The 144179-nt window shown below is 37.5% G+C and overlaps 1 protein-coding gene across 1 annotated transcript; it reads left to right on the top strand.

Annotated features, from left to right (window-relative positions):
* Window positions 1–60076: 60076 nt before the first annotated feature.
* Window positions 60077–143477, top strand: OPRM1 (opioid receptor mu 1). The gene is given in 7 exon segments (XM_054698163.1): window positions 60077–60257; window positions 61992–62083; window positions 111852–111946; window positions 112048–112188; window positions 112190–112510; window positions 141269–141621; window positions 142942–143477. Coding segments are annotated over 7 exon segments (1719 nt in total).
* Window positions 143478–144179: the final 702 nt, after the last annotated feature.

Below are 144179 nucleotides of genomic sequence, written 5' to 3'. Positions count from 1 at the left end.
AAAGAAAAATAATTTCCTGGAAATCAAATCAAGTTTGAAATTTAATTCAGTTGTAGAGTATATTTGAACATGAGAATAATCCTCCTGATTTCTAATGTTACCAGATTTTACCATTTTTTTGTAAAAGTTTCCAAAGTAAAACATCGCTGTTGTGTTGTTGCTTGAAGGAGTTTCAGGAACTCACTTTAAAATTATCACTGTGCTTCATCATAAATATTAATGATTCAATAAATGTTTGCCATTACAATCATGAGCCATTCATACTTGCTGAATAATTTGTAGTGACTATACTAGGTATGGACACTTGTGTCTCTCCAGACTGAGAAACAAGTTCATAAGTAATCATAACAAAATTGTTTCCAAGGGAAAACTCATTTTCCTTTGATTTTATAATCACATATTTATCTTTCAAAAGTCATTGTTTTACATTGTTTTAACATAGCATTGCATACTCATGTTGGAAAATTGAAAAACCTAAAACATATTTCAAACAAGATACAATTTGAATGTAATCTATGGAAAGTAGATCACATTGCACACATAAGCTCTGGGGTTTTGCTATTTCTTTTTTTCTTTTTTTTAAATTTTATTTTGCTTAGAAGACCAGAGGTGCGGGGGGTGAGAGGATTCACTGGAGACAGAGTGGGGAGCAGAACAGGTGGATGTACTGAAATACACTGCTGAGGGGAGCAGCGGGTGAGACAGGAGAGGTCTGCTGTGCCATGTGGGTCAGCTTCTGGCTGGGATCGAACTCAGGCCACAGCGGTGATAATATGAAAATGCTGAGACTTAACCCCTAGCTACCAGGGAGGCCTGGTCTGCTATTTCCACTTAAGATTATAGCTTGAGAATTTTCCCAAAATAATTAAATGTTATTCAAATAGCCATTTTCAATAGTTACATATTGTAACTTTTTTTATTTTCCAATTTTTTAATACTGTTGCACACATATGTTGCTCCCTTTCTATTAATGAATTATGTTGTACAGAATTTCCTTGTATGTATATTTTGGTCGTATTTACTACTTCCCTAAAATAAAGTTAATTTCAAAGAGTACAAAGACAAACAGGATTACTGACTCAAAATACTTCTAACATTTACCAAATATTGCTACAAATTACTTATCTAAATGTAGTTAATTTTTTCTAATTTAGAAAAAGATATATCCTTGACTCACATTGTACACCAAAACAAATTATAATTTAAGTAAATGTAAAAAATTAGGTAAATGTAATTTATCTAGTTGAAAATCCAACCAAATATGCATGCAACTGCAGATAAAAATATCATTGCAGAAAACACAGACAAATATGACAACTTAGAATTAAACATCCCCTTAATAAAAGTTTTATAAGTACAATAAAATATAAATGAGGGCCTCCCTGTTAACACAGGGGTTAGAGACAGCACTATCAAGCTATCTCCAGCCATTGCAACGTGAGTTCAATCCCTGGTCAGGCAACTACCCAGCAGACATCTCCTGTCTCCCCGCTGCTCCCCTCAGCAGTGTATGTCAGTAGATCCACCTGTTCTGCTCCCCACTCTGTCTCTGGTGAATCTTCTCACCTCCCCCCTGCCCCACACCTTTGGCCTGCACCTCAGATCTTGTATGCATAAATAAATAAATCTTTTTAAAAAAAAAAGACAAATGAAATTTTATTTCAAAATGTTTACAGAATAAATGGCAAAATAGCTAGATTTTTCTTTTTTAAAAAAGATTTATCTATGCATACAAGAGCTGGGGTACAGGCTATAGGTGTGGGGGGTGAGATTATTCCCCAGAGCCAGAGTGGGGAGCAGAACAGGTGGATCTACTGAAATACACTGCAGGGGAGCAGGGGGAGATGGGAGAGGTCTGCCATGCCATGTGGGTTTCTTCCCTAGCTGGCTGGGAATCAAATCCACTCTGCAGAGGCTGCAGAGAGCTTTATAGCACGGCGCTCAACCTGCTGCGCCAACAGGGAGGCCCCATAGCTAGATTTTCATAAGAGTTATCCAAATAAATGAAAACCAAATACACAATTAGCACTTTGATAGAAAAAGAGCCAAGGATGTGAACATGAAGAAGCAAACTTGAAACAAAAAAAGACAAATATGCACCAGCCATATGAAATATATGTATCCTCACCCTGATTAAAGTCAATTAAAATGAAACCAAAGGTACATTTTATTAGATTGGTGCTACCTGTAAATAATAATACCTAGGATGAGTGTAGATTTGAAATTGATTTTTAAAAAATTCTCTTGTAAGACAAGCATATGTATCAAGATTTAAAAAAAAAAAAAACCTTAGGAATCTACCTAGAAAAAAATTAAGGTTGTATACATATATTTACCTACAATAATGCTTTGGTTCATAATGACAATGATAGTAATATTAGTAACCTATAAAAAATCTAATGGTAGAGAAAAGTTGGTAAAGTTAAGAATGGAATGTGTGTATGATGTATTTTTTATACAATAATGAGACACCATTTATAATAACTGATAAGTGAAAGCAGAATCCTTTCATCACACGTGCATATGTATATTTGGGAAATGAAGACTGACATGTTACAAACCCAAATATTAGCAGTGCTTTTTACTTATTTTTAGTTTTTGCTTTAAACTTTCTTTAAAAGCATGTGTTACTCTTATAACATTAAAGGTTTCTGGTTTTTTATTTCAAATGGTACTTGGAAGAATCATGTCAAAGATGAAGGCTTCCACTCTAACAGCTCAGAAGCAGATCACACAGCAAAGACAGCACCAGCTTAGAATCTGCAGGGTGAGGAAGCCAATTGATTTCATTTCAGAGAGAGCTTTGTCTCTGGAATAGAACATATTCAGAATCCAAAACTGACAAGTTTTTGATGCTTCAGTTTAGGAAGAATAGCTGTCACATTTCCATAATAAAAGCACAGGTTGATTTGTATTTAGCACGTTGCAGGAATTTGTCAGTGCCCCTGTTGTAGCTAATCTGTAATCTGCCCCTACCTGTGTTCCTGCCTATGGTCCTTCCTCTAAAAAGGTGAATCTGGGCCTCCCTGGTGGTGTAAGCGGTTAAGTCTCCACACTAGGAAAGCCATCCACAGCCACTGCAGCATGAGTTCCATAGCACCAGGGAGCTGACCTACAGGGCGCAGCAGACCTCTCTTGTCTCCCCCCAGCTCCCCTCAGCAGTGGATTTCAGTGATCCACCTGTTGGGCTCCCCACTCTGTCCCTGGTGAATCCTCTCACCCCCCTCCCACTGCCCCCGCACCTCTGATCTACACCCCAGCTCTTGCATGCTTAAATAAATAAAGTAAATCTTTAAAATAATAAAAAGGTGAATCTGTATTCTATGAATCTGAAAACTGTCATGTGTACATGAACAGTAACAGTACATTTTCTGCATTACTCCTTTTTACCTTTTTATGACCTTTTAATGTGAGATTATATCTTCGGAAATGTGATTTTTACTATTTATTATTTTTTCTTCTTTTCAGTAGTGGTAGTTTTGGAATGTAAACAGAAAATACAGTAATCTGGTAAGGAGAAAGGAGTGCTTCTCCATTATCTCAGCGCGGTTAGAGCTGCCATTCTAGAATAGCATCTGTGTGGGAAACATGACTCAAGTCTTCCCATATCCCTAATTAAATACTTGGGAAGATTCAGAAAGAGATGAAGCTTCCCAAGATGGTAGCCAATGATCCTTGCATCCTAGTATCCAGGTCTCTGCGTAGTTCCCTCTCACAAGGAAAAGAACTGAATTGTAAAACCAATAGGGCATTGCAGAATGGACAGAGGACAAGTTCAGAGACTAGGTAATAAGACATGTGGCTTTTGTTTTGTTCATTCACTGTTAGGGAAGACTGCTGCCATATTGTGAGGATACGCAATTGGCTCAATGGAAAGATGAAACCTCCTGGCAACAACCAGCATCACTGCCGTCCATGCATGGGTGCCATCTTGGAATCTGATCCCCTAGCACCCCGTAGAGTGTGCCCTTGTCGGCAGCTCCAGCTGCCTTCTTGACTGCACCTTTATGAGAGACCTCGAGCCAGCAGCTCTAACAGAAGCCACTCACACATTCCTAACTCACAGAACCTATGTGAAATAATAAGTGTTTATTGTTTCAAGATGCTAAGTTTTAAAGCTATTTGATGCATAGCAACAGATAACAAATATAATATCAAATAACCAAACTGGTGAGTGTGGGTTTCTGGCCTGTCCAGATCGAAGTACCCACATTCCCACTGCAGAAAAGATTAAAACACAGTGTGGTTAGGTGCTACCACTGTGAGAAAGACCAGATATAAATGAAGCCACTGGTTGGCAGAGTGAAGAAGCTGAATAGGGACCTTGATGACATTGCAGAACCACGGAATTAGTCACACTTAACAGGGAATTCCAGATTTGTGAAACAATAGTACTTTGCCTTCATGTCATTGAAACAGGAACGATGCAGTGGTAAAAGGACATGTTTCTCTTCCTGTCCCACCAGACCTTCTAGATTTAATAACCTTGTTTGCTTACTTTCCAAGGGAAAAAGAATATCCCTAAGAAAAAGGCATCGAAATGGCTGAGCTACCACCGAAATGGTACTAGCAAAGCAAACTGGCGCCAACCTGAATCTCCCCAAAATCTCCAGATGCCGCATACAAGGACAGACATGCTGGCCCCTGCCTGCTCCCCCTCCTGCTCCCTGTAACTCTTGATAAACGCCCCTGCCCTCTGCCATACAGGACGGGTGTCTTTCAGACACGAGGTCTGCTGCCCCCCTCAATTTGTCGACAAATTCCACTTTCCTTCTCTTCAAACTTTGTTTCCCTTTATTGCCCAAGGGACACTGAAACCTGCATTCGGTGACATCATTAGGCTAGTCTGAGTTGTAGTTTTCATTCTTGGCAGTAAAAATTTCCTGAGCTGCTACAAATTGTATAGATGGTCTCACAAAATGTGCTCTCATCCCTCCACAAAACTGTCTGAAAGTCTGAATCCTCCTTGCAAAAGCTACATTCCCCTCCGCCCCCTGGGTTTCTGAAAGGTATGCACATGGATTCATTTCCCCCATTCCCACACAAATTTATCACCCCAGGGCAATTTTCTGTTTGTGTTTTTATTTGGAAACAGACCATCCATATCAGATTAACAATGCACAGTTCTTGCCTTTAAAAGAACTTAAAATCTAATGGTAGAAACAGGCACATAAATACAAAGATGTGAATAAAGTATGAAAAAGTGCTGACAGTATGTAAAGGCGTACTGGGGACAAGGGTAGATGAATCAGCGTTCTCTTATAACGGGTGTTGCGGAATGCGTCAAGCAAGCTAGGCATGCAAACTGATTCTTGAAGTATAAGTATTTTTCAGGAGAACCAACTTGGAAAGAGCTCATAAGAAGGATCCAGCAGGTCAGTGCCTCCCTGGTGGTTAAGTCTCAACACTATCACTGCTATGGCCTGAGTTTTATCCCTGGCCAGGGAGCTAACCCACATGGCTCAGCATGTTACAGCGCAGGGAGAGGGGCACCCCAGAGCCCCCAAACCTGCCTGCTCTAAATAGGTTCTGCCATCGTTGCATCAACACAAAACAAATGAGACTTTAGTGGGAAGGAACTTTAATACAATTAGGAAACAATACAGGAAAGACAAAGAATATAGTTTCTAAATCAGGCACCCACAGTTACACCTGCTCATGGGTGAAAGTCCACCCAAGCAGGATTGGCCCAGAGCAAGGCCCAAAAGCTGCCCCAAGTCTAAGCACCTTCCAGTGGGGAATCCATAGAAGAGGGTCAGTAAGAGTCTGACAAGTCTTGAAGGAAAAGAGCAAAATAAAGATAAAACCTGCCATTGTCACCTCCCCATAGGTCTCTCACCCATGACTGTTTCAACCAGTCCAAGGCCAAGAAGCAAGCCCGGTTTCTTCACGTGTCTCTCTGCTCCATGTGACTCCTCCAGGACTCCTTCTGGCTCCATCCTGCTTCCTTCCTTCCCTAGTCTCCTCTGCAGCTTCCTTTTTCTCCCTGCCCAGCTCCACCCTTTCTTTGGGTGGGGCAGGGAAACTTGAACTTCTCCTTTTCCCAGGGACCACCCTGTTACAAGCAGATCTCTCCTGTCTTGCCTGCTGCTCCCCTCAGCAGTGTATTCCAGTCAATCCACCTGTTCTGTTCTCCACTCTGTCTCTGGTGAATCCTCTCACCCCTCACACCTAGTCTGCACCCCAGTTCTTCTACATTAAAAAAAAAAAAAAACAAACAAAACATTTAAGGTCAAGTCTATTCTCTCCTTGCCTATCTCTTGGCCTCTGGTTCCTGGATTTTCAGTTCTCTACAGTATCAGTAAAATGGGCCCCCGATTTGATTTTTGGGACCCTTTACTACCTTATCCCCCTATTCTGGTCTGGTACCTGACAACTCCACCCCTCCCCTCTGCTAGGAAAGATCACTTCCAGAGAGAATCGTGGTGTGAATATCAAAAAGGGCAGTAGATACTGCACTGAATGTTTAATAATACTCTTTCATAAGGTCATCATCTACTTTCCTGAAATCACTGTCTACGGGAGCAGAGTTATGGCTCACACTGGGCGTCTTTCCCTTTTATGACATCACTTTGTCACAAGGGCAATCACTTGCAAAGTACTACTCCATGATTGATTGCCACAGTGGTAGAGGATTCTGAATGCTTTTTAAATGGCTCTTCAGAAATAGGGTTGCTACTTCATGATAATACAAAGCTGTAGCAAAGTGACTGCATCAAAGGCAGACTCATGAAAATGCCATGCTGGAAAGAAATTTGCGTCTGTTATGACCTGACATTTGGTGTTTTTCTCTACACACCAAATGGACAATGGTATTTGAGCCCACAGCAGTGGGTGAGCATGCAACACACACTAAGATCAATGGAAATCAAGGTAAGAATTCTAAAATGATCACCTGTGAATGTATCAATTATTGGAGCAAAATTAGCAGCAAAAATAATGGAGATACAACAGAATTTCTTGAAAAGACTTGGACTTAAATATTGGTTCCGTCATCTAATAGCTACATAACTTTGGATAAGTTGCCTAAGCCGTAGAAGAGTTTTTGCAACTGCTTCCTGCATAGAGTTTTTATCTAATGATTCCTCCTTCATAGGGCTTTTTTTGAAAAATTAACCAAATTAACAGAGATGTGGAATTGTTAGGGGAAAAGGATGTCCTAAAGCTAATTCCATACAGGCTTTGTGGTCTCCACCCCCACCCCAGGCCAAAGCCAAAGACACTGGGAACTCCAAATCCCATCACCACCCAAGGGAAGGTGTCTGGGACCTGAAGGTGGGGTTAAGCAGCCAGGTTTGGTAAAACCAGACACGTGGGCTTTGGAGAAGATCCCCCATTTTGACTCCCCGCCAGCTCGCAGCGTTCGGCCAGCTCGGAGAGTGCCTTTGGGTTTCCAGGTCGGCGGATCGGGTAGGACACATTAAAGACTTTATTTCCCTATTTTTTGTACATTTTCCTTATTTCCCCTTCCCTTGTAAATAAACCTTTTATTAACCTTTTGTGTGTGCCTGTAGTGGAGTGTTCATAAGTTCCTTTTCAAGCGCGCGGGTGAGGATCCACAGCCAGGCAATCCGTTTTATATCGGGGCTGCTCCATAGCAGTTTGGCACCCAATGTGGTTTCCAAGCTACACCCATGGTTGACCAGCGCAAAGTAACTTTCCTTGTGTTGATCACCATAAATAACAGCATCACAACTAATTGCATTATAAGCTTCCAGAGTTGACTTCCTTGTAATCACATCGCTTGCATGAACCAAGTTGGATACAGAGGTGTCCATATTATAAAAGGAGCTTCTACTTCAAAGAGACTGACTCAACTTAGCCCTAGGACTAGATGAGAACCAGCTGCCTCTCCCCTCTGCCCCCCCCACTCCTTTTGTTTTACAAATCCCATTTGATTTAGATAATGGGTGGGTTGGGCACCTATCTTTTTTTCCATTTTCCCTCTTTTGTCTCTATTCCCAAACTTCAGTTACTTTCTTGTGATTTAACCAGTAACAACAGAACCTCAAAACCCTAAAAACCTCACCATTTTCACCAATAAAAGTAGGGCCCCATGCCCCTTGTTCTCTCTCTCTACCTGTGACCTCACTGTGATTCAGATGTACCGTGTAACTGTACTGTCAGTAATAAGCCTCTATTTTTTTTTTTTCAGTTTTGTGGTGTTGTTACAGGGCAGCCCTGATATAAAACGAGTTCCCTGGCTGTGGGTCCCCACCCACGCGCTTAAAAGGGACTTACTAATACTCCACTGCAGGCACACACACAAGGTTAATAAAAGGTTTATTTTCAAGGGAAGGGGAAATGAGGAAATGTACAACTCAGGGAAAAAATAGGAAAATAAAGTTTTAAATGTGTCCTACCCGATCCGCTGACCTAGAAACCCAAAGGCACTCTGAGAGCTGGCCGAGCGCTGCGAGCTGGTGGAGAGCCAAAAAGGGTCCCCCCAAAGCCCACGTGTCTGGTTTTATACCACACCTGGCTGCTTAACCCCACCCTCAGGTTCCAGCCACCTTCCCTTTGGTGGTGACGGGATGTGTCTTTCCCAAGGTCCTGATGGCTTTGGTCTGGAGTGGGGGCGGAGTCCACAAAGCCTGCATGGAATTAGCTCAGGACATCCTTTCCCCTAACAGTGGTTAATGCTGAAGTGCATCTTGCAACTATAACAACCATCAGGCTGGGCCAGTTGTAATATCAATAGACTGAGACCTGATATACAATGCTAATATAGAAATTGGTACATGGATGGTGCCCAAATTTGTTATATTTGTATATTGTTTTCATTTAAATCCATGATGAGAATTGGAATTGAATTTGTTAGAATCAAAATATATCTGTTGCTGCTCTCCTGCCAAATGTGTGTTCCATATCTTGGGGACACAGAGAGAGTAGCCACACGGGCAGGGCAACATAGAAAACAATCCAGATGGTTTTTCAAATTTTGATGACACTGCCTCAAGTAATCTCTTTAACTATGCTGCTTGACAACATACTTTTTTTTTCTTTAATATTTTCCTTCCTCTTTAGTTTTGAGATGCAAAGCTCCCAAAGTTTCTTTTTTAAAAAAAAATTATTTCATTTATTAATGCATACAAGAGCTGGGGTATAGGCCAGTGGCACAGGGGGGTGAGAGAATTCACCAGAGACAGAGTGGGGAGCACAACAGGCAGATTGACTAAATCCGTTGCTGAAGGGAGCAGTGGGGAGACAGGAGAAGTCTGCTGGCTCATGTGGGTCAGCTCCCTGGCTGCAATGGCTGCCTATAGCTTCATAGTGCTGAGACTTAACAAGACTTACAGGAATAGGGGTATAGTCCAGATGAGCGGGAGGGTGAGAGGATTCACCAGAGACAGAGCAGGGAGCAGAACAGGTAGACCAACAAAACACACTGCTGAGGGGAGCAGCAGGCTCCTGCGCCATGTAGGACCCTTGCCAGCTGGCCGGGATCGAACCGGCACTGCAGAGGCTGTGGACAGCTTCACAGCGCTGTGCTCAACTGCCTGCGCCACCAGGGAGGCCCCATAAAGGAATTGTTTTGATCCAGCCTGAGATTAGGTGCTGCTTTAAGCAAGATACCAAGTGGGAGCTGACTAATTATTCACCTGAAAATTTTTATTGTACTTTACAGAGAAATGGAGAAAGTAAAGGTGAACAACAGTCCAAGAAGTGCTACTTGGGTGACCGTGGCTTTTCAGACACTGGAGGAATCAGCCATGTTTCAGGACCATGCTCCAGTCTGCTTTGTGGCTCAAGGGAAGTAGTGCCTGACCAGGAGAGCTGCCCAGTAACATCAGTGTGGTCAAAAGCAGCAGAGACAAAGGGCCAATTACCCCCATATTATTAATAGCAATGATCATTTCATCTCATCCACCCTTCATATTACCCTGTCCTACAGGATGTACCAGTGAAAATGACCTTCACTACAAGATCATGATGTAACGTGCTTTGATTTAATATTACTGAAGTGGAACAGTGACAGATAAGGCATTTCTGCAGCAGTGGTCAATATGCAGGAGTTAATATCTCATCCTAAGTACTGCTACAGAGCAACCCCAAAGGGAAATGAGATGGTCTGGGTGTAAGTCCTCATTTGTGCTTAAAAAAATTCAGAATAAGACTGAAGGGGGACACACAGGGAATGGTTACTAAATGACAAGGAGAATGGAAAGAGGGGACTCAGAGAGAGATTAATTGGTCAATACATGCTACCTATAATGTTGTCTGAGCTGGGACCCTGACAGGTACATGCTGAAGGCAGGCAAAACCAAGCCCCTTTCCAGACCCCCTATGATCTGTTTTATACCAAGTATGGCTGCGTAAATTCACCCTTAGTTCTCAGCAAGTCCTGCTTCAAGAAGTCGAGTCATGGCAGATTTAAGGCATGATGGGAGTTGTAGTCTTAGGTGCCTGGGATCTCTTTGGCATGGAGGTGGGGGTGGAGTCCACGAAACATCAGTGGGTGGAGTACATTCAAGACATACTGTTCTCCCAAAGTATCAACCAGGTTGACTAGGAACAACACAGATCTCTTTATCTATATGTCTTTATGTTAAATTTAACCTTTTTTTCTCTCCCAGCAAAATCCAGGGCAAAATAAGAATTACTAGTCATTCCATAGCGAGGTAATATCCCTATATCAGCAAGAGGACCTGTGTCCCAGTGGAGGGTCCAGCACATGAATTAAAAGGGGACCTGGACACATATACTGTCAAACGATATTATCAATATCCACTCTCTCGCTGCGGTAGACAACCCTTCAAAGAAACAGACATTTTTGTTTTCAATTTATAACATGTTTTCAGGGGGATTTTTGTTTTGAATCATGGAAAAAGTAAGTTTGAATGTTTACTTATTTTTTTTCTTTTTCCATAAGTGAGGTTATAAAGTTTTCAGAATAGCCTCAAAGCATCTACTCATTTTCAGGTCAAAATGCCTCAAGAGGTGACTACTTAGTAGAGAAGAAATTGATTTCAAGTACTGTTCATCTAGCAACCTAACGCCTCTCCTTATCCAGGATGAGAAAATAGCTTTAGGACAAAGAAACACATTTTATGTATAATGTTGAAACATCTCTGGCTGTGCAGTGGTTTTAAAATTTAGCAAAGTTCCATTTTAAATGCCATCAAGTATGCTATTCATTTAGAAACCACTCAATGAATATTTAATACTTGACTCATTCTTAGGGAATAGAGTAGGGTCAAACTAATTTTGTGAAAATAAGAAAAAAATCAGTATAAAATATGTTTTGAAAGCTGGGGACAGCTAGAGGCTGCTTCAACTTGAACTCTGAGATGACTTTAGAACTCCCATGGAGAAAATGCACCACAACAGTGGGGCATTTCCTAGCTGCATGGTATATCAGACATCAGAAAACAAGTGATATTAGGGAGACAAAAATGAGAGCTCTCAGTTCTGATGGCAAAAGTAGCTGCTATGATCCTATCAGTGTGCTATGTTTTCAGGTGAAATAAACAAGATCTAGTCTTTCCTTGGAAGGGTCCTACAGCCAAAGCATATTACACTCTCAATAGCTTTAAGTCACATCCTAACAGGTGGAAAGCTCATAGGTGATGAAAGGAGTGTCTCTTGTGTGACATTAGCAGGTAATGCTGAAATTCCAGGATTGCATTAAAATGTTACATGTTTGATCAGGGTATAATATAATTTTGTACCCTGAAATGTGAAAAGAAGACTCCTAAAAAAACAGGATAATAACTCTTTTAAATTCCCAAGCAAGTGGAAAACTATTAAAACCAATGTTCATTATTTGGAGTAGCTACAAGGAGAATCAAACTACCTTGTCTGTGAAGAGTAAATTTTATAGATGATGAAAAAGAAAGTTTTTGCACACAAAGGAACATTGTTTAATATCTGGATTCATTTACTGTCTTTCTCACTCAGTATAATTTGAATCCACTATGGAAAAGTACAAAGAAATATTTTTTTTAACTGGGAGATTTCATTTTTTTTCATCGACATTATAATGGCCCTCTCTAATTGAATTTTAAAATGAACTATCACATGATCTGCAATGGATGGAGGAATTTCAAATCATTTCCCATTGTAGGAGACCCAGACCACCAATTTTTGTTAGGACTCCTCTCTACTGAGAAACTCACCATGGCCATATAGCTTGTATGTGTACATCAAAACTCACATTTCCACATTTTATTTGAGTCTATGTTTGAAATATAAAAATAAAGAGGTGAGTTCTTATTTCTGCCTCAAAGTAGAGGCCCAAAGGACAAAATTGTTGAAATGGAATGGGCTCAATGGATGGAGTTACAGGTCCATGGGTGCATGCGTGAGTGTGTGTGTGTGTGTGTGTGTGTGTGTGTGTGGTGTTAGTGTCTTTTCTACAATCTCCCTTTATGCTTCTTTTTAGTTTAATTCTTCTCTTCAACCCTTTCCCTTATTTTATTTACCTCCCCCCCCTTCTACATTTAAGACCTGAATGATGTTTTCTCAAGGGGTGAGAAGTTGTAAGTGGTTGATTTCAAGACAGATTCAATGAAACAAAGTTATATATTTACCTGAATCTGGTATCTGTATATGCTTATTAAGGTAATACTTTTCCAGCTGTTCTGTGTTGTCAAAATTATTCTTTGAAAATCTTGTGGTAGCTTTGAAACTGTTGAAACAGAAACTTTGCTGAAAAAGGTGTTCATTTTTGTAGTAGTTTATAGGGCTTTCTTTCCTTTTCAAACAAAGAGTCATAAAACACAGTTTTAAAAGGCTGCTCCTATAAAATTATTGCCAGAACTCTCCAGTCCAGAACTACTTCCAAAATTCTGCAGCTGGCCATCCTCTTTTGAACTCTAGACTCATCTAGCCAACTGCCTTGGGCACATTTTCGTGTGCATTTAGGTTGATTTCCCTGCAAAAGAAACTGAGATGTGTGTTTAGGTCATTTGTGTTGCCCTCACCAAATGCCACAGACTGAGTGACTTAAACAATACAAATTTACTTTTTCATAGCTCTATCCAGTTCAGTCACCTGTGAAGTTTCTCCTGACTTACAAATGGTCAACTATGTGTCCTCATGTGGTCTTTCCTCGGTGCATGACTGTGGAGAAAGCACAAGATCTCTCCTGCCTCTTTTTATAAGGACACTTATCTTGTCTGATCAAGATCTCACCCTCAAGAGCTCATTGGTTACTTCCTTAGAGACCCCATTTGCAATGAAGCCATGTTGGGAGTTAGAGTTCCAATGTAGTAATTTTAAGGGGATACAACCATTTATAAATTAAAATTAAGGGGACCATTAATATCCATACATTAGTTCCACCTATCCACAAAGGTGTATTCAAAGACCCTTGGTGCCTGCAATCATGAGTAATACTAAATTCTATAGATACTGTTTTCTTCATATTTATACACTGCATATATACATATATATATATATATCTCTATACATACATATATAGCAGTTACCTATGATAAAGTTTGATTTATATATTATACACAGAAAGAAAATAGCAAAAATGACTAATAATAAAATAGGACAACTATAAAGTTATACTGTAATAAAAGTTATATTAATATGGTCTCTCTTCCTCAAAAAACTTATTATTATACATAATAGCTTGGAGCTGAGGTTGACTAAGGGTACTGAAACCTGAGAAAATGAAATCACAGATAAGGGGGGCCTACTATAATAGAAGAAAAATTACACAGGAGGCTTGGGGAGACACGTCCTTGGAGTTAGACCTATGAGGATTAGAAAGCTAAGCAAAGGAGGAGTTGGCTTGCATTGTCATCTCAATTGAGGCATCTTCCCATCTCAGAGGTTGGCATAGAAAAGGGCTGGTGGTTTGTGTTGTCATAGCAGCCAGTCACCATCAACAACTGGAAAGAGACATGCGTGATCATTGCCACTCACTGTGTCCAAGGACGATTCCCTGGGAGAGAGCCATGAGCAGCTGATATCCCCAGCAGCTGGGGAGATGGGGAGGCTGGACTCAGAAGAAGGTTTGTAAATAAAATCCACAAAAGATCACAGTGTCCATTGTACCATCAGATTCACTTGCCTTTTGTAGGAAATTTGTTACATGGGGAGGGACCTTCTCCAGGGTCCTGTTAGGTAGTTTAAAAATAGTAAGTGGATAGAAAACACCTGTGTTTATGTCATTAATGTTGATCTCAAGGGCACAACTGTTACTCATCAACCTCTCCTCCATCACTGTCTCTAGATTGCCTTCACTATAGTTAAGTCCTTTTTTGGTCAAGGTGGTCACATGACTGGTGAGGCAACCAAGGACCTAAAAGGTCTTGATCCCAGTAATAACCAAGTCCTTCTCAGATAATGGACACAATACTCATCTGTTTATTACTAAATTAGTCAGCACAACATAAAAAATGCTTTAGTAGATCTGTTGAATTCAAAATGCACTCTACCTGGTCCCCTAGGTGTAGTCATAGTCCAACTTCTTCCTGCTGATGTGAACCAACTGTCCCTATTGGTGGTCACTTCTTTCCTCAACTGCTAGTCTTTCATCATGAGAAGACTACACTAACCGTTGCTTGAAATGTGTGTGTCCCTAGAGAAAACATCACCTTTTCTAGAACCAGGATCTTTAAACACACAAATCCTAACATATTGGTGACAGAAATCATTAATGCTCTAGAGGAAACCTGGGATGATAGTAAGTGACACCACTTCTAATTCCATCGTCTGGTTCCCAGGTCCATGTATTTTAGCTTACAGAGGCTACAGAATAATAAAATTGACATTAATTTTCAGCTTGTTCCATACCTTGACAGTTGGCACTTGTGCCTCACAAGGTATGATTTCCAACCTGGCACCTCAGTTGCACATTTAAAATTACATCCTACTGCTTTATCAGTCTGGCAGTTTCTGACTTGTTAGAAAGGTATCTTAATCTATTCCAGCTACTATAATAAAATGTCATAGATTGGGGCACTTATGAAAAAATAGAAATTTATTTCTCACAGCTCTGGAGATTGAGAAGTACATGATCAATGTGCTAGTATATTTAATATCTGGTAAAAGCCCACTTCCTGGTTCACAGAAATCCTCTTGCTTTGTCCTCACATAGTGGAAGAAACAAGAGAGGATTTTGGAATCCTTTTTATGAGGGCACTAATCCCATTCATGAATGTTTAACCTTCATGACTTAATTGCCCTTTCAAATACTATCACACTAGGGATTAGATTTTAACACATGAATTTTGAAAGGACATAAATATTCAGTCTATAGCACATGGTATAAAGCAAGTGGCTGTCCTGGCCATATATACACTATGTTGATTGTACCTCCTTTGCTACAGTTGTGACTCACTTAGCCAAGAGGATGGTTATGCAGTGGCCCGTGTTGGCACGGTAAGTCTCTGAAAATCATTATATAGTGATGCTGGCCAAGGCCTTGCTCTAGGAAAAGAAAAAATATATCCACCTGCAGTAATGTAATTAACTATGAATCACTGCATTGGAGAGGTCCAATGCAGTCAACTTTCTAATGATTTGGCATTCTTTAAGAGAAAAGATCATATTAAGGGCAAAATGTTGATCTATAATACTTTCAGCTTGGAATTTTATAATATTCAACATAAAACAATCGTTGTTAACAGAAAACTTAATGTATTGGGTCTTAAAATACCAGTTCTTCCAACATTGGCTGTTCCAAGTCTATGTTAATTTTGCCAGCACTATGGCCAATTGACAGAGGCTGGCTGACATCAACTGGCCGAATGAACAAAAAGTAACCAATATGGTGTAGAATTTACGGTTGTCCATTGTAAGCTGTCATTATCCATGTCATTTGTAGAGGCCAGGTAAGTGAATTTCATAAAGCTATCACAGTGATGATTAGCCCTGTATTCTTCAAATCCCTGAAAATAATATATTTTTCTGCCAGTATCCCTGGGAGGTAATATTATTTTTGATTTTTAAAAAATTTTCTTGGTCAATGGTTTCTTTTCAAGTCATTAGATAATATTTTCACCCTATCCACCCCCAGTCCCAGGTCAAGAAAACAAGAAGAGGATTCTGCCAACAACAATGTCTATTCTGGTTGTAAACCCAGGGATCATGAAAATGAAAACCAAGAAAGTTTGCAAAGCCAGAGGGCTCATTGTGAGTTAGACCTGGCCCAGGGATCCCTTGATTACCTGGCTTCTACATGCCATCACTCAAATAGGGCACTAAGGCGGTATTTCTGTACTTAGATATCAAGTCAATAGAGATTCCATTTTCACGATTCTGGAAACATGTCATCTGTTTATGCATGAAAATCTAAGACAATGAATAGGAACACCTTTGGGAAAGGTAGGATGTTAACTACCAAATATTGTGTAAGTGTGTTGCAGTCTCCTTCCTGTTAGAGATCTGGCCTCTCCTTCAACAGAGTGATTCCAGGCAGGGGAACTCTTTCAGGTCCAGACTCTGGTGGTTGCATTCAGATTCCTGCTTATCTGTTGAGTATATCCAGTAACCAATATTCTTGTTAGTTACCCATCTGCCTTGCCTCTAAAATCACAGCTTTCTATAGATTGGGCTCCCTGGCTGCTACTTCAATCTTTCACTCATTGTAGTAAATATGCCACCCACTCCTTGCTTCTATCGGTTAAGCACCTCACCTATTTCAGACTCCTATTATCACCATTTTCAGGAAATTCAGTTCCATAATAGCATCTTCTGTTCTGGTTTTGTTGAAGAAAGAAGACTCATTACAGAGCTTCTCAGTGAGGTCACTGCCCTCTCACCAATAGCCTCTACCTCGTTGGTACATAGGATGTTGTCTGTGGAACCTGGTGGGCAAGTGAGTTTTCCAACCGTGTTGATTTATCTACTTGAGCATACTTGCTTTTCTGAGACTTTTTCCTTTTTCCTTTTTCTGGTTCCTTCTTCCCTTTATCTGTTTTGATAGTTCTGTCATTTCTACTTCATTTAATGTGAGTGAATCATCACAGTTTTAAGCTAGTAGGAGCCGTGTCTCAGAATCCTTGCCAGAGGGCTAACCTTTGTATCACAGAAGGCTGTACTGAACCAAAAGGCTGCCACTGATCCAAGTCATTGGGTTCCTCTTGCATGCATAACCTCCCAGCTTCAGCAATACATACAGCAGATCCTGTAGTGCCATTGGTGTACAGTTCCTCTCGTTTATAACAGACCTAGCACGTCTCATCCAGTTGGGCTTGGATTTGGCCTCCCAAGAAGGGAGGTAGGTATAGATTCTGATTGGAGGCAAGCATTGTCCTATAAGCCATTATAAAAATACCACTTGCTCCATTTTCTGTAATCATGTTTTTTATTTGTAATTAGAAACACTCCTGCAGGAAATGAACTGAAAAGCCAGGAGGAAGGTTAAGGCACTTTAAAAGCTTCTGGTTAAACTCAAAGCTTGACTTCCACACTAGGACTTCTGCAAACTCTGAGCCGAAAGTGCTTGTTTGAGATTTACTGAATACCTTTATGTCAGTCAGCTTACATTTTGGGAATTCTATACTAAAAACATACAAAGTTCATCTTTAAACCATTTAAATTCATGGTTGAAATACACATAACAAGCCATACCAAGTGTACAAGATCCAATGAGGGGCGAGGTTTCTGCTGAAATCAAGCTGCACCGTGAGTGAGGGACTGAGAGGCCAGTCAGCTGCAGGATGTGTAGAGTGAATTCTACACCACTCTGGCCAGAGTTTAAGATGTTAGTCCAGGGATCAAAACAAGGAAACTTTGTTGTAAATTCGACTTTATTCTGCAAGAATATTTTAGAGGAGGAATTTCTTAATTGAGAAAGATTTCCTCTCAATCTGTCTCATAAGACTCATACTTTCATCTAATAGTCTACCATAAGAGAGGCAGCTTAGCATCTGTTAGAGGAAGCAAGGGATTCCAGATAGTACTGCTTATACCAATGACTGTGCTTATCTCAGATGAAGTTAAATGATTTGTGAACAGTACATGGATCTGAGCAGTCGATACCATGCTTTGTTACCCCAAATTAAATGGTTATGTTTGAAGATTAGTGCAGAATACTAAGGTGAGGGCCTCCCCTGTGGCGCAGCGGTTGAGCGCTGGGCTGCGAAGATGCCTGCAGCTTCTGCAGCGCCAGTTTGATCCCCGGCCACTGGGCGAGGGTCCCACATGGCGTGCAGACCTCTCCTGCCGCCTGCTGCTCCCCTCAGCAGTGTACTTCGGTCCTTCTGCCTGTTCTTCTCCCTGCTCTGGCTCTGGTGAATTCTCTCACCCTCCTGCGCTTCTGACTGTACCCAGTGCTTGCATAAATAAATAAATCTTCAAAAAAAAAAAAAAAGAATACTAAGGTGACATGAAGCAAATTGCTAAAGGAAATCGCCCAACTAGACCTGCCAAGTGTGCTGTATGTTCCAAAGTCCCAAAGAGTAGGAAGTCATGATAAAATATCAAGTGGCCACATGTCATTATTTACTTGATAGTCTGATAAAAAATAGATTATGTTCTATATGTTACCCTGTCACTTATAATACTACTATGTATACTACATTATGAAGATGTAGTATTTTCTGGAAGTGGTAACACTAAAGACACCTCATTTTTAATTTAAAAACTCAAGCATTACACAAGCTAAATATTTTAGCAAAAAAATATTAATACATAAGTTTGGGACACTATAAATGAAAACACAGGTTCTAGGCCATAGAACATCCAAAGTCGAGGTGAAGTCACTGCCCATCTGTTTGTAAATCGGTTGCCATGGTTTCTCCCAGGAAACACTCAAGAGCAGGATGGCTGGAAACATCTCCAAATTGAATCCCTGAGAGTGGCTTATTCTGTGGTATTGTCTGACTCTCAGCAAACTCACTGCATGAAGGACACAGTAAGCTTTCTCAGGCTTCTCAACTACAAAGATGAAGATATCTTGTAGTTTCATACTGTCAATATGATAAAAACTGGGGTCCACAAAACCATGGGTGCTATTAGAATAGTATCTGAATACGTAGGACTTATAAGTGTACTAGGACTACTCAAATTGCTGGTAGTAGTGCTTGGATAACTTTGAATTACTGTTCCATGTTTCAGCAATTTAGAGGGAAATAAGACTATACCTCTAGCCCCTAATTTAAAAATCATCTTTGTAAATATTTGTCACTATTTTTGTTTTTCCTACCACCCAGCAGAATATGAAAATTTTGATTTTCCTCTAAATGGATTTTGTTACTGCTAAAGTTTATTCTTCAACAATAATTATATCCCAGCTATTACTGTACCACACTGGGTTTTAATTACAACATTGATCTCACAAGCAGTGGCATGATTGTACAGTTCTATCTTCTCAGTCTCTCTTGAGGTGTCAGTCAGCATATTTAAAAGTTGTGGATTGATCGATGCTATCACTAAAGTTTCTTACATACCAGCAATTGATGTATTACTGTGGCTGTGGCCATAGTTCATGATGTGAGTTAGTAAAAGCTCTGAAATTTTAATGCATTTCCCAAATTGCTTGTGACCTGGAAAGCCTTTTGGAAAATATTTTGTGCAGAGTATATAATATTCTTTTGTTCCATGACATCAATGGAGTGCTTGGTCTATAAACTGTTTTACTTATTTAATACAAAAACTAACTTCAGTTGAGCCCATCTGACTTTGATGAATTTCATAGCAAGAAGACCAGCAGACTTCACTGCAGCTTAAGTGAGTGTGTGCATTTATACCTCCCCAGTTATTTTCACTGTACAGTGCTCTGCTTGTTTATTCCAAAATAAGACAGATGGCACGCTGTCTTCTGCTCTGGGTTCGACTGGCAGTCCTTTCCAGAATGCATGAAAGTTGTTTGCAAGTACATCTTTCATTATAAAGAAAAAAATGTACTGAGGAGATTCAATGACTCTTAAATCGTAGTGAGAAGTTAACTCACTATGTACAGACTGATAGAACAAGCAGAGGGAGTGTGGAAGATTTTCAACGAATTACCCTGTCTGATTTCTGACATGAACATCGTCTTGTTTTCACACCAATTCCGCTCAGTGAGTTGTTTTACAAGAGTTGATGCCAGGCACTAAACAAGATTAAAATATTTATTCTTGAGTTGAAAGTAAATTGCACAACACTCTGAAAAATGAAGTTGACTGATTTCTCTAACACTGAATGAATTTTAGAAAGCACTGACTATACACAATAACAATGTCTCTAAACACATATATTTGAATCTGAGTAATGTTCATTTAATTAACAACAAGTCTTGTAGCTGATTTGACAAGGAATCCTCACATCTGTGTACCAGTTTCCCAAGTGAAATGTAATTGTAAATGACTTAAATTGTTTGCTTCAATAACCACGACCTCAAGTGTAAACCTGCTCTAGTCATGAATGAATATTTAAATTATTTTAAGGTTAGCAAGTTATTGTACATCCCATTGCCTTGTGTGCTAGACCAGTTCTCTGTTCTAATCCCTTTCAGTCACTGTCCTCATGCTGGTTTTACAAAAAAGTTATAGAATTTTTTCTTCTTTCATTTGGTACTGTAGCAATCAAATAGTCTTTTCTAAAATATTATTTTGCCACCTCACGGGTACTTAATAAAAGGCAATTATATGTTTTAGTTTTCTGATCTCTCCCTGATGTCACAAGTTAATAATTAAGAAAACTCAAATAATCTAATTTTATTCAGACATAATATTCTGCTGAATCTGAAAATGATTCACTAAGGACTGAATGTTGTTATTTCTCCTGAAGTTAGAGATAAAAGAATAAAGAAACCCAGTTGCAGCTAAATTCCACCACTCCCCCTTGCAGAGAAATGCTAGGAAGATGGGAGTCTCTGAGTGATAGCCAAGGACATATCTCTCACCGGGCTATTGAAGCACTCCTCTGGGGAAACCACAATTCTGGTCTCACCTGAGAATTGATTACAATCATCAAGACATCAAAAGTGTTTTCCAGGGCCTCCCTGGTGGTGCAAGGGTTTAAGACATAACCTATGAAGCTATCCGCAGCCTCTGTGGCACAAGATCTATCCCGGCCAGGGAGGTACACGCACGGCACAGTAGACCTCTCCTGTCTTGCCTGCTGCTCCCCTCAGCAGTGTATTTCGGTCCATCTGACTGTTCTGTTCTCAACTCTGTGAATCTGGTGAATCCTCTAACCCCCACACCTGTGGCCTGTACCCCAGTTCTTGTATACATAAATAAATCTTTTTTTGTTTAAAGTGGGTTCCATTAACAAGTCACTTTGGAAATGAATTTGGAAGCTCCTCAAAATATTTAGAATAGAGTTAACATATGACCCAGCAATTCTATTCCTAGGTACACAAGAGAAATAAAACATAGGTTCATTAAAAACACTATACATTAATGTTCATAGTGGTATTATTCATAACAGCCATAAAGTGGAGGCAACCCACGTGCCCATAAACTGATGAATAGATAAACAAAATGTGTATATCCAAACAATAGAAATTATTTGGGAATTAGAAGACACGAGGTACTGGTACATGGTACAGATGAAACTTGAAAACATTGTGCTATGAGAAAGTCAGACACAAAGCAACATATAATGTATGATTCCACGTGTATGAAATGTCCAGAACAGGTGGCTCTGTGGGGACAGGAAGTAGATGAGCAGGTGCTTAGAACTTGAGGGTGGAGGAAAGAGAGATCCCTAAGGCAGACAGTGAAGGTTGTATAAGCTCATAGAAGTAGAGCTTATCCAATAAAATGGGTATGGAAATTATGACAAATTGATTGCGATCATAGTTGCATAACTTTGCTGATATACTAAAAATACACAGAAATGATTGTATCAAGTAGGTGAATTTTATGGTATGTCATTTCTATATCATAAAGATATTAAAAAATGTGTACCATTTATGGAGCCCTTACTATGTATCAAACATTATATTAAGATGGTTCTATATATATATATGCTTATAATTCTCAGAATAACACTTTTATAGCCAAAGAAATCAAAGCTTGGAGATTAGAACTTGGTCAGTTCTTACAGATGCAAGAAATTTTGATTAAAATTACTTCACATCATATATTATTTAGATTTAATATCATAACAATTCTAAACTTGTAAAATATGTTTTATTATTTTCTTTTGCTTTATAACACTTATTATACTTGATATTAAACATTCTGACTATTATCATGTATTCACTTTCATTTCACTGAAATCTAAGCTATAAAGCATACACCGAGCAAGGCGTCAGATTTATCATCTCCGATCTAATCTTGAGGTACATATTAACATACTGTGAGCACACATGGTGAGCAAAGAAGCAGAGATAAAGTAATAGAAAAAGAGCAAATGGAAAAAATATGGAAGTCAAAATTTTAATCTATCTTTGATATAAATAGCAAGAAATGAAGAAACAAGCATTATAGAGTTTGGGTAACATTAGTATGTTAGCACTCATATTCTTTTTCATTTGTGGAAATCAAGTCATGTGACTGCTAAATTTTAAATTTTAAAACAGAACTAGACTTTGGGCTGCAATTACAAATATTGGGATTGGTGATATTTCATTGAATATCACTCAGCACTCCTGTAGTCATACACAAGTCATCAGTTTTAGGACTGAAATATCACACCAGAGTGTAAATGTACTTGTATCTTTTTTCATGCATGCACACACAAACACACACACACAGAGAGCTGTACATATTTGTACATGTTTGCCAGTATTAATTCATACCATGTGTTTTCTATGAACTATAAATAGAAAATGAACCAGTATCTTAACTGATAACTTACCAAAAAAATATTGAACTAATAAAATAACTGCTACAGAATGAAATAAATTATTTAAGATTAAGTATTATCTGTTAATTATAATAATGTTTCTGATTCTGCTTCAATGTGATTAGAAGCAACTCTCATACATGAAATACAATTTATGAACAAATAAATTTTTCTCTACCTAATCCCTCCAGAACATGGAAAATTTTATCAAATTACAGGGAATGGACTCCTGCACTCACATTTCTCACTGTAAGAAGGTCTCAGGACCTGAAATCTGGAAAAAGCCATCCAATTGGAGGTCTAACCCTCCACCTGTGAAACAGACATCACCTGATGTCGACGGTTTACCCAAGACTCAGGACAAAGTCTGTGTATTATCTTCAGAATATTTGTACTCAAATAATTCTACTTGTTGTATTCTTTATGATATTAGCCTTACTGCACCTAGTTGGAATATTGTAGTAAGCCTTTATACCTAATTAAGCCAAATTACTCCACTGGTTTATGCTTTATTAAGATTGAAAGAGTATGTTTTAGGGAAATTACCGTTAACATCAACTGTATCTCACATTTCACGAGCCCTCAGTTCTCTCCCAGATATTAAGAATACCTTTAAACATGGATACACATAGCTCGTCACCACCCCCTTGTAGTTTATTACTACTCAATTGCTACTTGAAAATCAGTGCATTGCTAGGTTATCTCAAAGTCTTGCCAATAAAGGAAATCTGATTACTGGGTATGTCCCCTAAAACCTCAATCTATTTATAATCTTTAATTTGTAAAATGCACACTCAATTTCAAGATAAGTCCAAACCCCCCACCATCACCATCTTACCTTCAGAATTGGTGGTGGTCTGGAAAAGTGTCCAGATTAAATCAGGTAATAAAAAGGGACTGGATACAGTGCAAATGGCTTCTGAAAAGGATATGACCAAGTGCTTGCAGAAACTTGGATTCTCAGAGCTAGCCTCCTGAATCACGAAGAAACAAATGAAACATCCCTTGGTGGAATTGTTTGTGCTCTCCAAGGATATACATATGCTTCGTCCACAGGTGGTGATCAATCTCAGTACAGATGGTCCCACTGCAACCTGGACAACTGGCAAGTAGAAGAGCATATCACTCGGATGTCCCCTCTCAGGGGACATTGCAATTTATTAGTGATTACGGGGAATTGAGGTTATTTCAATGCAACTTTTTGAGACATGCATGTTTCCCTGAAGTTTTATCTTGAAATGGCACAAGAAATTAAGTCAAAATATCGTAAAATGGTTCAGAGTGCAAAGGGTTAAGATATGGCATTACTTTTCTGCCCATACATGGACAATCAGTTCCTTTAGGTAGAAGAACTCCTTGTGCACACCTGAGAGAGCTAAAAGAAGTGAGCTGACAGGTTATCGAGATGACTTTGCACAGTCTAATTGGGTACACCTCCCCAGGTGGAGTTTGTGTAAGGAGGAATAGGATTAGAAGATTGTCATCTTCCCTCCATCAGATAGCTGAAGACATGGCTGGAAGTATTGCTGCCTGGAGAAATCACTGAGCTCTCCTGTCTGGTTTGTATTAGATAACAGACTTGTTCTAGGTTATCTGAGCAAGGAGGAACTCACACTTCTTGTACTTGGATAAATATCCCAGGGAAAATAGAAACACACGTAGAGAAAAATCAACCAAAATGCTTATTCACTGCAGAAAGTAAGAAAAACCAATGCTCTACATATCTGCTTAGTTGGTTGTTATAGAACATTGCTTCATAATTTGGAAAAATCCTTCAAGCTGCAAGTTGCCACTTGCCCTTGGTATAATTTTATTGGTTAAACTTGTGTTCTGTTGTGTTTCTAGACTCTGTATGAAAATTGTGCTCACTCAGTCCCTGTGAAGAACAGGGATCTTTTTTTTTAAAGATTTATTTTTTTATGCATAAGAGATCTGAGGTATAGGCCAGAGGTGCCATAGGTGAGAGGATTCACCAGAGACAGAGTGGGGAGCAGAACAGGCAGATCTTCAGAAGTACACTGCTGAGAGGAGCAGCCAGGGAGGCAGAAGAGGTCTGCTGCACCATGTGGGTCACCTCCCTGACCTGGCCAGGGATCGAACTCATGCTGCAGTGACTGTGCATAGCTTCATAGTGCTGTGTCTTAACCCCTTGCACCAAGGAGCCCTTGGAACTTAAGTATGTTAAAACTAAGACATCTTACTAAGCCCCACCCCCAAAGCCTGGATAGACTTGCAATAAGAGAATAGATCACCTCTTGGGAGAATCATGGTAAGAGGTGTCCACTGGATCAGTGTGGGTGTGTTGGAACCACAGTGGACAAATCCATCACCAACTTTGCCTTTTCATGATAAAAAGAAAATGTGGAACCTGCTTTGAGTTAAGCAGATTCCATTTTGTTTCTAAATGCCATTTTGAGACTTCTGGTTAATTATCCAGGCTGCCTGGCCCAGATTTTGCCCCTGTTTGATCCTTAAAGGCACCCCTCTTGAGGTACACCCCTTGGGACTGACCCTTGGTCATGGACCTGAATCACTTTCCTATATTCTAATGCAGTTTCCCAGATGATATTACCTCCTGATTATTTCTCAGTGACAATGATAATCCAACCTGATGTAGACTGAGAGTTATGGGTGAAATTAGAAAAACTTGCATTTTAAAAAAAATTTAAATTTAAAAAATTTGCATTTTAAAAGCAAATTAGAAGTGATATTTTATTTGACTTCTGTAAAGGAATAAAGTGGTTAAATGATTTGGGGGTTTTAACATCTGTATTAAGAACTGTGTTAACTAGAAAAACATATTTAATTAAAACTGACCTGAAAAGATTCTATTTGGCAAGAGTTTCTTACCAGTAGTCCTTCTAATTAAAATAGATATTTAGGATGAAAATAGTCTATAAGACAGATCTATCTAATTTAAACAGACTTTTCCAGTCTAATTTACTAAAAAATTGTTTTATGAGCTATTTTACTAGATCATTTATTTTGTGTCACTAGCATAAAGATATATGGGAAAACATAGTCAAGGTCTTAGATGAATATTATTTAATTGTCAAAGAAGGCAACGTTTGACGTGTTCTATAAAAGAGTATGATACTGGAAGGAATAGGGATAAGGTAGAGAGAATGCAGGGATCTACGAATTCAGGCAGCCTTGTCCAGTGTATGTTTCTTTTTTGCAATGTCAAGTACAGTTCCAGCTCTAAGGAGGCATGTTTAGTAATTAAGTAAACCATTATTCCAAGGAGTTTATCAGTGTGAGCATCTGTTGTTTTTGCCTGCCTGGCATCAATTATCTTTTCTTCTGATAACAAAATTGTGATTTTGATGGATGCTCTGCTTGGCTCCAAATTTGAATCACTCTTGGCAGACATGTCCAACCCTCCCCTGCAAATCAGGGTAGGTACACATACACCAAGATAAGTTAGTCAGAATTTATCTCACTAGAACTCACGTCTTCCATGGAATAACATCGATTCTGTAGAAAGCATATCTCTTCTTCCAGTTAAAATGTTGTAATATCTGTCAATTAGCTTCTACATTAATTTCGTGTACTTTTTCTGTCTTTTCTTTTAGAGATCCTTTTTTTCATCTTTTTCCTCTGACTCTTTTTAAGTAACCCCATATTCTTCCACCAATGTCCTTTGCATAGAATTTAGCTAGAAGATTGTTCTTTTGATGCCAACAAAAAATACTCAGGATGTAATATCTGCTGAAAGAATGGACTGATTAAAAAACAATGATAGGGCCTCCCTGGTGGCACAAGGGTTTAAGTCTCAGCACTATGAAGCTATAGGCAGCCACTGCGGAACAAGTTCTATTCCAGGCCAGATCAACTGCAGCACGAGTTTGATCTCCTGTCTTGCCTGCTGCACCCCTCAGAAGTATATTTCAGTCAATCTGTCTTCTTCTGTTCCCCACTCTGTCTCTGGTGAATCCTCCCACCCCCTGCACCTCTGGCCTGTACCCAGGTTCTGGTATGCATAAATAAATAAATCTTAAAAAAAAAAAGATAATGTAAGTTACAAAAAATCTAGTTCTGAACTTTGCCACTAATTTTCTATAGACTGGCTAATAACACCTACTTTGTAGGGTGACTAATGATTAAATCGAGATTGGTTTAAGATAACAAAAAGTGCACTTCCATTTGGGTCATATTACAAAGATTCTGCCAAAATTATCAGCAAACCCAGAAGCAACATTTTGAAAGGGCAACTGTGTTACAACTTAGTATACAAGAAAGGACACCACTAGCAAGCCTAAAATTTTAAGGAATCCTGGATAATAAAAAATAACTGAGATCCATTTGATTTAAAAAAAGAGTAGAGGAAATCACATATCACAGTTACTGTAAAATTATAAAAAAATGCAGAAATAGTCCAAATTCAGGGTGAAAAATCACTAAACCCTGAAGTCAGTCTTACAATGATCAAGGTTATTAATTGAAGTATTGATTTAAAACAGCTGGGACAGCTGACTTCTCAGCAGTCAGTGGAGACACTTTCCCTGAGATCAATATCTTAAAAATACTTAAAAATGTGTCACTAGGGAGAAGTTGATGCTATAGAAAAACTGTATATAAGTTTAACACTGATGAAAAAGTAAGTATATGTAGAAGTAGCTAGGTACTATGTTTTGACATAGAAAACTAAAATGGCCCTTCATGTATCAAAAGAAGAAGTAGAAATCAGAGAAAGAATAGAAACATATTCCTCCAACTAAAAAAACAAAATTCTGTACACTGAACCCTCTGAGTGCCTATGATTTTTTTAATAAAGATTTATTTTTATTTATACAAGAGTGGGGTGCAGGCAAGATGTGTGGGAGGGTGAGAGGATTCACCAGAGACAGAGCAGGGAACAGAACAGGCAGACTGAAGAAATACACTGCTGACATATTAAAAAAACTAGCAACAACAAATGTTGGCGAGGGTGTGGAGAAAAAGGAACTCTTCTGCACTGTTGGTGGGAGTGCAAACTGGTCCAACCACTATGGAGAGCTGTGTGGAGATTGCCCAGCTGACTAAACATAGAGCTTCCATATGATCCAGCAATTCCACTCCTAGGTATTTACCCAAAGGACACAGAAACATCCATTACAAAGAGCACCTGCACCCCTATGTTTATAGCAGCACTGTTTACAATAGCTAAGCTTTGGAAACAGCCCAAACGCCCAAAAATAGATGACTGGATCAAGAAGATGTGGTCCATATACACCATGGAATATTACTCAGCATTCAAAAAAGATAAACACATGCAATTTGCAGCAACATGGATGGCGCTGGAAGGGATCACGCTCAGCGAAATAAGCCAGAAAGAAAAAGAAAAATACCGGATGGTCTCACTCATAGCAGGAATCTAGAAAACCTAAATAAGGGACCAGGAAAATGAATAACTATAAGAAAGTGAAAATCAAAATCAACAAAAGACTATGAAACAGAGACACTTTTTGGGGGGTGGGGGGCGGGAGGGGAGGGATTGGGGTCAGAATGGGGGGGTTGCAATTGTATGGGGAATATAAAAATAAAATTTATTATTTAAAAAAAAAAAAAAAAAAAGAAATACACTGCTGAGGGGAGCAGCGGGCGAGACAGGAGAGGTCTGCCGCACCATATGGGACACTTGCTGGCCAGCCAGGATCGAACCGGTGCGGCAGAGGCTGCGGACAGCTTCATAGCATGGTGCTCAACCGCCTGCGCCACCAGGGGAGGCCCAAGAGTGCCTACAATATTTAACAAAAAATGAAAATCATCTAGCATGGAAAAATGTTAGATGCAGATATAGGTCAAAAAATTTAAGACTTCCAGAGGAAAAAATGAATTTCTGCAAAAGAATGAGAATTAAACAAAGGGCATCAGTAATTTTTAGTCACACTGGGAAGTAGAATACATTAAAAATACTATCTTCAAAATTCTGAGATAAAATAATTTAAAATTAGAATTCAGTGTTCAACCAAACTAGCACAGAATTAAAAAATAACTTGCATTGAAGAAATATTTAGTGAGTGTCTATTAAGTTGTAGGCATCTAGAAGGTCTTAGACACACAACAGTGGACAAAATGTATAAGATTTCCTAGAGTATGAAAATGGGTGACAAAAAAGAATATAAATAAAATCTATAGTACGTATTTTTCTTGGTTGTTACAATTATTCGACATACAAAAAACTACCCCAGTACTCAGTGTATTCTGCTTATGGGATCCAAGGGTCAGGGATTTGTGGTTTTTTTTGTTTTGGTTTTGCTTTTAAAGATTTAATTAATTAATTAATTAATTTTTATGCATACAAGAGCAGGGGTATAGGCTAGAAGTGTGTGTGTGGCAGGGGTGGTGGGGGGAGAGAATTCACCAGAGACAGAGTGGGGAACAGAACAGGCCGATCTGCTGAAATACACTGCTGAGGGGAGCAGCGGGAGAGACAGGAGAGGTCTGCTGCGCCATGTGGTTCAGCTCCATGGCTGGGGATCGAACTCGTGCTGCAGTGGCTGCTGATAGCTTCACAGTGCTGAGACTTAACCCCCTGCAGCACCAGGGAGGCCCAGGGTCAGGGATTTGGATAGGACTGTGGGGCCAGCCATGTGGGCTGGTCTTCAACAGGAAGAAAGCTAGAAGCTGAAGTCACGTGAAGTCTCATTTACCACCTGTCTGGCAGTGGTTGCTGGCTGGCTGGTCTGGATGTAACTGGGCATACCACCCAGAAAACTTCCATGTAGTCTTTCCATGTGGCCTGAGTTGCTTCACACAGGTGTTCCTCGTCCAGGCATCTAATAGCTCCCATCTGCACTTTTCTCCTCCTCTGAGAACTGACTGCCTCCAGCCTATGGAAGCCACTTATCCAAAAATGCCTGGGGGTCAGTGAACCCCTCTTCCTTGGAGTAATCCATGGCACTGGTTACCTGATGTGTGGGTATAAAAAAATACTCTTTGCCTCAACCTGAGAAACCTCCCTAGCACTCCCCACAGGATCAGGCTAAGGAACACTACACTTATATTAAAATCAAGACTTTAAATATTCTTCGTCTCTTTATCCTGTTTCTTCATCCCCTTGAAGATTTGTCTTGAGATCAACTTTCTCAGTACATTACTTGGCCCAGGGGCCTCCCTGGTCATGCAAGGGGTTAAGCACCACACTATGAAGCAATCTGCAGCCTCTGCAGCACGAGTTCGATACTTGGCTGGCCAGGGAGCATCCCACATGGCACAGTAGACCTCTCCTGTCTCGCCCGCTGCACCTCTCAGTGGTGTGTTTCAGTCAATCTGCCTGTTCTACTCCCCACTCTGTCTCTGGGAGACTTCTCACCCCCCACATATCTGGCCTGTCCCCCGGCTCTTGTATGCATAAATAAATAAATCTTAAAAAAAATAAATTACTTGGCCCAGAATCCACTCCTCTGGTTCTCTTTGTAAGAACTCCTGCACCCCCAACACAGCTGGTACAAAAAGCGACCCTGCGTAGCAGAGACTGAGAATGAGATGCTGGATTTGGCTTATTAACTAGAAGCGATGAGGCAATGAGGGAGGACACCACTGCTCTGGAAGGTAAAACATGTGATTCCCTCAGCAGCAGGGATGCTGAGGCTTTAGCCTGTGGTGAGCTAGGGTATGACAGAGATGAAGGGGGCATGGGAGTTGGTGTAGTGCTTCTGGCATTTCAAAGTGGTGTTAAGTGAGCAATACTATAAGGACTGTGGAGTGTACTGATTGAGCTTGAGTGTCATAGATGCATTGAAGAGAGAAAAATGATAAGCTAAGATTGATCCATCCTGAATTTCAGACAAAGGATAAGAGGCTCTCTTGTCAGTTTTTAAATAGAACCCAGTCTCCTGTAGTCAGACAGATAAAGGTGCCAAAGATCAGGGCCATGACTTACCTGTCTGGAAAGCACATTGGAGAGGGCTGAATTTTCTTTCCCAAAAAGTCTCCTATGCCAATGTCAGGAGATCTATTTGAAAAGAGATGGTTCCCCTAGAATTGCATTGAGGATATCAGGATAGATGCAACTGAGAACTTTAAACATCACATTCCACTGAACTCTTGAAACTACAGCAGGAACCGTCTTTGCTTCAATTCAGACAAGCTAAGTACCAAATAACCAGTGGTGGCCACTTAGAGTAACTGAAATTACTGCCTCTGTCTAGTCAAAAGACAACTAGTGTTGAATCTTAGCATGGCCCAAGCAGGAATCCCTAGCCTGATAGAGGGAGGAATCAGATATATGCAAGGATGGCTTTGAGCTTCTGTCACATCTCCCGCATATTCCCCCCTCTTCTTATCCCAGAGGTGTGCAACCATGCTACAACACTGCCCTACTGAATAGTGCATTGTCCCTGTGTGTGTGTGTGTGTGTGTGTATGTGTGTTGACACTAAAAGAATTTAAAAACTGACTTATTAGAATAATTTCTGGCTGTGTCTATTCCTGTCTGTACAGCACAAATTTCAGAAATATGAATTGAAAGCCAAAGAAACTGCACTGCATATTCTTATAATGACTAGATTATGACTCTTCGGTGCAGTCATTTAAAGTTTCCTTTACGATTCCCTGGTACATCCACAGTACAATTCCATTTGCTCAAATTCAATTTATAGATAAAGTTGCAGAGGCACATCTCTTCCACAAAAAGCCATGTACTGTACCTAACTTTACAGCTGATTAGGTTTCTCTTAAGGTGCATTTCAAAATTTCGTTTATGGCATTTAGTAGCTCTGGCACATCTTATGTGTATTTGTATAGCAGGGCAAGAACTGCCCATTTGGGGAGGGTATCCTAGGTTACATAGTTTCTAAATACTCAAAAATAAAAGTTTATTTTTGTTGAGAGAAAGGATTAAGCCAAAGATTATCTCTATTGAACACTAGAGACAGACAATGTTTAGCCATCCAATTCCATTGTAAGTACATCCTGGCTAAGTGATGCCAGTGCTACATACTAATGGTCATTTAAAAATTTATACATGAGAAACTTAAAACATTATGGAACCCAAGAACGAAGAAAGACTTAAAATCACTTTCGGATTGGAGTCATGAAGTCAGGGGTAAAATTTTAATTTTCTTTAAAATTAAAGAAAATTACAATCCATACACACATTTGGATTAAGTAGGATATCATCAGAAATATAATAGTTACTCAGTGAATACAATCTGAATTGAACTGAACTAAATTGCCAAAGGGAGGGTTCAACAAATATGAACAATTTGACTTATAACTAATTATTAGAGAGTTCTTGCATAACTGAAAACAATTATCTAGTTATTGTATGTCAATTTTTAAATAAAACTTACTTAAAAATAGAACTAGACTCTCTATGACAATACCCATAGAATATATATTTTACACTACCCAATTTAAAGACATTTTAAAGTATTGTATTTTCCCCTTTTAAGATAATTTCTTCCAAAGATTAATCATTAATAGGGAGTGTCCTATCTCTGTGTCCACTTGTGCACACAATGACCATTTACTGAAATACATTGTCCAGCAACACTAAAGAGCTGAGAAATATTGAGAAAGTGTTGAATTTCTGTTTTAATTTTATTTCATGCAGTAGTGCCCGCAGGATAGTTCCACAGAACATATCAAAAGACTGTCACTAAGCAAATAATATTAGAGTATTTAGCAGGGAAATTAAATGTTACATGTCTTAAATACCACAGGGGATAATTATGGTTAGCTTCCCAAACGTAAACATGTCATTTCAGTGTCGATTATTCTATGTCATGTACTTTCTATGTCACAACCCCCCTAATCTAGCAATACAACTAATCTAACTATCCACAGAGAACACATCAAAGACCTACATAAAGTCCAAACTATTTGTTCCCTACCCAACCATTCAATTTTTTCTCCTGTATTTAAAACCTCTGAAAAATGAATTTGATTTCCCCACCTTCCCATCTTCAGCTAAGATATTAGCATATAGATATCCTCTGTGTTTATGTGGTGTCCTTTGCAGATGACCAAGTTGTTGAAAGAATGATTTTGAATCCAGTAAAGTCCACAGAGAGCATAATCTTAATTATTTAGTAATATATATATACATCTATATATATATACAATTTATATTTACTTCATAAAAACTGGATATAGAGGATAAATAGTTCAGAAATATTGAAAATAAATAGTTCAGAAATATTCACCCAGTTGTAGAGTTGTATTTATCAAGATTGCATAGTTTTAAGCTACAATGTGAGTTTTGTTAAGGCAAAACAAAATTTGGAAGAATAGGAAGAGCTACGTGAATCAAATAGACTTAAGGATAGGCAGATCTGAAGGTAGCTTCATTAGCAAGAATCAAGAGCCACAAATGCTTCATTAAGACTCTGTGGCTGAGACAGAAGGTTTCAGCCCCCATTTGTTTTGACTTTTGTTTTTTTCCCAGCAGAACTAAAACATCCTGGCCAGAATAGAATTAACCTTTATTAGAGATAGGCAGCAGTAAAGAAGGAAAAATAGAGACTGGTTTCTGTTGATCTGCAACTGAAGTATTCTTAAGAAATTTAAAAAATCTGAGATCTTGTCTCTTTTTCCAAACTTGCCACATACCGAGGCTCTTCTTTCTGCTACTGGCTTCACCATGTGGACTGTAGCATTCCTTTTGTAATGAATCCTACTGAAGAATCCAAATACAGCTTGTCTGATTCCCCCAACCAGCATAGCACAACCTGGGTAGGTTTAGAAGAATAATTTTTCCCCAAGATTAAATAAAATTGCAACATTTGAGAAAGGAAATGGATGCATTCTCTTTGATCCATCATTACAGAATTTGTATCCCACTGATCTTCTTGTCCTTGAGCAAAGGACCTGCAGGCAGTTATTCTTCATCACAACTTTTTAACAGCAGCTACACCCAAATAAGCACCGTACAATGTCAATCAATAAATCATGGCAAGACACATACTTAGATATGCTGTGCTAAAAAGGAGAAAGAAGCTCTTTATTTACTGATATGGAATAAAATTCTATTATTTTACATACTGTGCATATTGCCTTTGCCACAAAAAGGAAAAAAAAACATGTATTTATTTGTGTATGTATAAATAAATCTTTAAAGAATACATACAGAATTAATAAACAGTTACATTAGCTAAGGTATATTTTGGAGGGGTTTTGGGTAGTTTGCTCTCTTTGCTCTCATTTCAGAACATCTGGAAACTAAATTGATGGGAGAGAGGTGTTTTCACTTTATACTGTCTTTTAATTTTGAACTTTTGAGTATCTTCCATAGAAAAATAAACTATTTTTTTTATTTAAAAAAAAAAATGGCATGTACTGTGGCCAGGAATTTGAGAGGAAGCAGAATTGAAACATGGATGGTTGGAAACTGCATGGTTCTTTCCAACATCTGTGAAATTTGGCCAGCAGGAAACCGAGTGCCATTTGTCTGCGAGCTGTCTGGGTACTTTTTAATTTTGTCTTGATAAACTAACTTTGAGAAACATCTGTAAATATTCCTGACTATGTAGCTGACCACCTTTCAAAATAAGAAGCTAAAAGACTCCTAGAAAACATTTATATGGAAATGTTATAATAGAAACTTATAGTTTATAATGAAAATTATGAAACAACTACTGAAGAACACAAAGAACAATGAAAAAATGGAAAACAATTTTTTTAAGACTTATTTATTTATGCATACAAGAGCTGGGGTACAGGCCAGAGATGCAGAGAGGTGAGAGGACTCACCAGAGACAGAGCGGGGAGCAGAACAGGCAGATTGATTGAAATACACTGCTGAGGGGAGCAGCGGGCGAGACAGGAGAGGTGGCTTGAACAGCTCTACAATGCTGTTTCTTAGCCCCTTTAAGGCTCCAGAAAACAATTCTTTTGAATGATATCTGAAAGGTGCTCTTAAGTGGATCAAATCAGGAAGATGAAATGCCTGGGTTTAGCAAGGATGGGCTTTACCACCTCCCATTGGCACAAAAGATCAAAGGGAGGAAGCTGTTATCACCTGGATTAAATGGTGGGGGATAGTGCAAAAATGAGGGCTAAAGGGTGTAACCATTGAGATACGAGGGCTCAACTGTAAAGGAAGACAGACGACTCACCTCACTCTTTCCTTGACCTCTGATGTCCCGCCAGCAGCTTCTGTCGCCTAAGCCCAACTTGAAATGGGTTTTTCCAATTGATGTGATCAGCAAAAGTGAGCCTCGAAGGTCTCTTAAATGATAAAGGGGAGAAATTGGTTTTGGGGAAGAAAACAGATACTATAATTTTTATAAATTTAATTTAATTTTATAAATTTAAGGCTAAATTTTATAAATGAACTACAAATTGATCTGTAAATGTAACATAAAGCCAATTAAATCCTGTGGTATTTTTGAATACGAGAATTGTTTCAAGGTTTACTTAGAATAATAGAAGTATGCTATGAGCAGCTTGAATAATTATGAAATAAATGACTAATGGAGTACAGGGGCTATTTATTCCACAAGATATAAATGTCATTATGTTGCTATATAATGAAATTAATTTGATACTGGCATGACAGGATGACAAATTTATTTTATAAAGTGGACTGTGCAATGATAAATCCAAGACTGTATTAATATAATGGCATTTAAATTGATAGAAAATATAATCAAAAAATAAATATTACTAAGACAACCTGAAAGAAACACAAGGAAAATTGACTCTGATTTTTATCTTATGCTTCATGCTTATTTACATCTAACAAGACTGAAAGATCAAAATGTATTAGGAAGCTATACATTTATAAAAATATGACATGTAAAGTGGTAGTGAAAATTCAAATTAATTGCATGCAAATCTTGTTATGAGAAAGAAATTGCTCTGTATCTCATCTAACCTAACCCAGCAATACTGAACTCAGCACACTTTTGGTTCTTTACTGTCCTCGGTAAACAGCTAGTTAATAAAAAAAGTCCAAGTCAGAGTTACAGGGTAGGATGGGGGTATCCCATAACTCCCAAACCTGCCCACCCAAAATAGGTTCTGCCTTCTGCCGCATCAAGACAATACATACTGTAGCGCATAAGACCTTTAATGGGAAGGAGCTTTGATACAACTAGTGTGCATTAAAGAGTAAAGAAGGGAAGTAATAGATTAGTTTCCAAATCAATCACCCAAAGTTACCCCTCCCCTCATAGATAGATGCTCAGCCAAACAGGGTTGGCCCAAAGCAGTACTGCAGTAGATGCTCAGCCAAACAAGGTTGGCCCAAAGCAGTACTGCAGAGGCCCAGAAATTTGCCTCCTGCCTCTCTGCATTGTGTGCCTCCTCCAGGGCCCCTTGTTCTCAATCCCTCTTCCTTCCTCTTCCAGTCTCTTCTACACCCTCTCCTCCTCCCTGATCAGCTGCACCTTTCTTTGGGGGGGGGGCAGGGAACCGGAAGCCTCCCCTTTTCCTGGGGACTGTCCTCTACAAGAGCACACAGGGCAAAGATTAATAGAAATTTCCAGAAAAAAATTAATTCTGTAGCATCAAAGTCAACATAAATGTGGCAAGAGGAAATCAATCTATAGGAAGTTATAATTTATTTTGTGCTCAAGAAACACTGTTTTCAAAGGAAGATAAATAGACCAATAGAAAATTGATAAAAGACATAAAGAAATCATTGAGGGAAAATATAAATGGTGAAAAAATATATTAAAAACTAAATGCTGTTAGTAATCAAAGGCATACAATGTAATGTTTTTGATGGGGGGCGGGCGTTCCTATATTTAACGAGCCATGGGTGCCTTGGCAGTGGGTGTGGTGTAGTAAGAGGCACCTGAAGAGCTGTGAACCTATTTTCCTAAATCATATACAGTGTAATAAAGCAAGATTACCTCCATAAAAATAAAAAAAAATAGAAGATAGATATCAAAAATGTGAAAGTAAGGGAAAAGTCTCCACATACAGTTGCTTAGGCTTTAAACATGTTTAAATTTTGTTCTAATATTTAGTTTAATGTTAAAACTCTGCATCAATGTTGAAAAGTTTCCACTAGGTAATCTGGCAACCTATCCTAAGTAAATAATCAAGTGTGCATGTATGCATATTATGGCTATAAGGAAAATTTAGAAATCCCATAAATGTGATTAGATAGTGAGACCTTTGTTAAGTAAATAGACTACATGTGTACCATATGCCTCTGTACACTACTGCAGATAAAATAGGAGAAGCAGATTTGTTTTGCAAAAAATGTTTATGAAATTTGTCAGTTGAAAAGACAAGTGAACAAAACAATATCTCTTTACACCATAAAGCAGATTAATATTTCAATTTTTTTATTGCAAGCTACTTTTTGACAGGATAAACATACAATAATATTTTGAATGCACTGCTGAAGTCACATATATGTGAAGGACCTAAAAGAAGAAATGCACAGAGGGTTAATATGAGTGGCAAGACTGCTTGTCAGTGGTGCCTTCTGAAGCTGTCTAGAACAGCTTCTAGAGTTGTTCACTGTTCTTCTAGAGCTGTTCACTGTGGCACTGGTGGGCACTATAGAGAATAGAGACTCCTAGAGGAACACTTAATCCAAAGACCTTGATCTTGACAGCTCCTGACCACTCGCAGAAGTGAGCATCCTGTTTTAAGTTTGGGCAATGTAAGCAGTTCAGTCTGAGAATACACAAAATCAGATTCTGGATAAACTCCATTAGTCACCGAAAGAACAGGCTAAGGCAGGTGAGGAAAAGCCACTGTTCCACAAAGGGAATCAAACAAAACAAGAAGAATGGATAAGTGAAAGTGTGGAATAGTCAGACAATATTATGTGAGGACACGGAAAAGAAATGCACTTTAGCTAGAACTTCAAAGGTTTCATATGCTATAAATAAGTGAGTTTTATTTTAGGGACACAAGGATATTTGAAACATAAAAAAAAAATCAATCAGCATAATTCACATAAACAAAAGAAAAGGTAAAAACCATAAGATCATATGATCAATAGATGCTAAAAAAGCATTTAAGAGTCAACATTCATTTACAATAAAAATCCTCAAAAACCTGGGGATAGAAAGAACATACCTCAACATCATAATAGCCATATGTGACAACCACAACTAACATCATTCTCAATGGCGAAAAACTGAAAACTTTTCCACTAAGGTATGATGTAAGACAAGGATGTCCACTGTCATCATTACTATCAGCATTGACTACTATTTAGACACTGATACAGAGTCCAGTGGAATAGAACTTAGAGCACAGGAATAAACCCACACCTATATGGAGAGTTAATCTACAACAAAGGAACCAAGAATCTACATTGGAAAGAGAAAAGTTTCTTCAATAAATGGTGTGGGGAAAAGAACAAAACTCATACCATACACAAAAAATATAACTCAGAATGGATAAAAGATTTGGATGTAAGGCCTGAAGCCATAGAATACATAGAAGAAAACATAGGCAAAACATTTCACAATGTATGTTTCATTATTGTCTTGTAAATTTATCTCCAATGGCAAGAAAAACAAAAGAGAGTGTAAACAATTGGGACTCCATCAAACTAAAAGGTTTCTGAACAGTGAAAGAATCTATCACTGAAACAAAGACACCTCTGTGACTGGGAGAAAATATTTGTATATTGTACATCTGACAAGGGGCTGATATTCAAGATCTACAAAGAATTCATAAACTCAACAAAAAGAAAACAAATGTCCCCCAAAATAGGTAAAAAGCTAATTAGGCCCTTCTCAAAAGAAGACTTAGAGATGGCCAACGGGCATGGGCATGAGAAAGAAAGCTCGTCATCACTTATCACTGGGGAAATGCAAATCAAAACCACAATGGGACGCTCCCTCCATCTGCACCTCCAGAAGTTGCTCAGCCCTGCCAATACCTTGATTTTAGAACTTCTCATATCCAGAACTGTCAAATACCATCATTGTGTTGTTTTGTTACTAAATTTGTGGAAATATGTGACAGCAGCAATAGGAAGTTAAAACAATAGTTTCCAGACCAGGGCCACTGTAGAAAGGGGGCCAAATTATGCATATTTTGAAGCACTGTAGTGTCAAGTGTGATCATGTACACACAAAATCTTTGTAACTCACACACTGCTAAACAAATCTTAGCTCTTATTACAAAGCTCAGGAAAGTTGACTTGCTGTAGTGGGGTGGGGGTACAGGAGCCAGTTTGACTTTAAAATGTCAGCATCAACAACTTGGAAAAATAAAAAAGTTATTGACAATAAGGCACTTTCCCAACATGCAGCAGCTGTTGGAGGGGCATGCTGGAGGTCGCCCTGTACCTACGGGTCCTTCCTGGACTGCTGGAGTAATGAACACAGCATGAAAAGGGTTAGCAAAGGAAATATCAATTTAATAACATGTGCACAGGGGAGGCTCCCCCATAGTTTGGGGAGAGAGGGATTTATATCCTAAACTAAAGAATGGAGTAGAGGACTGTGGGTGTTGAGGAAAGCAGGGTGGGGAACACATATTGAAGGGTGGCAGGACTTCCTCCTTGCTGACGGAAGAACTAGGCTCCAGGAGTGGTGATCCCGTCTCCCTGGATTAGGAGGACATGAGGACATGAGGACATGAGGACCCCTTCTTAATCTTCTAGGACCTCTTTGTCCTCAGCTCAAGCTAATGGATAGATCAGAGCAGGGCATCCTGAGGAGACCATCTCTAAGAATGTTGGGGATCTGATTTAAGCACGTTCGCCACCAGAACACACTCTTGCTTTCTGCATATATTGATGACAAGCATGGAAGAAAGAATGCAAGTAAGTGCCAGAGGTCCATGATTATTCCAGACGTGGAAGCAGGGGTCAGACCTGGTCAGGTAGAAGCACTCCCTCTGCTGAAAGTACCCAATAAGGAAGTGTTTATGCCAAACTGTTCTCACCCTAAACTTTCTTAGTTGTTTGGGAACAATTGTATTCCAGAGGCAGACAACTCAGCAATTATCAGTCAAAGCATAACTCTTATTGCCAGCAAATTCCTGCACCTTAAATAAACACCATTCTGGGGTGCCTGCTATAAAATGGAATTTCCAGAATTGAAAATCCTTTTGAATTTCATGTACTGCTGAATTGTTTCTGTAGTTAATTAAATGACTTTCAGGCTAATGGCTTGCACTTGAATACATGATGCATTCAAACACCAAATTTGTTGATTTTTTAAAAATCTCAGCCTCCAGTCTGTTTCTTGGTATATGTGCTCTTGCAATTTTAATTAAAAAATACACACCAACCACTGACGAACTTATATATGGTTATTTTATTAAAATTGATTCTGCTAAACATTACCTGGTTACAGAAAATAGAATCAGGGAGCTTTAGATTTAGAGTTAGTTTTTAATCGTGACTCCATTTTCAGAATCATAGACTTGACTTCACAGAAACAGTCTAATGAACTCTGCTTCTAAGATCATTTTTTGAAAAGATACGCTCCTTTTCAGTGTTTCTCCCCCTCCTAACCTAGAATATCAGACAAAAATGAAGATAACACTACAAGGTTGACTTGGATGTGGGGAACTAGAAGGACCTTTCCAGTCCCATTCACTCTGTGTTGAGCACTGATGTAGACATGTGTCAACTTAAAATCTTTCATCTTGGCACCACTCAGAATAAGCAGAAATTCAGATACTGTTTTGAGGTTTTGTAACATTAAAATGTTTATAGCATGTGGACATTGAGAATGTACATCAAAAATAAAAATAAAAGGTCAGTTCTACATAACAGAAATAGTTTATGACAACACAAATCACTATCTTTCATTTTTTTCTGCTCAAATGTTACTGATTATGTTGAATTTTCAGAAAATGCTTGTAACTGACTTCATTTATCATTTCCTCCTGACAGCTGTAGAAAGAATCAAATAAATCTAATGCTGTCTCCAAACTATGCGTAACACTATTTAAAATTGCTTCAGATTCAATTCAGACCTAGGGTTCCTAAGTTGATGTCAATTTTTGTTTTGTAAGGTTTTTAGTTACCCACAAATTCATCCAAAATAGTATCATAGGATAAGAGATGTGGAAAATAAAGTTAAAGAATCGATTTCCAATATTTCTCATGCTTCTTTTTTTCTCTTCTCCAAAATTCTAGGTCTATGTCTCATGACACACTCCAGATAATAGTTAAATATGATAAAGTGAAAGGTTGATAAAAAAAGTCAGAAGCATAATGATGATGGAACAGCTGATATCTGCGCTTTCCCATCACCACCTCATTTTTCAAAGAAAGTCAATGGCCAAAGAAACAATAAGTTAAGCTCTGAAATCCTACTGTCCACACAATACTAAAACAAACCAGCATCGAGCACAGACATCCAGATACTCCTGACCTTTCAAGCAATTTAGACTTCCAGTTCCAGGTCACATGAGAGCAGCCAAAGGAATGTCTCTCTTCCTCTAAGAAAATGATCTTTTTATTTCAAAGTTCTCTAATTCTTCCAAATAAAAATGTTTTACATGGTTCTTCCTGGCTGATCTCGATAGCAAGGTAGTGCCCATCAATACAGCATCAAATAGTGTATTCACTGCCCAGCATCCTTTGTGTGCCTACCTACTCATCACCCAGCCCCTCCCCGCCCCTAGAAATCACTGATTTTTTTGCCTATCTCCAAAATTTTCCATTTTCCAGAAAGTTACATGGTTGGACTCATGTGGTACCTATGCTTTTCAGACTGGTTTCTTCTATTTAATAATTTGCATTTTAGATTCCTGATATTTTTTCATGACTTGGCAGCCTATTTCTTTTTACTGCTGAAGAATCTCCCAAGGTCTGGATGTACCATAGTTTATTCAGCCATTCATCTACTAATGGACAGCTTAATTGCTTTCATGTTTTTACAGTTATAAATAAAGCTGCTTAGAATACCCATGTAAAGTTTTGTGTACAGACATAAATTTTCAGTTACTTTGGGTCAACGCCAAGGGACATGATTGCTGGACAGTAGGGTGAGAATGTATTTAATTTTACAAGAAACTTCCAAACTGTCTTTGAAAGTGGTTTGTGGTTTTTCACTCCCAGCAACAATGAACGAGAGAACATTCCTATTGTTCTACATCTACCAATATTTGATGTCAGTATTGAGATTTTGACATAATTTTCTCTTGGGAACATTATATTAATAATACCAGAGAATATACTATAACATACTATGTAAGATAATTTATTTCATCAACAGTATACGCAAATGTATTCATATGCATTCAACCAGCCCTTCACCACTCAAGGGCAGACAACAGAATAGAGGCAATGACATCTTCTCAGAAATGCACAAGCTCAGATCCCACCCGATAGTCTGGATCAAAATATGCATTTTTAACAAGAACCTCAGATAATTAATATGCTTATTAAACTTTAAAAGTAGTTATTTAGTCTATTTAAAGTATAAATAGTATATTAGAAGTATATACCATAACTTATTTATCAGTTCTATTGCTGGGCATTTGGGTAGTTACTACTATTTTTGCTATAAAAAATCAATATTTTTTATCTTCCTCCATTCCTTCATTCATGTGAGCATATACTTTTATTCTGTCTAGTAATCCAGTTTCCTATCTCTTCAGTAATAACAACAAATATTTTAAATTGTTATAATTATGATAAAATTTTACATCTCAAGGACCAAATAATTTCACTCAGTGCTTATTTGTCAAACTTGTATTAACCATTTGACCCTTTGCTTTTTAATGTACACTATACTTTTAACTTGTAAAGTTAGCAATCTTTACTGAAGTCTTGAAATTATTTGTCTTTTTCTGGCATGGCGCTCTGTCACTTTCAATCTGGGGATGTGTCTCATCTTCATTTTGGTAAATTCTTTTGAAACTTGTTTCTATATAACTCTTCATAAATCTTTCTCTCTGTAAATTCCATTCATATATGTAGTTTTTTTTTTCCCACATTCAACTTACTTTGTCTTGTTGTTTTTATTTTGTTATTTTCCTTGGTACATTCTACATGAATTCCTCATTACTTTTTGACTGTCTTCATTTTAAAGATATTCTGCTTATTCCAGACTTGATTTTTAAATTCAGTTGGTTTCTTTTCTGAGTCATCGTTTCTCGATTCATTACTTTATCTTTGGTTTGAATTTAAAATTAATTTCCAAATGATTTGCTTTCTTCTTTTATCTTCTCAAGGTTCTCAAGTTTATCTTCCTGATTGCAGAATTTGTAGACTCATACTGAATACTTTTTTTCACATCTGCATACCTGCCTCCAGTCACAAACTCCTGATTTACAAAGAATGGGTATTAAATTATGGTGTAGAGGTACTCATTTTTGCAGTGACTAAAGGAAAATTGAGATCTTGTCGCTGGATCAACAGCAAAGTAAGCTCAGATTGTGCCTGGAATTCTCACTCAACATCTAATCATGGCTAAGGGTCAGTTTGATACAAAGTCTAGTCCCAAGCAATGGTTACATTTTGGTTTTATTTCCAAAATAGCAGGTTTGAGGACATTCAAGTCTCTAATGGCCATCTGTCTTGTTCTACACATACCCTGAAAAATAGTGAGATGTTTATAATATTGGAAACTAGCTTTATCTTTTAACAAGGAAGTCTCAAAGTATGTAGCCAGAATATTTTATTTGACAAGCAGCACAGCTCAGTGTCTTCTCTTTTGCTTGTATCAATGACTCTATACATCTGATGATTTGATTGCTCCCCATCGCCCCTCAACCCAACAGTGAACACACAGCCTCTTCCCAGCAGTGACTCGAAATCGCTTCAGAGAATCTTGTGTAGATGCAACACTGGGGAATGCTCTTCTTAATAATGCTGTAGTAAACTCCCTTAAAGTCTCAGGACTCTCTCGGGCACTCTATTCCCATATTGGGTAAGAAGACTTCCACCTATAAATTCCTCAGTCAGCCTTGAAGACACCCCAATCGAATTATCTGTGTTACTTTCTCCTGGAAAATTCAAATCCTTGCTACATGAATCTGCATCGTATAGTAGATGAGTGGTAAGATAAATGATGATTTTAGTCTTGACTCTTGTGTGGTAGCTGAAAAGTTAATCTCCTTTTTTTAGGTCCACAATTTGTTAAGATGAGAATATAAGATATGTGCAGCAGTCTTACATGAAGATCAGAAATAGTGTATGTACCAGGTAAATGACTATGCAAAATATATTACTATTGATTTTTTACTATTATTGTAGGTTTTTTTATCTGTACCCTCAAAACTCCCCTCTTTGTGGCATGGTATCATTTCTCAACAGAATAGAAACCTGCTGACTTGGCGCATCTTAAAAAATTCTTGTTTAGGTGGGCAATCACTATTATTTTTAAGTAAGTGGCATTACAGGATAAGCTAAAAAAAAAATAGAGAATGACAAAACATCTAAACAGATATAAATTGATGTTTCTCCCAAGATTTTATGGTTTCTCCACAGAGAATGCCATGAAATTAAACATCCTATTTCAATTTCTATAAACATCTTATCTTCAGCAGATAAGAATAAAAAGGAATGCATACATGGGGTTTGTCAAGATTAACTAGCAGAGAAGTGAATGGAATCCTTAGAATTATGGAACTGAACTCAATTTTATCACCCTATTTGTTATTACTATCTTTCTCAAAATACGGTCATCAAAAAGAAATGGTTTCAACTATAAATAATGAGTTGTTAGGTGTCTGTCTTGAGGAAATATCAGTGGCAGTGGCTTAGGATACCAAAACTTAGACATAAATGTACACCTTTATATATGGAGATACACATGATGCTGTTACAATAAAATGCTAACATCTGGATTTATCAGGTCTCAATATATTGGTGTAACTGGAATGGCTGAGTGTTGAACCTGAATTTCAGGAGGAAGCATATGAATGACACAGTCCAAATAAGCAATGGAGGGAGGAGTTAACAGACAGAAGAGAACACTGTAATTGTAAAAAAGAAAGTCTTCCATAACTTCAATCATCTTGAAAAATAGTTAAGAATAATTTATCATGAACATGCTTTTACATTTGTAGTTCATTTCCTAACTCACATTTGTAGGTGAGTCTTGCATATTTTTTAACTTTTAAGGTTGGTGCTAGAACTCAACAAAATTACAAAATGTTAACTTCCTCCAGGGGACATAGGGCACAAATTTGATAACTTAAATGAAATATGCCATTTACTTAAGAGAGGAAAACTGTCAAAACTCACAAAAAGAAGAAATAAAAACCTAAGCATATATTATATAAATGAGATCAATAAGTTAAAACTTTCCACCAAAAAGGAAAAAAAGGAAGAAAAAAAACAGGCCCAGAAGATTTCTCTGTCAAATTCTGCCACATATTCAAGGAAGAAATACCAGTTTCCCTACAGTATCTTGTAAAATATGAAAACATAGAATGACTTATCTAACTACTTATGAGGTCATCATTACCCTAGTATCAAATTAAACAAAAACACTATAGAAAAAATATAGAACTATTGATCAATATAAGATATCTATATGGAAGACAATGAACACAGACACAAAACTTCTATCTTACAAAAAATTAACTTAATAACCTATAAAGCCCATAGATCTACATGGAAAAAATTTATAAAACTACTAAAATAAAACAGAAGAAAACCTAGATTACCTTGTACTTGCAAATGCATTCTTAGACACAAATGCAAGAGAAAGGTAATTTGAACTTTATTAAAATTTTAAAATTCTGTTCTGTGAAAGATGAATCATAATGCATACTGATAAATGAAAGAAATCACTCAGGAAAGAGTATATCCAGTATCATTTCACCTACAAGACATTATGGAAAAGGAGAGACTGTGGAAACAATTAAAATAACAGTTGTTGCAAGGTGGTTTGGAAGGGGGAGGGTTGAAGAACTGACACCTTTATGCATGAATACTGGCATAGACCAATTAAGTAATTGGATGGTACATTGTGGAATCCAGGTCTCCCACCATGAATTGGGAGGTTATAGAGAAGCAAGTTAAGAAGGCAAGAAAGACCTATCTGGAGTGAATTAAATTTGGACATACCTGTACAGATTCATGTTTAGTTGAATATGGCTACAGAGTGATATAAAGATAGAGCTAGATAAAAACACATGGCCTAGTAAACACACATTTCCTGCTTTTCCAAATGAAATGGCCTAAAAGTAATAATATCCTGATATCCCAAGTAGCAACGCACACAGCTAGTGCTCATATCTTAGTATCTATTACGATCTGCAATAAAAGGAATCAGAATCCCTGCTAGAAATGGGTTAGTTCAAGATGGTGCTAGGTAGATGCAAGATTAACCTGATGCATCTTATAGTGTCAGAAAGTAAGGAAGAGGCAAAGAAAGCAATCCTGGGACTATGTTGGGTTCCAGTGGTTAAAACTGAACCAATGTGAGCAATAGCAAATGAAGTGATATTGAATTATAACCATGGTATAAAACAAATACCCATGAGTTCTTACTGATAGAAAAGAAGGAAGGAAGGGACAGAAGGAAGGAAGGGACAGAAGGAAGGAGGGAAGAAGAAAGGAAAGACTCCCCATGCTGGAAATTTCTAGGTAAGTTAGATAGATACCCCTTTTTCAAGGAGAGGTGCATCCCCTCCTTAAATGTGAGTTTTGCCTTTGAACTTCCAAACAGCACAGTATGGAAACGGGCTGGGATAAAAGGATGACTTCATGTGATGAAGTCATGTGATGACTTCCCAGCAGATAAACCAGGGAAACACCCTCCGCCAGGTGGTCAAGGTCAACATCAACACAAATAGTCATGTTGGTGGCACATCCTCCTGAGAGGAGGCCATGAGGATGACACTTCCTCCCCTAAACCAATAAGCAGCAGACACATCCCGGCTGTTAGGCATGCCACGGAATAGCTGACCCTCAGTCCTGAAAACACTCAATGTCATAAAAATGGAAAGTGTGGGAAAACTGTCACAGTTAGAGATCGCCCAGGAGACATGGCAGCTAAATGGAACATGGCATTCTCCGGAGAACCCAGCAACTGAAAAAAAGATAGGAGGTTAAAAAAACTGAGAAAACTGTTAAAAAAGACCAGCTAACAAATGTTGGTAGTGTTTTACTCGTTGTCACAAAGCCACCATACTGATATGGTATTAATAATTAGGGAAATTTAGTATAGGTATGTGGTAAATTTCTGTACTTTTTTTTAAATTTAAAAAAATACTTTGTGGCCTTTCTATAAATTTAAAAGCAGTTCCAAAATTAACAGATTACTTAAAATAACAATGAAAAAGGGATCTCAGCCTGTTCTGGAGAGAAGATAGATGGAAATGATATCCAAAGCGTAAAGTGAGTAAGTATTTTCAATGACATGAATAAATTGTAAGCAAGTTTAGTTTTTGATTAAATTTCCAGAGTGCCATATAATTTTTTACTTCTGGCAATGTGTTTTCTTAAGATTGGCAGTAAGTGTGGTTCAGCCTTGCATATCTCAGCACTGCAGATTGGACTCAGAGGCAAAATATCAAAAAGAAAATTATTGATAGTCTTTAATTAAAAAGACAAAACATTTCCAGAAAGCAGACATGTCACTTATAATTCCCAGACTACTGAGCCAGAATGAATTTTGAAAGCATCCACATTTGAAAAACATGAAAGAATTGTTCTGTTAAAATATAAGTATACAATATGGAAAAAGTTGAATGCTTTCTTGGTAGTCGTTGACCTTGGTAGCTGTAGCCAGCCAGAGAATTTGGAAACACGTATGTTACTATGCTGCTTTCTGTGATCTCTGGATAATAAATTAATGAAACAGCATGTGTTGCTATTACCATGAATGTGATTCCATCTTTCTGTGTCTGCACAAATAGAAGAGAGGTGAAATATTTAGAAATTCATTTTTATTCTAATTCTTTTATTAAATTCACTTTTATTTCTAAGAAATCAAAAATGATGACAGAGAAAGTTATTTTGTCAGGTTTGATAATCTTATGAATTAGTCAACAAAAGGTGTATAAGTAACGCAATGTAGGATAAATTAAAAAGATTTTTAAGACTTATTTTCGTTTATGTATGCATACAAGAACTGGGGTATAAGCCAGAGGTACATGGGTGAGAGGATTCGCCAGAGACAGAGTGAGCAAAACAGGCTGATTGACTGAAGTACACTGCTGAGGGGAGCAGCGGGCCAGTCAGGAGAGGCCTGCTGTGCCCTGTGGGTAGCTTCCTGGCCAGGGATCCAGCTCATGCTGCAGTGGCTGGCAATAGCTTCATAGCACTGAGACTTTAACCCCTGTACCGCCAAGGAGGCCCATAAATTAAGAATATTTAAACAGCAATTATAATAGATCTTATATGATCCCTGCTTTGCAAATACAATAGGAATTGAAGACCATGGAGGGAGAAAGTGGAGGGAAGAGAAAATGTGATAGAAGAGGAAGGAAGAGGATGAGAGGGGTGGCCCCATGCAGGTTGCAACCCCAAAGCGCTATTAGGAGATGATCAATGATTGCATGAAAGCAAAGATTCTTCATCCAATCCACTTGCACTGCTAAGAAGTTTTTTTTTAAGATTTATTTTATTTATGCATACAAGAACTGCGGTGTGGGCCAGAGGTACAGGGGGTGAGAGGATTCACCAGGGATAGAATGGGAAGCGAACAGGCAGACTGACTGGAACACACTGCTGAGGGGAGCAGCGGCTGAGACAGGAGAGGTCTGCTGTGACCTGTGGGTCAGCATCTTAGCCGGGAGCTGAGCTCACGCCCAGTGGCTGGCTTAAACCCTCTGCCACCAGGGAGGCCCTTTCACTGTTAAGAGTTTTAAAATATTTTTAGGAAACTGGACAAGCTGCCAGGTAAGGTGGCCCATGGTTTGTTGCTATTACCTCATATTTGGTTCACAGGAAGAGACAATACAACGGGCAGAGACTGGACTAGGGGTTTAAGATGCAGGATGGTTCTGTGACCAGGCAGATATCTATGCTCAGAAGAACTGATAGGAAATGGTTGCTGGAAGCCTGATACCACTTATTTTCAAGGTTCTGTGGGAAAGGCTCTGTGCACACGTCCAGTCTATGAGGCAGATCAGAAAATCGAGGTTCAGAGAAATGTAAACTTCATTGGAGGGATAATGGCAGTCTCTTTCCACCAAATACCCAACTCTGTTCCCTCCCAAGAGGGGGATGTTCTGCTATATTTCTGGATAGACCTGGTCAGAAACCCATATGGAGATACGTTGCCTCCGATTAACTTAAACTTCTAGTTTTAGTCATAAAACCAGCACTTCCTGAAAAAAATCATGTTGCTTTCCTTTTTTTAAACCTCTCCAGGAATGTCAATGTCCATGCATTTAGATGCCTTGTGTCATCGGTAGAAAAGATCCAACTTATAATTCTGAACATTCAAAACCAAAATTATTCAGAACAAATTCTTCTAAGATGGCTCCAGGGACTCTATCCCTCCAACACTAATTTGTACCTTGAAGTCATGAGCTTCCCAGAATTTTTTATTAAGAATTCCACAAGAATCCACTCACATCATTGATTTTCAGGCACACCAAGGGTTTGCCATTTCTTACGAAGATGTATGTTCACCCCAGGGCTGTCGGCACCTTTATTACCATTCGGTCTGTCAGGGAAATAATCTCCATTCCAATCACCTACAGGCATGAGAAAGTAGCTGAGAGCTAAAGAGAAAAAGAATGAATACTTAAAATTTTTAATCAATCCACTGGCTTGCTTTTTTCGAGAATCTATCAGAGGAAATGGCATGTGCTTGCCTGAGACACCTATGGCATTTCTAGTTCTTTGGCAATGGGAAAAGTAAGGAGGCCAAGATAGGAACATGGAATGTTTCAGTTGAAAGAGATTTAGTCAGCCCTTAGTTTGAGCCATTGTTCTGTAAATGACAAAAGAAATGTATGAATTTTAAGTGACTTTCTCTAGTTCATACTGAAAATAATGATAGGACCGTAACTATGTTCAAGAAGCTCTTTTGATGAACATATGTTGACATATAATCATGAGAAGAAAGAGTAAATGACAACAATGAAAAGAAATAAAAAAGGAAAAGATTTTCCCCACTGAAATCTGCAGGAAATGACAGACTTCTTTTGACACCATCCTCTGATTTCAATGCTTTTCAAATTCAAGAGCAGGTTAGTTCTTAAATCTCTACTTTTGTATTATAATAAAAATGACTGTAAATTCTAAGCCCTTATTCTGTGGGAGGTACACTTTCTGAGCACCTGATCTCAAACCTGAGGGCTACCCGGAAAGGAAGAATCCTTATCACTAATTTCTGGTTGAGAAGAGGGAGACTTAGGGAGCTCAGAGCCTTTGCCCAATAGGCTGTTGATGGAAAATTGGTTTCTCCACAACCAACACTGTGGCCGCTGACCCTTGTCTACCCCACTGCAGGGCAACGGACTTCCTCAGAATTTCATTTGCACTGTACTTTTAGAGCAGGTGTTAGTGGGTCCCCGTTAAGGCACTATTCAATTTGGAGCTTAAAGATTTCAAGTTTGAAAAATTCTTGTTTACTTTTTAACTCTGCCAGTCCTAGTCATGGCCTTGCAGGCTGAGCCCCTGTCTTTGCTGCTAACCCTGAGGATTGACGCTCAGCCCTATGGTTTTATGGCTTTAGGAACAGCTTGGCCGCTGTGCGCATCTCCTTATCTAGGGCGTTACATAAACCTTGATGAAGCCAAAACCACCTTATTAACAATGATGAAGATGCGAGGGCATAAAATACACACACTTGGCACTCTGCATAGATTGTAAAACAACTGGGGACTTACCTATCACAGAAGAACAAATTTGAACACACTTGTCTAGCCATGTGATATCACCCTTTTCCTAACTGAAGGTGTTTTACAGATCTCCTCCAAAGTCTGTATGTTTTCCTGAGTCTAATCTTCTATGATGGCTGAACCAAGTACAATTCTATTGATCTGATGCTTTAAGTGAATGTTTGTAATCTTAAAAGTTTATAAAAAGCTTCTCCAACCCTTTTTAACTCTATCTTTTTCATTGCCTATGTTTTTCATTGCCAGAATTTCAGATACCTTCCCCAGCCACAGATCCCCCAAAGTATTTCCTGCAGACTTATCTCTAGATGTTGTATTTCTCATTTTCTTATCTTGAATTAGCTCATGATGCATTTTTTGGCGTGACAATATAGCTGTAGGTATTCTTGGCAGTTAACATACATGTGGAAAGTATTCCTATTTTTCAGAGGTATTATCTTTTAGAGCAATTTATTGCAACCCAGTCAAATGTACATAGTTAAATGTGTATTTTAGCTTACTGCTTACATTCCTGCAGGAATTCTTGGCTTCCAGTCAGTTTCTTTCCATAACCTACAGTCATTCAAACTAGTATTTAGTTGCATGTAGTTATAGGGTAAGAGTCAATGGAGCTGCAATGTTTGTAGTACCTATGATTGATTCCATTTTTACTCTATACAGGAAGCATGGCCAAAAAAAAAATGAAATTTTTATTCAATTCACAAATACCCATGAGAATCATAAAAATGTACTAAGCAAGTTACAACCTTCAATCTGCTCACCTGCCTGAGAAAGACTATGTTTTGTTGAGGTCTCCGTAAGAAAAGATATCTTGAACATATTTTGTGTCTCATCATTCATACTTCCAAATGCACAGTGAGCATCTTCAGTTGTCTTTTCCATGAGCAATCACACATCTGCTATTGACTGTTGGCTACTTAGTTGGAGCGACATTGGCCATGTGATCAGTTCTAAGATAAAGCTCAGATTCACCTAAAATTACCCCACTGTTAATGGATTAGCATAAGACACACACAATAGAGATTTAACCCAACCAGTGAATGATGATCCCACTGAGCCACAGTTATTGGTAAGGAAAATGGACTTTCTAGCTAGATAATTAAGCAAGAGGAAGTCAAAAAAAGGAATCCAAATTGGGAAAGACATAAAGCTATTATCAGATGATATGAAAATATATAGAGAGAACTCTAAAAAATTCCATGGAAAAATTAATTGAAATAATAAACCAGTTCAGTAAAATATCAGTCATGCTTGTTTGTTAGCTTGGTTTTTTGGTCAATTAATGTTGAGGATTTGGGATTTTTGTTCAGAAGTATTCTATTCTTCTAGAATTGCATGGTGTTCAGATGTAAGTATGAAATCACTGCAGGTATTTTACTAACATGAGGAAAGCTAGGATGAGGGTGATCCTAACACAGAGATGAAAAAATGACTCAGAGAAATGCAGAAAAATGGGAAAAGATGCTTTTTCAAACTGGACTTCAAGCTTGCTCTATAGCTGTATATTTATACCTACATTGTCCAACGAAGTCCTATTGAAGGTAGGAACATTTGTGGTACTAGCTTTCTATTACTACAAATAGAAATACTCTACTGGTTGTAATCTAAGAGCCAGGCACTAAAGCTGCTGGGAGTACAGTAGCAAAGGGATAGAGGTATTTCAAGCCTATTTTCAAAAAAGTTCAGAGACTACCAGGGAAAACATCATAAGCAATTCATTGTAATGGATCCTCTCTTTAGCTAAGAACTCTTTCTGATTGCACCTAAGACTCTTGCTGACATCCTCTTGATCTGTAAAAGCTTGTAAGTAAAGTCTTTCATTCACAGAATGGGTAAGTGAGCAGAAAGAAACAGAAAGAATACTAGTACCATCATGACTTTTATTGAATAAAAGGGAAGAGGGATTTCAGCTAAGTAGCTTGTTATTCATTCTATATGATGCAAAAAACAGACACATAAAGCTTATAAATAATTATAAATTTGTTACAAAAGATAGTTGCATTGTGCAGATAAAAGAACATTTAAACTTGTCATAAAGCTATGGAATATTTCCCAAAAAAGTGTCAACTGAACTGCATTTTAAAGAATGTACAGGAATTAAATAAAGATAGATGCATATTTCTATAGACCTATATTTTAACCCAAATTGAAAACCATTAGCTAAAATAATACTCTCAGGCAATATTATTATTTCTTTGGGTATGAATAAAACATTTTCTATTGTATTATCAAACTTAAAAAATAGTATCTATATTGAAATTTATGATAAACATATATTTTATATGTGATTTGTAAGTGGCAGTTTCAGCTACTTTATGCTATTCATACCAGTTCCTATGTTAATATTAATCTCTGCTTATCTTATGTATTCAGACAGTTTGTGCTGATTAGAAATTAGGTAAGTGAATCATAAAATATGGTTTTGAAAGTGTCATCCTTTCAAAAAAGCCAGACCTGGACTATCACACTGCAAATACCACTTTTGGAAGCTGTGCAGACTTCACTGCTGTCCTCAACCTTTGCCTGGAAATGAACAAGAAATAACAAAGAATGAAAAAGAGAAGCAAATTCCCTACTTGCTTGTTTAAATCTTTAAGACATTTTTAAAAACCATTTTGCCAGGAAAGGACACATACTTTTCAAAAAACTATATCATAAATCCATTTATTAAGACTTTCCATGAATAAAGAAAAATAACAAAATTCAAATAAACTCAAGCCTCTAATTCTTGCTGAAATTTCTTAGTAAAGTTATGTCTAAAACTTTTTATTAAATTTTGTGGTTTTTATTCACTGCTATAGCCAGTGGGACAATGCTTGGCACTCAGTAGGCACCCAATAACTATTTATTGAGTAAAAATAAAAATCTATTTGGAGTCTCTTCCAGCATCTTCGATTTATGTGATTCTGAAAAAATGTTAGTATTTAAGGAAATATTTCTGATAATTTTCTTCTGTCTTATATATTTATTTCAAACATTGTACTGGTGGGGCTAGAAATGAATGATACACTTGAAATCCATCAGTAATCAAAGTACAGATTTCCATAGAAACCAAAGCCAAAATGCTTCATTTTTTTCCTCATACAGAGACACAAAAACACATCCCAATTTACTTAAAAGCATAAATACTCAGCTATAAAAAAAATGAACTCTTGCCATTTGAATAACATGGATGGAACTGGAGAGGATTATGCTAAACACAAGTCAGAAGGAGAAAGACAAATAACAGATGGTGTCATTTAAAGGTGGAATAGAGAGAGGAAAAATAAAGGGTGAGACAAAACAAAACTACTAACAAACTCTAGAAATTTTACTTCTGGATTGAGGGTGCCAGAGGAGTAGAGAGAATATGGAGAGGCCTGGGGAACTGTGGTGAAAGACTGGGCGTTAACTTGCTGTGGTAACACACTCAGAAGCAGTGTGATCCTATACTATGAAGCATACACGGTGATGCCAGCCACTGTTCCCTCAATTAAAAAAAAGAAGAAATGCTGTTCAAACAATTGCATGTTCATTTTATGTACTAGATACATAACAAATCTAAATCACTGACTTTTAGTGACGAACTTATTTTGAAGTTTGAAATTTCTGTTTTTTCATTTTAAGTTAATTTATTTTTAAATGAAGTACTTTTTTCTTACATCATTGTCAAACTCTGGACAGTGTACCATTTCTCCCCTCAGGTGTGGTCACCATAATTCTTCCAACACCACAGCAGCCAAAGTCCATCACCATAGTCCCTTGTGCCCTTCCCCACCCTGTTTTCAGCCCTCCCCCTTCCAAGCACCCCAAAAACAGCAATTTTGTTTTTTTTAAGTCCTTCAAACTTTTGTTTGAACAATGAGTATCTGTTTTCTATCACTATCAAAGACATATGTCCTGACTTATTTTTAAGAAAATAATAAATTTCCTTTTTTACCTTTGCCTATTTTTAACTCATTTATTAATACTACACTGCCTTTCAAACAGGCTGTAACACTTCATGTTTCCACCAAGAAACACTTCTCTGTTCTACTAGCAAGGGGAAATATGACTCAGTCTAACTTTTGCCAATCTGAGAGGTGTAGGCAATAGTTCGTTGTTATGACAGCACTTTACGTTGATGTCATGTAATTAACCCGTAAAAGTAGAAGCATCCAGAGGGGGCTTGTGAGAAGGGAAGAGCAAAGAGGAAGGGCATAATGGAGGTGGAGGGTTGTGGGTGATCATGGTGGGTGACGATGCCTGATGGGGGTATCCAAACATCACCTCAGCTAAAATAAATAAATACTTTTTTAAAAAAAGAATAAACTAGTATGCATAAAAAACTTTTAGTTTTATCTGCCTTTGTGTATTTGGTATAATAAAGAATAAAAAGATTTTTTTTAATCTTAACCAAAAAAATAGATCAAAAAACTTCCAATTTTCAACTCTGAGAAACTAAATGATTCTCAAAGTCGCAGTAATTCTCGAGGCCATAATAGTCAGTTGCTGTTCATGATGTCCCCAAATCTTACTGGGGCACTATCAACCTTCTCCCGCCTTGCCAGGACAGGTGCTCCCATGAACACTGAGTTCTGGTCTTCTCAGAACTGCAGTTTCAAGCAACGTGTGCTGGCCCCAGAACCCACTTGGGAATTGCTCACAGATACCTAAAAAGCAGCCATGTGCTAGTAGAAAAAGAATTATTCCGTTTCCTCTCTTATAAAATGAGAATAATGTTCTCTGCCAACACCAATGTTAAACTGTTGATATACACAGTAAGGGGAAGAGAAAAATCGTGAAAATGGAAGACAAGGTAGCGTCTGATGGAGGGAGAGCTAAAGATATTCAAACTGCAGAAACACACTGTACACAGAGCAGGGTGGCTGCAGATTCTAAAAACAAAAAAATCAGCAAGCATTTTAAATGACATGAGAATTTTGCTCGGCATAAAAAAAAAGTCTCTCATTTATACAGGCTATACAAGCAACTTTAAAATTCGAAACCAGAAAAAACAGTGATATTTTCAAAGGCATCAAAATGGACTAGGATATTTTCCACCACATATTCATAAATAAGTCATAAAAGATGTGTGGATGAGACATTTCTCAGCCTAAGCAATGAGGAGGAGGGAACATATAAATATGTAAATATGGACTGTTCACAAGATCATATGTCTTCTTTTCACAGTAAGTTTCCAGTGAATTTCTCTGGAAACTCCTAACTTGTATTTATCAGTTTCTGAGATTTAGATTCTGTGGTAGACTCCAGAGTTAGCACCTAAGTAAACTCAAAATTAAAGCAACATGCAGCTGAATAACTAAAGTGCTATCTCTGATAGCTATGTTAAAATATTTATGAGGCAAGAGTATCAAAACAAAGCTGAGTAATGATGCGTATTTGTGGAAAATATTTCATTTTAACTTGTTATTTTTTTCTGAAAAGAATCGAAGCAATAAGCCATATCTGATGCACGTTATGAATAATTCAGCCTTGAAAGTGTGAATGTAAAAGTTTGAGTGTAAAATATTAATTGAAAAAATAAAGTTATAACTTTTATTTGATAGTGAAGGTGTATTGCAGGTGTTATAAGTATAAATTAGTTCATATGCATTATTTAATCCAATGTCAAGGTATCATGAAAACTAGAGCTTATTTCGTGAAGAGTTGAGGGTGGTCTGGGGAGTCCAGGTACAGAAGTTCATATTTTCACACCCCTGTCCACCACTCTAGTGGCTGCTTCAATGACCTCTGTGTAACTGCTTGTTTCTGACCTGCTACCAAATGTCTTCTAGTGGCATTATTTTTTTCATTTTGACACAGGTGATGTGCCCTTGTTGCATTTCCAATTCCACACCAGCACTGTTTCACAATTCACACCCCCAACGAGATAATCAGCGAAGCTCAGCCAAACCTTTGGTGGCCAGAGTGATTTTAGTAAGGGTTTGATCACATACTACCTGTATGGTTGGCATTTAGTTTCCAAACTCTCCCAGAAAGCAGACTGCCACTTAATCTCAAGTTTCTTCTGGAAGCAAAATCAAAAGCAGATCATCTAAAGCTCCATTAAAATCACATTCAAGGGCCTCCCCTGGTGGCGCAGCGGTTGAGCGCTGGGCTGAGAAACTGCCTGCAGCCTCTGCAGTGCCAGTTCGATCCCCGGCCACAGGCGAGGGTCCCACATGGCGCACAGACCTCTCCTGCCACCCGCTGCTCCCCTCAGCAGTGTGCTTTGGTCCTTCTGCCTGTTCTGTTCCCCGCTCTGGCTCTGGTGAATTCCCTCACCATCCCACACTTCTGACTGTACCCAGTGCTTGTATAAATAAATAATAAATTTAAAAAAAAAAATACCACATTCAATCATCAGTAGTAATGTCTCCAGGGAAACAAAGATCCTCCCACCAGGCAGGAAATTGTTAAGGTCTTAAAGGTCCTTCCCCTCCTAATAGTTGAGGGAAAAACCAGACCTTTCCTGGGGAAGCCTAATTACTCACTACACCATAAGTTAGTGTGATAGGGGGATTCAACTCAATTGGAATGTAAGGCGTTGAGCCTTAGGAAGTTTAGGGGCCAAAGTGAGTCTAAGGACCAGGCACACAAAGTTATCTGAGGCATACAGAGGCTCAAACATGAACCAAGGTAACCTAAGGAAGGTACACAAACCACGTCCTTCTGTTTGCAGTCCGTCTTCCCTTTTATTTGTTTAAAAAGTTTGATGGAGGTATAATTTACATTCCATGAAATTTACCCATTTTAATTGTATAATTCAACAATCTTAATTAAATTTACAGAACTGTGAGCCCATCACCACAATCCAGTTTTGGAGCATTTCCATCACCCCAGAAAGATCCCCTGTGCCAAATTACAAACAATCCCTGTTCTCACCACAGTACTAAATAACTGCTAATCTATTTCTGTCTCTACATATTTGACTTTCCTGACATTTCATATTAACAAATCATATAATATATAGTCTTTTGCACTGCACGTGTTAGCATAATGGTTTTTTGAGATTCATTTGTGAGATAATACAATTCAGTGGTTTATTCCTTTTTATTACTGAATTGTATCCCATTTTTATGGGCATAGTGCATGTTTTATCCATGTGCCAGCTCAGGGACAAACTTTGAATTGTTTTCACTTTTTGCTATTTTAATAATATTGCTGCTATTATGAACAAGCCTTTATGTAAATGTTTTTCTTTTTTTTAAGATTTATTTATGCATGTAAGAACTGGGGTACAGGCCAGAAGTGCGGGGGTGAGAGGATTCACCAGAGACAGAATGGAGAGCAGAACAGACAGGTCTACTGAAATACACTGCTGAGGGGAGCAGCGGGGACACAGGAGAGGTCTGCTGGGCTATGTGGGTCACCTCCCTGGCTGGAGATCTAACTTGCCCTGCAGTAGTTCTTGATAGCTTCATAGTGCTGACACTCAACTCCTTGCACCACCAGATAGGCCCCTGTAAATGTTTTTCTTTCTAAGGTAGATATTTAGGGTAGATATCTAGGAGTACAACCATCAGCTTTTATGATAATATTTATGTTAAACTTCTTAAGAAAATGCCCCATTCTTAATAACATAGTTGTAACATTTCACATTTCTACCAACAAGTGTTCCAGTTTCTACACATTCTTGTTAGCATGTGTTATTGTCTCCCTGTTTTAGTACATCCATTTCCTTGTATAGGAAGTGACTTCTCAGGCCTCCCCTGGTGGCGCAGCAGTTGATTGCTGGGCTCCGAAGCTGCCCGCAGCCTCTGCAGCGCTGGTTCAATCACTGGCCGCCAGCGAGGGTCCCACATGGCGCAACAGACATCTCCTGCCACGCCTGCTGCTCCCCTCAGCAGTGTACTTCTTCAGTCTGCCTGCTCTGCTCCCCGCTCTGGCTCTGGTGAATTCTCTCACCCTCCCACACTTCTGACTGTACCCAATGTTTTTATAAATAAATAAATAAATCTTTAAAAAAATAATAATTCTACTTAAGTACATTACTTCATTAAAAAAAAAAAAGAAGTGACTTCTCATTTTTCTCATTTATTTTTTAAACCAGCCATAACTGAACTGGAAAGTAGCTACAGTAAGAGGTATACTGTATCTGACTTTACGTAAAGGAGAAAATTTGTTACACATGTTCTTCTCATTTGAAGCTTTCAAATCATAGACTTGTTCCTACCAATTGTATTATTGCCCTTCAGATGACTATCCCATCAATTTATCTTTCTGGTGGCAAGTAAGAGTTGTATAACCCTGGAACGTTAAATTATGACTTCAATCGAATCTGACAGTGGATGGAGAAGTGTGTTTGTGTATGTGTGGCTATCTCTGCCAACCTGTTGCACACTAAGATCATTCAATCTAAAAAATGAAAATCCGTAGGTAGTCTGAGAGGTATTTTAGATAAATGTTTCCAAATCCTTATAGCTTTTCAGGCAAAATTGTGCTAATAAGAGTAAAACAAACTGCTTTGAGTTCTTTTTATCTCTTTTGTCTTCTATCTAACTTCTTTCAAACTTAAAAAAAAAAAAAACTACCATAATGACATGTCTTGAAAGACAGGTTTTTGGAAGGAAAAGGAAAAAATAAAAGATGCTAAAAACATAAATTGGAAGATAAGAGCCCTACAAAAGTCCCTACTTGGTATTTGGAATGATCCGATTGCACTAGATTTCATAACAATTTCAAAACCATTTTGAACATCCCAGAGTTATTTCATTTTTTTGCTTATCCCATTTGGCAAGTCAGAGAAAAGGACCTTTTTCCATTATGCAAATTAGCTCTGATGGCTTTTAAGCTCATGGTCCATCACGCTCTGTGAGGTAATGAGCATGTTAGACACATTCTGTCACAGTAGCTTTATTTGTAATAATTTCCTGTTTCTTCACTGGAAACTTCTGGGAAATGGTGTAGAACAAGATCTGCCTCTTCCTTGGGGTACCAGGAAAAGGAAGCTGGGCATTTAGCCACAGGTTTTTGTGGCCACTGGCCAAGAGTGTCGTCAGAGTGTCCTCTCCAGCCCTCCTGCAGCAGAGCAAGCCCTTTGCAGCAACGGTCCCTGCAGGTGCTAGAAAGTGAGTTCTCAGGAAGTGGGGACAGGACACGGAGAGCATCCACCAAGTAACTAACCCTAGTGAGTCAGTGCAGAGAGAAAAGGCAGAGAGAGCATTTTCCAAGTTGTTTATAGAAAATCAGGCATCCTTTCTTTCCCTAAAAGGGAAATACTACCTTTTAGGAATGTGAAGCTAACCACTATGCACAAACACCAAAAATGCGACTCTCTCTCGTCAAGAGATATGAATGTAGGAGATAAGCGGTAGTGAGGACTGTATTTTTTTTTTTTATCTTGCTTATGGAGAAAACAAGAAGGATGATTAACCAAGCTATAGAAATGTATGTTTGTTACTTATATTTGTAACTCTCCCTTTAAAGAAAGCTCAGTGATTTACGTTTCTTCTCTCATTGCTTCCAAGCCAGTTTCACGCAATCCTGCTTTCTCATCCATTTACTATGTCTTGGGAAGTTTCTGTAATTGTGTGATCACTTTTAGTTCTTCAAGTCTAGTCTAATTTAAAGCACCAACATTAAATTCAATACATCTCAGCTCACCCACCCTTTCCTATACCATAGCCATTTTCAAGAATTGGTTTGGGAGTTGCTTGCAGTGATAGAGGAAAATAGAATTTGATCTGACTTCTTTCTTACCCTTTTCTCTGTTTAGATCTACTGAGAGGTGGACGTGAAAAGGAGAGAGAGTAGAGCAAAGTTCATCTATGCAGAAGTTGGTCACTAGCCCCTGGTCTGCCATGGTCTTGCTGCTGCTGGTCTCCACTGGGCAGCAACAAGGTGGCAGGAAGGCTTTTCTGAGTGCACTGCTCACCCACAGCTCCATGTCACTGATGGCCTGCTCAGAAATAGCAGTGCCTCCTTTAGCTGCGATAGTGGCTCACGCCTACAATTACTTCTCTGGGAGGGATCATATTGCTGGTAATATTGCTTGCTAGACTTACCGGGTGCCTGGATTCTTCCTCCCTCCTCCTGTCTTTATGTTCCAACTCTTGGAGCCACAGGGACTGCACCATCCTGTGTTATGCTCCTCCCAAGATCACAGAGAACCGAGAAGGTTTGGGGAACTGGTTGCTTCTCATCTCCTCACAGCATCCTATAGTTCCTTCTCACACTGTTATCCCAGGCTGCTCCAAGAAGCTTCCCCCATTTGGAAATCTCCAGACCATAACTGGGCACAGCTGTATGTTTACGGATGTCCCTAAACTCTGGGGAGCCCTCACAAGCTGGTCAATGAACTTGCTCCTTTATACCCCAAGGGAAGTATGTGGTGGCAGGAGCAATTGTGCAAATCAATAAATATTCAGCCTTGAGTTGAGATGCAAGTGGTCCTTTAGTGCTGGCACAACTGAGAGCTATTAGAGGTTCCCAGGGCGCTTCTCTCAATCCCTTGGGGGGAGGAAGTATCCCACAGTGAACACTACATCTCTTTTTATTTTAATCTATTTTCTTACATTGTTGTTCATTTTTGGACAGTGTTTGATTTCTCCCTTCAGGTGTAGTCCCCATACATGGGAGCACAGGACCCGTCACCATAGTCCCTGTGCTCCTCCTGTTTTGACCCCGGCCCTCCCCCCTCTCCTGTTGGAGGCCTCAGATCTATAGTCAGATATTGCAAGTTTTGTCTATTTCCTCACCCTTTGTCTAGTTCCTCCATAATTCCACATGTAGGTGAAATCATCTGATATTTCTTTTTTCTTTTACCTTATTTTGCTTAGCACAATCCCTCCAGCTCCAACCATGTAGCCACAATGCAAATCAAAACCACAGTGAGGGTCCTCCCTGGTGGCACAAGGGTTAAGTTTCAGTGTCATCAAGCTATCACCCCCGTGGCCTGAGTTGATCCAGGGCCAGGGAGTTGACCCACATATGGCGGCACAGCAGACCTCTCCTGTCTCACCTGCTGCTCCCATCAACAGTGTATTTCAGCCAGTGCCTGTTCTCCTCCCACTCTGTCTCTGGTGAGTCTTCCTACCCCTCCATATTTCTGGCCTACACCCAGTTCTTCTATGCATAAATAAATAAATACATTTATGCATACAAGAGCTGGGGTACAGGCCAGAGGTGTGGGAGGTGAAAGGATTCACCAGAGACAGAGCAAGGAACAGAACAGGCTGATTGACTGAAATACACTGCTGAAGGGAGCAGCGGGCAAGTCAGGAGAGGTCTGCTGTGCCATGTGGGTAGCTCCCTGGCCGGGGATCGAACTCGTGCTGCAGTGGCTGCGGACAGCTTCATAGGTTGTGTCTTAACCCCTTGCACCACCAGGGAGGTCCAATAAATAAATCTTTAAAAAAAAAAAAAAACATAATGAGATACCACCTCACAGCTGTGACAATGACCCACAATTTAAAAAAAAAGCAAAAGCAAAAAAAAAAAAAAAAAAAACAGAAACAACAAATGCTGGTGAAAATGTGGCAAGAAGGAGCCCTTTCATGTCTCTGAGACCTCCCTGCTTAGTCCTCTCTCTTAACTGAAAGAGAAGGGCTTGCCCTCCAAGTTCTGTCTTTGGAATCCAAAACAGATTTCCATGAACCTACGTATCACTTGAGGATGTTTCTAAAATACAGATCTGGATCCATATATCCAGACTGTTATTTGAAGTTCTGTGTTTCTAACAACCTCACAGATGATGTTGATGCTGCCAATTCATAGACCGCACCCCAGGTGGAGACTCAGAGCTCTGTGGCCACAACTCTGCCGGCGCTGGTGAGGAGCCCCAGCAGGCAAGGGAGAGCGGAGCCAATGTAAGGCTGAGAAGGACACTTGCATCCCCATTCCAGATCCTTTTGTGTGGTTTGGATATTTCCTGTTTTATTATTTGTCATTAAAAAAAAACAAGTTAAGCAAAACAAAAGCATAAAAATAATTTCAAAGCCTTGCCATACTTATCAGAGAGACTTGGATGGTTTTTATAATTTTACGTGTGTGTGGGTTTCCAATATTGATTTTTCCTTAGTACACATGAAAGGGGAGACACATCTGCTCACCCTGCTTCCACTAATTAGCAGTCCAAGCCTTTCTCATGTGAGATGGACATGTTTATTGAGCAAATCTCTGTTAACCAAAAAGAAATTCAAAATGCATTCTTAGACTTTGGGGGTCATACTCCGTGACTACATCAAATTACTTTGGTTTCCTATTTGTTAAAGACAGAACAGGCCTTAGACCGTAACCTAAAAGCACAGACCCTCCATGTTTCCCTCTGCCAAAGACTTACTAAACATCAGGAAAATTCCCCTGGTGGTTATTTGACCTAAGAAAATGCAGCCTTTTTATCTGTGTTCCTGGCCCCCAGACCCTTGCTGAGTCTTCCATATTAATCTGTCAGATTTTCATTCCTCTCTCCTTTCTAATATGCAGGTCCCCTAATGCAAGTCATTTTTGTTTGTTCCTTAGGCTTCTTTTCCTTCCTCTAAATTCACTATCATAGATGTGCTGCTGAGGTTAAGCGAGGATTTATGCTCACAGGCTTCAGTCCTAATTCTTTCCAATTTTGAGTCAGGCTGTGCCCTAGGTTCCCTGTACACTCAGCGCCATCTCTGGTCATGAGCTGGAATTGCAAGTCCTTTAGGTGTAGATATTTCCCCCTCCTCAAAAATGAAGGGGGAGAATAATTAAAAAATAATTTAAAATTATTTAGTGATATTTTTCACCATCAAAAATATATTAATCTACAGGTGAATTTTAAAATAATTTTAAGTTTATTTTTTTATTTTTTGGGGGGTAACATCAGTGCAGGTTTTAGTAATGCAGGGTCATGCAATTCTTCAGATGTGTATTATCTTTCTTTAGTGTCTTTCTTAAGCTCATCAGTGCTCACTTCAAGGGGCTATATATATTTTTTAATTATCAAATCAGGAATGACTTGCTGCCAACTCTAAGCTTAGAGTGGCTAGGGCTGAGCTAATGAATTTACAACCTTCGTACCTCCTCCACACTGCAAAAAGGGGCAAGTTTCAACTGAGAAGCAGTTAATGTGTTTGGGGCTATGCTGCATACAATGCAATGAATGTGAATCTTGAGGGGTCTCCCTGGAGGCACAAGGGGTTAAGTCTTAGCATTGTGAAGCTATCACCAGCCACTGCAGCCTGAGCTCAAACCCTGGCCAGGGAGGTGACCCACATGGTGCAACAGACCTCTCCTGTCTCGCCTGCTGCTCCCCTCAGCAGTGAATTTCAGTAGATCCCCCTGTTCTGTTCCTTACTCTGTCTCTGGTGAATCCTCTCATCTCCTCCCATCTCTGCCTACAACCCCAGCTCTTATATGCATTAATAAATAAAATAAATCTTTAAAAAAAAAAGAAAGAAAATGAATCTTGTAATATATTTGTTTTTGAAATATTCTCAGTTACTGGCATGTTTTGGGTATAAATATGTACAGTGGATACATATTTATATGATGGAATCAAGCTTTTTAACTTTGTGTTTCAGACACAATGTCTGCACTTATGCCTTTCAATTTTGTCTAACATCATGATCAATATTTTTCTGTTTTTCCCCAATCTTATATTTCTTCTCCCTTTCTGCTGTCTTTTTCTTGTTCCTCTCTTCTTGGGCCAAATCTGTGTGTGTAAACCTTGCCTAGACATTAAGACATATGCACTTCATTTGCTATACATTAAAGGTAAATAAAATTGTACTCAATTTGTATACTAAATAATAAAATAATGTTACTAATGGCTAATGTAAGTAATATTTAATATGTGAACAAAATGTTAACCTTTGATTTTCATCAGTATTTTTGCTACACTAGGACAATTTTGTGGAATTTCACTTGTTCTTTTTGCTGCAGTTATTTTTCTCATGATTCTGAATACAAAGAAAGAATGAGTTACCATCATAGGGAAACAAAGTGTTAATCTCTGATCTTCTTGCTCGAAAAGAAAGTTACTGCAAAGTGCCTGCCAAAATAAAGAAACGTCATTTTCTGAAAATTAACACTGAAAATAACTCTGGGTTTAAATAAAGATCAAGAGAGCAGGAGAAAACAAAGCACAAGAGAGCAGGTGGAAATTTGAAAATGTAAAAATGATTATACCAAATGATTAAATGATAGCTGCTGTGTAGTTACATGAAAAGAATGGCCTTAAATTTGGTGCATCACTGTGGAACTACACAGAAGTCAAATAATTCTTTTAAAAATTTGTCGACTGAATCTGATTTACCTTTTATGACTCTGATCTGGCTCCTCCACTAAAGTGGAAGCCACTGAAGAATAAAGATCCTCTTCACATCTTGTTCCAGCACAGAGCCACTGCATTGCTGTTCAAGATTCACTCCTGGTGACCTGCTGTAATGTGACCGACCAACCCATCCCGGGTAGGTTTGTGAACGGTTCTAGCAGCCACGTGCTCTTCGCCATTGTTTGTAGTCACCTACTCCTCCGTGCACTCCACTGCCCTCCTCTACCCCACACCACCACCACACCGCACTCTGCTGCGCCACCCTTATATACCAGTCTCTTAGCCCAGGTGTACCCACTTACACATGCCCACACCCTATTCCAGGTGCCCGCCATCAGGCATGCACTCAGGGCCGCAGGGTTCCCTCATATATCCTTATGGCAGGAGGGCAGAAAAGCCTGCTACCTTTTACCTACCCTACACCTGCCAAATAGCTATAGGTCTCTCTTCATTTAGTACCATTTACTCTGAAGCCTGGTAATAGAAGTTTTTTTTCCTTCAGAGCTAAAATTTCCATGCAAAAGCCAATTTACCCTTTAAGAATACAATGGTAAGAGAATAGCAATGTTTCCCATATTGAATTAATTCTAAAGGGAGAAATCCTGCTTCATAGGAATTCTTTAAATTTTGAAATAGGATCTGTTTGCAGCACTCCCCAAGCCCAGGTGATTTTTGTTAAGAACAGTCTTAAGCACCAACAGCAGACAGAGCTTAGTCTTTATTTTCTGACTTATTTGTTGACAAGATTTTTTTTTTATTTTGTTTTGCTCCAGGTATGGGGTTACCTACTGGACCAGTGGCAGGCTATAACATGTGAGAGCCTCACACAGAAGGCCTCACAGAGAATATATCAACTTCACATGTTGATATATGTAATATAGAGACATGAAATAAAATGTATGTTTAAATAGGTATCTATGTTGTTATATAACAAAACAGCATATGAAAATTATGATGCACATTTTATAATCCTGTTCTTCCAAAGGGAACCCACATTTTGCTACACCATCCTCAGATGCCTTATGGCTACCTCTTGTAAGGACCTGATTCCCAAGGTTCTAATAATCTCCTGTTGCCTCTTATCTATAAGTACAATGAGATTTATGTCAGAGTAAGTTCCTAAGATATAAGATTTGTAGCTCTTAGTTCCTATTGTCTGATTAAATCTTGCTGTAGAGGCAGGACAGGACATAGTGCAGGTTTTCTGATCCAGCAGACCGGGTAAAGGAGGAGAGAGTCCTGGAGCCCTCAGGGGCTTTTTGCAGGCTGTTATTGGGATTTACCCCGTACACAGCAGGCAGGGGTGCTGGGGGGCCGGGAGGTTGGCAGGCCTCCCAGCAAGTCTTCACTCTATCTGGGCTCTCCGGCCTTCTCTGCTTCTCTCTCGGCTTCTGCTGCTTCTTTCTCAGCTTCTCTTTTGGCTTCTGCTGGAGTCCCCGTGATGCCGCCCTTAAAAGCACAGTCTCAGCCCAGGTGAATCCCATCTACCTATGCCCACACCCTCCTCCAGGTACCCGCCATCAGGCATGCATTCAGGACCGCAAGGATCCATCATCTATCCTAATGACGGGAGGGCAGAAAAGCCTGACATTTTTTTCCTTACCCTACACTTGCTTACCTTGAGATGTATAGTTTCAGTATCCTCTTGCACAGGATAGCTAGATGTCCAAGTTATGGTGTTATTATTTGCTATAATAAATCTTTATATTTTGTCATTTTTAAAGTGAATTTTAACTAAGACTTTAGGGTTTCATATTTAAAAGCATGTCTTTCAAAGTCTATACTCTCCTCTAAGATAGTAAAGGGAGATATTTGAGGACTAGGGGGAATAATGGAAAACTCTCAACCCATATTATCTTCTTACAGTATTAACTACAAAAATAAGCAATCGACTATAACAATGGGGTTTGACTTTTCTGTAGCTACAAAATGCAAAGTCAGATCCATGCTCACATAAGAGTGGGTATATTATAGATATTCCAAAGAATTATTCAAGAATTAAGTAACTTCTAAATTAAAAGAATGAAATGATAAAGCTATCTATATCACTACTTTTCTAATTTTCAGTGTTTTTCCAGGGAGATTTTTATTACGTAGAGAAATAGTGATTATCCAGATCACTCACTGGAATGTGGGCTATTTTGACTGTTAGAGCTCTTGGTGGTTATTTTCATGATATGAATGTAGATTTATCAGGTCAAGGTTCTAATACCCTGATGTGTATTAATAATCTGATCCCCAAAAATCTTATTCTTAAGTAATGGCATAAATTCCAAGTTGAAATATGCTAGAAGACTATAAAAGTGCATTAACAAAATGAAATGATTGCTGTTTATGCTATTCATAGCATAAAAAATAATTATGTCTCTATACTAGGTTAAATTATCAGAAAATAAGATCTTTGCAAGAGGCTTTCCTCTACTTCAATAGTAAAAGAATAAAATCAGAAATTATCAGCTGTCTTGATTAGCACATTTACCTTTTGCTATATTACTTAAAAGGAAACAGCCAGAACTTTAAGATTGATTCGCATCTCCATACCACTATTCTTAGAATTTTCCTGGAGATAAAGACAGATATCTTTTAAGACCCACACCCATGAGCTCTAAAACCCAAGAGAACTCTGAAGATGGAGCAGCAAGTAATGGGGAAGGCTAGCCCCAACCAGATATTAAAATAATGTAATCCATATAGTCTCTTCTAAGAGAGAATATATGTTGGCTTTGTGCTTTATTCAGACAGAATCATGGGGTTGGGAGGGGCATAAACACTCTGAAATGCACATGTGAATAATATATGATAAAAGAACCATTTTCAATTTGCATTGTTTATATTTTTAAATGAGCAGTGTTGAGATAACTGGATAGCCATTTGGATGAACAATAAAATTGGCTCACGCAAACAACAATATAATGGCTGATTCAAATGAATCAGAGTTTGAAACAAAAAGTGAAATCATACAAATCCTGGAAGCAAATGGGTAAATTATAACCTCAAATAAATTCAAATGACTTTTATTCAAATAGCTATTCAACTTGTTCATGATAAGAGCAACCTTACTCAAAATAAGAGAATATGCAAATAAAAATTACACCAAAGAAGCGCTTTCCATTTATTCCTTCAGTACAAAACCAGAAAATGTCATCTGTTGACAAAACCGTAGGAAAAAAAGACATTTCATATGTTTTTGGAGGGAATGCAAGCTGGAGCAATCACTATGGAAAATAATTTGGAAATAGCCAGCAAAATTACATAGCATTTCTCTTTTTTACCCTGAAATCTCACTAGCTTGGATCTATGACACAGATAAACAGACAAAAAAAGAGGGAAAAAAGCGACTTCTGCATTATGCATTGCAGGAGTATTTGTTAGAGCAATTTAAATGTATCAATAGGGAGCAGGTTGAATTACATGATACTACCTCACAAAGGATTACTATGTAGTCATAAATATAAATGAAAACTCTCTGTATACAACTAGGGATTAACGTCAGAGAAGTGTTTTTCAGTAACAAAAGCAAAGTTAAAAAGAGTTGGTATAGTAAACTACAATTTATCTTTTTAAAAAAAACTTTAGGTCTTCCCTGGTGGAGCAGGCGGTTGAGTGCAGCGCTATGAAGCTGTCCACGGCCTCTGCAGTGCCAGTTCGATCCCCGCCAGCCTCGGAGCAAGCCACATGGTGAGCAGACCTCGCCTGTCTCCCCGCTGCTCCCCTCAGCAGTGTATTTCGTCAGTCTGCCTGTTCTGCTCCCCGCTCTGTCTCTGGTGAATCCTCTCACCCTCCCATGAATCTGGCCTGTACTCCGGCTCTTGTATAAAAAAAAAAATAAACTTCCTACTAAACATAGATCTTCCATAGGATCCAGCAATTCCACTCCTAGGTATTTACCCAAAGGACACAGAAACATCAATTCCAAAGAGCATCTGCACACCTATGTTTATAGCAGCACTGTTTATAATAGCTAAGCTTTGGAAACAACCCAAATGCCCAAAAATAGATGACTGGATAAAGAAGATGTGGTACATATACACCATGGAATATTACTCAGCAGTCAAAAAAGATAAACACATGCAATTTGCAGCAACATGGATGGCGCTGGAAGGGATCATGCTCAGCGAAATAAGCCAGAAAGAAAAAGAAAAATACCGGATGGTCTCACTCATAGCAGGAATCTAGAAAACTTAAATAAGGGACAAGGAAAAAGAATAACTATAAGAAAGTAAAAATCAAAATCAACAAAAAAATATGAACCAGAGACACTCTATGGGGGTTGGGGGGCAGGGAGGGGAGGGATTGGGGTCAAAATAAGGGGGTTGCAATTGTATGGGGAATATAAAAAAAAACTTTAGTGCATATATGTGTATGCTTAATATTTTTTTAAAAGGAAAGGAAATGAACATTTTAAAGGTAGTTGACTATGTAATTGTGGGAGGAATTAGGAGCAAGGAAATAGAGGCAGATGCTATATTTCTTTAAATATGTCTTGGGTTGGTTTTTCAGTTGGAAAATATTTTACATAGTTAAAAAATAAATATTTACATAGTTAAAAATATATACATCTTTAATTTTCAAAATGTTTTACGGTATCTTGAGAAAACAAATGGACCTAAGTATATGTGTAATTGACATGATACAGTCATAAAAAAATTGTACTAAATGATTTTAAAATATAATAGAGATTTACCACCAATACATGTACCGTAAGGACAGAGACCTGGAAAAATAAATTGAGCTTATTTTGAAAATCACATCATTGATGGTAGTGTTTAGAGTGTACTACTGGCATCATTATATATTTTTTTATATTATGCAATAAATTTTTAAAAATCTGTGAAATCCTATCATAGTCAATATCCTTTAACACCAGAATTCTCAGTGTAGGCATAAGAAGACAGAGAAATAAGGTAGAAGAAATTAAGTAAAATGCCTGTGGTCATGAATTTGATTTGGAAGCATAAATATGACATATCATGTTACTTATCTTTTATTCAAAGATATAAAATAGCACATTGGAGATATGGCTGGTGTCAGGACAAGACAGAAAATAAGCAAAGTTGATCCTGAAATATTTTGTTATACCAGATATTAAAGAATATAAAAGACTTGTAGAAACATCGAAAGAACTCAGGAGCCAATTTAAGGGGTTTCACCTCAAAGGGCTTCCCTGAAATGAGATAATCATAACATCAATTAAAAAAAAAATAGCTAAAATGAATGCAAAGCAAGAAATGCATGTCTGTAATTAGTTCATAAAGATCCGAATACATTTTTAAGTGTTGGTTAATTACTGTTTCAAAAATTAGTAGACAAGCCCTATCGCTGATAATGTTACTGTGATTTGCTTAAAAAGAGTTCTCTTGGGAGATAAATTAAATTTTTAAAATGAGTTATCTTAAGAGACGTACGTACACAGAAGCATTTATGGAATAAGTAATAGAATGAATGGAATTTTCTCAAAATAATACAAGAGCAATGAGGTAGCTCTGGAAACTATTGGCCATGGGTTACTTAATTGTTGAAGATAAATAAAGTTACATGGAATTTCATTGTACTTCTCAGTGTACTTTTATGTATGTTTGCAATTCTCTATTAAAAAAAAAAAAAAAAAGTTAGAAGGGGGGTCCTGCTCTTGTCTAAAGAACTGACAATGTAAACCAATATCAACTCAATAAAAAATATTTTTTAAAATACTGTAAAATTTAAAAAAAAATTTTAAAGCTAAAAAAGCACATCACTGTATCATCAAATTTAATAAATAAATAAAAATTAGACCCATCTGCCTGGTGATCTTGAAGGACAAATGGAATTTAAATCAGAAGGGAAAGTTCCCTCCAGAGGAGTCAAGGAGTAGATGCTCAAGGAAGCTCAGCTCAGTAAACCGGCTTTGCTTTGTTGGTATGAATATTACTTAAGAGTTTGAAGAACAGAGGGAATATAAGTCTGGCGTGGCAAGCAGAACTCACATCTTGAAGGGTTTTATGTGCTATGAAAAAAGCTGTACTTTATTGTGAGTGAAATGGGGAGCCATTAAAAATTTCTAAGCAAGCCAGTAACATCACTGGCATTGGATTTAGAAAGTGCAATTAGCGACTTGAGGAGAATTGATTGAAGTGAGGGCAAGCCAGCACTGAGCAGGCCGTTACAGTAATTCAAGGGGAAAATATAATAGAGATACAATTGTCAAGATTTAGTGATTGAATGTGAGTGATCAAGAATAAGAAATAGTCTAGAATGACTCCCAGATTTTTTATTTTGCTAACTTGTTTGGATGGGGTGCAATTAAATTATAATAGAATTAATTTTGCAGGGTTTGGGAGCCTGTCAATACATCCTAAGCTAAGGAAATGTCGACAAAACTAGGAAGCACAATTAAAAGGAAATTCTGTCAAGTGTTCACTTATGAAAATCAACAGTTAGAGAACATGGTTCCTTGAATCAGAGAAATGATTTTCTGAGTGATGGTAAATAGAGACTTAAATATTCTGAGTCACAGTTTTGCATTCTTTGCAAAACATACAAGAATATTTGCTTTCCAATCCTTTAGCAAAGACAAGCAAAAATGTATTAAGATCTTGTGAACTAAAAAAGTGAGATTTCTAATGCATGGACACACAGTGGTATTCAGTATTTAAATACAAAGTGAATTTCATCCGTTTACTATAATTTTCTGAGCTGCTCTGTATAAAAGATCGTGTCTTTAATAACTGTCTTCTGGGCTGTTCCTATTGGTTTATTATGAACATGTTTTAACATTAAAATTATGATTATGGTAGTTAAAAGTTTAAGCAGCATGACATGAGTACTTGAAAGGGTCTTTAGCAATGATGTTGGTTCCCCCCATGGGGTCACTAACTTTGATGGCTCTAGAAACAGAAGAGGAAGTGCAGAGGTGATATCTTCAAGCTACATTCATCATATAAAGTGTAGTGTTTTCTGTCAGCACAGACATTTATATGCCGTGTTCTTACCTGCTGATGGAAACTGAGAAAAGCTAAAACCAAGCCAATATGTCCTAATGGCATTGCTTTTCAGGGAAGTTTTTCAAGTTCAGAAAGCCCACTTCCCTCAATTCACTGACATTGATTCTGGGAGAGCAGGGAGCTGGCACTTTCATTAAGTGGCTTCCAGTCTGTTTCCATAGTTCAGGCAAATCGGCACATGTGGCAATTTTGAGATGTGAATGAAGTCTGCCTCAGCAATGAGTAAGCAGTGTCCTCTTCCTGAGGATCAGTGCACTGAGAGGTCTGCATGGTTCTGGATCTTTATAGATAGGTTAATGAACTAGTCGATACCCATTTTTGCTTAGAGGCATACGCAATATAAATCGACAATAAACTCTACTTTGTCTCTATTGGGGTTTAGTCCATAAGGAAAAATTTTAGCATAGAGCAAAAAATGTTTGACAACTTCTGTTACCTGTTACACATAATACAAAGAGCAGAAAATGTGTTTTGATTAAGCAATACAAGATAAATCAGAGACATCAACCTCCAGGACGCATGACCAATTACCTAAAATGCATCATGCTCCTAGTTATTTCACCCTTAATTAAGATGTTTTAAAAACTGCAAACCTATCTTAATGGCAAATCCTCACTGCTTCTTTTTTCTTACAATTTATTATGTATAGAGTGTCTTCCTCCCACTCTTTTTGATGTGTTGCCTTTAACAGTGATTAATCCTAGTAGGAGTCATTGCTTTATAATTACATTTGATGAGATTTTGGCATAGGAGATGTAATTCAGAGTGCCATGTCTAGGAAGGAAGAAAATATATGTCTTCTGGGTAAGAAAAAAATATAACAACAAAACATCAGAAAGTGTTAGATATGCACTATATTTTAAATAAGAGTTATTTTAAATAAGGGTTTGGTCCACTCCAGATGTAAATTTGACAATATATCTTTCAAAGACCCTCAACTGATGTTAATTTCATTACCTTTTTATATTGTCAGAGAAAGTTACAGAGAAATAGTCTCTGATCCCTGATAATTATTTGCTATGGACACACACACACACACACACACACACACACACATACACCACTCATACTAAGTAATGTGAAATTATGACAAATATTTGGTTATTTTCATCTTAAGTAAATGCATATTTATTTAAGCATGGAACATGAACAGTTGGAAATTTAAACATGAACTTAGAAAATTTAAAACATGAGAAAATGATTCTATTAATATAATAAAAAGATAAAACTACAAAATGTTTCAAGCTTTAATAAAAATACAAAGTAATTGTCTGAATTTTCTTTTTTTACAAAGGGGCATTTCGGAATATTTAATACTGATAAGAATCTCTGACTGCTGGAAAGCAAAAAAAAAAAAAAAAAGGTATGTTGAAGTAAATGTGGATCCTATCTTTCAGACTCAGAAAAGATGTTCAGCCAGGGTCCGCCGTCTGATAAGTGGCATTTTATCTTGCAATCAGTATAATAGCAGCTATTATAATATAGCAAGTAATATTCAGGATTCTATTATGGCGAGAATACAAAGTTCAATTTCTATAATTTTTTTGACATATGTACGTATGAATTTCCACTATCCATTTCAAACCTTTAGAAATATAAATGCTGTATATACAGAAGATTTTTTTCAAGGCTCATTTTCCTCTTGTTTAAGGACTTAAGCTCTGCATGTCAACTACGTACCAAGCAGCTGTTGCTAGGATGTATCCGTTTCCATAGCAGTAGATGAACTCTTCAGATGCATCTAGAATTCCTCCTCTTCCTTGCTACCCCAGTACCCTTTGTCCATATGCAAATCAGTGCCCCCTCCTCTAACTGGAATAGCTTATTTGAAGTAATAATATCCTGTCATTAACATTTATATACGTCCAGTACAATATAGTATTGACTTTTTTCCCCTTTAAGCTCTATCTACATTCTTTTCCCAAGCTGGTTGAACTGCACAAATCCCTTGACCTGGGAATTGTCACACTTTGCCAAGTTAATAAAGATCAGAATCATTTTCTGCCAATGCACTTTTGAAAAACAGCAATTAATAAGCTAAATCAACTAAGTACAAATTGACTTTCTTTCTTTCTTTCTTTCTTTCTTTCTTTCTTTCTTTCTTTCTTTCTTTCTTTCTTTCTTTCTTTCTTTCTTTCTTTTTTTCTGTTCTTTTCTTTTTTAAGGCATTCACCATGGAACCAAGAATTGTGTTACAAAAGCAGTAGGCACTGTCCTGAATGTGGATTTGCACCAACCCATTTGGGACTGCAGCCTGAATTTCATGCAACAATTGAAACTGGCCCTCCAGAAGGACTTTTCAAAGTTCTCTAGCTCTTGGCGAAGAGTCACCTAGATCCTTTGGCTGTAAGAGGATTATGATGCGATTGTCCCCACCGGATCTAAAGTCATTACTGCAGACTTGACTCTCACTGCAATTATCCAAGAGCTTCAAGAATCAGCACGTTCAATAATTTCCCTTCACCAACTGATAGAATTCCTGGAGCAGTGGAAAAGGAGCAGAGCTACCACTTGACACCTTCCATAATATTCAATAACTCCTGTCAAGTGCTCAACAGAAGGAGAACTTTGTAATATTTAGGAGGAATAGGAAAACTTAAGATTGGTAGACACAGAACTCTCTACTATAGTTACTTGGGTGGACTTTGCAGAGCAAGCTCTTGTTTGGGGGACAGGACAATGGTGTCTTCACACAACTTCAGACATTCTGGAGAGAACAACATGGGGTTCATTTTGATGCAGATGCTATTCCAGCACACTCTCTTCTGTGTAAGCAGCAGTCCTGCCTCCTTCCCCACCCACCTGTCCTAGAAGCAGGAGAACAGAAACACAGAAATAAGTGCTAAATACATGAAATGATGCCATAATGAATATAAACTTTTGATGACTTTTACTATAAAATATAATGTTAGAATCAACTAACCAATGTGTGCTATGCTTCATCTGTGACAAAGGAATATATAGAGAGAGTATGTAAGTGTTAAATACCTTAACAATTTTTTAATATTTTCTGGTGAAGATACACTTATTTTTTGTATTACTACAACATACAAAAAACATAGTATAGCATTATTATATTATTACCTGAGGAGAAGAGAAATAATAACATTTGAAAGTTATCTTCCTAATATAACTTATATTTTAAAAATCTATTGATACAAAATGATTTTTAACCCATTTATATAAATACATTAGGATAGAAGTTGAGAATATGAAGCAATATAAGAGGAAAGATTTTGTAAACTTTTTTTATAATCTGTAATGGCCTCAGTGTTAATTTTGTCAAGGGAAGTAAAAACAAATTATATATGTGTGTGTGTATTTAAAATAATTTGTAATTGTACAAATTATAAATCTGTACAAACTGCCTAATTTGTAATTGTTGTTCAATAATTTACCAAAATTTATATTAGATATTAGAAATAGCATCCTCTTCCAATTATGGATTTGACTTTTTAGGATTGTTATTGGAGAAGAGATGAGGAAGTGACTCTGTCTCTTTGGGAGGATGATGAGCTTCAACTGTTTAAAAACAGCTGGTGATTGTTTTTGCCAGCATTTGGCATCCTGGTGAATATTGTTGCTTTGTCCTCATTATGAAAAAGCAGCAGAAGATAATTTTTCAATACTGATTATATTCCTCACTATGAATTCAATTAGGAAAAATGAAACCACCTCAAAAAACCTCTATTCCAATACATGTCCCTGCTAATTTTCTTCTGCACTAATTTTTATATTAAATGTAGAGTCAACAATGATTTCCATGATTTGGAAAATCTGGATTTAAATTATTTACCCAAGTTTAAGTTTTCATTCATTCATTCTTGTTTACAGTAGATAAAAAATGTAGACCTAGAGTTTGGTAAAATGCTAGGTCATGGAACTGGGAGCCAGATGGCCTTTGCTTTAGGTAGTTTTGTTTACTCTTTGTGCAGTAGTATTTATTAGTATAATGCATACATGAAATAAATGATGGCCATAATAAATACAAAATTTTGACAACTTTCATTGTAAAATATAATGTTAGCAAAAAAACATAATTATTACTGTGCAGTTGATTTACATTGATTTTATGAAAACTTAAAACATGCCTTCTTATTTCTTGGAAGTTGCTCTAATGAAATCACAGGAATTTTATGCAAAAATGTATGACTAGCACTGGGGATGGGTGAAAAATAATAATGAAATAGCTGTACAATAGGCCATTCAACTTTAATGTGATAATGCGGACGTCTACCAACTTATATTTGTTCTTACAAAACATGTGAAGTGAATAAAAGATAATTATATCACTATCTACATTTTAAAATACATCAAAACGTTACCAACAGGTATCTTTGGTGATGATATTTAAGGTGATTTTTTTCATTTAGCTTACTTTCTAACTTTTTATAATGGACAGACAAAATGTTCAGGTTATATGAAATATGTTTCCACATTTTATTATGTTTATTGAAATAACATTGGTCTACAATACTATCTATATTTTAAGGGCACAGGTTCATACCTTTACAAATGTATGTCTCATACCACACCCATCATAGTCCATTTGAGCATCTTCCCATCTATGTATATACCCCAAGCCTCTCCTTTTGGTAGCCTCAGTTCTACAGTCAGATTTCAAGGGTTTGATTTGGTTTGCTTTTGTCTATTTCTTTGCTTTGCTTCTTTATATTTCTCATATGAGGGAAATAATTCAGAATAAAAATCATTTTTAATAGAGTTGAAATATTGGAATTAAGGAGAAAGTCTAGTATAAGTAAAAGCATTAGAAAGGCTAATGATGGAAAGCTACCAAAGATAAAACTGATAGAAAAAAAGAGATAAAGAAAAGGGGACAGGAGATAGAAAAAATAATGCAAAGGAAAGGAAAAGAGAGAAAATATCGTTTTTTAAAAAAAAAATTATTTATTTTGCATAGAAGAATTGGCATGTAGAACAGAGATATTGGGGTTGAGAGGATTCACCAGGGACAGAGTGGGGAGCAGAACAGGCAGACTGACTGAAATACACTGCTGAGGGGAGCAGCGGGCCAGACAGGAGAGGTCTGCCATACATTTTGTGGGTCAGCAACCTGGCCAGGGATTGAACTTGAGCCATACTGGTGACAGTGCTGAGACTTAACCCCTAGGCTACCAGGGAGACCCCCAGAAAAGATCTCTTGATTTGTCAAGTGGCCTTGACTTGAGATTGGTACCTTTTCCCCAAACTAGATATTCTGAAAATAAGGACACTTTGTCTTACCATTATAGTGTTTCTACTGGTAAATTACCAAAAATTTGCATCTCAACCTGGTGTGTAAGATATCAAAAGATTCCCATGTTTTCAAAGCCACAAGACTTGTTGGAATCCTAAATAAAAATAATAGAAACACTTGTGTCAGTATACTATCCAGAAAACCCCCCATCTCTTTTCCCATGAGATTCATGAGAATTAGCCAATTTGGAAGTTAATGGTCAACATATATTGGAGAATAAACCATGCACAGAAATCAAGGTGGGGTTGTGTTTTGTGTGTCTGTGTGTGTGAGTTTGTGTTTACAAGGACTGATCCATATCTCAGTTAATAGGAAAGAAACTTTATGAATGGTAATAGTCAATTAACAGATTTAATTTCTGTTGGTGAATTATCTTTGAAAGTACCCCATGAGAGATTTTGTTACAAAACAGCCTCATTATTTCATCTGAGAACGACATGGATCTCCACTCCCAAAATAAATGGTGGGGCTTCTTGCCTCTGCCTTTTCTTCTCGCTACTTGTTTAACCAGAAGATTACTCCTCCAAATTTTGTCTAGAGATAATTTCTCTGTTCTTTAAGACATGAACCTGTTTTGTTTAATTCTGCTATACCCCAGTGCTAAAACAGGCCTTGGTTTCAATGTATGTGGGAATAAATGGTCTTATAAAGGAGTATTTAGATTTTATCCCTGTAAGTTTATGTGTTTCCACTATTAAAAAAGGCTCAAGTTTGCAATCTTTCACTATTATTTGAAAATCTACAAAATGTAGGTGAGCCAAAATTGTTGGCACATAGCGTGGGTTAAAAAATATTAGATGTGTGTCTTGGGGAAGGAAATTCTATGGGGAATCAATCTGAGGGGGTGGGGTAAAGCAAATATTGTCTAAAAAAAGATAAAAAAATGATAAATGTTAAAATTTAAAAATTAAATTAGATTAATTAATGATTAATTGAAATGTCACTTCTGTATGGCTTTCTCTTCAAGCAACAGTTGTTGTTGCCTACCCCCAATATCAGTAACATTATGTTGGCGTCTTTCATAGACTACTTAAAAAAAAACAATGCCCAAAACTGCTACTTCATTCTTAAATAGATTCCTCTCCCCTTTATGATGTTTGCAGTATTACTGAAACATCTCCATAACAGCAACAACAAAAACTGATCCCTGAATCACGGGGAACAATGAGACCATCAAAGTTGTTTACTAAAAGCTAAGGACAAGTGTAAATTGACTTAATGCTCATCAAATAAATAAGCAAGGAAAAGTGAAAACCTGAAAGAAATAAATTTTCTAAGTAGTCTCCTGGTAGCTACTGTTAAGGACATATCAATCCCGATCTACCTTAACTTGGGACTCCTGATAAATACTGATTCCCACCCATTTCCCAAGAACCTATCGAACAACTCAGTGGCACCCACTTGCCTTAACTAATCCCTTTATATTGTGATTATGTGATTGGAATTTGTTGATGGGTGGAAATAAGCAATGATAAACACTGAAGAACTGAAACATCAAATAATAATCCTTAATCATCATCTCTTGAACACTGTATTCCTGAAATTAAAATCTCTTGTTGTCTCTTCTTTAATCATGCTATTCTGTAAATGGCACAAACATTAGAATCAGTAAGCTGGGTCTGATTCCCAGAAGTTCTGTTAACTAGATATTTAACATTGCCCAAGTTCTGTAATTTTTATGAGATTTGGTTTCAATGTACATGGGAATAAATGGTCTTTAAAGGAGTATTTAGATTTTATCCCTGTAAGTGTATGTGCTTGCACTATTAAAAAAAAAGGCTCGTTTGCAATCTTTCACTATTACTTTAAAATCTACAAAATGTAGGTGAGCCAAAAATTGTCAGCAATATATCCTTAAATTGCCTTGTTAGAGCACTCTTTCAACCATTCTCCTTAGTGTTCTTGAGAAAATCACACAGTTCAAAGCACCTGGATGCATTGGAATGCCTCTTGGCCAGTTTCCAGAGTTTTCTCAGATTCATCTGTTTGCAGAAAACTTTGCTTCTATTGATTCTTGAATAAGCCCCCTCTTCACAAATACCGAAACAATATAGTATACATCTGAGCTTGAAATTCATCCTTGAAAGACAATGTTATTCTTAATAGTGGTTGGGGTATTATTATTTGGTAAACCACTTTTAGTTCATATAACATATGCTTTACACTGGAGAGTTCTTTCATAGTAAGTCAACATATTGCAATTAGTCTTTAACTTTTTGTCATTTGTTACTAACATTTGTTAATACATATTACATATTTACTATGTATCTGGAGCCAGATTTAGCAAACTGTGTGCCCTGAAAAGATCAGTTTTATCCTAGTATTATGTATAGAGTTGTCAGATGTAGCAAGTAAAAATATAAGATATCTAGCCCAGCTTGAATTTCAGAAGAATAAGTAGTTTTATTTTCATAAACATACATCCCACACACTATTTGGCATTCTATATTTTGTGCTGTATTGCCTTAGATAGCATTAGTACTGAAGACCTTCCCTGGTTAGGCTTAGAGGACATTCAGAGCAATATAATATTGTTTCCCTTTTCATCAAGTAGAGGACATGCCGGCAGCCTGTATTCTGATATTTGAATTTGTTCAAATCTATTTTATATATACAGTAAAGCCTAACACCTTCTTAACTTTAAAAACCTTTTATTGTGCCCTTTGCATTCTATCATGAAAATAGTGAGCAATAGTCAGATATAAGCATATTGTGGGTGGAAGAAAAATATACAAACCAACTTAAATAGGTCAACTTTTTGAAAGTACTTAAGTTTATCTCAGCAAGATCCATGTAGATTCAAATATGTGTATTTTTTAATTCATTTTTTCACTCAGTCCACTGTTTTTAGTAAATCTGTTAACTATCTCTAAGGGATCATTACCTAACAGAAGCAAATTAATCAGTTACATTTCTGACACTTTACGTTTGCATAAGGAACTAGATGAAATTATGCTCCTTTTTATAATTGTGGAATTCAGGTTTGATAAACCCCGAATTTCACTTATATTCAAAGAGTTTTACTGGAATTTATGTTCATAAATGTAGAGATGTTTTATATTTTATGAGACAATTTCACAAGTATCTTATCTGAAGGTTTGCTGATGTAAAGGATTTATCGATTCTTCTCTTCCTAAATAAGTGATGAATTACTCCTCAAATAAAGATTGGCAAATTGGGCAAATAATTATAAGTCATAGATTCACATAAAAGTACTCATTTGCCTGTTTTTAAAATGTGTCATATTACATGAGTTCAGAAGAACTCAAGAATTCTCAATCAGCCAAAAAAACAGCAGAGAATGTGTGCTGTGCTTTACCATTAACTACAAAAGTGAGAGAGAGGATGAGCAGATTTCCATTCATTTTGAAGCTGGTAACACTTAATAGAAACTGTGAATTAGAATTTTGTATACTCTTGGTAACTGTGGTTCCTTTACCCACAAGTCTTGATTTTTTAAAAATTGTTTGTCAACTTAGTCTCACTGTAAATCATGAAATGATGTGTTTTCCTAAAATAAAGGAAAATAGATAAGTGTTCATAAAATAAATCAGACATCTCTCTGAAATTCAATTCTCTGTGTGTCAACTCTTGTCATAACTCTATTGGAGCCTCTGATGTCACGCAGAGTTGTAAAACAATCACATAGAGTTATCTCTAGCATTTGGAAATCTTGCTCTTGCTCTCCAAATGTTGAGATTACATAATTTTGGACAAATGCTCGTGGAATTAAAAATCTTACTCATTATCTGAAATACTGGATTCAAATGAATATGAATGTCAACATATCCCCTCTGTATACACTTGAGAGTACCACAAATGAATTAAGAAATAAAGAGATTTGGGCCTCCCTGGTGGTGCAGGTGGTTGAGCACAGCACTGTGAAGCTGTCCATAGCCTCTGCGGTGCGGGTTCAAACCTGGGCCTGTTCCGTTTCCTGCTCTGTCTCTGGTGAATCCTCTCACCCTCACATCTGGCCTGTACCCCAGTTCTTGTATAAATAAATAAAATCTTTAAAAAAAAGAAAGAGATTTGACTAAATGTGTGTGCATATATATTTGTTATGTGTATATATATATACATAATTTCTGTTATGTATACCCATATATATTCATAATAAATAAATATAAATATTTTTATGTTGAAAAGACAGCATGAGACACCCTAGTGATGCATTTAGGAAAGATTGCATATCCTGTTGAGAAATTGTCAAAACTCCGTCATGATAGAGGTCTAGCTCAACACAGGCAGAATGACACAATTTCAAGTCATAATTACATGTTTTAAGAGCACATAAAAATACATTAAAGTAGTCATTTTAATAACTCAATAATCACTGCAACCAATTCCAGTGTTTGTAAAAAGTCAAGTATGCCTTTCATTTTTATTTTACTTTTAAATATTTTTAAAACCAAATTGCACTCTAGATAATATATAATCATGTGGGTCTCCTATCACAAACAACCACAAGGCTGGCTTTCCCTCCTAAGTTCAACTGAAAGGACAGTTGCTTTTTATATCCCATTGGTGATATAGAGGAATTTGGAAACTGGTAAAAGCAAATAAATTTCATTAAAATATTTTATGGAACTGAAGTTGGTATATATTAACAAAAATGTTTTAACAAAGTATTTTTATTTTAAAGGATAATCTTAAAGTAATAACCCAAAGAGGTAACATTTCAGATGTAAAGTAACTATTGCAAAAAGAAATAAATGATTTAGAATCAATTGTATTAGGTTTTAGATGATTGCGATTTCATAAGCTAAACCGATGCTATTGATTTCTGAATTTATTGCATTGTAACAGAAAAACCTCACTTAACAATGTGAATTCTTTAGAGTACACTAAGCCTTTCTTTGAGACCTAGTGCATGATTGATTTTCTTGAGAGTGTTCTGTGTGCAATAAAGATGAAGTTATATTATCTTTCTTGGTTACAGAGTCTCTTCATATCTATTAGATCAGTTTTGACACTCACTATTAAATGGCCCTAATCTTCCTGAGATGTGTCTGTTACTTCCTGTGATTGGAGCTTATGCTCCATAGGGTCAAAGGTGTTGTCTTTCTTGTTATATACATCCAATGCCTAAAATATTGTTAAATGAATGAAGAATTAATTATATAATCAATCTCAGCAACATTCAGGGGAAATGGATGAAATGATTCTAAACATTTTTACATGCCACAAAATAGTGTTCTTCTTTTGATAGTTTAACTATTTTAAAGTTTGAAAACCACTCTTAGCTTGGGGGCTGAATCCCCCAAACAGTATTTTGACCATCGTTTCTAGGCCTGTTCTGGGGAGTGCAAGTGGGAAATACATCTATCGGACTTGGGTGGTGTTGCCCAAGCAAATCTCCCTGGGACCAGCTGAGCCAAATGCCGAATCCACACAAGATGGGAGGTGTGGTTCCTGCATCCTAAGAGATGTGATTTCTGAAATCTTCCCCTGTTCTTTCCTGATAAGATGTACCTGATTACTTTAGCAACTCTAATTCTATACTTAGAAGTTGCCATTTACAAAAAAAAAAAAAAAGGCAAAAATTTTAAGGGGAAAAATGCATTTGGCTATGTTACCTCTCACTGTGAGAAATTGTGAAATGAGTTTTTTTCTAACAACCCTACCTAGAAAATGGAAGTTGTAATGAGCTAGAAGGGAAGAGGAAAGCCCCCTTCGGATTTAAGTAGGTCAGTAGGAAGAAAGACTAAGATGCTGGCAGGCAAGACAAGAAGATGGTGAGGGACAGGCCCAGGGGGTTGGAGCAGGAGGCAGGCACGCAGAACAATGCACTTAATAATTTTCCGCAGACTGGTTCCTGGTTTCACCACTAAAGTAAAACTGAATAAAATAGACTGAAAGAAGGAAAGGAAAAAAGCAAGAATCACATCCATTTTTATTCAGATTTCTGACAAGGAATCAGAAGCTTAGTCAGTCAAGACACATCTTTTGTGGATGAAACATGGGCCTGGGGGTTTGCCTTAGATGTGAACCAGCAGCTCATGGAGCAGGAGGGTAAGAGCTGCAGTAGTGGAGAAATGCTTGGTTCCAGATAAACTTAAGAAAGTTTTAAGCTTGATAAAGGAGCCTCATTTTCTGCAGAACTATTTAAAGTCGTAAGTATTCTCATGTGACTTGTTAACCTCCAAGGGAACTAGAGTTTATATCACTTCCCCAAGGATTAATCCACACAAAACAGATTTTGGAAACACAACTTTAGTTATAACCTTCAATGACAAAACTTTGTCTTACATCAAAAAAATCACCACACAGAAACTAATTAATGTAGAAAGAAAAACAAAATTTTAAATAATCATTTTATGTACTTATGTGTATTCAACAGAATGGCCTTCCTGTGGCACAAATTTTGGGAAATATGGACATACACATTTTCTTAAGAGCAAAGTCTTCAAATTACCAAAGGGAGTTCACATTCTGAAAGATGACTGGTGTTACTCTTAGTAATTCAGCATGTCCTTTCTCATAGAAAGTAATAGAAATGGCAGCTCAGTTCCCGATGAAGCCTGAGCAATTAAAAAAAAAAAAATTGCTAAACTCACAGTAATTAAATCAAACAAATGCAGACAATACAGCTATGGAATGGTATATTAATGTTTTCATTGTTATTTAAGTCAATTCTTTTACATTCTTGCCAGTGTTTTGACAATATAGGATTTCCCCCCTCAGGAATATTTCCCACCATAGTCCATAATCCTCTCCCCACCCACCCACCCCCCAGACCCACAGATCTGTGGTCAGCTTTCAAGGGTGGGTTTGGAAGTTTGTCTATGTCTGAGCCTTTGTTTGTTTTCCACCTCTAAGTGGCACCATCCAATATTCACCTTTCTCCTTCTGGCTTATTTCTCTTAGTGTAATCCCCTCTTCCAGTTCCATGCTTGTTTCTGCAATGTCCATAATTTTGCTAGATCATCTATCCTATTTCTTTTAATAATTCTTCATAGTGTCTATATAAATACCATTCTAGTTTTCAAACTATTTGTTTTTAATTTAGTCTTTTGGTGAGCATGTCAGGATAAATTAGGTTTATACTGAGGAGTCAAATAACCTCCAGTGATGACCTAACTCACATGTAAAGCTCAGGATTTCTGCTCATTGGGGGGTCTGGGGACAGCTACTCTGACCGGCACAGTCCAGAATAACCAAAGTTCTGCTTTGAAAATATTGCCAGTTACCATGGCAGAGAAAAAGAATGAAAATAGTCTCACAACAGAAAGGAAAACAGCCATTTCTGCTCACATGACATTCTCCAGAACTGCTCTTGGTCATTTCAAGCCATAAAGAGATGGAAGAGGCAGTCTCCCAAGTACTCAGGGAGAAGGCAATATTGGTGAGAGCTAAAAATATCCTCCACACCTGACATTTTGCCTTATGAACAATATAAATCTACTACTTCTTCCTAATATCGAATGTAAGTTCCAATTTGGAGTCATGCAGCACTTTAATTACTTCCCCAAACTATTCAGAGCATGGCACAAAAACTAGCATTTCTATGGCAAGATGGGATTAATACCAGGTAATCTGGCGATGCTAGTGGCGTTGATATGGTGTTTAGTGAAAAAAATTCTTTAGATTTTTCTCATTTAATATTTATTTTAAAAACAATGTTCAGTCATAGGACATACTGAATTTCAGTAAGACATTCAACTAATTTTTCAAAAATTTAGATGAGAAATTGAAACTTTCTGTGGACGTTATTTTAATAACAGATCTTGTGCTTGATCTGGTAAGATACAGTTTTTGATTAAGGTTAATATTTTAAATTCATGATGTAACTATAAATAAAATTTTATTCACATTAAGTTTATGGAAAATAATTCCACAATCAAAATTTATTTCAAGATTGCAACAGTTCTTTTTCTTTCATTAACAAATTGGTGTTGAAATTGTTTATGAAAACAGGGATGTATTTTGAAAACTGATTTAACATTGTCAACTCAATTATTTCAAATTACTATGAAAGTCTAATTTGCCAAATATGCATGCATTGTTAAGCCAGTTGCCTATGCCTAGCATAAACATCATAAAAGGCATAATTAGCAGAATGGGATATAAGTATCTGATATATGTGAAAAGAGGAAATTCAGAGACTGGGACAGGTGTACCCACGGAGAGCCCCCACCTACACCCATACATTACACTAGGACTCAGAGCTTAATTAATCCTGGAGCACCTGAAACATACACTCCTAACTACACACAAACACCTTGATCCTGATGGGTATAGCATACACAGCAGCTGGCTGCTGAAGTTATGGAGGTAGGCTACTGAGCAATGTGTGATGATGAAGTTATTCGTTTATCAGTGAAGTTACTAGACAACTTGTTCACCACCTGCAGAGAACTTGGGTTATCATAGTCCTGCTCCAGGGAGTGCAAGAAGAGTTTCAAGCTAAAGAAAAGGAAACTGGCAGTAAGATGTGTTTGCCCTAACTCTAGATATTGGTGGGTCTCTAACTCTGTTCACAATATTCTGGTCACCAATTAACTAAACCCAAATAGGAGGTGATAAGAACATTCACTCACTTGAACACATGAAGAAACTAGGGCATATATTACTAGTAGAGAGTATTTGAAAACATGGAATTATCTTCATAGTTAATGTTTCTACCCTCCATATTCTAGAGACATTCATTGTTTTTTTTTTTTTCAAAAGAATATGGCAGAAAATGATTGTCTATATTGTGTTGATATAAATTATCCTTAGGGTGTGACCGATTAATCATAAACATTAAAAATTTGCACTAAAATAAAATAATAGTCTTGTGCAATTTACCATTACTCTAGCTCTTCTTTACTTAACAAAATTATCTGACAACTAGTTTGCCTACAAATTTAATAAGTTAAAATGAGATGACGTTGTGATGATTATAGTTGATTTTGCACAAGACTTTTAAAATTTTCAGTGTTTTAACATGATGCTAATTATATCAATAAAATTAGGTTCAGTAGTTTTTTCAGAGTGAAACAAGTAAAATTTTAATTGTCAAAATTGATTATTCATTAAATTAGAGCTTGAGTGGGTACATTATTTTAGTAACACAATTTCCCTATTCTCTCCTAATAATAAAAAAGTGTCACATCTGCACTTAGGAAATCACAAATCATTTAAAGTAACGCTGTTCTGAGGATTATTATTCAAGTTTTCAGTTAAATTCAGAATAAATTCTCAATTGATTTTCTTATGCAAGATTTGACTAGCTAATGTGATCACATAAAACTCTATAGAGAGTATTACTGTAGAGTCCATAAATTGTATAGTTATATTATAGAAGTTACACTGGCAAACTTGAACTAGTAAAATTTTTGCTTCAACTTTTCTGACACCTAAATCTTTACCATAAATTATGTAAAAACAATTTACACAATGACTTGGGGGACAGCATATCTCTTTATGTTACTTCATGATTTTCATTCAAAATACTCTTGTGAGTCATCCACCCTGTGCCCTCCAGACACAACAGATTTATTTCTCCATGCAACATTGAATTTCACCATTGGAAAGACCACATTTGAGCTATCCAGTCCTTATTTATAGAGATATAGGTTGTTTCCCACACTTTGACTCCGCTAGCAATGCTGGACAATTTCTTTGGGTATGTGTAGAATGTCTTTTCTCAAGAGAAAATCTCAAGGAACAGATGGGTGAAGCATTGTATATACACATGCAAAAATTCACTAAATTAACTCTGCAGAACAATTCAACTCCTTCATATTTCAGCAGCGGGGAAAGATTCAGTTTTTCACACTACTACCTGATCTTAATTTTGACTGTAGAAGTTGTTATTTTATTGTTTCCTTTAAAATAAGATTTCATTGATTTACCTTTAGTTGACAACACTGTATATTTTGCAAGTATAGCTTCACACTTCAAAGTACTATACTTGCAAAATTCATATAGTACTGTCAACCAGTGGTAACTCAATTAAATTTTATTTTACATGTATATACATATATAGATACATATGCATTTAGGTATACACATGCTTCATCGATGTATTGCACCCACCACTAAAATTTTAGTACCATTAACAACATCAAATCAACAACCTCTATATATTTCTCCCACCCCCTCTTCCCCTTCTTCTGATAGCCACTTTATTTTTCAGAGTCTAAGAGTTACTCTTGTTATGTTTTGTTAGTTCATTTGCTTTGGTTATTTATATTCTACATATGAGTGAAATCATCCATTAATTGTCTTTTACTTTCTGTCTTATTTTACTTAATATAATCACCTCAAGTTCCAACCACGATGTTGCAAAAGGCAAGAGTTCCTCCTTTTTAATAGCTAAGTGTACTTACCACAACTTTTTTATAGTCAATTAGACATTTTGGTTGTTTCCATGTTGTGGTTATTGGGAATACATTGCATTGCTTTTTCTGTTTGAATTTTTTTCTTACCAATGAGACTTTATAATCTGTATAACCTTTAGGTATTCATGTTTCTTCCTATAAATTAATTGGGCCTCCCTGATACCTCAGGGGTAAATGTCTCAGCACTATCAAGTATTGCCAGGCACAGTGGCATGAGTTCAATCTCCAGCCAGGGAGCTACCCACATGGCGCAGCAGACCTTTCCTGTCTCCCCGCTGCTCCCCTTAACTGTTTATTTCAGTAGACCTGCCTGTTCTGTTCTCCATTCTGTCTCCGGTGAACCCTCTCACCCCTCGACACATACACCTCTGGCCTGCACCCCAGTCCTTGTATGCATAAATAAATTAAAAAATAAATCTTAAAAAAATAAATCATTTAAATGCATCTTTTCTTAGCTAATTAGAGGTTTTCCTATCTTATACTTTCTACATAGAAAAAATTTCTTATATATTTAAGATTTTATTGTTTTAGTTACAGGTTGTGTCAGAATCATCTCCACGCGTATAACCTATCAGTTTTGTTCATGATGCTCTTCAGAAATATTTACTTATATTAATTCAAAATCCTCAATTTTTGCCTTTATTTTTGTAACATATTTTCACATTTCATTTTTTAAAATTTAAGTTTTTAAGTTTTAATTTTAAAGGACACAAATGTTAAGGGTACAGTGTGATGAATGTTTATGAATATATATCTTTGTAGAAAACCTTGAAATGACCACCCTAATCAAGAAAGCATCCTTGTATCTTTCCCAGCAGAACCCACATTGCTCTCCTACTCAGGCAGCAACCATTCTGCAACCAGACACTTGTTTGTTCTTCAGCTTCTTCTAAATTAAATCATACAATGTGTGTTCTTTTTGTCGAGTTTTAAATTTGGTCATCATTATTCAGTGAGATTCATCCATGTTGCTGTAGCTATCAGTGACTGTGTGGTTCTCCACTGAAGATATGTGTGTGTGTGTGTGTGTTTATGCATGTGTATGCATATGAGAGAGGGATACATTGTGGTATATCTATTGATTGTGTATACAATGATGTATATGATGCATACATTATGGTGTATCCATTCTAGCACTGGTACACTTTGAGTTGTTTTCAGTGTGGGGTTATAATGAATAAATATTTTTTGTACATATGACTTTGGGGATAAATTGTATCAATTTATTTTTGATATATTTATTATATGTAGGTGTGTAAATATATAGAAAATGTAAGAGTCAAGGGTTGTGTACATATTATTTTATAAAACCAGTTTCCAAAGTAGTTGTCTCACTTTACGTTCCAAAGAGCTATATATGAGACTTCTAATTACACCACATCTTTAGCAAGATTTTGTGTTGTTGATTTGTTTAATTACAGCTATTCTTATGAGTATGTAGCAGAATCTCATTATGTTTACTCTTTCTCTCTCTCCATATTTGATGTCATTTCTCTGGCTGTTTTATCAGTTGTGATGAGAACATTGCCTGGAGTCCCATAGTAATAAAGTTGCTGCATATGAACAATCAGTGTGGACAAATCAATTTCCTGTTCCAAAGCATTATTTAAGAATAAAGGATTCTAATTATAGATAGTAACGTTTATCAACTTTATTATCAGCAGTTGTGTACATGTAAAATCACTGTATTAGTTGATGAATTTTATCACTAGAGTTCCTAGTGCTGAAGCATCATTATATAACTAGAATAAAATGCAGGATGTGTTGCTCAATTCTTTTACTTGGAATGATCATGTAGAATCCACATGGAGCTTGGTTGATTGATTTTTCTTCTGCTTTATTTGAGAGACATTAATATCAAGGTTATGTTTGCTTTATAAACTAAATTAGGAGTTTGTCTGTTTCTCTTTTCTGGAACTTGCCAAAAAACATTGATTAGCTCTTGTTCATTGCTTGGGAGAATTCTCTTTGCCTCTGGTTAGCCTGCTGCTTCTTCGGGAAGGAACACTTTGACAGCAAACTACTTCTTCTGTGGCATTTAGCTTACTTACGTTTTCTAGAAGCAATGTAGTCAACTGACAGTCAGTGTGTACTCTCGGGCCAGAAGCCTACTGTGAAAGTCTTGTTTTTGTCAGCTACAGATTGAGTCTCCTTAGTCAAATTACTTTCCCTTCTCAGTCTCCATTTTTTTCATGAAGAATGGAAAAGAAAAAAAATGGCAATGCCTAATTCATAAGGTCATTGTGAAGAAAGAAAGATTTAAGGTAGGTGAAGCTCTCAGAATAGGGCCTGGCACAGAGCAAGCCACATTTAGTACCATTATTCCATCTCTTCCTGGGACAATTTGGGCAATTTACATTCTTGTAGAGAATGAATTTCATCAAATTAAATTGCACAAAATAAGCAGAATTATCTTTTGCATCTTGAAATTCCCTTTATATGTTTTAATTCCCAATTATCATGTTTTTCTGTTTTTGACAGTCTCCTCTTTTCTTTGATTGATTTTGCTGTTTCAACAATTTTGTGGGTTCCCCTCCAAATTAGCACAATATTACTCATTGTTTCTATTTTTAGTTTTGAATTAATTCTTGTCTGCCTTTATATTTATTTGCTTATTCATTTGTTTTCTTTGAATTTATTTTAGCTTTTCTAATTTTTTGTTGGGTACTTGAATTTTTCTTTTTATTTTTCTTTATTATGTACTTATATTTATTTTGTTCTATCTGTGTGCTAAAGGTTCTGATATGTAATTTTTCTTTGCCTCTTTTCTCCAAATTTCATATAGATTTCTTTTTTACCAAATAATTCTTTATAAAAGGTTGCAACCTGTTTATTTCATTTTTCAGTTGTCCACTTTCATCTAATAAGGATTGTTTTACTAACAAACTGATTTTTATTGAATTTAGATAAAAAATTTTCAAATATATCCCCTACTCTACCAGGCTTTTCAATATTTCTAGTACTGGCTTTTAATGAATAAAGTTCTAATTTGAATTTAGAGAAATGTTTCTAATCTTTATTTGTAATTATCAATTTGAGTCTTTAAAAAATAATTATTCAATGGTTTTACTGAGACTATTTCATTTTGTTTCTATTTCATTAATTTCTATTGTAAACTTACTATATCTTTCTCCCACTTTTTGGATTTTGTTTCATTGTTTTTATAACTGCATAGTTTTAGCACTTAGCTCCTTCATTTCAATCTATCTTTTCTTTTAATACAAGATTTAAGGCTACCAATTTCTCTTTAAATAGTGCTTATCTTACAGTTCACTCTTCTGTTTCTTTTTAGAATCCTGCTTTATATTGTTTGTTGATCTTTAATTCTTAAGTTTGTATATATGCATATATAATATTTGCATTTATATATAATATAAAATTATACTTGTATGTACATATGCATAGATAGATGAACGCATTTGTGTATAATTACATTTTATATCATATATTTACATATATAAATGTACATATGTATATTTTCTTGTCATTGTTCTAATGTTATTGTTCAATGGGTTCTAGTACAATTGTGATATAGTCAAAGAATATTGTATGTTCCCAAGTCATTCACTGAGACAGAACTATATAAGCACTTGTACTGTATGCATTTCTGTAAATTTCCATGTATATTTGAGAATACTGTGCGTTCTCTGATAGTTGGGTATGGTGCTATAATTGTGCTTTTCAAAGCTTCAAGCACTGGAATGCCTTGGTCCTCCTTTCGCGCGCTCTAGCGCACTGGGTGATGGGAGACTCAGCCCACAAAACTCCTGGATGGAGTTCATTGCTTTCACTTCCCAGAGTTCATCCCAGAAGCCTAGATGTATTATCAAAATTTCTGCACCTTTTTCTTTCTGCCACGACCTCAAGACAGACTTTTGTGTTCCTAAATGCCTAAAGAAACCATTGCTGTGCTATTTTTTTCTTGATTTTCAGCAACTTGCCCCTCACTTAGCCATTTCTTAGTGAAAAAGAAATATTTTGAAAGTTAAAATTATTTGACTATCTAAAAAGGGCATTTTTCAATAAGGAAGTTTATTTTTACTTTGATGTTGTTTTGATTTCTCAGAAATATATCTCCCTTGACACTCAGGATTAGAATTATTTGGTGTCTCTGTCCCCTAGGTATTGCTGCTCCAGGCATTCCAAGTAAGGGTTATTGCAATTCCCATGACCAGTATTAAGTAGTGTGAACCTCAAGGTTTTAAGTTATTTTGGTTTACCAAAACTCAGGAGATTTTTGTATTTTTCCTATGGCAGACAGACTAGAATCAGCAACAGTTTCCCCATGTGTTCTGAATAAAACACATACATGAGAAAAAGGAAAATGACTTTTCCCCTGTTACAAACATTGTCTTGACTCAATAGTTGCAGTAAGGTCTCGACATCCTGAAATAACCCATCCTGCACAAGGGGGCTTTACCACTGTTTTTTTTATACAGTACCTGAGCTCCTCATCCTTGTCCATCAGTAGATCAGATAAATACTCCCAACTGTGTCAGTCTTATGTACAAGACAGGGAAAAGGACAAACATTCAAGTTTGTCTGTAAATTAAAATGCAAGTTAATATCATGTGGCTTTGTTTCATAGACAACAAAATGCAAAGCAGGGGTCTTTAGCATTGCTTAATTCAGCTGCAGTTATCATGCTGATTCCCAGCATTTATATTGAGAGCCCAGAATAATCCTCTCCTGTTCTAATTGAAGACACTCCTTACAAAATCATTTGTCCTCAGGAACCCTCTAAGATTGTCCTTCTAATGAATGGAAGAATACGTTCTCAGCTATCTTAGCCTGAATCGTCACAATAATTGCTGTTGGCCTCATCCTGTTTTGCCAACATATTACAGCCCCAAATAACTTCTCACCATGCTTTATTCTTCATTTAACCTCACCTATGAACATTCACCAATATTATTTCCAACAGTTCAGTTACTAGGACTAAGTAGATTCTCTCAAGACAGAAGGTTAGGGAGAATTCTGGGAGCTATCACAGTTACTTCAAACGTTAATTCTCATTCCACCGGATGAAATATTTACTCCCTAGGGGAGCTAAGGAAGCTAAAGAGCATGTTTAAATTGTCTACCCATTATCACTTTTGAATGCTTCCACTGCTTATTCCATTAGACAATTCAGTGACTCAAAGCCAGATGTTTTTATCCCCAAGTGAAAAGTCCTACATTTGGTCTAAAATTACAAATCTACTGCAGTGCAGAAAATGACATTCTGAAATTGGCCAAAGGATTTTACTTAACATCAGAGCCTTTGCAGCTTTTCTGAAATAACACCAAATGTTTATCTTTTATAAATATAGTCTCTGTATCATTACGTGTTTCACAATATGTCAATATTATTGGTCTTACCAGTAAAACTTTATTTTCATACAGTTCTGGTTTTACCTAGGTTATGGCTCAAACCAGATTGTCATGATTTTTCTTTTTGGAACTGGGGAAGCCAAACACATTGCCTTCTTACTTCTCCAGCGGTTTCCTCTATGATGCTGGATACGTGTATTTATTTATTAAATAAGAGATACAATAAGTGGCATATGATTGAAAGCAAAGCTTACTCTAGCTTTTTTTAACTGAATAATTATTTTTTAAATCATATAAATGTCACTGATTTTTTAAAATAGTTATTCAACTATTCTTCAATGCCATGGCTTATTGTTCTCTATAAAAGCAGAGAGCAGTATTGCAATATTAATTCATTGATAGTAACAGTAATATTAAGATATCCCTATGCCTTTGTGTTTCTTCACTGATAAATAAGGAATAAACCAGAAAAAAAGTTCCCTTGTTGTTGGATGAAATGTGTTGGCAAGAATGTTGGAGCAGCAAGACATAATGACAGCATGTAGTTGTCCAAAGAATATGTCGCAGAATACCAAACTATCCTGAGGCCAGCTGATCAGTTTCAACAATTCAATGCAGAGCAAGCACACATTCTCTCTCCGAAATGGGGAATCACATTCTTTTAAATAACTCGGCCATATGTGTTGCTAGGATTTTCCTGATGAGAGACAAAGGCACTTGAGCAGTCTGCCTATAAAGACTCTAGGAGCGGGGGGCCTCCCTGGTAGTGCAAGTGGTTAAGACGCAGCACTATGAAGCTACCCACAGCCACCGCAGCATGAGTTCAATCCCTGGCCAGGGAGCTAACCCATATGGCGCAGCAGACCTCTGCTGACTCACCCGCTGCTCCCCTCAGCAGGGTATTTCAGTCAATCCATCTGTTCTGTTCCCTACTCTGTCTCTGGTGGATCCTCTCACCCCCCACACATCTGGCTTGTACCCTATTTCTTGTATGCATAAATAAATAAATCTTTTAAAAATATATAAAAAAGACTCTAGAAGGGTGTGCCCCCCCTATATCTCATACAGTGGCACACCCATCCTGAATATCCCCCCAGAAGATATGGAACTTGGGGCAATATACTGAGTCTATTGAAATTATTCAGAATAATTTCAACCATATTTTTTATGCAAAACAGCAGAATACATAGCAACAGGACAGAGGGTCAGAATCACATCACACTTATATGGAGAAATAGAAACTCAGTACTTCTAATATACTTCCAGATGTCCAATCATTCATTTACTCAGATAACTGCTTCACCATATTTTATTTCTCTTCAAAACTCCATCTCCTTTGGGGAAAAAATATTCTAGCAGAAAAAGCAGGAATATTCAGAAAATAGCTTCCTCATCCTATTCTTCAAAATCCATCAAGATCAAATATCTGCTATTATGTACACTGCTCCCTTCCAGAATGATGGGTGAACAGCCTTTCTTTTAAGTAATGTGAATTCTCCATGTGCTCTAATCCTGCAATAACCTACCCATCTCCCTGTCAGCAAATTTTCTCTCTTCACTGGGTTATTCACATGACATAGTAAACATGAGACATCTTCCTTCTTTTAGAAATCCTCTTCAAACCCCACACACCTCCTACTCTCAACATAATTCCCTCCTCCCTTGAGTTGCAAGAAGAAATGAAACCATTGGTATCCTCATCGCCTCTACTTGTTCAACACCTGCTCTCTTGAGCTCAGTGTTGCAGGCTCCCAACTTCACCCTTCCACTGAAATTAATCTTCTTGCTGGTCACTATGACATTAGGATTATCACATCCAATTGACAAGGTAAGTCTTCTAACAAGATCTCTCAGGAGCATTTGGATCAATTGTTCACACTTTCTTTTTTTAAACACCAAGCAAAATCCACACTTGGATTTAGTGATATCATGTGCTCCTAATTTTTCTGCTCTCCCACTGGTTATTTCTTCTTGGTCTCCTTTTATTGGACTCTACACATAATGCTGAGTTTTAAATATTGACATTCATCAGGCCTGCGTCTTGGATCATTTTTGTTCTCTAACTTCATCTGCCTATGATCTTATCTAACATCTTAGGTTATTGTCATCCACACAACAGTAATTACACTTCAGTTCCAACCTGTCCCTGGTGTGTTTCCAGCTATTTTATGACATCTCTACTTGATGTCTATATCATATCAATGGCAGCATGTAATAGCTAACCTACTATGTGCCCTTCTTAATTAGGCTCTTCTTCAAGTTGTTCTCAACTCTATGTAGTATCACTCTTATCCAGTTACTCCAGCTAATAAACATGAAGTCCCTTGATTCTTCTCTTTATCTCAAACCCCACAACAGCCCACCAATAAATCCTGTCATGTCTGACAATAATCTCTTCTTACTCTCTGAAATGTTAGTTCAAATCCACATCAACTCTCACCTCCGCAGTGAGTAGCCTTTAAACTTTCTTGCTAATTCCTCTTTTGCCTTTTCATATCCATGTTCTGATTATCTCTTGTTTTGTGAATAACTGTCAAAGCATAGTGATTTGAAAACAAGTGATTGTTTTTTATGGTTTTCTCTATGTTGACTGGGCTCAACTAACAATTATTCAACTGGTCTCAGTTGGTGTCTTTAATACAGTTGCAGCTGGCAGGCGATTGGAAAATTCTCTTCCCTGCGGCCTCAGGATTTGTCCTCTGCATTGTCATCTGTGAGGCACATACCAGGCTTCTTATGCAGCAGTTCTCTTCCCTCTCAATGCTCCAAAGAATTTCTATCACACTCAAAATGGATTTCAAAGTTCTTCATATGCCTGCCAGATGCTATGTGATCTTGCTTCTGTATACATCTCCTATGTTATTTACTGCCACTCTTTGGAAATACTAAGCACAAGTGTACTGGTATTCTAAAATATCTGGATAATTCCTTTTATGTTTTAATTTGTCTGACTTTTATAGTCTCAAGACAGACTGCAAGAAATGCACATCTAAGTAAAATCACAGTAGCAAGAATCATGTAAAGGAATTAACTTGTTCCTGCAAAACTAAGAGACACACCAATATAGATTCTATTAAGGGACCAAAACATTCATAACATCTCCTGACCACTGCATTAATAGGCAAAGTGGAATTTCTATTTCATGGTTTTAATTTAAGGACCCAAATCTCATTTCTATAATGATTTCGTTAATGTTGAGGATATAGCATATAGTAGAGCCAGAACTTAAAATTAACTTCTTTAATTACTTGTTCATTTTCTCATCATAAAAGATCAGGTAGGGCAAACTCTATGATATCTCGCTATTGTAAAAGAATAAACGAACTATCCATCTTTTCTTGTAGTGTGCTGTCTTATTCCGCAACTCAGTTATTGAGTTGAATTTTATTTTATTTTATTGGAGAAAAATTACAAGGTAAGTTGCAGATAATAGCCAGAGACATGTGAGAATAGGTTGTAGTTTCACCGAGATACACTTTCTAATATGACTGGAGTGAGCTGGGGTCCTACCTATCCAGCGCTTCATCCATTTCTTCATGTATTGATACTTTTCTTTCTTCTTTTGTCCGTGAACAATCTTTACGTGCTACATACCTTTTGTTTATGCAATGCTTTTGCAACTGGTTCTACAACTTCGAAATAAACACAAGATGGGCTCTCTACCCAAAAGGAGTTCAAAATCTAGCTGAAGAAATGAGAAAGGTTTAGAGAGTAATATAAGAACATAGGGAGAAATAGCCACAATGTAAAATATCAAAAGTAAACTTGGGTGTGTAGAAGACTTTTAAAAAGTTCACTAGCACTTATTGGACAGTCTGACATTATTATAGGTCCCAAGCATACACTGCTTCTCAATGACACCGAGGAATAGAGGCTTTTCAGCTGTTATGGAAGCAGTGATCACCTAAAAATGTTTGGGGGACTTAGATAACAGTTATTCCTTTGGATATTTTCTGACCCACTTATTTGATCTAAATATCTGCAGTACATGATTATATATTTCACAAGGATAAGAATCTTTGTTGTGATAACATGGAGCTAAAAGTCCAGGTAAAGCAAGGCACCTACAATTCACCACACTGTATCCTGGCGAGGAAAGAACTGCATAAAGAACGAACCCTGAAGTCTAATAAGATCCATCTTATTATTCAATAGAGATATAGTGCTAAACAGTGAAATGTGTGAGGAACAAACTGGAGCCTGGGAAAAGAACTACCCAAAAGGATCAGAGAGAACAGTGCCCAGCACTCACTTACAGCAATAAACACTGCCAGTTCCTACCAGTCAGGTGGAAAAACATATTTTGTGAGCACTGGGTAAGGTGTTAGAAAGATCCTCTTAAAGTGGAAGTTGAGATCACTAATTCGAAAACTTTTTTAAATATAGGACTTTAATGCTATTAATTTTCACCTAAGCACTGCTTTAGCTGCAGTGTACAAATTTTAATGTTATGTTTTCATTTTAATGCACTTAAAACACTTTTTAATTTCTTTTTTGTGTGTGTTCTTCCTTACCCCATGGGTTATTTTTAAGGTGTATGGGATTCCAGATATTTCTTTTTATAACTGCTTTCTAATTTAATTTAATTGTGCTTAAAGAATATGTTTTGTATGACTTGAATGTTTTAAAATTTATTGAGACTCATTTTATGTTCCAGAATATCATCTATCTTGTTATATGTTCCACTTGGATTTGCACAATTCAGTCTTATATAGGTAGATGTTCTGTTAATGTCAATTTGTTCAAGTTGGGTGAGAGTATTTTTCTAACCCTCCACATCCTTCCTGGCTTTCGGTCTGCTTCTATTAAATTGAAACTGAGAGTAGATATTGAAATATTCAATTGCAATTATGCATTTGTTAATTTCTCCTTGAAATTCGTTCAGGTTGGTTTGTTTGTTTGCTTCACTTTTATTGTTGAACCTCCAGTAATAAATACATAATTAATCAGGATTTTTAAATCACCTTAGTGAACTGTCCATGAGATGACTCTACTTGCTAGTGATGTTCTTTGTTCTGAGGTCTTCTTTGCCTGACCTTGCCATAACTCTCCCCAATATCATTTGATAATATCATCCTGGTATGTTGTCCCTTCATTTTGCTTTTAATCTACTTCTGTCATTTTTCTTTATTTTTTTCATTTTTTCCTTACTCTCTTTTTCTTTGTGGGCTCCATTATACATATATTAAGCTACTTAAAGTTTTTCCCAGCTCCCTGAGTTTTTTTGTTTGCTTGTTTAGTTGGTTTGGTTTGGTTTGGTTGCTTATGATAAATGCGTGGTGTTACAAAATCATGCAAAGAGGGACCTCCCTGATGGCACAAGTGGTTAAGCACAGCACTGTGAAGCTGTCCACAGCCTCTGCAGTATGAGTTCAATCCCCAGGCAGGGAGCCGACCACATGGTGCAGCAGACCTCCCTTGTCTCCTGCTCCTTTCCTCAGTAGTGTATTTCAGTAGATCCCCCTGTTCTGCTCCCCACTCTGTCATTGGTGAATCCTTTCACCCCCCCCCACACCTCTGGCTTATACCCCAGTTCTTGTATGCAAAAATGAATAAATCTTTTTAAAAAATCATGCAAAGTGCTAGATAAACCAACTGTGATGTTCGAGATTGTGCAAAGTTTATCGATAAGGTTCCAGATTTCACATAGCCTCTAACTTAAGAAATTACATCTACTTGAGTTTTGGTGTACTGTAAGTGAATGGCCACAGTATTCCAAAAAAAAAAAAACTATGAAATTCAATGAAGCAATAAAAAGATTTGATCAAGCTGTATTAAGAAAAGAATATAATTTTGATATCATAAACTCTGATTCTGCCATGTATGTAATTATTGGTTCAAGAAGATGAATAATTGCTATGAATTTTAAGGATTGATATTTCCTTAATATTTTTCACTTCAGCACAATGGAGGGAAGAAAAATGAATTCTCCCATTAAAAGCATCTGAGTTTGACCCCACTTTTATTTTCTCATTTGGTAGACTCTACTAAGCTATCTGTTAACTACATCAAGGGAAGAATGTCTCACCAAACGGAGTGACCAGATTGCTTTTATTTGTCATGGTCATTGTTTTCTGCATTGAGAACAACACAGAGAATCACTCTGGGAATCATCCTGGGAAGCAGAGGCTGTGAATAGTGCTCAGTTGTGCTGCATTTTTACTGCTGTTTTATGGATGTCATACTATATGGGGGATGAAGTTCACAGCTCCTTTAATAATGGAAAGCCTGGAAGCACATAAACCATATCCCAAACTCTACAATTATAATGGTTCTGCATTTTGTTTTACTGTAGGAATGATGACACATTCCCAGATCTCAAAACAATTTGCACTCCATTTAGCTTATATGCTTATTTAAGAAATATTTGAGTGCCTTCTATCTCAAGTGCTATGTAAAACACTAAAATATATAATATGTGACAAAAAAATTCTCTGTACTAATGAATTATGTGAACTAGTGAAGAAATGAATAATAGAAGTAAACAAATAAGTACTTAAATACAAATGTTTTAGGTATTATGAAACAAAATACAACTTGTAGTTAGATCTGAACACAATTCCTTTATTTTTTGTGAGTGCTTAGTTGTTTTTTTTTTTTTTAAGATTTATTTTATTTATACAAGAGCTGGGGTACAGGCCAGAAGCACGGGAGGGTGTGAGGATTCACCAGAGATGTAGCAGGGAGCAGAATAGGCAGATGCACTTAAAACACTGCTGAGGGGAGCAGCGGCTGCAGACAGCTTCACAGCGCTGCGCTCAACCCACTGCACCACCTGGGAGGCTCGTCAGTGCTTAGTTTTATATGGTCATGGAGAAGATGCTTTCACAGAAATACACAGCACAAGAATGAAAGCCTTTCTTCTTATTAAGTAGAAATGGTAAATTGGTTGATAATTATTTTGTAAAATAGGTTGGTTTGCACAAATCTTTCAGGATCATGAACTCGTGAAGCCTTCTTCCCTTGATGATGGGAGACACTTTTGGCTTCTTTTCCTAACCCATGCATATGATTCAAATGTGTCTAACTGCAAGTTGTATTTTTGTTACAAGTTTGCACTTCAAAGATCAAATGTACAAAATATTTTCAGCAAATATGAAAATTCTGAAGTCCAGCTCTCATGTATGGATGAGCTATGACTAGGTAATGAGTCAGTCAATAATTAGAGATGAATAAATGAACAGAGCATCAAGCTGCAAGGAAGCAGTCAATAAGTCCTATTATTCAGTATGAAAAAAACATAAAGTATGAAGAAGAGGGCAGTTTTTGTTTAGCCCTTTCCATCCAAATCTGCCTCACAGGGACCATTCATTCCTAGTGAACACTGAAAGGTCAATGCAGGGGCCAGGAATGAGGAAGCCCACATAGAAAAAAACAAGAGAGCCCTGACACCAGGACCACTGATACCATCAAACCGAAAGTGAAGCCATAAACAGGAGAAAAACAACACAGCTCCACGAAAAACTTTATTCTGCCTAAACCTTTTTGTCACCCTGCCAACCCGGTTTTCCTGCCTTACCTCTCCTCACCCTGTAAGAACGACCCTCCCCCTGACAACGGGTGCGACTTCACTGACCCACCACTCTGGGTCTGTGAACCTCTCCCGGGGGGTGCAGTAAATTTCCTGCCTGTGAGAAACTTAGCCGGGCTCGCCAATCCTTTCACACACAAGGAGGTTTGACATTATTTTAACTTTACAGATGAGGAAACTAAGGTTTATGGAAGTTAGACATTTTTCACAAATGCAAGTGATAAGGATCACACCAAGGTCTAAATTCAGCTTATGCAAGTGCAAAACCAGTGTTCCCAAGGTACAGCCTAATGGACAGCAGTGGAGAAATGTGGCTAGTGCTTTAGGCTGGCACCTAACTCCATTCCAGATTAACTCTGAAAGTGGGCAAGTTCTTCCTTTTACTCTAGCTCAGTTTTTTTCAGCTACAAAATGGGAATGACAATAATGTTACTCCATAGGACATTTATGAAAATTAAATTGGTTTAAACAGACCCTGAATCACACACCTCCATAGCTAGTCATAACCACTAATATATTGTCTTCTCTTAAGAACAGTGCTTCTCTCTTTGAGAAAGTCACCCATTTAATAAGATGTTCCTGGAGACTTGAATGAGCAAAGATGCTTCACCATCAAATCACCTTAAACTTTTGATCTTGTATCAGAACACTGACAGGTAGAATTTAATTTCAAAATCCTGACAAGCTTGTCTTTAGTCTATCATTGCACACATATTTTTCTTGTTCAAGCTTTCCTACCTCTACCCTCTAGATAGTCTGTTTGTCTTCCCACAAAAAGAAGGTGGTGACAAATCCATAAGCAGCAAGCCTGGGATGGCTTCCAGAATCATTTAGAGATTACTCCACAGAGCTCAGGGAAAGTGTGATCTGTCACAATATTATAAGTTTGCACTGAGTGCATTCTAAAACCTCACTGGGGACAGGAAAAGCAACAAGGAGGAGCAGCTGGGTCAGGCAGACTTCTCCATTCAATATGCAATAATGACTTTGCCTCTCTAATTGCTCCTTTCTCCTATGAGCGAGAGAATTCAGTCAAGTAAATGGGCAGAAAGGGGCTGCTGTACGAAGACAGAAAAGCACTTGTCTTTTATATAATTGCAGCCCCTTGTTCTTGTGGCTGTTACTTGCAATAAATGTCATTCTGTGAGAAGGACCAGCCCTTGCATCCCATCAACAGAGAGCTCTGCTATCCTCTCGTATTGTGGTAGAAAAACAGCATTACCGGGAACACTACCAAAACAGCAAGGTCCACGGGAAAGAGGGCTGATTTGTTTTGTTGTGCAATTTTTTTTCTGCTGAATTTTCTGGAAGATCAGGAGTAAGGGCTACTTGACACTCATGTGCTGAGTATTATGGATTCCGCCTTGTCCAGACAAAGGAGGGACAGCAAACATGAAAAGAGAAATTAAGAATTTTGAGAGCTAAGTGATGGGATATGTGTGTGTGCATGTGTGTGTGCGTTTATCCTGAAACATTATGGGATAAAGGTTATTTATGTCAAACTACAGTTTAGTAGAAATCATTTTAGAGTTCCCATGGTTACTTTTTTTTTTAAGATTTATTCATTTATTTATACAAGCACTGGGTACAGTCAGAAGCGCAGGAGGGTGAGAGAATTCACCAGAGCCAGAGCGGGGAGCAGAGCAGGCAGAAGGACCGAAGTACACTGCCGAGGGGAGCAGCGGGCGGCAGGAGAGGTCTGCGCGCCATGTGGGATCCTCCTCCTGTGGCCAGGGATTGAACCGGTGCTGCAGAGGCTGCGGGCAGTTTCGCAACCCAGCGCTCAACCGCTGTGCCACCGGGGAGTCCCCCCATGGTTACTTTTAATCTCATTATACTTTTGGAGGTTTGGAAAACCTAGGTAAACCTATGAATCCTGGCTATGGGAAGAAAATATTTGGAAAAATCAGTTCTAAGCAGAAGAGAGAAGAGAAAAGCTTCAGGAGATGGTAAGTTTCACAAAGGTATTGTTTTTCAGGGTAACATAAAGTACCCCATGAATGTATGTGTACTTAGCTGTGCACATTTGCCTATGTACATCATGCTCACACACACAAATAGACACTCAGAATTAAAGTTCAAATAATATAAATTAAAATAATACATATGTCTCAACTATCTGAATGCTACAAGAAAAAAATAAAACCACATTCTGGGCAAAATAAATTTTTTAAGCTTTTTAGTTTTTAAATAAGTCAAGTTTTTAAATAAGATAGTAGTTTCTAAATAAGATATAATGTACCTAGTGGAGGTTATAATCACTAATACAGTATTAGCCACATGCAAAAGAAACTATCACTAGTTCAATCCAAACTATCACTATCTTACACCAAACACAAAAAAATTATTCAAAATGGATTAAAGGTGCAGATGTAATAGCCAAAATCACAAAATCCATATAGGAAACATAGGCAAAACATCCTTGAGAAAGGCATCAGCGTTGTCTTTGAGACTCAACTACAACAGCAATGAAACGAAGGCAAAGGGGAACAAATGGGGCCACATCAAACTAAAAAGCTTCTGAATAGTGAACAAAAAGCCATCACTAAAACAAAGATACCATACTGAATGGGAGAAAATAATTGCACATCATACATCTCACAAGGGGGTGATAGTTAAGATCTACAAAGAATTCATTTCATTCAACTCAACAAAAAGAAAGCCAATAAGCCAATCCAAAAATGGGCAGAAAAGCTAAATAGACACACATCCAAAGAAGACATACAATTGGTCAACAGGCACATCAGAAAATGGTCACTGTCACCTATTATCCGGGAAATGCAAATTAATACCACAGTGATCTACCAACTCATATGCAAGAAAAAGGCCCACAGCAAAACAATGCAGAAACTAAAAGTATGGGGACAGTTGGGAGAAAAAGGAACTCTTTTGCTGAGACTATGGATTGGTTCAGCCCTATGGAAAACAGTAGGAATATTTCTCAAAATATTAAAAATAGATCTACCTGAAGAAGGCAGAAGCACTAGTTCAAAAGCGATATATGCACGCCTTCAGTTACTGAGCACTGTTAATACAACCAAATTACAGAAACAACCTAAGTGCCTAAGACAGAGGAGTAGATGAAGAAGATGCTGTATATATACACATGGAATATTACTCAGCCATAACAATATGAAATCTTGCCATTTGCAGCAACATGGATGGAACTGGAGGGGATTACACTAGGTAAAATAAGTCAGAAGGAGAAAGACAAATGCCAAATGTTTTCATTCATGTGGAATATAAACAAAGCAAGAGAACAAACAAAACCAAACCAAAAATAAAGAGGCTGTGGGGGCGGAGGGGGGAGGCAGCAGGAGGGGTAGGTGTGCAATTGACTACAGAGTAGGTTTATTGGTGCTTTGGTGGTGGACATGGTAGGGTAACATGCATTTGAAAAGGTGTAAACCTATTCTTTTAAAATATACGTAGTGTTGTGTTTGCTTTGGCAGCACATATAGTAAAACTTACATAGTGCTGTAAGTCACCACTACATGACCTCAATTGAAACAAATGATAAATTAATATAAAATAAAAAGGCAAGCCATGTCTTAAAATAAAATTGCTTAAAGAATATTTGCTGTTCATATCAAAAACAGGTAGCATGCCTGAGAGAAGTTTCCCTACCTTGCTTGCGCTAAGATTGGATGATTGTATTATGATCGCAGGCAGAGCCCTATAAACATGCAGAGAGCTATAAGTTCTGTGTTAAGTGACCAGCCTAACAGGACATGACTATGTGAGGTGCTTTTATGCCATGGTACTCGCTACCTCTGTGAGTAAAAGATGCATTATTTAAGTGGTTTCTGGAATATAGTTCTTTGCTCTGAAGGCAAATATAATGAAAAGTTGACCATCAAAAAGCGGGAGGGGTGCCAGTGATTTTTGGTGGAGGACTGTGGGCGCTTTGGCCATGGGGGTGAAAGGGTCACATACATCTGAAGAGTTTGAACCTGTACCCCTAAATCACACACTGTGTTGTCAGGCAGTATTATGTCAATGAAAGATAATACGATAAAACATATGGTATGGCACTTCTGAAAGTTCCTAAAAAAGATTGTAACAGATTAATTGCAATGATCAACATCTTTCAATGTATATAAGTGTTGAATTGTTCTGTTGTGTACCTGAAACCAAAATAAGGTTGTCTGTCAATTAAACTTCAATGAAAATAATAATTGTTTTAGTTTTCCATTTCAATTGTGTGTAGATTATTTTAGAATTTTTTTTCTTTTCAAAAAAATCTTTGGCAGCTGTTGGACTAGAGAACAAATTGGGCCCATTTATTTATTTCACAGATGGAGTACTAATACAGATGGTGCTATTAAATTATGTTCCAACAATGCTTCCAGAGAAGTGGGATTTCAATTCAAATATGAAGAAATGTTTATTTAGATGTAAAAAGAGTGATACTTTGAGAGTCAAGTTGAAAAAAAATTATCAACAAAATAATTGACTGAACATTTCTTTTCCTTATACAATGATGTCTCTGTTTCAAGAACACAGGTGAGGGACAGAAGTAATTGCATATTCAGCACTTTTGTGATAGGACCAACTCACTAATACCAATGGAACTGAGTCTTTACAATCATTGCTTCAACAGAAGGCATACTACAGACTGTACAATAATAATAGAACAAGCTAAAATATTTATAAAGAGGGTTGGAATATTTGACAAACTTCTAAAATAATCCAAATAACTTAAAATAACAGTCGGCAGAAATAAACATTTGTCTTCTAATTGCTGTCATCATGGATATTTTTCCATAAAATAAATTATTAAGAATTGTTACTGCTCACACAGGAGCAGTCAATAGATTCTCAATCTTTGTTTTCTATCATCCATGGACACATTTCTTTCCTTCCCCTAGGAGCTTTTGGGCAAATTTAGACTGAAAATGCAGACTTTTTTGCAGAGCACATTTTACCAGCAGAACAAGAGCCTTTGTCATTATTGGCAGGATAAGGACCAGAGTCTTTCTTAGATATGGTCCATTCAAAGAATTAGATTTCTGACTTGGGGGACCCTGAGGCCAATGATGTGAATAAGAGAAGTACGTTTGGGTAGGAAGGTGAGAATGCTTTAGGTAATTGCATTTCCAGTACCTGCAAGTTGTTTAAATGGAAATATCTATCAAACTCATCTGTTCTAGAAGCAGAAGCATCAGATAAAGGTCAGGGCTAGAGATGTAGATTGGGTCCATCAACACCAATGTTAAAATCAAAAGTGATTTGAGATGACTTAGGAATAGCATGTTAAGGAGGTGAGCAGGGAAAATGATGAAAACCTCAGCATTTAAGGAGCAAGCAAGGAAGAAAGAATCATTAAGTAAACAAAAGGGATTGTCAGAATGGTGGACTAATCAGAAATAAAGCTTGGAGAGAAAGAGAATAAGAGTGTCAGGACGAGAGAGCAAATGCACATCATTAGACTGACATTATGAAAGCTCCTAATGTCCTCAGAAATGAAGGCTGGATTTTAAAGCGTGAAGGAATAAATGAGGCTATAATAAAAGCAAGATTGAGGGTAGGGCTGAATTTAGAGACAAAAACATGAATAACACGCCATTTTTAATGAAAATGGAAGCGCCTGATGGTGTAAATGCCAAAGTAAGTGGGTCTATTGTACATCAGCAGATGTGTAATGGTTTGAAAGCAGAATTTAAGTACTAGAAAAATCCTGGCACCATTGATTTTGCTGTGAACTGTGGAGCAAGAAAACAGGGAGAGGAAAAAATGGGGAAATAAATCAAGAAAAGCAAACAGTAGTATGTAAGTAGCACAGGTTAATAGGTTAATAGGAGTTGGTTTATTTAATTAATTAATTAATTAATTTATGTTGCATCATTAAGAGTTATGCCACATAGGAGCAATGTATTCCAAGAGTGATTTCAGGATAATATATGTAATACTGGTAACACATACTCAGTGGATTGACTGGAAGCAAAAACAGGAAATAGAAGACTCAAAACCAGGGGTTCTGAAAATGCTGTCTATGGTTCCTTTGGGGTCTCCATGACTCTCAAGGGAACCTTGAAGCTAAAAATATTTTTATCACAATTCTAGAAAGTTACATGACTTTCTCAGCGTTGTGAAATTTGTGTCAATGGTGCAATATAAGTGGTGGGTAAAGCTATTAGCACCTTGGCCAGAACAGTGAGAAACACAGATGACGCCTCAAGGCAGTGACCCCAAATTGTGCTAGTGGTCATGGGGTTCTGCACAGACACGCACTCCAGAGGAAAAACCACAAAAGTTTTCTTTTTAAAATGGTATTGACCATGCAGATGAAAACTGGTGCTTTGGTGGTGGGTGTGGTAACATATCAGAAGTGGAGGGAACCCATACCTGTCAATCATAGACAGTGTCATAAACCAATGTGACCCCCCCCCCAAAGATCCAATTAAAAATGTCACTGATGGATCAGTAGAAATTAGTAATTTTGTTAAATCTTGACCCTTGCTTATGTCTTTTGACATTCTATATGATGAAATAGACTCTGTCACAGGCAAAGTGGGAAGGATTTTTCAAGAAAAAGCACTTTTGTGATTGTTTTAGCTGTGAACTGAACTAACTGGTTTTTATTTGGAATATTGTTTTCACTTTAATTTTTAAATTGACTGAAAGATGAACTACTGAAAGATTTACTCAGAGTGGTGACATTGGCAGACATTTTTCTGAAAAGGAAGGAAGTTCTTTTACTTGAAAGAGTCTCTCACTTCAAGAAAAACTGAAAGTAGGCATTACCAGTGATAAAATTCAAGCTTTCCAGCAAAATCAGAACTTGGAAAACTTTCGTCCTCATTGTGAATTGACTGCATCCCAATATTTAAAGAAAATTAATGTAATATCTGTGGTGACATTAGCTACACACACACACACACACACACACACACACACACATATATATATATATATATATATATATAGAGAGAGAGAGAGAGAGAGAGAGAGAGAGAGAGAGAATGAAATGTTTCAGCATTTGGGTAATTTACATCATCCAGCAAACCAACACTTTCCAAATGATCAATGCATAACATTATAAAATCATCCATAGGTAGTGCATTTATTCACAAATAGAGTTAGACCCATGGATTTTAATAAAAACACAAAATATTCTGTTTTAATTTTACATATTCCAAGAATTAAGAAAACTAACAACTATTAAATTTAAATTTAACATTTAAATTTAAATTTAACAAAGAAAATATTCCCAATTATCTATAAAGGCCACTGAAATACTCTTTTCCAACCACATATTTGTGTAAGGCCATATTTTTTCATATTCTTCAAGTGAACAACATATTGCAATTGATTTAATACAGAAACAGCTATGAGAATCCAAATTTTTTTCTAAACTAGACATTAAAAATATTTGCATAATGTAAATGCCACTCTTCTATTTCCTTGCTTTGAAAAATAAAGTGTTTTATAAAATAAAAGGTTATGTACATAACAAGTTCATTTTTATTTTAAATGAATTGCTAAAGAAATGTTTTTAAGTTTTGTGTTTTAATTTCTAATGTGATTGATATGAGAAGAAAGCCTACATAAACAAAAGTTCTTTGAATCCCCAATAATTTTTCAATGTATAAGGAATCTTAAGATGTAAAAGTCTGATAACTGTGAATCTAAATATAAAATGATAAGAGACTATACTAGAATAATGGTAGCATCTATAACTGAAGGTGGAAGAGCAAAATTCAAATACAATTGAGGTTGCAGATTTCAAAAAATGATTATTTATCTGGACCACAACTAGCTGTTTGGATGAATTATTTAAATGAGTCGATTAAGTTGAACCATGGACACCACCTTCAGGCTCATAAAAGAATATAATCCTTTTGGGTTGAGTCTGTGCTATTAAATATAATATAATATCCCCAATAATTATTCTTGCTAATCTTCAGGTCATATACAACAATATACAAAAGGCAAAAGATAATGTCCTTCATGTATAAGGAATCTTGTAAAACTCCTTTGAAGTTGACTCATATTTTTATTTTACAGAAGAGGAAACTAAGTATCAGCAAGCCTGAGTGATTTAGCTAAGGAACAAGCAGTAAGGAACAGAGCCTGGATTTGGGCTGCTTTCTATTAAATGCCCACAGATGCTACTCTTTATCCCAGATGTCACCCTCTTAGATTTATCAGGGTGAGGTGGTTGTGAGGTTTTTCTTTCTTTGTTATTTTATTTTTACCATACAAATAAAGAATACATATTCCATTTCACTGAATATTCAACAATACGATAAGCAAGGATAATATTGTATCATAATGTTTTATATTCTCAGTAGTTATCCGTATTTAGATGTTAGATAACAGAAAATATCTGTAAACAAATAGATGAAATGAAAGCTCTTGCCATGAAACCTCGGATGCCCTCTTTTGTGCTGAGCTTCAAACCACAGTAATGGTTTTATGCATAGTATTGAGATCTATATTCCTCATTAATAGCTGTTAATCACATACTCCATTAACAGTGACTGTCAAAAAAATCAGGGCTAAGCTATTAAAATAAATTTTGAATGATGGCAATTATGTGAATTACTAAAGCCAATGTATTTTAAAATTCAAGTAAGAGGAGTGACTTTTGGCATTGACTAGCTTCCTCCCTAGCTGTGACAAAAGCACTCCTTTGACTAAATATTTTTATGAAAAATGTTGGATGGTAGGGGTTTGATATCAAACTTAAATCTTGACTGACATGGTTTATTCAAATAGAAAATCTTGGCAAAGCAAGAAATATCAACAGGCCGATATTCCTACTATACAGATAGCATTGAGTGGCTCAAGGAAATTAAAGGTTATATGGCTAGAACCATGTTATATAAAATAAATAAGTTTAATAAAATAGCTCATTTATTTAAAGTGCACATCCTTCCACAAGAGACTCAGCTGTCACAGCAGACTTGAGATTACCCTGGTAGGGAATGAAGAAAAGGGCAAACACTTCAAAAAGCAACTAAGTGATACAGAAGCTGGAATTTGAGCTCCTTGTCTTTTTTCAAAAAATTATATATTGGGTGCTATTAATTTGTTATTTCCTTGATCAGCCTTCTCTGTGTACTTCAAGCCTTTCTTAAGATATTTGAAAGAATGGGGGCCTCCCCAAATGTTGCAGCAGGTTGAGCACAGCACTGTGAAGCTGTCCGCAGCCTCTGCAGCACTGGTTCGATTCCCTGCCAGCCAGGGAGCTACCCACATGGTGCGGCAGATCTCTCCTTACTAGCCTACTGCTCCCCTCAACAGTTCTTCTGTCTGTTTTGCTCCCTTCTCTGTCTCTGGTGAATTGTCTCACCCTCCTGCGCCTCTGGCCTGTACCTTAGTGCTTGTATAAATAAATAATTTTTTTAAAAAGGTATTTGAAAGAAAAATTCAATTTTTTCTGTATTTTCCCATATTTTATATTGAATGAATGGGAGATACTTAGTCATAGATATTAGTGCAATTTAAGGGAAGGCTTACAATGCTTTTCAGGAAAACTCTACTTTAAAAATAAAACAACTAAATGCCAAATACCTCATCTTCTAATATCATACACTGGGGTTAGGATTTACACATATGAATCTGGGGGAGATACATTTACCCCATAGCATTTATGAAACTTATGCTAATTGTTTTTAATTAAATTAAGATAATGTGCATGTGTATACACACATATATTTCACACATAAGAGAGCAAGAAGGAAGGAGTCCACTGTGTGTTAAGTGCTGTGTCTGTCAGTGGCCCTGCCTTCAGGAAACATCTTGTAGAGCATACAACACTGGGGAGTGAAGTATATAAAGGAGGAAGCAGGCTTCCCAAAGATGACAGAATCATCATTTCCAAAATATCTTCTTGGATTTGAATCATAAACTTTATCTAGCAGATATAATTTATTTTAAAAAAATCTATTTCTGAAGCAACTAAATTTATAGGAAAAACGTGATTTATCAGGTGTAAGAAGTAAAACTGCAGTGGTCAAAAGCATTTGTATCTATCTTTTTAAACTTTATTACCTGGTACAAAATAGATCTTTAATAAACATGTGTTGAGCTGATTTGGGCTATGTTTAAGCAATCTGTCAATACAAAACCTCAGGTGAGTCAAGTGAGCAAAGTGCTTTATAAATAAAAAAGTGAATGGGACCTTCCTATAGTTGTATTGGTAGAAAGAGAAAGTTTATAATGTTGCTCAGTTTTTATCAGGCCAAACTCTGAGCACTGTCTTTACCCCTGGAGTTGTTCCTTAAGAAGAGATGGACAAATTAGCCTGTGGCTGGAAAAGAGGCGAGGCTTCTGAAAAGACTCAAAACTACAGCTGAAGGAAGCTAGCATTGAACTGATAAAAGAGGCTGCTCAGCTATTTTCAAATATATAAAGCATAATAATAATAATAATGAGTTTTCTATGAAAGGACTACTATTGCATTGCATATATCATGTAATCCTGCTAGCACACATAAGGTTTTATTAGTTTCCTTTTTTAACTTATGTGAAACTATCAGTCAGTGAGGTAGAGTAACATATCCAAGCCCATATAACTAAAAAAGTATAAGATTCACAAAATGACCTGATGCCAAGTCCAGGAATTTTACTCTATTTGGCTTTTGCATCAAGTGCCCTTAGAATTCTAGGTCCCATGTGTCCTCAAGAGCAGAGAGATTTCAGGTCAATTTGAATGAACTGAACGAACTGATACATTAGTTCACAGGAGATTATGTGGTAAAGCATTTTTATTAGTCTCTAGGATATCTCTGTTATGTTTTATTCTGAAATTATACCCTTAATGCGAAAGAATAAAAATAATACTGAACATTTACAAAGTAAGTTAGATTAATATAGTTTACCTATGAATTACCTGGTTTCAAGACAAAGGGCAAAAGATAGTATTGGAATTAAATGTTTCTTTCAAGCTCCTCTGCATTTCTGCCACACTAGAATGTAACTTGCTACAACCAATTGAGGATATTTAATGCCAATATTTATCATTAAAAGATACATAGATATACAAATATACACAAGCACAGAAATGAGAATTACTTTAGAATTAGTGTTAACTTTACCAAAAGAAACCTTAGCTCTGGTTGATTTACAAAGTTTACAGAGCCCTTGTAGACTTAGAAGTGAGGTATCAATTTTTTAATGATAAAATAATAAAAATATATCAATATTCCTTAAGAATCTTGCTTGGGCCTCTCCAGTTGCAGATGTCTATGTAGAACCTTCTGAAATTTCTAGGCTAAAAAACAGTCTGACATAGTGCAAAATGTTCATTGGTTTTGACAACCTTCTACTGGGAAGTACATGCCCCTACAGAAAGTCTGAAATTAAAATGGATAATTGATAATTCCAATCCCATCTATGAGGTTTAAGTAGAGCAGAACATTATCTTCCACTGACTTTGCTGTATGCCCAAGCCCCTGGTTTATGTAACCTCTTCTTGTGCCTCTTTCCCAGCAGGATAAAATTCAGATGCAAATAGAGCTTCTAGTCCAGGAAAAATGGAGAAAGTAAAGAATAAAAGGAGTATGTCTCCTCCATAAAAGTTTATTTGCTTTCATTTCTTTTGCAAAAAAAAAAAAAAAAGGTCACTCTTGTTTCAGACACATGTGTAGGGTTGGAAATTCATGAAAACAGATTCCTATTTTCAGGACTGACTGCGGGGCTGAGGGCAGGAGGAATAAAGACAACTGTGTCCCCTGCTCCAAGCGATGGCAGCGCAGGGTAGGGGTGAAAGAGGAGACCACTGGCGTGTCAGCGTTGCCAGAGTTACATAAGGGCAAAGTCTTCCCTGTCACATTATCCAGAGGAAAAAGGACTTGAAAAACAGTGCTGCAAGCTCCCTTTCTTAAGCTTTACTGCTGCAAGAAACTAACTCCGTCTCACGCCTCACCTTTCCAACCCTTTCCTGTCCCGCCCCTCCCTTGCCAAAAGGAGCGCCGACCGGGGAGCCCGTCTCCATTGGATCGCTTTGCGCAAAATCCACCCCTGCTCTCTCCTCCCTCCCCTGCAGCCTCTGTTCCCGCACAGCCCTCCCCACGCCCCCCACCCCGAGGTGTGGGGCTGGGTAGGTGTCTGCACAACTAAGGTGGGAGGGGGCTGCAAGCAAGGGATAATATCCGACGCTCAGCGCCCCCCTCTCCCCAACGCTCCTCTGTGGCTCCGCTAGGGCTGGTTTCTGTAGGAAAGAGCAGAAGCTGGGGCAGCTGCTCTTAGAGGAGGCGGCTGAGGCGCGTGGAACCCGAAAGGTCCGAGGGCTCCGGGCACCTGCCGGCGCGGTCCCGGCCGGCCGTCAGCACCATGGAGAGCGGCTTCGTGGCCGGGAACGCCAGCAACTGCACTGATGCCTTCAAACACGCTTCAAGTTGCTCCCCAGCACCTAGTCCCGCTTCCTGGGTCAACTTCTCCCACTTAGATGGCAACCGGTCAGACCCATGCGGTCCGAACAGCACCGAGCTGGGTGGGAGCGACAGCCGGTGCCCCTCGACTGGCAGCCCTTCCATGATCACGGCTGTCACCATTATGGCGCTCTACTCCATCGTGTGTGTGGTGGGTCTCTTTGGAAACTTCCTGGTCATGTTTGTGATTTTCAGGTAAGTAAGACACCTGGCTCTGAGCGGGAGCGTTTTGCTGCCAATGGGGCATGAAGGGTCCCCAGGCAGTGGGTCTGGCGGGAGGATATGGTGAAGGTGGTGAACAGGGGGGCTTCTGGGGACAGGGTGGATAGAGCAGTTGCTGTCTGAATGCAAAAAGCTACTTTTCCCCCCTCCACTGACAAAGAGCATCCAAAATTTCAGGAACAGAGAAGCTGCTTTGGTAAAGGACATAAAACTCTACCAGAAATATGTTCTAAATCTGAGCTTGATTGCCCTGAGCCAAGAGGACTCTTGGGCAGTGAATTCCTCAGCCGCTTCTAAAGAGCTGTGAAAAAGTGGAATGGGAGAGGAATTCTAGTTAGTTTATCCTAACTGGGGAAGAGGGGTTGAGTATCCTCAGTTCTTTGAAAACATGAACCGTGGCAACTTTCCTACTCCTGCTGGTTTAGGTGTAATAGTCTGTATCACTGCCACACCCTCCACTTCCCCAGCCATTATAACTTGTGTCCTACGCTTCCTTCCATTCTGAGGCCACACACAATGAAGAAGTTTTCCTAGTGTCTCTCCATGTTAAGTGGTGTTGCTTTGTTTGTAGCAAGCATGGCAGTTGTGTTGCCTGGCTCAACTTGCTGTTGGCAGTCTCAGCTCTGCTAGGGAAGTCATCCTACCTAATACTAAAATGGGAAGAAGCAGGGAGGTTCTGGAGAACTGCAGGGCAAGACTATTTTTCAATAACCCCTAAAGTTGGAACTAAGAGAACAGAAGTAGCAGAATTCTGGGTTATAAGCTATTCTACAGAAAATTCTAATGTTTGTTCTGGGGCATGGGGTGGGGGGAATGTTCTACCTAGTGAAATGATTTCAAAAGTGTTTGTGGCTCACTCTCTTTATCCAGATGCTACCAATTTATTTGGCAACAAATATTCAAGCTTTCTATCTTAATTTAGGTTGATGTACATTATGCTAGTGTTGATGTGTACATTCAAAGCCTGTATCTTAATATGGATACTACATATTCTCTTGTGTTGAAGTAGAAAAATATTTAAACATTTTAAAATATCTCCTAATTTGGGATTTTCTTCCTATTGCAGTTGTAAGTACTAAACATGAGATTTTCATATTTAGTTACAATATTTGCTTCATCTATTTAGCAGATATTTCCAATTTCTATGGAGTTCTTTAATCATTTAAGAATAATTTCTCCATTATGTTTTTATGATCAAGTCACAGCAAGTTGCTTGTCATCTATTCTTCCTACTTTATGTCTAATTTCTTCAGCTAATGATTGTTAAAGAGTCAAATTGATTTCCCTGGTCTTTGGATGAGAAATGAAAGATAAATAATGTCTCTGAGAAAAGAGCACCATCTATTGAGAAGAATGCTAACAACAGAAGGGAAAAATGCAGGAAGAGGATCAATGGAAGAATGTATTTAAAAAAAAAAAAAAACATTTGCTTTATGTAATCAAAAGCAAAGAGTTATATCAAAGACAAAAATCAAATTTCATTAAACAGCCATGCTAATAAAAAGCATAATTAAAGATCTGCCTTATGAAGAGAAAATGTTTCTCATTTTTCCTAAGAATTTCCATGGAATCCTAATTTAAGGTTCAAAGGGACCATAGAGGTTCCCTATGCTAGGTGAGTAAACTGGGGGATAGATAATATAAATTACTTCCCCAATGACAGTAACTCACCAGTTCAAAAACACTGACTGTCTCTTAGCCAATATAATTTTCTTTTAGGGTGGCGAGCTATGACTTAAGTGAATTCAGCTAAAAGATTCACAGAGAAATTTTCATTAGCAGTTTAACATGGAAACAACAAATTACCCCCAAGTTTATGTCTGGAATTCTAGAGCATAAAAAACTAAAAAGAAATTGCTAAAATGTCTAGAAATCCTGCCATCTGACATATAATATTTTTTCCCTTTATTGCTTCTTCTTGGTAGTTTCCTTCTTCATTTTTATCCTGTACTGTTTATGCTTTTCTCTAAAGAGAGCTAATAGAGCAGCAACTAAGTGTGAACTAAGCAGGTCATTCTGAATTCTCATTCCAGGGTTTAAGTAATTAAAAATTTGTTGAGTTTATTTTAAGGCACAACCTTTGACCTCTTGATGACTTGGAAAAGAATGTAACATTATATCTTACTGAGAAGATAATATTATGCTTTACTTCTCTCTACTGAAAGGTCTAACAAAATGCGGTGTGCTTTGAATGGTTGTCCCCAAATACCCACCTATGGCATTTCGGATATTTAATTCCATAACCCTCTGGGATTATGACTATGAAGCAGAAAGAAAATAGTTCAGTGACTGATGAAATGATGAGGAAAGCATCATTGGGGATTGAAGAAAGTATGTCTATTTTATTGAACATGTTTAACTGGACTGTCTCCAAACTGTATTGTTTTCTCTATGGAATGGTCAATTCAGGGATATTATTGTGCTTAAGAAAAAAGATGAACATAATACTGCTCAGTTGAAAATTGAAGTGAAAATCACACCTCCTACTGTTATTTAAAGTCCACAAAGTAGATGGTTAAGTGATTGTAGTTTCTAACCAGATTAAGGTAGTGTTTATTACAGTGTCTTATCACACTGAATGATTTAAGGTTAAGGTGACTATGGTAACAAAAGCAACAAAATCACTGTTAATGTGATACCATGATGAATGCCCCCTTGTTCTTGTTTCTTCACACCATCACCCTCCTGTCTCAGTCAACAGCAGTAGAATAGTATAACTTGAGTTTCTTAAACAGCGCTATTCTAAGGAATGTTCTGGGGGGCAGGGGATACTGTCATAATACTCTAAAGATTTAAAATCCAGAGTTAAATGATAGGAATGTTGGAAGTTTTCATCACCATAAAACATCTTGTTTAAAAGAAAAAAATATTGCAGGATAAGAATAAATATTACTACAAAGATTCTTGAAAATAAAGTGAAAAAAATTTACACAATGTAGATATCACTTAAAGTGGTGATAGTATAATTATAATGATAATATGTTATTGTCAAGAACAATTTAAAGAAAAAGATAATTGAAATGATATACAAAGTTACAGCCACCAGCCATGTTTCACTTGTTGAAAACATTTGACCAAAAGTGCAGAATTAACCACTAATGGAAAAACTGATGCAGTGCCAGATGTGTTTATTTTGTGAGATTTCCCCCCAAAAGATTTCTCCATGGAGCCACATGTTCTCTGAAGACACTTGAGAAAAGCAGAGGACTGTAACTGCATCTGTGTTGGTTGAAGCCATACATCCCAGTAAAGTTCCAATGAAGAGAACCAAATGATATTGCCTACATTTTTAAGATTCTTAGTTAATATGACTAGAAAAATTCCCAGTGTGACTACTTACCAAAGAAAAGCATTTGAAAATATGCAATACGTTACTGTCATTTTTCTCTCACTGAAAGGTATTTCTGATTTTAAAACAAGCCTTATGATGAAGGTGTGGACCATGAGGGCTTTGGTGTGTGTACCCTATGGCAACAACATGTGAATGAGAGATCCCATATTTCCAGAAAACAAACAATGGTGTAAATCAATGTTACCTCAATAAAGAAATGAATAAAAATAAAACAAACTCTATGAGCTTGTAACTGGTCTATATATCAAATATTTGATTCAGGTTTAAACTACAAAATGTTCAATCCTGAATGATTGGAAGAGAAGAGTTTTTGGTTTTTGACTTAATGCAGATTTAAGAAGATGGGAAAATAATGAATAATAATGTCTTACCTAATTAGGGTTATATATATATGTACTTATATGTTCACATATATCTGTAAATACATTATTCAATGAATTAACTTGAATATATACATCACTGACTATGGCCACTTGTAATTTTCATAAATAAATAATAGTTTATTTAGAAAGCTCAAATGTTAATAAAGTCCACTTTAAAAAACATACACAAATTATCCTAGTTAGAGGATGGATTAAGATGGGAAAGTCTTACTACATTATGTACTTAACATAAAGGCTTACTTCAAAACATGAAAATTTAATTGTATGCCTTTCACATTACTAGTCTCACATCACTTGTTTCTAGTATCATCTATTACTTGAGTTTTAGCTCATATTTCCCATATAGGTGCTCATCTAATCACTATTATAGTTTAGTAGTTATTATTCACATGCATATTATTCATATGGTGGTTATTTTATATATCTGTTTCTAAAAGTAAGATATCATCTTTTAAATATGCTATTTAAACTTCATATGTTATTTATACTTTAGGTGCTCATACACATAATTTCACTCTTGTCCCAGAGTTGATTTAGTTCCAACAGCTAAATGACAGAAGCTATATGTCAAACAAAATAGCATAAAAAGAAACAAATAAACACTCTCACTGTTAACTCTCCTAAATACTTTTAATTTATCACATTAAGAAAAATAAATGTCAAAGATCACTGTGAAGATTTCCTTGTGCATTTTCCCAAACTAATATCTTCATTAATACTTAGGTATAATATTTGCAGAAAATTTTTAGCCATTGCAGCAGTAAATATATTTGCTCATGAACACAAACCAAGTATAATTTCTCTGTTTCTTAGAAGGAAATAAAAATCGTTTTGACTACAAAAATGTTATTCAAATTCAAAATACTAATGGCATTTATTTTGGAATGTAGAATTATTGAGAACCCCTTAGGCATAAAATTGAAAATAATTTCTTCTAGCATTTCACTTTAAGTATTAATTGAGATCAAACCATTAAAAGACACATTCATTTTGATAAATAATATAAAATATAAAACAATATGCAATTTTAAAATATATTGATGATAAATACTAAGACCAAACATTGTGTGAGGTTTAAAACCAGGAGAATTTCAAATCTTGGGACCCTCACAAGATTTTTTGTGTATTTAACTGACCTAATATATGATAGGAGTCTCTAAACTTGTTTTTAGATATAGACTTATTCCAAGAGCTTCGAAGTCATTATACATATCAGATCAAGGAAGGATTGCCCAGGATTAATCACATGTTGCCACCCAAGTGCACAGCTCCACGGCCACCTCATTCCAGTGCCGTCCCTCAGCCCCTTCACAGAATTTCTAGGACAACCTCCAGCAACCTCAGGCTTTTGTATAATTACAGACCCTTCTTGGCTCCCCACCTCCCACTTTGCAGCTCGCCCTTTACTTCTGTGATTAGCTGGGCAGCCAGTTCTGCCCAGAACATGGTAACACCTCTTCTTCGCTGCTGATGTTTCCTGTTTGTTGCCTTGGGTGTTTTTTTATTTATTTTTTATTTATTTATTTTTAAGATTTATTTATTTATACAAGCACTGTGTACAGTCAGAAGCGTGGGAGGGTGAGAGAATTCACCAGAGCCAGAGCGGGGAGCAGAGCAGGCAGAAGGACCGAAGCACACTGCTGAGGGGAGCAGCGGGCGGCAGGAGAGGTCTGTTGCACCATGTGGGACCCTCGCCTGGTGGCCAGGGATCGAACCAGCGCTACAGAGGCTGCAGGCAGATTCGCAACCCAGCGCTCAACCGCTGCACCACCAGGGAGGCCCATATTGCCTTGGGTGTTTCTCAGACTCCACTGCCCAGCAGAGGAATCGCTGCTTCGCTCCCATGGGAGAAAGTGTGAGAAAGTTGGCCCCAAGGGTAATCTCTGACTCGGGAGATGGGAGTCTATGGGCAAAGGTTCCTCAGCTCTTCCCTTCCTCAGGTGTCCAGCTCGCAGAGGCTGACCACCTTGTACAATTTGAGGGTAATGTTTTCCCTCCTTTTCTGTTTCCCTCTTCTACTCCCCTACTTCTTTTTTTTAAGATTTATTTATTTATGCATACAAGAGCTGGGGTACAGGCTAAAGATGCAGAGGGTTAGAGGATCCAGCAGAGACAGAGTAGGAAACAGAACAGGCAGACTGACTGAAATACACTGCTGAGGGGAGCAGCGGGCAAGTCAGGAGAGGTCTGCTGTGCCATGTGGTTTTCTCCCAGGCCGACCAGGGATCGAACTTGTGCTGCAGAGGCTGCGGATGGCCCCACAGTGTGGTGCTCAACTCCCTGCACCAACAGGAAGTCCCCTACTCCCTTACTTCTGTTCTCTACTTTCTTGTTCCAAAATGATTCACCTTCGTGTAAGCTCTTGTCTCAGTCTCTGCAAAACTCATCCAGTTATTTTATAATTGGCTACTGTGGTTTGGCACAGTAAATCCGATCAGTAAACAGAGTCCTTACAGACTCATTGAATACAAATGTTCAACAATTTGAAATTCTTAAGAAAATTTCTTAAGTAACCGCAGCGAGAACCAAGAGAACTCGTAAGTTAAATTGTTCCTTTTTTCCTGCCGCCAGCTTCAGAAAAGTAAGTTTTAGCACATTTTCCTTAATGGACAAGGTGCAGGCAACAGTCACGTGGAATGAACAGTGTGCATTTCACTTCTTGAGTTCAGGGGAGTGAGGACTATAGCAGCTCTGATTCGTGAAGGAAACAACATCTCCTGTACCTTCTAACAAATTATCTAAAGACAAACAGGACCACCCTCTTCCCCATTGAGTCCAGGTTGTGTGGTTATTGTGGGAGTTCTTAAAATAGCTATGCTCGAGAAAATTTCAACCCTCAGAAGTGACCAGGAACAAGAGATATGAGAGCAATCTAGAGAGAGATCATGGTACAATGTTGGGCAGAGCCAGTCTGTTGCCATCTTTTCTTGCTTGAGGCTATTTAATTTCCTTTCCCACCATCTTCTTAGACTGGGGGTCCTCAAGCCAAGATACAGACTCAGAGAAGAAAGCATGGAAGGAAAGCTTTGCCTTCGTTCCGAACCTCAAGTGTCAATCGTGGCCCAACTTCAAACTGTTCTGGGCCTGATTCTCTCTACATCTGTAAAATGTATGCATTGGACTAAACACCTCCAAGTTCCTTCCACTCCCTTCTAGAAATTTTAAGATCCCTTTGTAAGCCCCTACTAAGACTTCCTCTGGTAACTTCAGTAGTTCTCCACGTCATATTCTATGGGGGAAAAAGTAACCATCTCCACAGTCCAGTCATCTCAGTTCCAGGTCACCGCATAGAGCCTAAAGGAGCTAAATGGATTCTGTCAGAGAGAGAAACTGCTGAATTGCCAGGTGTTAACAATGGCCAACTAAGATGAGCAAAATTGAAAGTCACGGCCAAGCCTTCATCCACTAGCCATGAGAGTAACAGCAATAGCTGTGGTTGGAACTCAAAGATCATACAGGATTTTGACCTGGACTCAGACCTGTCTAAACTCTCTCTCTTCCCCTTCCCTACATGCCTTTCTCCTCACTCCCCTTCGCTCTTTAATTCATGCAGAGATCACATTAACACTTGCCTGAGGAAATTAACCATATTCTGCAGGTGGCCCCCCAAAACTGCTGCAGAGAGAGAGAGCAGCTCCAAGAAGTCGCATCAAGGGAATCTTGGGAAGCCAGTGAAAAGTGCAGGTTCTAGTGAGAGAGCTCGTTCTGTTCTAGATACAGTTCTATTCAGGCGAGGATCTTGTCAAGTAGTTTGTTTTTAATTCAATCATGTTAGCTTATCGGATACAAATAAGTAGGTCTCCTAAGGTGATGGAGACATTGTTCAGATTTCCCAAAAGCTATTGGTGTGATTTAAGTTTCTGATTCATTACCTGGTGCAAATATGCTCAGGAAGCCCCAGGTTTCTCCCACACACACACACCCCTTCTCCATCAGGCTCCCCACAGCCCTCTTGGCTTCTGAGCCCTGAACTGCGCTTCAGTCTCACACTAAGGAGCTGGGAGAAGGGTGGGCGTTTCAAACAGTGAATTCACCACCAATAAAAAACACAAAAAAATGAAAAATGCGGTACAACGCAGACCTCAGAAAGGAGATATCTACTGTCTGAGAGCTGAAATGGGCATAGCAAATTAGGTGCAAAAAAATGTTTTAAACACAGCTTAAAGTGAAACTCAGCAAGTTATGTTCTTTATTAAATATAATGGTGCGTTTGACTCCCTTATATTTCTAAAAGCAAAATTTAATAGAATTGGGATTATATAATGTAAGTACTTGAATGTCTGATATAAACTTATAATTTAGGATTCAGTTCAGTTGTCTGAAGTCTCATGCTTTCATTGTTATTAAAACTCTAACTTGCAGGGGAAAAATTTTTGTCTAACACAGTATGTTAGCGGTATAACTGCAGTACAGCCTTGCTTATCCTTTCCTGGAACTTATCCCATCAGCACACCTCCAATTTATTTGCCTAGGCACATGCCCACTAAACTCAGAAGCCCACAAGTCTCGCTTTTAGGGTTACGGATAAATTTTAGCAAGGAAATTTGTTGGCAAATATAGAATCCATGAATTATGAAATTCATCTGCATGTCTGATGTTTCAAGAAATTTTATTTAATTTTATTTTGGATAATGTTGGTTTATATTGTTTTTATTTGGGGTGTATAGGAACCCCCTCCAAGTGTTATTACCGTAGTGCACCACTATTGTGCCAATACTGTGCCCCCACTATGGTCCACTGTGCTCCCTCCCCGTTTATCCTGCCCACTTCCCCCTCTGGATTCCTAGGTCTATAATCAATTTTCAAGGGTTCGTTTTGGCTTCATCTGTCTCTTTGTTTAGTTTCAAAAAAATGTTTTAAACACAGCTTAAAGTGAAACTCAGCAAGTTATGTTCTTTATTAAATATAATGGTGCATTTATGACACAAAGACAGATTGTGTTTTTATTATCACGTATTATCAAAGGGAATGATTTAAAAACAAAATGGATTTCTATGTGAGTCATTCATCAGTCTGTCACTAGATACCCTGGATCCCATATACAAATTTATAAACAAAATGTGGTATATTTCATCTTGCTTATTGAAATAAATTTCTCAAAATTAATTTGACTCCCTTATATTTCTAAAAGTAAGATTAAATAGAATTGGGGATTATGTAATATAAGTACTTGAATGTCTGAATTAGACTTATAATTTAGGATTCAGTTCAGTTGTCAGAAGTCTTATGCTCTCATTGTTATTAAAACTCTAACTTGCAGGGGAAAGAGTTTTGTCTAACACAGAATGTTAGCAGTATAACTGCAGTATAGTTATATAATCAGAACTATCATTTCATACTTTTAATAATTAAATTTTGGAGTAATTTTTAAGGCATAATTTATTTTTACTCTAGTTTTTAGATGGAAACTTAAAAGGGCTTGGCTTATAATTTACTGGCTCCAGGTCTGCAAGTTATCTTGGTTCTTCCACACTGAGAAGGATTAAAAGGCACAAATCAAGTAGGGACACAATCTGGATCATAAGAACCTATTTTATACCAAAATGCTTTCATGAGCCAAAGTAAGACTGGATTGAAGTAATTCCAAGATGAGAATCTCGCTTCATTTTACATCTAGAGACACGTAGACATCATGCACATCTGATCAAAGGTGGCCACCTCCCTCCATCCATACCAGGTGGTGATAATTTTTTTCTGTAAAGGCCAGAAAGTAAATATTTTAGGCTTTGCAACCATGATCTCTGTCATGGCGACTCCACGCAGCCACTGGACCCAGAAGTAGCCGTGGACCACATATAAACAAACGGGCATGATATCATGCCAATAAATCTAGATGGACACAAAAATGTGAATTTCCATGTAATTATCACATGCCTCAAAATACAACTTTCCCTTTGATTTTTCCTGACCATTTAAAAATATAAAAACCATCTATAAACTTTGTGCTTTTTTTTTTGGAAGTTCTATGAAGATGTAAGAGGTAGACATAAAAACTCAGCTCCTAAAACATTTCTCGCTGATGATGACAAAATAACTGATCTTCCAACTGGCATTTAAAAATAATTTTGCCTAATCCTTTAGTTGATGTTTATGAAGTTCTATGTATCTAATTAGCAAAGAAAATAATCATATTATGTTTTCTTTTGTTAGCTGATCCCACAAGCATGAAGTGATTATTTGATACGAAAATGCTAATCTTTATTTAGCTTGCTTGATTATATAATGCAAATTATTCCATGAAAAATGCTATCAAATTACTTTTTACAGTCTGTGATTAAAAAACAACTAAGCTAATTTTTATACACATATAAATTTAAAAATACAAATACAAATTTAAAGCTACTTTTAGTTGGCAAGTCACGAAAAGAAACGGCAGGTCATACTTGACCCATGAGTCATCATTTGTCAACTTCTGGTACAGAATATGCTAAATAAAATTTATTTTCTTAGTGCCATGAAATAAGAGCATATCCTTTTTTCCTGAAATATTTATTTTTATGGGCCAGAGGTTTGTGCAGGGAGGCGTGGTGAGAGGATTCACCAGAGACATAGTGGGGAGCAGAATAGGCAGCTCTACTGAAATACACTGCTGAGGGGAGCAGCAGGCAAGACAGGAGAGGTCTGCTGTGACACGTGGGTATCTCCATGGCTGGGGATCAAACTTGTGCCACAGTGGCTGCCCATAACTTGATAGCTCTGAGACTTTAACCCCTGAGCCACCAGGGAGTCCCAAGAGCATATCATCTTCTTTGGCAAATTTGATTACATGCCATTGCTTTTAGATGAATACACAGTATTTTGCAAAAAATAACCTAGTTCCAATTTGCGGTATTTGCAGAATCAAAAGACAGAAATACAAATAGGAAGTTTAAAACAAAGCAGGAGAGTAGTCAGAGATTCTTATGACAGGGACATTGCTGATGTTGAAGTCAGGTTAAATCAGGAACAGTACGGGCTTGTCTCCATTCTCACCAGGCCTCATCTCCAAGCTCAACTCTCCATTTCATGCAGATGATCTGCAATATTCATTACCACCCTTAACCAGAAATAAGGGAGTAAGTGCTTATAAAATAGCATTTCTGAAAAATCCCCCTCTATTAGATAGGCTTTGTGGTTATCTTTAATCGGTACAATTTTCTAGGCTTTCTCACAGTATTTTCCTCTCAATCATGTGAAGCTTTCTGGAAAAATTGAAGCCCTCATCTGCAAATTTATATTAACTCCTCAGAAAATAGAAAAGCTCTCCTCTTGTGCCTGCACAAGAGCCATCCTGCTCCTAGTGGTGGCTGGCAGCTTTATTTCACTAAACCTCTTTTTATGTCCTTTCTAGCACAAAAGCTTGTCACTTGGATTTTTTCCCCTCTTCTTTCTGACTTATGTAACTTGCTCATTTGACAAAAAAATTTGCCAAAGTTCTCAAAGGTCACTTAAAAAAATATCATCCCTTGTATTTTCGAACTCACACTGGCTAACTGGATGAAGAAGATCCCTAAGGTAGACCGTGGTGTTCTCTGGTGCTCACTGTCCTTTGACTTGTCCATGGTTTTGTTGAGTGATTTCCTAAAGACTCACTGATACCTCCTCCCTGCCTGACTTTATACCTTGGATTTAGTCTCTGTGCATCTTGAAATAATGATCCTTTCATGAGTTGTACTCAGAAGGATTCCGGCAAGTATAGGGATTTTTATATTAGCCAGATGGCCACCAGGTATAACTTTGTAAAGGCAGCCAAGCTATGGCAAGCTTTAGCTGGATGATATATAATCTAACTAAAGAATCCTGAGGTTCTCAGAAACAAAGATTAAATAAACAATAAAATTTGAGTTTCCTTCCAACTGACTTATGAGTCAGTTGGAATTGACTCATTATAGCATAGATCTTCGCAACACACTTAGGCACATAGGAGAAGGCCTCCCAGGTTTTCCATTCCAGTAATTCTAATTCTTGGTTGCGAGTTAGAATTACCTGGAAAATCTCAAAAGCAAACAAACAAAAATATAGAAAGAAAGAAAGAAAGAAAGAAAAAAACTCACTGCACCTCAAGCTAATTAAATCAGAATTACAGGAGTATCTCTCAGGCACAGGTACCTGGAAAAGTTACCCAGGTGATTGCAATGTGCAGCCAAGACTGAGAAGTAAAGACCTGCGCTAAGCTATTCATTTTATGAATGAGAAAACTGTGTGCTATTTGTCAAAGAGGTTTAAGAGGTTTTTCCCAATATTTTCCTTCTCTGAACTTGAAGAAGCTACTTATAGAATAAATAAATTTAATTTAATTTAATTTATTTTATTTAAATTAAATGCTCAATGATGCACATCTGAAATTTATATGTTATAATTCAATGTAATTATAATAAACAAAATTTAAAGAAATGGTTAAGTAGTAAATTGAATTACCCCTGAGAAAAGTTGAAGCTCAGGATGTTTTAAAAATTCTCTTAAATTGACCATAAGATGTCTTCATAGAAGGCTTCTTGGAGTAGATTTGTGACATGAAAACCCGTGTTTGAATCTTATCTGATATCATAGTCCCAAAATCTGTTAACCTTTCCTAAAGGAATAATAATCATATTCTGTTCACATGGGCTTGAGGTCCACAGTAGATAGGGTGTATGTAAAAATGCTTACTTTTATCTCATACTAAGAAGTTCTGCTATTTGCTCCCAACTCATCTTCCTTCCTACAACATCAGCATGGCAATCCCAGCACTCACCTAGTGCTTTGATTGCCCTGACCTGTTGGTTAAACATATTATCCATTAAAATATTTTGAAATACAGTTTATTCCTCCAGAGTCATGGTTTCTACAGCAGCAACATCAGACATTGCATGGATGACACTTCATTGCAGTCAACTCCTTTCCAATGCCCAAGATCTTCCCCCAAATCATCCTGTTGGCCAATATCATGGTGTGAAGATAATTCTAAGGACAGATAACTGAAACTTACTTGACTCCTTATTGATAATTCTTTTTACATTTTCCAATAAATTTGGTGGGGAAAAAACATGCAAACCAACTATTTGGGGGAAAAAAGAACAGTTATTTTGTTACTCAAGGACTCCACATTTAAATTCTGTCCCAGTCAAAGCCTATAAAGCAGAAGGTATATCTCCATGCTTGGCTGCATATCATGAAACCCCTTCTTACCCAGCAGAGTCGTTTATATGAAATAGAAGAAATAACTTATATACAGGTATTCTCTGGACACTAGAACTCTGAATCTAGTGCTAACATTCCAGCTCTGGGATATGTTCTGGCTTCCATTATGAGCCTGACTTAATAATCACAGTAAAAAATGGCCAAAAGGACAGAGCCCTTCATGGAGGAACCACTAATGACGATACAGTGAGTCTGTTTGTGTGCCTGCTCCGAACACCTTCATAATGGATGTGACTGGGACTTGCAAAGCAATGTCTGTCAACTTCCTAAATCACTGTAAACTCCATAAATAAAGCAAGTACGTGGTAGAGAATATGATCCTGGAGACTTACAGTGTCCCTGAGAACTAAGACTATTTCATCCACAGAAGCTGTGGGGAACACAGCGATCAATGAAGCCTGCTGTCTTTCTGAGCATTTTTCTTTTCACTGAAATACTAGGTTCAGTGCCAGTGAAAGGTGGAACAATATGTGGGGGAGTATTAAATGTTAATTGAAAAATGCTGCTGGCAATAAAACAGAATATCAGACTCTGTGCCTGCCAAGAAGAGCCAGGGAAATGATTGTCGACATTATAATTTTATACTTACTCAGCCCCCATAGCTCTAAAAGAAAACCACATGGGCTGAATGAAATTAAATAGGAGCATACTTTTGATGATGATGGTGATCCAAGCCATTGAAATGAGAGGACCTACTCAAAGCAGACAGCACTGAGATCCTACAGTCTTTCCTTCTGACAACAAAAGATGTATCTAAAATAGATCTTATAAAATAACAAAAGATACATCTAAGGAATAAAGAGAATGTGTTAGATTGTTGCAGAAGTTTAGTTTCTTTCATTCCATTGAGTGATTTGACTCTTGTGACATTTTGTGAGTAGAGCAGGAATAAGTGGATAACCAAACACTAAGGAAGATGATGAAACCGAGGCTCATTGATTTCTTTGTTGTGCTTGTTGAACACCAGCTGTGTACAAAGTAGGAGCCCCAGATGGACAAATGAGAAAAATACTGTCCTACCTGATTCCCAAAGTACAGTCTAATAGAGAAGAAAATTAAACCATTTCATCAACTAATAATTGCCACAATAGGACTCTCACAAGTAACCATTTGTTCCTTCAACCACACTATCAGACAGATCCTATTCCCTATTCCACTATTACAATCAATTACTCTAGTTCTTCTTCCTCCATCACCAAGCCCCACAATGGGATAACTTCTTATTTATGTCTTTATTCAATTTTCCAAATTCTGTTAAGGATATTATATTTGTTTCGGAGACAAAAGAGAAAGTGAGAGAGAGGATCTTGGTTAATTTTCATAACACAATGAAAGAGAATCCTATTGACCATCATTTACAAATGCTTCTCAAAGCAGATATTGTAAGCATTTTTGAGGACATTGCCAGGGAATAGTGGATTCCCTAATGAAAAGAATTCAGGGGAAGAGCAATCTGGAGACTCACTCTCTAGGACATCCATCAGTGTGGTGTTGTCTAGAAACAAGGGCCCGGCTACTGCTAAGTTCACATAAACGCAGGCAGCAGAAAGCTCCCAGTAGCGCTCAGAGCTGAAACTTCTGTCCTTTAAACCTGCTATCCTTTTTTGGAATTTAGGATATAAGTACCCAAAGAACTGTGTCATTTGAACCTGATGAAATTTGTCCCTTTGTTGTCTTTCTCCCTGAGAGGACTTGGAATTCATATAGAAAACTTGGAATTCCTAAATGTAAAATTTGCACAAAATCATTCAATTTGGTGGCAAGTATATCCCAAGGTTATTTTTTGCTTTCAGTTTGAGAAGAGAACCGAAATCCATTACATCTCTGTTTTTTTCCTTCTCCCACTTTATTGTCCTAAAGAATCTAAGTGGGAGAGAGATTATATTCTGTTTATACATAAAGGCCAATATATTTTGTTTATTTTTAAATTAAATGTTTATATTTATTTTTAACTGAGTTAATATTTGGATCCCCCCCACCAAGTATCATCACCATAGTGCACCCACTACCCAATCCCCCCACCACCATATTCACCCCCGTTCCTCACCATAGTTAATTGTGGTTTCCTTCTTTTTTGCTTGGAGAAATGTGAAATATATAACCTTGATCACAAGTCAGAACTTTAAACATAAACTGTTGTCATAGTTTATGTTCCCCTCTTAAGTTTAGGATGATTTGTACTTTACTTTTTACATTCTTCAGGGTTTTTAAATGATGTACAATGCTATAATGAAGAAATATGCAACTAGTAATGTGAAAATAAAAGGGGAGAATATTTTCAATACAATAATGGTACTGAAAGGCAATAAATCATTTTACATTAGCAAAATTTTCCACTAAAATGCAAAAATGATTGTGCTTGTAGTTTTCCTTCTAAAATATAGTTGCATGCATTAATTTGTGACTAAAAGTGTTGTTAGTGCCAAATGAGTGTGTTCCAAGTTGGATGCCAACCCTATAGTCACTGATAACCCTCTTGTACCACACCGCTAAGTTGTCAAATTTTAAAAACTAATGGGTCTTAGTTGCTTTGCCAAATTACTGGTTTATTCATGAATCATATTTTCTCCTAAGAAGTGTTATTGAATTCTCCACAGGGGAAGGAAAACACCTTCCAAAATATCTTTCTGTCTGAAATTACTTAGAAAAAAAATCTCAATAAACTGTTTTCTGTTTCCTAGAAATGTCCCAGGTCAGCATGATAGTTAAGTCACAAAGGATTGTATAATTCAGGATGGAAATCAGTCATCATAAATATACATTTTATAGAAGCCAGGAATTAATTGCATTACTTTCTTTTTTCCTTCTATTGATCCTGAAAGATTTTGGACAGCACTGCTGCAGGAATTAATTGAATGCCAAAATATTTAGATACCAGCAGGTGCAGTGACACATTTAAAGGGATAAACAAGGAATGCTCATCAACAGCTTTGACAAATGGAATTTGAAATTAAGTCTTCGTGGATCCTAATTAAAGCTCTCTGTTGCAAAATTCAGGAGCAATAAGAACATTCTTAACCCAACTCCCTACACCATATCTGATACACAACTCTCTCCAGCATGCTATGCTATTATCAAACACTGTTAGTGGTTGTATGTACACCCACCCAAAAAACCCTCAATTATCCAGGTATTTAACTTGTATAGCAACCAGCACCTGGTACTCCAAATGTACAGCATTCAACATTTGTGTCCTTGACAACTATTCTAAACTTCAGTTCTCTTTAAAATAGGGACAATAACCATAGTTGTTTCAACTAATTGGATTTTTGTGAATATTGGTTTTTACAGACATACAAAAGGCAACATTTGTTTACATTATTGTTTATATTTTAGAAATATAGGACTCCCCCAAACTGTTGCCATATTGTGCTCCCACTGCCAAACTCCCACAGTCCACAATGCAAGTCCACTGTGCTCCTTCCCACAGTGTGCTGGCCCCTTCCCTGCCCACACCCTCTGGATGTCTCAGGTCTTGAATTTGGCTTTATCTGACCCTTTCTGCTTTCTGTATATCCCACATATAAGTGACTCCACCCTGTATTTGTCTCTCCCTCTGATTGACTTCCGCGTAATATCATCCCTTGCAATTCCATCCACACTGTCACAAGTGGCAGAAGTGTATATATTTTGAACACTGAGTAGTACAAAGCTCCTACTTCAAAGGGCAGGATTTTTGTTCCTTAGGATCCTAACACTTAAAATGCAAAAATATCTCTAGAAGATACTGAAAATAAGCACTATAAATATAAACCAGTTGCTTATAACTGAGCAAGCAGGTCCTTGTTTTGAATACTCCCACACCTAAGGACCGACTTGAACTAGACCTTGAAGGAATGAAATATATAGCAGGTGGAGACAGTTGGCCAAAGTCATGGTTAGGATGCATCGAAGGCACACGGGTGGCCATGGACTGAAAGGGGGAACCCAGTATGAGCTTTCATAGTCTCCCAGTTCCATCTATAATGGGCTCTTCCTGCTACAGATAGACCCCAAGTGGATGTTTGCCAAGACTCCCGAGGTAAATGCAGCTGTCGAGCTACAGTGCCCTCTAGGTGACCTGTACCCATCTGTGGACATCACTGGAAAGTTCCTATTATTTCCCTCCAATTGCTGATTATTGCTGGCCTGCTGGTATGACCTCCTGATCCAAGCACACTCTGCTGCCAGTGCTCATGGCAGAAAGCCACCAGGAGTATACTGGAAGCCAGCCAAAATTGGACTTCTTGGGGCTTCTCTGGTGGTGCAAGGGGTTAAGTGTCAGCATTATGAAACCAACCACAGATACTGAAGCACAAGTTTGATCTCCAGCCAGACAGCTGACCCACATGGTGCAGCAGACCTCTCCTGTCTTGCCTGCTGTTCCTCTCAACAGTGTATTTCAGTCACTCCACCTGTTCTATTCCCCATTCTGTCTCTGGTGAGTCCTCTCACCCCCTGCACCTATGGCTTGCACCCCAGCTCTTGTATGCATAAATAAATACATCTTAAAAATAAATTAGACTTCTTAAACTCACTGCAGCAAGGCAGACAAAACACCACAGCAATTGTCATTTCTATTTGGTGACTGAGAAGAGGATTCCTGGAGGTGGAGTTCTGACTGCATAGGTGCTATCTCAAAGCAAGAGGAATTTGACACATGGACTTTCTGTTTGGGAGGCAGCATTAACACAGCATGGTCGAAGCTGTCTTAGAAAAGGAACAATGGTTGCTAAATGTTAACCAGGAGAGGGAGAGTTGGATGTGTTTATGGTTGCAGGTGATCTGGGTGTTATCTGGGTGACTCAAGTTATGGAGTCAACTTGTTGTTTGGTTTGTTGTTTCATTTAATTAATTAATTTTTAACTCAGGTGATATTGGGTACCCCCTCAGGTATCACCACCTTAGCGGTGCATTCACCACCAACTCACGCACACTCCACCACCACAAGACCACTGTGCCTCCCTCCCTCCCTACCCCCTCCAGGCCTGGTGTCTCTCTGCTAGTCAGCTATCAAGGTTTAGCTTTTCAGCTTCTCTTTATCTGTCAACTTGTTTTTTTTTTTTTTGTTGTTGCTTCAGTCCGGGACTGTCCTCATCTGAGGTTGATACAGAATTGTGTTCTGTGAAGGAATACCACAGCCTGACCGTAGCAATGAGGCACACTCCTTGAAAGCTGTCAAGTACTTTTTCCCTTCGCTGTTACTTAACCTCACTATTCCATACCACACCCTCTTCTCTTCTGGTAATCGGGACGAATTTTAAAGAGGGATTAATGTGGAATAATAAGGTGACATAAGGCAGAAAGGTATGATTTTATTTCTTTAGCAGAAGCTAGAGGTGGGTGGAATCCCTTGAGAACAGGAATGCTGTGTTGAAAGAGGTACATGCAAGGGTGGGCATTAGCATCAGGACAATTCAGCACATGCTAGGCAAGGAGACAGTAGAGGGAAGATTTAGCATGGGCCCTGCACTCCAGAAATATACCCACTGATTGATAAAACAAATAATGTCATTATAATCATCCCATATCATGATCATCCTAATGTGTTAACGTCTGTGAGTGTTAACCCACACTAAGACTTCATGGTCAAGCATGCAAAGGGTTGAATTTTATTTTCAAGTTTGTTAATAACATTAGATATGCTTTTATTCAACACTCAAATAAAAACTTTTTAAAAGTAAACACAATACAATGATGTTCAGATTGAGAACAAGCACAAGATTCCATTCCCAGCCTACAAACTCTAGAACAACTTTTAGAAATTATTTTTAAAGAAAAACTTAAAACAAAAAACCAATGAATAGTCATACATAAAATTATGAAAATGATAGAAAAATTCTTGGTAGGTGATGTGGATGTTTAAATGGTTTCTATTGAAGTCACTCCTACTTTCACTGCTGCCATTTGAATCAACTGAAAGATATGAAGAAATGAATCAGCAGATAAATGGGAAAAAATACCAATTTTGTTACTGATGATTATTTTGATGGTGGGTGTGACTTAATTGCACAGTAATAATGGCTTCCTAATCCCAACCCCAGAATGAGGTAACCTGCCAATCTAGCTGTAGAACACTGGTGGCTACCCATATGGGACCAAGCCCTTTAGAATTTAGAATTTAGAACCTAGAATAGAAGGATATAATATGTGTTTCCCCCAGACAGCTGAATATCAAAAAGAGAGAAGGCATGTAAATGAGCTAAGTGCACTACTCCTTTTGAATGGAGTAAATGATTTAAAAAAAAAAGCTAAATTAGTCATTGATGACTTTACTCATGAAATATGAATTCAGGAGAAATCAGACTAAAACCCTGAAGGACTGCCTGGGGCACAGCACAGAAAATATGAGCCTCTGGTTGTAGAAGCGACCCTAGGGTGTTCTGTGATAGGGTGAATTTCCATAATCGTGGGAGCCATGTTAGTAGCCTTGTGTGTTTCTAGGAGTCATCAGAGAAGCAGCATCAAAGGAAGTTTAGAAAGAACACGCCATGGGAAGATACATGAAAGACAGTATTTTGAGTTAGGTGCATTGGTAGGATTTTATTCTAGCTAAATTCCCCACCCCCCACATTCCATAGTCACACCCTAGAGCCTGTCATCATCAAGCAATCCAACACCTCCCCTTCAGAACACCCACTCATCAGAAAAACTCTCAGAATTCTCAGGCCCTGGATTTCTTGCCTCTCATAAAACTTTCCAATCCTTTACCCCAACTGTTTCTGCCATGCACTATCATCTCATGTGAGCACTTAACACTGCCTAACAAATGTTTCTTTGTTGACTGCATTTCCCTGCTCTTCTCTCGGCCAGACTCCTCACATTCCTTACTCTAGCACCTTGCTTAGTTGATGTCCTAAGCTTTGGCTTCATTTATTCATTCAGCAAATATTTATAGTGTGCCTATGCAACAGAATTAAAAACAACAAATATGGATTCTTTCTAGAAATCTGGCAAAAATGAGAAACAGAAATGGAAATCACAAAATGGAAAATAAGATCAAAAGGGATGTCACTAGAAAAAACAGAAGCAAACAGAAAAATCTTCACCATTTGCAAAATTTTTCTGTCTCGGGACCAGTATTTTTACTGTTGTTTCTAGTAATAATCCGGAAGTGAATTCGCTTCGTTGTGCTTTAAGACCTTGCATTTTCTGTTATTTTAGATGAAGTTTTCTTAAAAAATCCTTTCTTGAAGGGTTCCCCCTCTTCCTCTGCAGAGCACCATATCTCCTAAGTGTTTTCTACGTCCTCTGCCTCCCTCATTCCCTCTTTGTTTTTTAACCTGATCTATTTATCTTCCTACCCTATCATGACACAGAACTTATCAAGACCATTAACAATGTATTTTGCTAACAATGCATTTCACTCAATGGCTGCAACACCCAGACAATTGGACAGCTGTAGAATTCCCGAAGCTCACTCCTCTTTTGGTGCCTGACCTTCAGTCCAGCATTTCTCCCTTTTCTCTGTCTGCCCCTACTTCTTCCTCCTTCATCAGGCTTTCACCTGGACCCTTCTCTCTTCCTTGCACTTACTTTTTCCTAAAATGCTCTTCTCCCACCTCCTGCTCTGTCTACCACGCACATGTCAACAATTCCAGATCCACCCCTCCAGGATCATCTAGGAGCTGCCAGTTTTGTGTCTTCACCAGATATCTAATAGGTATTCAACAAAACAATAAACTGAAATACATCCTAATGCATCCTTTCCACTTCAGTGTCTCCTCTTTCCTTTGAAACTAAACTATGGAGCTGAGCTTTATTGTGTCAAGAGAGAGGAAGCTACAAGAGAACACAGATCACAAAGAAGCTCTTGGCTATAAGTTCCATTTACAGGGTTTGGAAAGCCTTAGCATTAAATGCACAAGTAGGAACACTACATTTCTAGAAAGTAATTGTCTTGCTGTTACTTCCTAATTATCTCAATTTGTTATACCTTCTTAAATGATATTATTGATGATTTTGTTCTTATTTATGTAGGGGTGGTGTTGCTGGTGGTGGTGGTGGTGGTGCTGGTGATGATGAATAAGAAAGAACAAGGGTACTTTGGGAAGTGTTGCATCTCAGAAACCAATAGCAAGTGCAGATGTCCAAAAGAGAGTTGGTAGCCTCCCTGGTGGCCTAAGGGTTAGGTCTCAGTACCATCACCACTATGGCCTGAGTTCGATCCCTGGCCAGGGAGCTGACCCACATGGCACAGCAGACCTCTCCTGTCTCGCCTGCTGCTCCCCTCAGCAGTGTATTTCAGTGGATCTGCCTGTTCTGCTCCCCACTCCATCTCTGGTGAATCCTCTCACCCCCTGCACCTCTGGCCTATACCCAAGTTCTTCTAGTAAATAAATAAAAAATAAGAAGAAAATTCAAAGAAAAATAAAGTTTGAAAAAGAGAGGGTTGGCACAGATTTATGGTCAACTAATCTTTGACAAAGGAGCAAAGACTATGCGTTGGAGAAAAGAAAGTTTGTTCAATAAATGGTGCTGGGAAAACTGGGTCGCTACATGAAAAAAATGAAGCTTGACCACTACCTCACACCATACACAAAAATCAACTCAAAATGGATTAAAGAACTAGACATAAGACCTGAAACCATAAAATACATAGAAGGAAATATAGGCGAAACACTACGGGATTTGCACATCAAAGACATCTTTACAGACACATCACCCAAAGCAGTGATAGTGAAGGCAAAGATAAACAGCTGGGACTACATCAAATTAAAGAGCTTCTGCACAGCAAAAGAGACAATAACAAAAACAAAGAGAAACCCCACCAACTGGGAGAACATTTTTGCACACAACACTAATGATAAAGGACTGATCACAAAAATCTGCAAAGAGCTGATGAGACTCAACAACAACAAAGAAAATAATCCAGTCAAAAAATGGGCAGAAGAGCTAAAAAGAAACTTCTCTGAAGAGGAAATGCAAATGGCCAACAGGCATATGAAAAAATGTTCAACATCACTTGTCATCAGGGAAATGCAAATCAAAACTACCATGAGATACCATCTTACACCAGTGAGAATGGCACATATTAAAAAAACTAGCAACAACAAGTGTTGGCGAGGGTGTGGAGAAAAAGGAACTCTTCTGCACTGTTGGTGGGAGTGCAAACTGGTCCAACCACTATGGAGAGCTGTGTGGAGATTTCTGGACCTACTAAACATAGAGCTTCCAATGATCCAGCAATTCCACTTCTAGGTATTTACCCAAAGGACACAGAAACATCAATTCCAAAGAACACCTGCACCCCTATGTTTATAGCAGCACTGTTTACAATAGCTAAGCTTTGGAAACAACCCAAATGCCCAAAAATAGATGACTGGATTAAGAAGATGTGGTACATATATACCATGGAATATTACTCAGCATTCAAAAAAGATAAACACATGCAATTTGCAGCAACATGGATGGCGCTGGAAGGGATCATGCTCAGCGAAATAAGCCAAAAAGAAAAAGAAAAATACCGGATGGTCTCACTCATGGCAAGAATCTAGAAAACTTAAATAAGGGACCAGGAAAATGAATAACTATAAGAAAGTGAAAATCAAAATCAACAAAAAACTATGAACCAGAGACACTTTTTGGGGGGTGAGGGGCGGGAGGGGAGGGATTGGGGTCAGAATGGGGGGGTTGCAATTGTATGGGGAATATAAAAATAAAATTTATTATTTAAAAAAAAATAAAAAAAATAAAAAAGAGAGGGTTGGAAAGGTAGTGACAGAACTTGAAAGAGAGGTTTTGAGTCAACTACATAGAATCACTAGGCAAAACCATGGATTGGGACAGAGAAAGTCATGGATATGGATATGGAAGTCACTCAGTTCTTTAAAACTTTGATTCTGTTATAACATTCAATATAATGAAAAGTATCTCAAAATTCAAAGCTATTCCAATTTGGGGTCTCTTCTTTGAAAAGAAGATTGAAAAAACTTCTATGACTACCTTGTTTTAGCTCTATAGTGATCTCAAAATAAAGCCACATCATCAAAAAAGGGCTCCCAGAAATACACATGACCCACAATATCATATGGAGGGGACCTATTCATGTTAGATGGAGCCCAGAGAAATGAAGGAGGGAGCGAATCTCAAATGTGTGTGCATCTCTCTTCCTCGGGCTCTCTCACTATGAAACAAAACAATCAATCTTTATTTTTTAATTGTGTTATTTTATTTGTGGCAACAATGTTTTACGACACTGTATATGATTTAGGGGTACAGGTTCATACCTCTTGTATGTGACAATACCATCCCACGACCAAACCCCAAGACCTCCACCATAGCCCATGAGACCTCTTCCTCCTCCTTTGGGCTCCCTCCTGATTCCCTCACTCTCTGGTAGCCTCACTTCTACAGTCATATTTCTAAGGGTTGCTTGGATTTAATTTTCTCTACCTTTATTTAGTTTTTCTATATGACACATGAGTGAAATCATCCAATATGTGTCTTTCCTCTTCTGACTTATTTTGCTTAGTAAAATCCCCTCCAGGTCTATCCCTGTTGAGCAAATGGCAAGGGTTCATCTTTTTTTTAACAACTTACTAGTATTCTATTGTGTATATAAATCACATCTTTTTAATCTACTCCTCAGTTGTTGGGCACTTATGTTATTTCCAAAACTTGGCTATTGTCCTCACACTGCAATAAACACAGGAGTGCACATATCCCTTCAAATTACCATGTTTCCATCCTTAGGGTAGATGTGGAGAAAAAAAATCCTCATACACTGCAGGGTGGTGCAGTCCTTACGGAAAACAGTATGGAAGTTTCTCAAAATATTAACAATAGATCTACCGTATGACACAGTCATCAATATAATCTTGTAAACTCCTTTCAGATCTCCTCATCATTTCATGACCTTCTAAGACCAAAGTTCTTTTCAATTTAACAACAAATTGACAAGACAGAAAGAAATATTCCCTCTTCACTTTTATTTCAAAAGCTTCTGATTCCCTACAAAAATGTTTTAAGGAGCACATACACACAGCTAACCAATATTTTTCCTATATTTAATCCTATTCCAAAAGCATTTACTGATGCCCAATCTTGTGCTCAATACTGTAGTGAATAGATAATTATATCTTTATTTCTTTTAACTTTTTTGTTCATGCTTTCATATTTTAATTATACTGAGTGATGATATATGCAATATCATCACTAAAATTATATGTAAAACCTTGTATTTGCTGTTCTAAATGCAATAGATGATTTTGCTGACTACTTATGCCCTCTAAAAGTTAATAATCTGTAGCATACGCTTCATAAAGAATTTTTAAATACTGATATTGGTAGAATTGTTTTGCCATATTTTGAAGTTCTTTTTTTGTGCCTTCAATATTAAAGAAATGCCTAGAGATATGTCATTATTTGAAGGTACAGGTAATGCACACTTGATTATTTTTTATGTACAAAACTCTCAGATCCTAAAATAGAAAAACAGAAATTTCCTCTTCTCTTAGAACTCCCAAATTTGAAAGCGAAGGTATTTCTAAGTTCTAAAGACCAGTCTTTAGTGTAAAAGCAAAACATTGTTAGCTATGAACCAGAAAGCCCTAGCTCTGAGGTAGATGTTCTGATGCTGTTTTTGAAGTCATTTGGTCTAAAGAGATGAATAATCTATTTGTTTGTAAGCAAAAATCTGAAGGCACAGATAAGAATACTTTGTCCAATTACAATTGTTTAAATACATCAGAGGATGTAGCAGAGCAATATTTTTCTATTATACACAAACATTTTTACAGTGTACATAAATCAAGGAAACAAAATATGATTTTTACATAAATAACTGGTAAGATAAATAGTATTTATGCCCTGCAGTAAAATTTTCAGAAATCAAATAAAGCAGGAAATAAGCACTTCTTAAAAAAGCATAATTAATCCAAAAAATGTCAGCTCTTGTCCACGATGAAAGAATCTCTCCTTTTGTTTCCTCTGCTCTGTCCAGAGCACATGGAGACATTGTCATTCCCTCCCGTTCTTTTCTAATTCTAAAAGGAGGATTTGAGGAGCCTTGTGAAAAAAACATAAAGTAAAATAAGAGAAATAAAAGAGAAAGGAGGCGAATTGGGAGACCAAAAAGAGAATGAAATTGTGAGACTCACAGGAGTTAGTACAATAGAAATGTATTTGATTTTAGAGGATAAAAAGAGAGAAGCATTCAACCAAAGAGACTGTGGGGACAGAGCCGGGCCCAGCACATTCACCTCCTGGGAGGAGGCTCCTCTGTGTTTAATTTCTTATCAGCCCTCTCTGTCCTCTCTTCTAGGGCAAATTAGCAAACAATGGTCACTTCCTGCCGTTGTCAAAGGTCTGAGGTTACAAACCTCTTCTTTTGCTAGTATAAGCTCATTGGAAATTTGGTCACTGACCACACAAAACCATTTTGAAATCAATGTAAGTGAAATGTTTTAGGATATTTTATAGCAAAGTGCAAATTCAAAATAAAAAAAAAAAACACTGATGTCTGGTCTCTTTCTATGTAAATACCTAGTGAAGAGTGTCATCACCGCTTTTGGTTTTGGTTATTTTATTTTATTTTAAGATTCATTTTTTATTATGCATACAAGAACTGAGGTATAGGCCAGAGGTGTTGGGGGGGTGAGAGGATTCACCAGAGACAGAGTGGGGAATAGAACAGTTGGACTTGACTGAAATACACTGCTGAGAGGAGCAGTGGGAGAGTGAAGAAAGGTCTGCTGTGCCATGTGGGTAGTTCCCTGGCCAGGGATCAAACTCGCACTGCAGTGGCTGCAGACATCTTCTTAGGTTGTGTCTTAAGCCCTTGCGCCACCTGGGAGGCCCTGGTTTTAGCTATTTTAGAACTCTCTCTCTCTCTCTCTCTCTCTCTCTCTCTCTCTCTCTCTCTCTCTCTCTCTCTCTCTCTCTCTCTCTCTCTCTCTCTCTCTCACACACACACACACACACACACACCCCAAACACACACAAACACACAAAAACACACACACTTACCTGCCTGAGATATCAAAATGGAATGGATAATAAAGGAGAAATTCAAGAAAATAGTCATACGATCACCTTCTTCATCTCAATAACCTAAAATGTAGGGCAAGTGCCTTAATTTCAGTGAATTTATTCAACAGGGTATTAAAAGATGACACTCTGGAGATCTTTTCTCTCCACTGAAAGTGTGACTTTCTTTATGTGAGGGTAAGTGGACATAAAAGCCATGGCAGATATGAGAAGTGTATTCTCTCAGCACAATGCTGAATATATAAAAAGAGGCTCATTGAATCCTTACTGAATTAAATACCTGTTTTTTTCACTAGTAGTAGCAGAAGGAAGACAAGCTCTGCTTGGTAAAAATACAAAAGGGCAGAAAATCAACCCAAGAAAAAGAAGCATGTCTTCCGTGCATTCCAAGAAATGCCACTGTGAGCTCCTAAAAGAGATAGTAACCAGTGTGGAAAGCACTACAATACCAACAAGCTGGGTTCTAGAATGTGTTTTTCCCCTTTTCAAGCTTCTTTGGTTCATTTTATTTTTGGACCAAGGTAGGGTTATCACAACTCAAGAATCAGCTCACAACCCAAGTGAAACAGCAGCAACAACAAGAGATTGCAAAGCCCACTGGGAACACATATGTACTCCACATTCCGTGTTGCTCTGTTTAGCATAAATTGGTCAAAATCAATGATGCTTTGGTAACTAGTAATAGTTGGGGAGATAGCATAAAGACTGGATCCACAGGCAAATTGGAATTATTTTATAATCATACAAGGGAAGGACTTTAGAAACAAACGTTATGTGTGAAACACAGAAGGCTGGACCAGCAGCCAGTGAGATGTGTTCCACACTGCCACTTCCCCAATGCAGTGTCTGGCAATTCCATAAAATCACTCATCTGGGTCAAGCATTGAAGGTCCTGAAAAGAATATAATTTTTTTAAGAAATAATTCCATGGCAATTCATTTGGATTCGTATAGGCCATAAGCGAGTCCACCACCTAGAACAAATTTAAAGAAATGCATACAAGGAAAATTTCAATGAGATAGTTAGAAAGAAAAGAAGTAGCGTGGGTCACTGCCTAGAGAAGACCCAGGTTACTTGGCACAGCACACCAGACAGTGTCAGCAAGACCCAGTGAGTACAGGAGAATCACTCTGCAGACAGACCACTTGATCCTCCAGTTCTCATCGCCACTGAACCCGAGGCCCAGTAAGAATAGGCAGAAGGGATGGGGAGGGGATTGTGTGCTGCCGTCCAGCAGGTCTACCCAGACCCACTCGGGCAAACTGGATAGCAGAGACAGTCCACCTTGCCATGTCTTCAGACTCAGGTCTCCGCCTAAAGCATGGTGTGATTCTGTTCACCTAGCTTCTGGGACAGCACCCACAGGACCACATCAGAATAGAACAGAACAAAAAGCTCATGCTGGCTTGCTGTTCCTTCACATCCCTCTATCCCTTCAGAGAAAGCCTTTGGAGATGTGCTGGAGGCAATTAGAATTCCCAAACCTTTAGTCTAGTACAAGTCTCTTTCATGTATTTAGGAAATTGCTCAATCCCCTTTTCCATGTTGCTGTGATTCAAACTGTGAGTAATTGGGATAAGAATACTGGCTATCTTTAGAAGTCTTTCTGGACAAATTGAGAAAAATTAAATTACAGCATTGTTCCTGTAAAATGCCAATTGAAATAGCTTTTAGAGAAATTCACTTCTCTTTTCATGATGTAGGACCCTAACCTAATTTTGTTCCACAAACATCTCACTCTAGAGGAGGAAATGAAATTTTTTAACTGAAATAAGCATACATCAATAACTACCTAGTGCTAAGATGAGCCTGAAGAAAAGGTTAGAATTATTATGAGTCATAAAACTGACAGTAAAGAACCTGATTATTTAACAGAAAACACTCTATTTAAGATAAGATGTGAAATGGAAGGTCGGCTGGGGAGCAAAGTGACTAATGTGATTGAGCGCACCTTTAGATCACACAGATCTGTCATCAGTGGTGTAGTAAGAAGTGTTCTTTTTTCCTGCTTTTGGGAAGAGACTTCTGCTTATAAATATCATCAAAAATTATATACTATTTTATATTACATAACATACACATCTATTGCATAATATAATAGTATACATGTACATCAATGAAATGAGATATATATGAAATAAAGAATACATAAATATGTATTTATAGATATATAATTTCTCATATATTTAGAACTAAAATGAATTCTCATTCAGTGTCTGGATACTGGCTGAGAGTTTCGTGTGTCTATTATGCCTATCACAGTTCCTGGTGCATAAAAAATAAAGTAAATCAGTATGGCAGCTATAATTATAAACATTTTACAGATAAAACTTATAGGTAGAGAAATTGGGAAAATATAAGGCATAACTACATGATTATAAATAGCCAATATAGGTCTCTCTGGGGGCCTAGGGGTTAAGTCTCAGTGCTGCCACCACTATGGCCTGAGTTCGATCCCAGGCCAAGGAGTTGACCCACATGGCGCAGCAGACCTCTGCTGTCTCGCCCGCTGCTCCCTTCAGCAGTGGATTTCAATAGCTCTGCCTGTTCTGCTCCCCACTCTGTCTGTGGTGTATCCTCTCATCCCCCACAACCCTGGCCTACATCCCAGTCTCCTACATTAAACAAAGCCAATCTATTTTTATGTATTTTTATATTTTTATATATATTATATATAAAAATAAATTTAAAATAAATAAATAAATAAATAAAAATACAAAAGAAAGCCAATCTAGTACTAGATTTCTACCATATCTAATTGCAAATGTTGCCAACTAATTTTTTTCTTTTTTTTTAATTGGAAGTGTATCTATGTTTCACATTGGAAACTTCTTCTGAACCTGTCAATGTCTTCCTTTCGTCTCCTAGATACACCAAAATGAAGACTGCCACCAACATCTATATTTTCAATCTTGCTCTGGCAGATGCCTTAGCGACCAGTACCCTGCCCTTTCAGAGTGTCAATTACCTGATGGGAACATGGCCCTTTGGAACCATCCTCTGCAAGATTGTGATCTCCATTGATTACTACAATATGTTCACAAGCATATTCACCCTCTGCACCATGAGTGTTGATCGCTACATTGCAGTCTGCCATCCTGTCAAAGCCCTAGATTTCCGCACTCCCCGCAATGCCAAACTTGTCAATATCTGCAACTGGATCCTCTCTTCAGCCATTGGTCTGCCTGTAATGTTCATGGCAACAACAAAGTACAGGCACGGTGAGTAATGTTGCAAGCCCGAAGGATGAAAAGTTATAGAGTAATATGTTGGTGAAGTAATGAACCAAGTAGAATTTATGAAGCAGTTCTATGTGTTCCTCAAATTGTAATTTTAATGATTCTTTCCAGAGAAATGGTTTTGAATATTTTGAAATAGGAATTTTCTCTATCATTGTAAGTCTTCTAAATATTTTAAAGAAAATATAATCTATTGGCTCCTGATTTCTCTGCACTTACTTGATCAAAATGATGGGGAAATAAGAACATAGCTCTTTCCGGAGTAATTAGAGTTTAAACCCAAAAAGGTATTCAGTAGAAGCTTGTTTTAAAATGTTAAGTGACAAATTTATCTTTTTAGACCTCATATCAGAATGATGAATCATCCATCTGCAAGTGGAGTGAAAACACCCGTTAGCTGCAATCTCCTATAGACTTTGACAGTGGTTGCATTTTTTATATCAATATAAACCCTTCAGATGATCTACTTCATGGTGGGAGTCCACAGTTGCTGGCTTAATGTATATAAAAAATTAAATTTTTAGGAAAAAACTAGAAATAGCTCTCTCTGAAAATCAACAAGAGCTGAGTTTCTCCCACAATTTCTTTATTTTTTTTTAATTTAAATATTAAATTTTATTTTTATATTCCCCCATACAATTGCAAACACCCCATTCTGACCCCAATCCCTCCCCTCCCGCCCCCCACCTCCCAAAAAGTGTCTCTGGTTCATAGTTTTTGTTGATTTTGATTTTCACTTTCTTATATTCATTTTCCTGGTCCCTTATTTAAGTTTTCTAGATTCCTGCTATGAGTGAGACCATCCGGTATTTTTCTTTTACTTTTTGGCTTATTTAGCTGAGCATGTTCTCTTCCAGCGCCATCCATGTTGCTGCAAATGGCATGTGTTTATCTTTTTTGAATGCTGAGTAATAGTCCATGGTGTATAGGCACCACATCTTCTTGATCCAGTCATCTATTTCTGGGCATTTGGGTTGTTTCCAAAGCTTAGCTATTGTAAACAGTGCTGCTATAAACATAGGGGTGCAGGTGTTCTTTGGAATTGATGTTTCTGTGTCCTTTGGGTAAATACCTAGGAGTGGAATTGCTGGGTCCTATGGAAGCTCTATGTTTAGTAGGTCCAGAAATCTCCACACAGCTCTCCATAGTGGTTTAAATCTTCCTTTTCTTGTTTGCATAACATAATAGCTTTACATTAGCTCTGGCCAAGGCTATAAATTAGTAAGAAAAACGGTAATAAGAATACACAGTGATATAATTAAATGTTGCTGCTAATTCTTCCTTTTAATTCTTTTCTTCCAGGTTCCATAGATTGCACACTAACATTCTCTCATCCCACTTGGTACTGGGAAAACCTGCTGAAGATCTGTGTTTTCATCTTTGCCTTCATCATGCCGGTCCTCATCATTACCGTGTGTTACGGACTGATGATCTTACGGCTCAAGAGTGTCCGGATGCTCTCTGGCTCCAAAGAAAAGGACAGGAACTTGAGAAGAATCACCCGGATGGTGCTGGTGGTCGTGGCGGTGTTCATTGTCTGCTGGACGCCCATCCACATCTACGTCATCATTAAAGCCTTGATCACCATCCCAGAAACTACTTTCCAGACTGTTTCCTGGCACTTCTGCATTGCTCTGGGTTACACAAACAGCTGCCTGAACCCAGTCCTTTATGCATTTCTGGATGAAAACTTCAAGCGATGCTTCAGAGAGTTCTGTATCCCAACTTCGTCCACCATTGAGCAACAAAACTCCACTCGAATTCGCCAGAACACGAGAGACCACCCCTCCACGGCCAACACGGTGGACAGGACGAACCATCAGGTACGCAGCTTCTAGAATTAGGTGTACCTACTGGGAATGATGTAACAATGATAGAGTTTTATACCCATCTAAGATTTTACTCCATTAGAAGGAGGTTGATAATGTAGTTATTGAGAGTCAGCATGAAAAAGCAGGAGAGAGGGCCAAACTGTGATCTTAGTATTGGAGGACAGCTTCATTTTATAAACTGAGCTCTATCTATTTTCACATATTCATTGAGATATCCAGATAGGCCATTGAGAAAGCATAAAGTTGCTAGAAATCACTATTTTCATAGCTTTGTCTTCTATGCAAAATCTGTAGTTAGCATATTGTGGAAAGGACTCTGCTTGTTTTCATTTTTCCCCAGTGCTGATATATATTTCATACATATCTCCCCAAAATCCCTTCAAAAGCTCTGCTTCTGTGGTTGAAGAGAAAAGGTCAGCAGTTAGCCCAATGTGACAGATACAAAATGTTCCCAGCAAGTCAGCGTGACAACAAAGGAGAACGGAGAAGAAACGGCCAGTTCTGGCTTTGTTAAGCTATTTCTTTGCAAATTTCTTTGCAAATTTTTACAGTTGAATTTCAGAGTAAAGATCAAACACAATTAGATGGTAATTTAGTTCTAATTAATTATTAGAACTGAGTCAGTTTTATAACAGTTCTCATACCCATTGGGGTTAATATTGTGAGGAATGACATTACTGTTAGTTATATTTCTAGGTGCAGGAGAGT

The sequence above is a fragment of the Talpa occidentalis genome, unplaced genomic scaffold, assembly GCF_014898055.3.
Source record: "Talpa occidentalis isolate TD23 unplaced genomic scaffold, MPIMG_talOcc4v2.1 talOcc4.2, whole genome shotgun sequence".
NCBI classification, from domain to species: Eukaryota; Metazoa; Chordata; class Mammalia; order Eulipotyphla; family Talpidae; genus Talpa; species Talpa occidentalis.
The sequence above is the reverse complement of the archived record's forward strand: the minus strand, read 5'-3'. Positions and strand labels throughout refer to the sequence as shown.